The following is a 125,136-nucleotide window of genomic DNA, read 5'->3' on the forward strand; positions in this document are numbered from 1 at the left end:
ATGTTGGATGTATGTGTGTGGAATGAGGGGATCTCTTGTCTTTCTCATACACAGAATATGACTTTGAGGGAGCAAGAAGAAACTAAATAACCACAAATCAATGTAATAGGTGCTGATATATCAACATATGATATAAGTGTGTATTATTCCTGCCTTAGTTGAGGTAGTTCTTAACAGACAACCCTATGAAGCTGCCCAAAATGCTCTGCCTTTAAAGTACTTGAATCACCACATCCATGGTTCTTCTGGATCAAGTGCTCCAAAAGGAGAAAATATATTATTATTTTGATTCCCCCTGACTTAGCATCACTTTGAGGCATTGTGGGAAATTCAAATGATATCTCGATGCAGGCTTCCAGGGCTGGTGTTAATCCAGTGGTGATGAGCTTCCTGGCTAATAGGCTGTGGTCCTGACATTTCACCAGCAACTGTGGCTGGCATCTTCAGCGATAAAGTGATCTGCTCTTTAGCACACCCCATGCAACTGAGCAGGAGCTAACTGAGCTCTTGTGTTTGTAACAGGACTAATCACTAATTGGACCATGTCGTCAGAATTCTGGAAAGCCAGTTTCTGACTGATTCTTCATCCAAGTGAATTTGTAATTGGTCTGATCTGAAGAAGTTGCAAAGGAGTTAATTTTTTATTGGTCTGTCCTTGAAACACATCTGCCCATCCCATCAGATCTGGCAGAGAAGGCATGCTGCAGATCCCGTCTGCTAGAGAATTACATTTGGCGGTTCCCAGGAGGCGGGCCTTCTCTGCCAGTGGTGCCCGTCTTGTGGAATCTTCTCCCCCCGGAAGTGAGATTAGCTCCATCCCTCTTAACATTCTGTAAGTTCCTCAAGACCTGGCTATGTGATCAGGCCTGGGGCTCCCAGTGGACCACGGAGATTTTGCAATGGCTCCCTTATTAATTTTATCTCCTCCTATTTTGTGTGTTTTTATAGTTTTTTATGTGTAATTGTTTTTATGTATTGATTTTTTAATTGTTGTACGCCGCCCAGAGTCACCTTGTGTGAGATGGGCAGCTACATAAATATGATAAATGAATATAAATAAAAATAAATTAACATACTACTACTACTTGTTATGATTGGTCACACAGCCAGCCAGATGTTTAGACTGGATTTGGCATTTTTATCAACCTATCGAGTCCTTCCCAAGGATCTGGGATAGGCAGATGTCGTCGTTTGATGGTGTTAAAGGTACCGTCACAGGATATAAGCTGTTCCAAGTAAAGTTGTCTTTTGCAATTGACTGATGATTTTGTCAATGCTGATGGTGTTCAAGTGGCGCTCCAGATGTTCTGAGATTGCACCTAAGGCACTTATAACTATTGATACTATCTTTGCTTTTTTTTGCCATAGCCGTTCTAATTCTATTTTTAGGTCTTTATATTTTGTGATTTTCTCCAGTTCTTTCTCTGCTGTCTCCAGGTATTCTACTATCAAGACTTTTGTTGTTGTTGTTGTTATTATTATTATTATTATTATTTCAAATGAGACTGCTGTAGATGATATATGGTGTTGGTTAATTAAGGGCTATTTTATTTTGGTGTGACATAAAGGTGGAAACCAAGCTTTGTTAAACTTCAGATTCTCTTCCTTTTTGTTAGTTATTGAGATGTTTATAAATCTCAATAACTTCTTTATGTAGTTGTGCATGATGACTTGACATGATTGCTAATACTTGCGTGACTTTAAATTGAATCTGATACCCATTATGCAACAATGTAGCAAAGACCCTACAGCTGGTACAGAATGCAGCCGTGCAGGCTATTGTTGTGCCCCAAGGAGGGCCCATGTAACGCCTCTGCTCCGCGAGCTGCATTGGGCGCCAGTTTGCTTCTGGGTCCAATTCAAGGTGTTCGTTATCACCTTTAAAGCCCTACATGGCATGGGACCAGGTTATCTAAGGGACCGCCTCTCCCCTATGACTTCAACCCGTCCCACCTGATCACAAAGAGAGGGCATGCTTCGGACCCCCTCAGTGAAAGAACTTTGACTGGCGGGGTCCAGAAGGCAGGCCTTCTCTGCGGTAGCCCCTGCTCTTTGGAACATTCTGCCCCCGGAGGTGCGATTGGCCCCCTCACTCCTGGCCTTCCATAAGGCTTTGAAGACCTGGTTCTGCCACCTGGCCTGGGGTGGGGTGGGAATACCTCAAGCATGGGGATGGCTAGCCCCATAGAGGCCTTCTGCCTCCAGCCTCAGATTTTTCATCCTCTTGGTCTTTCCTTCTTCTTTTTAGTAATGTTTTTAATTAAGGTTTTATGTATTTATATATTTTATGTTTTTAATGTTTGTCGTGAATCGCCCAGAGTTCCCCCATTGAGGGGAGATGGGCGGTTGAAAATTTTAATAAATAAATAAAATAAAATAAATAAATAAGTGATATCAATAGCTGCTTGGGCTTAACATGTTTGTTGGCTACTGAAGCCATAATTCTCCTGGAAAGAATGAACGTCCATCTCTGAGGCACACTTTCTTCCTGTCATGCAGTGGAAAGGGCCATAGCACCCTGAGAGAATACAGATCTTTCATTCAGCAGGTCCCAGATTTAATCACAAACAGCTCTAGCTAAAACATCAGGATTTGGGGTCATTTCAACTGTAGTTGCTAATGTGACAAAACAAATGAGGACATATATAAAGAACAATTAAATTTAGAAATTAAATTTAACCGTCTATTTAATTCATTTGATTTGATTTTAATTTAATTTAAATCAATTTAATTTTTTACTTTCCTAGCCACTTCTTTTGGAGTACAGGCCAAATGTGGCCCTTTTCTGAAAAAACAAAAACAAAAAAACCCCTGCACATGCCTGATGAAGATTACTCTGAATTAAAGGGATTAATGGTCTGATTCAGTGTAAGACAGATTCCTACATTCAAGTTCCATGTTGTCCTTTGGACACTGCCCAAATCTCTGCTCTGGAACACACAAGGACTTTTTGCCCACTCACTCCAGTCCTGTGTCTCCTCTATCTGTATGTGTGATGCGATGCAGTACAACCAATGTGAGACATGGAGAAGTTCATCTGTGCTCTTCTGCGTTTTCTTACGGAGCTTTTAACTGGGGTTAATTATTATTCTCTTCACTGAAATTTGTTTGATATTATTCAGAAAGCTCAAACTAAGCAATGTGTTAAAGCAAAGAAAAGGGAGGGGGAAAAAACCCCAGAATTAATATATATGTAAAGTTTCTGGAGCTTTCCCATATTTCTGCAATTCACATAACTGTTATGAATGTAACATGAATATTCATCCCTGTTTCGTAACTAATTCTTTTTAGTTTTGTTTGCAGCATTTGAGCCTCACATTCTGCCAAATAAGTTTCTTAGCAAGAACATTGGGGGAGTGAATCTACAAATGCTTCATGCATATATTTAAGCATATAGAAAACTGGTTTTAAAGCCATATAGTTTGCGTGAAATCAAAGGCATTTGAAAATTCAGTCACACTTAAGTGAATCATGATTCCCATTAATTTCAAGAGGATTAAGGTATGATTATCTTGCCTGGGTCCAAGCCAATGTGTTTTTGCAACACCAATTTTTCACTACTGTACAATATTGTATAGTATTCATGTATCACAAAGATTTTCATTGGCCTTTTGGTGTCCGAAGGTCATGCGATTTATTTCAGAAATGTATAACCTGTCTTTCCAAGCTGATTGTTCACACAGCTTAAAAAGAATATACCTAACCAACATGAACTTATAAGGGGAAATATTAAATATTACAAATCTTAATAGCAGTGAACCTAAATCCACTGTATCTTTTAAGAATGCCTTCACAGAAGCATGAGAAAATAGATGATTTATCACATCGCAACTTTTTTCTTTCTTTCTTTCCTTATGAAATTGGAAGGCCTCCTCAATCTGTTATAACTCTGGGTGGCTTAGTAAAATATACAGTAAAAACACAAAAAACCCACAAAAAATAATCAAAAGTCCAGAAAAAAATCAAGATAATTAAAGAAAAAATGAAAACATCACACAAGGAGTTTATTACCCATTCTAACTCAGGGTCTGGAGACAGAGACAGGTTTTAAGAGCTTGTTTAAATAGCACCTGGATAGCAGGTGTACAAATCTCAGGGAGGAATGGTGTTTCAGAAGGCAGACTCATGACAGAGAAGGTACACTTCTTGAGTCCCACCTAGTTTAATTGCTGGGACCCAGAGCATGCCGACTGTGTCACACCATGTGGGTCGGTAGAAACTAGAGGGGATAGATGGCCTCTCAGCTAACCAGGCCCTGTGCAATGAAGGGCTGAATAGGTAATAATAAGCACCTTGAATTGCACCTGGAAGCCTACTGGCCAGCAGTGCAGCTCACAGAGCAGAAGTGTCACATAAATATGCTGTGGCCTGCCCTTCACCATCTATGCTGCTGCAGCTTCTGAATGGTTTTCAAGGGCAGCCCCCATGTAGAGGATATTGCAGTAGTCCAACTGCAAGGTGACCAAAGCATGAGTAATTATCTTAAGATAAACACCAAGTAAATATCTATAGAGAAGATGTCCATCTGCTTCACATCTAAAGGCAAGGAAATCTTGAAGAGAGTCTTTAATTTGGTCAATGAGATCATCCAGGCCTAAGACAGTTTTGATTCATAGATTAACCACAGCACTTTGAACTGTGCTCTGAAACAAATGAGAATTCAATGCATATCTCACAAAGCTGATACTCTGCATTTGTTGTGCAGCGTCCTTCATAGCACACTATGGCTCCCCACCTCTCAAGCCTGTTATATCACAAACTTAAAAGAAAGGGAAGCAACAAAGCTTCATGCCCTTAGCTTGGTTAGATCAAGATACTGCCCTGTCTTAGAAGCAGCTAAACAGGAGAACAGGCTAACTGCTAGCTAACTCAGGGTCTATAAAACAATCCATAATACACCATCAGTTGAAGGCAGAAGTTAAAGCCAACAACACACACGAAGGTAAAGCTAGAATTAAAGCATCAAATGAAGTCACAGTCCAAAAGTAGGTTCCAAAAACAGGTCAGGAGTTGTAACAAGTCAACATAACCCAGTTCACATGGCAGAGTCCATCACTGCTGCTATTACTTGAGAAATTATAAAGCTAGGGCTTCACATTCTAGCTGTGAACCACTGAGTTATCTGGGAAAAGATCCTTCTCACAAAGAGGAGCCTAACGACTCTTTAAAACTGAGCTTAAATCCTGGTGACCTCATGGTCAGATTTCTGCAGTTTTCTCAGCAACAGTATGAAAATGGTTTGCTATTGCTTTCTTTTGTGATTTCATTTTATTTTTTACCTCCCAGTTTACCCAACCACCCTGGTACTCCCTGGTTGCTCTCCATCCAAGTACAAACCAGACCTGGCCCAGTCAAGACCTCCAAGTGTTGCTTAAATAACTTCAGTGAAAGAGCTCCTATGGCTTTCCAAGGTGATCTCTTTATTGTGAAAATGACCATTGGGAGTTTCCAATTGTTAGTCCACCTGAAAGAGCTTTGAGTCAGCACTAAGAATATATGCCACTAAACAAGCAACAGAGTATAACACAATTCCCTTAAGATCACAGGTTAGAGATTCTGACATGGACGTGACTAATAAATGCCAGAGACAGACAATAATTTTAAAGGCTATGATAGAATTATAATAGCTTGTGCTCTTTATTCTCCATTAACTCCATCAAATATGTTTGGCATGTGTGTGAGAGACTCAAAACTTTCAATATCTGTTGGACCAAGGAGTCAGAAAATTGAATGTATTCATGACAAGCAACAAGGACTCTATCATGCAATTTAAAAAAAAAAGACTACTTGGCTCCAACTTAAGCTGCAATACTTCTGGTCTTCCTTTATTATCAACCTGGGCTTATTGTTCTTTCTCACCATTTCCTCCTTCCAATGTCTTCATTGCTTTCTGGAATGCAACGTCAATGACTCTTAGCCTAACAAGAGGCTCTAGTGAGATATTCCTCAAATTGTTCCATTGATACATTAGGGTATGGGAGAAGAGGGATATGTAATTTCTCACAGAGCCAATATTACCTTTGGTCAGGATAAGGCATCTTAGCAGCTCTGATGAAATAGTTGCCAGTGAAAGAAAAGTGCCAAGTAGGATTCTTTCCCACAATTCCTTTCAGATATGTATCTTACAAAACAGAATATTACCATGCCACACAGACTACTAATTCTGATCTAAAAATATAAAGTACACAATGTTTTGACCCAGTCCAGAAGAATGTTTCAGATTCTTGAAAAAATTGCACCCCTGAACCCAGTCCATTAGAATGCATAAAAATAGTATCTGAGAGATGAAATAACTACTTTCAAATCATTCAGCATGGTTCATTCATTTAGTGAGTGGCTGCCCTTATAAAACTACATAACTATAACTATATTGAGTAGGTTTCAAAGAACCAATCTGTGTAATTCATTGATTATTTCAAGCACTTACTATATGAAAGGATAGACTATAGGCAGTATGTTTAGGGGAATGTTAATAGCATAGCAAATCCTGCTATAGGTATACATTTGGACCTGTGGATGTATACAGGGGTGAGTGTGATAGAGAGTATGTATACATACACACATATACTGTACATGTTACATTTGTAAAGGCACTCTCTGCCTACCGACTCCTAGGATGGCACATAAAAAGCCAGAAGAAAACACCTAATAAAACCAAGGACTAAAAATAGGAGAAAAAAAAATCCATGCAATAAAATTCAAGAATAGCAGTAGAATAAATAAGTAATATACCTTCAAACTTGCAGAAAGATATTGAGGATAACTCTCTCCCATGTAGAGGTAATGTATGCTTCTCTTCACTTAGGGATTCATCAGAACATACCATTTGACCGGAGATGCCTAAGCTTTTGCATGCAAATATATGTGATTCGTCTCCATCCCATGTCAGCTTGCTGATTATTTTCCACTTTCCCTCACATAAGAATTGGTATCTAATTAAGATCCTGAGCTGAAAAAGGATGGACCTTCACTCCATCTTTCCCCAAAAGTGCAACCCCAAGGGCTACCATGTCTGCATATGAAAATCCAGGTGACCACTAGGAGGAAGCAAAAATTGGAGTTTTCTGTATTTTTTGGGCTGATAGCTAGTGGTCATCCAGATTTTTGCAGCTCAGATATGGTAGCCCTAGTCAACCCCAAGGCAGCAATCTACTCTCTGATAGTGGCCTCCAGAATTATATCCAATACCAGAAAGGCTATAGACCTCTGGAGTTAGGTATCTTTAAATACTTAAATAAAAGGAAATAAAAGCTGAATGGCAAAATTAAAGAATGAACAAACGAATATATATACAACTGAATTTTAACTACCCTCTCAGAAAGCTGAGGTCTTCTGATATTCTCTAGGGTGCTCCCCACCAGATCCTTTCTTATTATTTCTTATTCTCCCTTACCAAGAAATACAGACAGTAATAACAGCCAATATTATTTCTATTCTATAGTAGTGTAATGACATGCATATAAGATTATAGTTAGAAGAAACACACTTCATATAGTCCCAACCTACCAGATCTCTGACTTCAAAAGCTTTAATCCAGTTAGTGGGTGGAGATAAGCATACATTAAAAAACAAAACATTTAAATTGTTCAACTGAGTTGTTGCATTATTCTGTAGATGTTGAACATCCCCAGCTCACTACTGACAACTTTACAAATTTGGTTTAACTGTTTTGATGTAACAATATAATTAGGTAACAAGTTCAGCAGCAGATCATGTTTCGTTAATTTCAACCATCTGCTTCAGCATTTGTTTGTATGTGTACCAGATTTTCAGGGCTTCTCCACTCTAATAGTAATTAATGGCAATGTTAATATGCTACATGAATTATATGCAGCAATAATTCAACAAAGAATCATTTTATGAGACAGATTATATTTAGCAAGGATAGAAAACACCTCACATTCCTGAATGTTGCTTTTTTCTAACTAGTTGTTTTACTTTCCTCATAATGAAACCCCTAATTAATTTCATGCACACTTTATGCATAATTTGAAATTTAAATAGCATTATCAAGACAGCTTTTATCATTTTTTATTTAAAACACACGGTCTGCCTTTACAGGACACATATTAGCCAAACATGACCCTTATGCAAATCTGCAGAAGACCTGATGTTGTTCTCATTTTGAGTCTTTGTGAACATATTCTAAAGCAAATGTATTCTCATCTCCTTTCCCTCTTTTCCTCCCCCACCCCAATTATTTTGCTTTAACTAAATTATATTCTTCCTGAAAGCATTGCATCATGATGCTTTTCTCTGCAAAATTTACTGTCAAAAGAGGCCTTCCTTAGGATCCAAAAAGAGGGATTCTCTGCAACAAAAACAGTGCAAGAGGAGCAGGACCAAAAGCAACAGAGACCAACAATTCGATTGCAAGGGGCCCCCATGTTCCAGTTAGTGCAGCTATGTTATTTGCCCATCCCAGTAGCCACTAGTATTTCATCTGAATCGTGTGTGTGTGTGTGTGTTTTATATATATATATATATATATATAAAACACACTTCCTCCACCCCATGCAAACCTCACAGTGGTCAGGAAGAATTTTCTTTCTCTCTCCTGTCCTTTTTTGCTTAAAACCCAGCTTAAAGAAGCTAGGAAGATTGAGAGAACTTGATTAGTACTTTATGACCTTTTCATCTCTTATAATAAAGACACTATTTGACAGTAACTTTTGCACTTCAGCTTTACAACTATATTTTTTCTGCTATTCCTTAATAAAAAAAAATGATAAAAACTGTAAGCATTGATTGAAGAGCCCACTGTTTCAGTTCTCTAGTGTGGTTTGGCAAGACTCGTCCCATCATCAGACAGAGTGCAGCAATGGCCTCAGATAGGCACAATGCAAAGTGTAGAAAATACACCTCCACATAGGTAGCAGCTGGATAATATACCCTATAATACTTCAACTGTACTGCTGGCCTTGTAGAGATGCAGCAGAGGCCACTGTCTTGTCCCCAGAGTTGAAATAAAATTTCATGGGCAATCTAGTTGCCTCAGTTATCAACATCTTCTGGGCAGATGCTAGTTATTTGGTGTGATCATTAATTATATTTTCTCCCTGAAAGTGAATACTACCTAGTAATAAGTGCCATTTTGTTGCCATTAAAGAAGGAACCACCAGAAGAAACAATCCTACAACATTCTTATACATGTGGAACAAAGCTTTATTTTCCTCGTTGGTGCTTATTCATTAATAAATTGATGTTGTTTTAGGATTGCTGCCTGAATACAGCTGTTACTCAAATGCAGCAGAAATAGAACAACAGAAACTGGCTTAATTGACAGAAGTAATCATTTCCTAACTTATTTAGTGAAAAGAATATGGAGATTTTTCCATTGGGCTGATATTGCCTTACATCTAAAAGCCTGTCTCTGGAGAGGAAGAATCCAAATATCTTTCCATCAGTGTATCTTTGGCGGAGATTGTCCAAATTGGTTTCAAGACTGGAATTTTAAAAGCCGCATAAATATTCAGGCTGAGGGTTATGCTCTCTACAAAAATGAACCATTCGCATTTGCCGTTCAAGGATTCCTCAGGAAGCAGGAAAGATAGAACTATTCTTATAATTAGTTGCTCTGTGTCACGGAACAACTCTTTAGACATGCAAGAATGTTAACATCTAATTACCACTTATGTGATTGCTAACAAAACATTAGTAAAGTGGCAAATGTTGGCAAAGTGGTAAAGTGTGAAGTTGCAAAGTGACAAATTTTCCACATGAATGGTACACATCTAAGCATTGGATTCAAAGTTCAATTATGAAATTGTGAGCATGAAATCCTTAACAAAATTTGCATGAATATTCAAAACAAACCTAATATTCATTGATGCATCAGTATATCCTTTGTCCAGGAGACTTGTTTCTGTAGCTTATTATTAAAGCAGTTACTTAATAATTCCAACAAGTGTAGCGTGAAAGAGAGTGCTACACTACGGAAGGAAAACAATTTGTGGACTTCATATGGTAGCAGCTGGATTTATTTTTGAGTATATTTAAGGCTGGGCTGCCTTGTACTACTCTGAGGCATTTTTACCTGGAGGTAAAAGAAGGCTTGGCTGTCATTAATCTGTACAGTGAGAATATAAATTGATGTTTAATTTGCTTGTTTAATTAATTATGATGTTTAATTAATCTAAACCTTGCAAGGAATTATCCACAAAAATGATATGTGTATAAATGCACATCTGTAAGTAAAATAGCAAGGATATTTACTTATTTTACTTCTATTCATTTTATTACATTTCTGTACTAAATCTCAGACCAAGTGACTGAATTCCACAATCATATTAAGTTTTATTATTTCATTTTACATTGGATTTCAGTGTAACTTTAATCAGGGGCAAAAGAAGAAGATTAAGATTCACTGATATATAGCTGGATTACTTAATGGAGATGCCTAGGATTTCTGACTTCTAATACTTCAATGGACTGAAGTTGCTTTTAGAAGGATGGCTTCTAACACTGCCAATTGTGCAGGAATTCTATTTTTTCCTTCTTAAAGTCTGAACAAGTAGTGGTAGGCAAACTTGGTGTCCACAACTGGAAGGTGACAATCTTTGGATCCACCATAAAATTCTGTGAATGAGGCAGAATAACTGCATGAGACAAACTTTGCCCAGACTCTGGATTTGCATAAAATTTAAAAAAAAAATGGATGGCTAGTCTTAAACTAATTTATTAGCTCTTAACTACAGTGCTTTTTATCTGTAAAATGAGAGTACAAATCAGTTGCATTTGATCAAATCTCTTTGCCCGCTAGTTGTAAAGTTGTGTTTGAACCCACTGTTCTCCTCAACCAACCTCTTTCTTCCATTCCTTCTCCCATCCACTTTCAAGATTCTTTTCTCCTGCTCAAAAATTAATTAGCATTTGGTGCTGGGTTGTTTTACATATTTATTGGTTAAATTTCTAGGCTACTCAACTCCAAAACAACTCTGAGTAGCTTCATAAGATTAAAAAAAACCCATAACATTATAATAAGACAATACACAGCACACTATACAAACCCAGCCAGCATATGGAGGGAACCACAAAAGCATAACATATATAACCCCTGACTAAAAGGGGATCCACACAAACAGCCTAGCCCATAGCCTGGGGAGAAAAAAAACAGTTTTTAAAGACCATTTGAAGGTGGGCGTGCAGGGGTCATACGGAGGTCTGGGGGATCTTCCAATGAGCAGGTGCAGCAACAGAGAAGGCCTCCTTCCTCAGTCCCACAAGATGACATTGTTTAATTGAAGGGACATGAAACAAGCCAATTCTGTCAGAGCAACAGGATGGGCAGATCCTATGGGAGACAGGCAGGGCTTTATAGGTAATAACCAGCATCTTGAATTACAGCCTTGAAGCCAACTGGGCATCTCATATATGAGAACCTGTTTGGTGTAGTGGTTAAAACACCAGGGTAGAACCCAGGAGACCGAGAGTTCTAGTCCCACCTTAGGCACCAAGTCAGCTGGGTGGCCCTGGACCAGTCACTCTCTCTCAGCCCTAGGAAGGGCAAACCACTTCTGAAAATGTTGCCAAGAAAATTGGAGGGACTTGCCCATGTGGTTGCCAGGAGTCAACACTGACTTGAAGGCACAAATATATATACATAGACATGTTTTCTGTGGTCTCCCTCTTAGTTCTCCCCATAAAGATATTTTCTTCCTTCTATCCATATTTTTTTCGTATTTCTGCAAAGTATAGGTATAGATATTTCAAGGTGGACTACAAAGCACAACAAACTGTACTGTACACTGTGGGTATAGGTGCATCAAGCTGGACCACAAAGCATCAGAGTTAGAATTAATACAGGTAGTCCATGTTTAGCAACCACAGTTGGGACCAGCAACTTGGTCATTAAGCAAAGTAGTCAACCACAATTGTGTTTATGATCTTACTTCAGCTTTCCTTTGCTATACAGACCTGAGAAGGTTGTAAATGCGAGGATTGGTCACAAAGTTACTTTTTCATCACTGTCGTAACTGTGAACGATCGCTATACGAGGCAATCGCTAAACGAAGACTACATATACATAGATGGCCACGTGTAATTCCTATGTAATGTATCAGAGGTGATATACCTCTCTGAATATCAGATGCTGAAGGAGGCTGTTGCTCACATCCTGCTTATAAACTTTCTCAAGACAACTGTTTTGCTACTCTTGAAAACACAATGATAGAACAGCCTTTGGACAAATCCAGCAAGGTTTTCTCTTCTACAAATTGCAATCAAAATGGTTGGGAATTTTCCAAATTGTGTTCTAAATCATAATTACAGATTAGATTCACGCTGTGCCTACTTTAAGATGCTTTTACAGCCAGGTTAGCTAAGGCTATCCCGCTAATCACAGCCCAAACATGACCTGTCAACATCTTTTTCCTCCTATATCCCAATGGCACTGACTTCTTCTCATCCCCAGCCCATGAGTGAGACATGCTTTAATCACCCTCACCCTGACATTAAACTAGTGTTTTCCTTCTTATAATGGCATCATCCGAGGGGAACTTCTAGGTGCATGTAATCTGTTAGGCTATGTCACCCATTATCTCAGAAGGGAGTCTGATGACTGACAATGACTGAGAACAGAGGCAATAAAGGCAGGACAGAGATCACAATGGGGGCAGCACACTTCAGGCAGATTTAGTTTTCAGCTTGACTTCATGAAAATGCCCACAGTTTGGTTTGGTTTGATTTGGCGTGGCTTGGTTTTACAACCGTATGGAAATAAAGTTGCCCCTGCCTTCTCAAAGGATTTTTTAAAAAATGCAGTAAATCTACAGTCCTCCAAGTACCAATCCAGATACAACCTTGAAGGGATCAATATCTAAACTGGTAATGAATTAATATTTAAATTGGCAATATTAACTTCATAGCTTTTAAGCATGCACAAAAGTTCTTTATAGCCAAGCTTCAATACTAACAGCACTTAGCAAAATTACAAAAGGAAGCAACTAACCACAAACAAACCATGCTAGCTCTGAAAATAAGGACGTGCCTCCCATGACTAGACCTGTAGCCTGAAAAAGGGAAGAATGACCCAGAACAGGGGTCTCTTATAAGGAATAAGAGTTAGGGGCTTTCATGGGAGGGAACTCATTTGAATTAATATAAGCAAACAGGGGAGGGGAATAATGTATTCTGTTCAAGTTTCTTTGATTGGCTGTAAAAACTCATCTTTATTATAATGGTACTAAGTTTTGCTATTTTACAATACTATAAAAGGCTGTGGTTTTGTCTCCAAGGGTGTGCCACCCTGCTCTCTCTTGGTGCATGGTGTGGGCACCCAGACTTTTGCTTGGCCAAATAAAAAGCTGCTTAGAGAAGTCCCTGCTTGAAGTCTCTTGTTTTGTGCTGATTGATTGATTTCACGTTTTCTGGGTAGCCGCGAACCTTACAACCTAATTCGTTTTTTAAGATTCGCCAGTACAGTATCAGTTAAGTGCTACAAATCCAATGCAGTAATTCCTATTGCTGTTGTTGGCCTCTTGGTCTGTCTAAAATTGTTTTGACTAATCAGCTTTTGTAAAACAGATTTTGCATGTTTAGTTTATTAAATGTTACTAAATTTTATTCTGGTAATAATATACGTACTATCCTGGTTTACAGGAATACAATTTGGTCATATATTGTATTGTTCAGATACATATGGCTTCCTTGGAAACTTTACAAGAAAGCTTGTATTTTCTAGGTGACCTTTTGTATAAATACAATTTGTTTAAACTGTTTTCTTTCTCTTGCCATGCTCTCCAATTTAATTTCTGGTTCTTCAAAACTTATCTCCTTTTCAAAAAAAGGGGGGGGGAGGGATTAGTTGTTAGGTTTTTAAAGAAAAAAAATGCAATAACATTTTTTGTTTCTGTTTTCATTAGGAAAGCATACTTTATGAATCCATGAGCATGTTTCGTCCCCCATCTAGGGGTGGCATTTGGGGAAACTAATCAAGTGGATAAAATTTAATATATTATATATATATATATATATATATATATGTAAAAGATAATCTAGATGGCAATTTGTGAAAGCTTAATCATATCATAAAATTGTCTGACAACTTTAAAAATCTGTTAAAAGTTACCTAGCTGCCTATATCAGTGGCCTAGAAAAAAAGATACAGGCATACCTCATTTTATTGCATTTTGCTTTATTGCACTTTGCAGATATTACAGTTATCAAAGAGCATTGCATGCTACAGAGAAGTCTTTCATGAAAGGAAGAGTCAGTTGATTGTTGTCTTCATTGTTATCTTATTTTAAGAAATGTTTTAAATAAGATATGTACATTGTTTTTTGGACATAATATTATTGCACACTTAATAGACTACAGTATAGTGTAAACATAAGTTTTATATGCACTGGGAAACCAAAAAAATTGTGTGACTCGCTTTATTGTAATATTTGCTTTATTGCGGTGGTCTGGAACTGAACCCGCAATATCTCCGAGGTATGCCTGTACATCAGTTTTTATTTAGATTATGAAAGCTTCCTTGCCTAATGAAGCTTATTCTAGGGCACCTCCAAGGGCTGCAGTAAGCTTGATTGGCCACTTGTTGATACCTCCTGAGAGGGCAGGTACAAAATTCCCTAATTCTTTGTGCTTTGGGGAGGGTTTTTTTGTTAGTAATATAGACCATTAAGCCTATTATAGGCTTACCATAACTCCCTTTTATTTTACTTATTTATTTATTAAATTTATATGCCGCCCATCTCCCCCAGAGGGTGACTCTGGGTGGCTCACAAAAATATTTTGCAATATTTTATAAATTTAGCAGTTCAGCAATAATACTGACACCACATTTTGGCACTTTGACAATGGGGTACAAAGAGAGAATGGGGATCACAAGGAGATCAGAGGCAAAGTTGTACAGTTTACCCTCGTTCTGTCACAAACTGATAGGCTAATATTTGGTTACAGTTCAATAAGACTCAGTAATCTGAGGTAATTTGGAGAAGACTGAGTCCAATCTGAAATTAAGTGTAGTTGAATAAATTGAAGCAATGTGAAAATAAAATTCAGAGAAAAAAAATCCACACAAAACACACTCTCTTTCAGATGTGCCAAAAATAGTTTCAAAATAGGAATGAAAAGGTAAAAGAAAATTTCTAAAACTCCAGATGTACAACAAAGGATTCATAAATAGTATTCGACTCTTGATCAGGAACTGCAGGAGATTGCTCATAATTATCCCTATCACATGACATACCTGTTTTCCAGAAAATAACAGATCATATCTATATTTTCTGATGGTCATTTCTATATTACTTTAAAAAGGGTCTTCAAAGAAACTAGCAAATCAGGAATAAATAGCAGTAAACCTGACAACAGAAAATGAATTAAATATTTAAGAACAATAACAATTTATCAGCATAAAAGTGGTAATAACTGTCAATACCAGATGGATTACTTGACTGCACTCTTATATCTGAAAATGTTTTCATGCTCTCTCAAGGAACAAAAGATCCTTCAGCACAGAGATGAACTGACAATTTTCTGCCTGATATGTATTTAGGTTTTGTTCGGAGCCTGAGGTGATGTTGTCTAGTAATAGATATACCAAGTGGAAGTACTCACAGTATTTTTTGTGCTTTAATTACCAAGTGTTACCAACAATACTGTATACTGGAGACAGAGCAAAACTGGCCGAATCCTTCCACCACACTGGAGCTGCAGCGGATTGTTGACGCAGGGCAGAACTGTGGATAATCTATAAGATTACAGACTAATAAAGCTGAAAGCAAACTCCGGCGAAATGTGGATTTTCAGTCTCACTACTATTAGCTCACTGGTCAGAGGAATTAACTCCTAACTTGGCTAGCCATTCGCTTTCAAATTTAATAATGGGTTAAGATTTCCTTTAATCTAAAGTACAGTTAAATATGTGTTATTGCTACAGTCTTCACTCTCAAACTTGCAGAGCATTGCACGCAAAGCAGGTGTTCTACTACTGTATCCTGTAACACTATACCTTATATCCTTATCATAGAGATGCGAGCTCTGACTTGACTTCTTCTTTTGTTATTGCTCAGCATCAAACTTCAGCATCAAACTTCATGGAAAACCCTCTTTATTACCTATTAACGTTTCTTGTCTATATGAGGTCAACCCTCAGTATTATTTTAATGTTAGTGGTCTGGAGTTAATTAATCAGTTCATACCATAAGAGCTGCTGTCTCGTGTTGAACAGGTCTGTCCACACAGACCCCACACATTTGTATTTGCTTAGTATAACCAGATTGCAAAATTTACGTTGGGACTATTTGACCATGCCATTCCCAGCTGTGAAATGTTTCATGATTCATAATGTGCAAGCAAAGTTTAACACTGAGGGCATATTATTTGTTCTGAATAATTCATTCACGGGGGGGGGGGGAGTGTGAGGATGAGAAACAGCTAAAAACATCCTATTTTGTGTTGTCCAACTATTCTGTCCAACTTTGCTTTATCACTTTTATAGCACCTGAAAACTTCTATTCTAGGCAGAAAATTACTAAATATTAAGACCAACAACGTAATTCTATACTCAGATATAAGTCACACTGATTTCATTGGAAGATGCTGCCAATCCAGATAAAACAGTCCTAGGACTGCAGCCTCAGGTTCTCTAAACCTGATGTGAGATTCAAATGAGATCTTTCCTGAGCCATATCTTACTAACTACCATGCTTTCATGCATGTGGAAGTGATGTTGCATTCTTGTTTACGCACCATTCAGAGTGTCCACGCCCAAGTAGATAAATAAGTAAATGAGAAGCAAAGGCTGTATTCAGTTCTTTGAATGCAGCTTGAAACTCAGTTCTACGAAGAAATGTTGGTTCTCCCATCGGCTCACTCGCAGGGCTTTTGCAACCTGCACCACACCACAACACTAACATGTCCTGGCAACATCTTTTTTCTGCCTTGACTCCATGATGTTGCCTTCATCTCATTGCCAACCCATGATTGAGACAGGCTAGTCATTCTTACATGCACTTGTGTTAAAGTAGCATCCCCCCCCCCCCATTTCTGATTCGCTCCAAGAGCAGCTGTGTGCTTTGTTACAGTGACTTAAAGCAGAGGCAGGGTTGGGATTGGTAATAGAGACTGCAAATTTCACGGTGCTATACCATAATTTTTTGGAGCTCAAGACACAAGAGCAAACACTTCTCTATAGCCGAGGGTAAGGCTCATACAATCTCCTCCACTGCTGTTGACAGGGAAGCATGGTAACCTGACATCACAGAGAAGGAGCATTTTCAACGGGACATCACATCTGTAGGCCTCTGCCCCGGGAAGTTAACTTTGCATCACTCTTTAAAAACGTTCAGTCACGGGGGAATTGTAGTTTTTTATTAAAATTTCCCTCATATTTTATTATTTCATGAATATCTTTAGTCGAGTCTTTTTTATGCCAGGATGTTCTTTGTATTTTATTCTTTGAGTCCTCCCTGGAAGCATATTTAAAAGGCGAGCCACACAGTTTTAAAACATTTCACTTGTTGCTCCTGCTCCAAATATCAGAGTAGTAGGATAAACTGCTTTAATGCACTTTCAAAGGACCTCCCCGCCCCCCCACCAAAAAAACCCACTTTTTTGCTCCATTGCTGCAGAGAACACTGAGCTGAAATGTGGTTTGCTTGCTTGTGGCTTAACGTGTCAGGTAAACTTTAGCTTGTGTGGCTTAGTGTAATCTCTGAGCTCAGCAAATCAGTTTATTCAATAAACCATGGTTAAACAAACCGTGGCTTGCCAGAGAAGAGAAAAACGTGGGCGGTCAGTGAATATACATAAGAATCATTCAAGAATGTGCAAGGAAGCTTCTGAAGAGACTGGGCAAGGGAAGAGCGAATTTTCCCATGACTACAAGGAAGGAATCGCGAGCCACAGATAGACAGACAGACACAGGAACGCACCAGGCTTGTTTCTGGTGTTTTGGGCGTAGTTTTGAAAAGCAACTGGGATCTCGAAGGTGGCAGCGGGGGCTACGCCAGAGTGGCAAGGAGTTTGCAGTTTGTTTTCTCTCCGAGGTGGTGTCAAATTACAGGGAAAGAAAGGCAGCTCGGGGGGGGGGGTGGCAGGGATCAGTTTCTTCAGCTGATCTGCAGCCGCCTGTTCCTTTTTTCGGCAAGTAGAATGGAGAAACCCCCAGCCTGCCGAGGGGAGGAAGGGGACCCCTAAGGAGACGCTGCAAGTTGCGCCGCCGGCCGCTCGGGCCCAGGTTGCACGCCGGCTTGGCTCAGGACATGCGGCTGCAAGGCCCGCCACGCGAAGCCGAGGAGACGCGGATGCCGCGCTACACATATGCCACGCAGGCAAGGAGCAACAGGCGGCTTCTCCTAGACCGACATGCGGGCGAACTCCAGGGCGAGGGGGCTCCGCGTGCCGCCCCTCTTGCCGCCTCAGTAGGTAAGGAGGCCCAGAGGGGGCCGGAGGAAGAGCTTTTCAGGGGACAGGCAAACTTTCTCCGAAATGAATAAAATCCGGAAGGTCTGCCGAGGCAGCGGGAGAGCCCTGGCTTTGATCTTCGCAGCTTCTGTCGTTTGGCTGCTCTTTGACATGGCAGCCCTCAAGTTCTCCTTCGGCGAGAGCAACACCAAAGTGCTGCAAGAGGAGACGGCCAGGAAGGAACGGGGGCGAGAGCGAGTTTGGCGCAACCCCGAGAACGGCCTGGGGAGGTGGTCCAGAGAGGAGCCGGAGACTTCCCCGCCGTTCCCGGGACAAGGCGGGAGGCCCTCGAGGGACAGCGAGGATGCTGGCCAGGGCGCGGAGGGGAGAGGGCAGCGCTTATCCCTCGGCGCCACCCCGGCCCAAGCAGCGCCCGGGAAAGTGCCCGGCCTGCGTGAGAGACTCCCGCTGAAACGGCGGCGGCCCCCCGCGCAGCCCTTCTCCCATCCCCCGGGGAAGAACGTCAGTGGGGCAGGAGCCACCAGCAACCCCCGGCAGACAAAGCCAGCTCTGGCCCGGCGGGACTGGGAGCCCCACTCAGCCGCTGCTGGAGAGCGAGCGCCTGTCAATCTAACTCTTCCAAACCGAGTCCCCCCAAAAATGCCTGCTCAGAGGACCGCGGGAAGAATGGGGGTCTTACTGCACGTTGAATTTACAGATAAAGGGGCTTTGGTTGGGTTAAAACTTGGTGTCCCCGATGGAAGCAAGCCTGAGGGTAGCCCTGGTCTCCTAAGTGCAAACAGGACTGGGGGGATAGTAAGAATGGTAGAGGCTCCTGAGGTCACAGGAAGGTGGGGTTTACCTCCTGGCAAGCTGCATACCTCAACAGCAGAGAAGAAGGAAGTCTCTCTGAATAAAATAGCTCTAGGAAACCTGCCAAGCAGGGAGGATGCAAAAATAGATCCAGCAAAGGATGCTCTTTCAGAAAACCAACAGGTCTTTATAACCAAGGAGCAGGTCCAGGTAGTCTTTCCAACAATCCAGCATCTCCAAGCCAGCACCAAAGGATTTAGATTGATGGGAAAGAATATACAGCTCACTGGTGAGAAAAGCAGCAATAAGCTGAAAGCTGTGAATGCAACCCAAGTAGATGGTCTAATTAAAGCCATGACCACAGAAGGGATCCTTGCCAGAGGAAAACTGGGGAAGGTTGACAAAGTCCATTTAGCAGATGAGCAATTCCACAAATCCAATCAGAGTAATATGGATTTCACAGAAAATAGTAGGCTGCACAAAGTGTTAACACTTGATAAGACCCTTACCCCAAGAGACTCCAGAGCACCTGGTCAATTTGGGCGCCCTGCTGAGGTCCCAGGTGAGAAGGAAGAAGAAGCCAAAAGAAGATGGAATGAAGGGAATTTCAATGTCTACCTCAGTGACTTAATCCCAGTTGATCGTGCCATTGATGACACAAGGCCTGCCGGGTAAGCTGTAATTACTTGTGCTGCACAACACACATTTTGGCTCATGCAATTGCTGATTTATTAAATGTTTGTCTAGAACAGGGATTCTTGGGGGTCTGAGGATAGATTTCAGGGAGTCCATGAACTTGGATATATTATATGTATGTTATTATATTATACTATAACGTTATTTTTTCATATTTGATAACTGGATTTGAGCATAATAGATTTCCTTTGTAACACCATCTATGTCTATATATTTTATGCATTTCAATATTTTTTTTTCCTCTGAAAGTGTTTGTAGGTTTCACCAGACTCTCAAAGGGGTCTATAAAACAAAAAGGGTAGGAACCCCTGGTCTAGATGTAACTGTCAGAAATTTTAAATAGTAATGGGACTTTTTTAAACCTTCATTAAAACATGGCCATGAATTTTAAGGGGAGTCACAAAAATAGGTCTGGATGTTTTTCATATACAGAATGAAAAAGGTTCACCTAGTATGCAATGTGTCTTGGTTGTATAATCTCAAACTGCTGTATTTACATCTAACTCAAGTGTAAACTAAGCTTCTCCCATATATTCATTTAATTTTTTTAAAATAACCATTGAAGCTTAACACCCAACCATTAAACACAAATATTACCAGATTAATACTTTCAGTACTAATTAGTACTGATAATATAGAAAACTGTCTTCTCCAAACTTTAAATGTTGCTGCAGATGCAACTCCCAAAATTCCCAAGCAGAATGACCAGTTGCAGTTCACATTCTCCTGGAAAGTGCTAGGTTGAGAAATGCTTAGTTAATAATACCTACATACATCTTTAATTATACAGTACTCATTCTGCTTCAGTTTATAAAATAAACTACAAAAGTAATTAAGTGTCATTACCCTACTTGGGTCATAAAACTTGAGCAACTTGTTGCTATTTATTACATTTCTGTTGCATAAAATACACTACTCACGGTAGTGCATTATGCATGTTTTTCTTTCTCTCCTTTTTATCCTTACAACAACTGTGTAAAGAAGATTAGAAAGACTTCAAACTCATGTAGCTACATTTATACAGTTCTCCCTATTCTTGTCCTGACCGTTTAATCAGGATAACAGAGAGCGCTCAATCTGGGTGACAAGTTACTCTGTTTTGAATCATCATTCTGACCATTTTAGTCTTTTATAACAAATAAGATGAAAAATCATTTTTACCAGTTTTGTATTGTTTTATTATTTTCAATTTATACAGTAATAAAGTATAATAACCAAATTACAAGCTGTTGGAAGAAGTGAAGAAATTCTGCTGAAATGAATGGAATTCTGTGACAGCGTTGTAACAAATGAAAACCATTCTCATACGATTCCCATGAAGGAATAAAATATACAGACTAAACTATATATAGCTAAGGCCTTTGGTTCTCCTCTGTTACAGCACAAGTATAAGAGAGGAATGAAATCATTGAAAGATACTTGAATTCCAAGGATCCTGTGCAATTCTAGGCATGCTCATTCAAAAATGAGACCGTGTCATTTATTGGGGCTTGACCTCCAATAATAAAGCCCTGATTATATTTACTCGGAACTAAATCCCACTGTTTTCAACAGGACTTGCTTAACAATAAGTAAATAAATAACCTGTTGGTTTACTGTCTTAATGGTCCCATTTTGTGAACTATGCTGCACTGACTTTTGTTAATATACAGTGAATTATAAAATGGTAAAATAAATGAATACAGGTCACCTGGTTGAATAGATTTATAACTCACCCTTTAGGGTAAAAACCTTAAGAAAAAGATCATTTTAAAAAAATACAATATTCCCAAAAGTAATAGGCAATTGGGGGACGCGGTGGCGCAGCGGCTTAATGACGCTGAAAGTTGCTGGCCAGAAATGGTCAACGCTTCAGCGGTTCAAGTCCAGACTTCGCGTTAGCAGGGTGAGCTCCTGTTTCCTCCCCAGTTCCTGTCAACCCAACAGTTCGAAAACTCACGTGAGTAGATAAATGGGTACTCTCACTCCGGTGGGAGGAAAAATCCTGGCGGCGCCTTGCAAAAAGGAGTCGGGAGCAGTTGCCAGTAAGCGCGAAAAACCGTGCGTGCCCAAAAAGGGCGCGAAGCAACGGAAACCCCGCCTCCTGCGCTCGCCAGCTGGGCTCTGCCCTAGGAAGGAGGCTCTGGCAAACCACTTCTGAAACAATTGCCTTGAAAACTGCAAGGACTCGTCCAAGCAGTCACTGCAGAGTCGGTAACGACTGAGCGCAGATAAAAATAAAAAATAAAAATAGGCAATTAAACAACTAAATATATATTACATAAATTTGCAACAGCAGATTAGTGAAAAGCATAATTAACAATATGTGGAGTAGAATTAACTTCTAAAGTTTTCTTCAAAGCCAGCAAAGACCGTACGTGCTTTTTGGGCAAGATATCCAAAGTAAGGCTACCATATAGAAAAGGCCTCTCCATAATACTGGGGAAAAAAATTGTATTGGTGGACCACAGAACAGAACCCCAAACGTTAACCTATCAGATAACAAGATAACAAGGTCTCTTTTTTAGGGACTTAGAGGCTACTATGAACACTTTACATTATTTTAGTATTTTTCATAGGAGTGTATTGGGCAAGCAGGACTATTGAACAACGCAATCCTTTTCAAGTATGTTCAGAAATTAGTCCCAGCATATTCATTTTGTCTGATTTTCTGGTGAATGTACATAATTTTGTAGGATGAGCGCATTTAAAATGGTGTGTCACAGTTGAGATGTAGCTATGGATTTTTTATACCTGGAATCTTAGTGGAACTGGCCTACTGGAGTGTTCATGCTGACATTAAGATGCACATGGAAATTGGAAACTGGCCCATCAGATTAGATATCATTACTACCAAAAAGTTAACAAAACACTGAGTGATGTGCTGAATTGAGCAAACACACCCACACATACACACACACAAGACTGTTTGTGTAGCCTTGAATATGGAACACAAGGATTTCCTCTCTGCTTGTTTCAAAGAACAGAGTTGGCCCTTAGAGGAGCAATTTTCCTACAAGTAGAACTTTGCTTTGGCAGCCATCACCTCAGAAAGAAAACAGAAGTTTGAAATCAGTCTCAGGAGTATGCATCGATGCCCCTGGGGCTAAACCAGTAAAGGGCTACAGACCTCCAGCTATAGGGAACCCGTAATTTTGTCCAGATGTTGTTCCCAGGCATGAATGCATTGCATAGCCCTTCATACAGTCTCGGTTCTATGTTCAGCATCTTTTTCTTTGTTTACATGTCATTTTCTTTCTGTTAGAATTCTGTTGTTACTACTTTTTAGAAAAATAATGCTCATTTAGATGTTTTTATTTTGTTGTAGATAAAACAGTTATATACTACTAAGCTGTAAGCTATAGTTTACAAATCATGATGGTTCAGTTCAAACAATAGAAGCCAGCACCCCCTACACCAGCAGAATCGTAATATAACTTCCGGTGATGTGTGAACTCAGCCACAGAATCAAATCAGTTGTGAACTATTATTATTTCATTTTAACATGGGCTTTCAGAGCCATGCAAAACAGTATAACCCATGCATGATAATCAGCTTATAGAGAGAAGTGCAATGATTTGGGAATTGTGCATATTTAAAGCAGCATTTATGTGTCTTAAACAGTTGGCTTCTTGTACCTAAAACAAAAAATACCAGGTGCTCTTTTAACCTATAAAGCTTACATGACTTAATAACTGTTTAGCTGCAGAATCACTCTCCCTACAGAATTAGTCAATCTTATGCAGTCTCCCTAAGAAGGGCTGCACACCCCACTTGAGTTTAAGAGGCTGGCTACCCAGAGGTGCTGATTCTTGAGGACAGCATCCACATTATGGAACACTTGCTGCTCTGAGGTGGGTGTGGGGAGCCCCCATCTTACTTGTGTTCTGCAAAGCTGTGGAAACCAATCTTTTCCAACAAGTTTTTGGTGTGAACTTTTGGACTTGGGCTCCACGTGTAATTTATAATTTTATTTGTATTGATGCTTACTTTTTGGAACCAAGTTGTGAAAGGTCTGAGCAGTATAGAAATGTTGTAATAAATAAATTTTACACTTCAGTTAAAGCCATACAAAACAGGTGAGTTTTCAGAGGCCTTTGAAATATGGCAGCTGAGGAAGTTAGTCTTTTATTCTTTGATGAGTTTCATAAGATGAATTTTTCTGCTCAAAAGCTGTTTCCCCTTTGTCTGCCAGTCTAACTGAAAGTAGGTAGACCAACCAATGCTGTCTTTAACTTCTTTAAGTACAGACAGATTAATAAAGGCAGCAGAGATCCTTCAAATAATCTATGTTGTGATAGATGCATGTTGGTTTATTGCCTGCAAAATTATAGTTTGGCTTCATCTTCCTGGCATTCACCTTACAGATCAAAATATTGGTACAATGCAGTTTTTTCCTGTTGTGACTGGCGCTAGATATCCTTGAGTTTGGGCAGAGATAGTGGTGCATTATGGCAATATTTGGGCAGCATTCAGGGTCATCCTTAGCAGAATGAGGGCTCCCAAATGCAACAGGATTATCTTACTGCATTCTGAAGCGAAGTAATAGGTCTTATTACCTGAAAAGACCATGCAGTGCAGAATGGCAGAGGGCAAAGAATAATGTTTCCCATCAACTGCTATTTGATCTGTGTCTTAGTCAGAGATGCCAGTCATTGAACTGGGAGCCTTGTCATGTAAAACAGGTGCGCTACCATTGAGCTACAGTCTCTTCTCTGTAGGAATGCCTGAGAAGTCAACTATTTTCCCGAGAAAACAACACAGAACAAGAAAATAGTTTTCCATCTAGGTTGGGAGGATAGGATCAACCACCGTATCAAACATTGGTGAAAAATGATCAGGAGAAAGGATTCTCTGTGTGAGGAGTTCTTTGGTAGGTTGCCCTGGCCTTCTCAAGATCTGCTTGAAGATATTATAGCCTAGGGAGTAAAGATTCCCTTAAGGCATCCATCAAACCCATAGCTGAATTGCAAATAGAAATCGAGAAAAATGCTTTCCCTTCAGCCTTTTGTTCATGCAGAGAAGACCTGACCAAAACCTTTGACTCTTCTTCTATTTTTTTTTAAACCAGCATGATGTAAAATGACAAATTCAATGAAATGAGAGAAATCTGTATCACCAGCTAGATCTACAGATTTTCTGCTGTTCTTGTTTGATAGGCTTAGTGGGTCACACTGAAATACTGCTTTGAGGCTGTCAATAAGATCTCAGTGTTCACTGACTGTGTTGTGGGGGAGGAGGATAAGCTTTTATTTGGACAAAATGACAGAAAAACAGTCTTGCAAGTAGTTTTCTTGTTTTTTCTAAAGGGTGCCAGCTCTCCAAACAAATCAGTTTCTTCTACTAAGTATATGCAGACAAAACACTTGAACATCATGAAGTTAGTAATACTCCTGGAAATTAAAGTCTTGTCTGTGCTATAAGTGAATTTTGTTTTCTTTGGCACTGCTTTATTTTACTTTATTTGGCTATCTGAAGAGGAAAATAATGCATGGAATTGCCAGAAGAAAGAAACAATATACATACTGGAGCACTTTAAATGCATTCATTCTCTGACTGTTGACAGCACCCTTGGGAACAATGGTCTGACTCAGTATAAGGCAGCTTGCTATGTTCCTTCAGCCTTTGGATAAATTTCAGGCAAGTCTACTCCCACCCCATCTCATACATGTTTGTTCTTCAGTGACTGAGTACTCAAAAAAGGCTGGTTCTAGGTTTGCATAGATAGTAATTGATTTTGCTGTATTTCTAGGGGCTGCAGGATACATACACATTATTTGTGACTACTTTGAATAATGTGTGTGTGTATATGCATATGTATATATTGATATTCATATTGATGAGTTCTCTAAACATCGGCGTTCCATTCTCAGTTGCGTGTCCTTTCTACTTCTGTAGTCATCACTTCTGTGAGGCTCTGTTCCTGGCATATCTTCAGCCCTTGACTTGAAGCTGAATTTGTATTTACTTGCTGTGCATTTTGCAGTCTGGGGTGGATATAACATATATCGTAATGCCCATGGATTATTGTAACATCCTCGGTGGCATCAAAAATAATGCTCTTACAATAGCAGTCCTTTTAATTTATTTGTACAGTGGTAGTCTTTGCTTTATATATGTCTGGTACTCCTATAGCAAGAATTGCAATGTGTTTCTTTTTTGACGAGTTTATATCCTGCCTTTCAGTGTGTTCCAGTCCCTGGGTAGCTCACAGTTAATTAATAAAATAGATAATAAAACAAAATCATTAAACAAACAAAGCAATATGACATAATTTAAACCTCAGAGCAGTAAAACATATTGGAATGAACACCGGATCCAGAAATGTTTTTAAAGATCTGGCTTAAAATGAAGTCTTTGGCACCAAAAAAAAAGTAACAATAGGCAATATATGAATTTCCCTAAAGAAAGTATTCCAAAATCAATGTGCCGCTCTGGAAACAAAATGTCTGTCCTGTCCCATCTACCTAGTAGGGATTACAGAGGAAAGTTCCAAAGACAATTGAGAATCGTTATTTTATATTGTATTAAAACTGTATTAAAATGAAAGTTCTTGAAAGTGCCTTTGCCCAGTTAAAGGTGTGTGTGGTTCTGCACTCTCATAACCTGGGGCATATATGGCAGCAAAGCGTCATGGTGTTTACTAATTAGCCTCTTTACTAATGCTTTCTAAGAACAGTGTGTCACTTAACACCCGGAGACTCACTGATACTAAATGTTTTAGATGTTTGTCATTATTGCTAGAGCTTTATAGCTAAAAGGTTCTTGCCCTTTTCCTGACAGTCTTGTTTTTTAACAACTTGTTCTGAGTACCAAAACTAATTCATTCTAAGATCTCACATTTCTAGTCTGCAGCCACTAGAGTGCACTGGAAATCCAGTTGTTTTTTCTTTCTCCCAGCTGGAATAAAACTAGGCTTGCTTGTATAAGAATCATGTTAAGAATAAAAAATAATGGACATTATAGTTTTATGCTAGGGAATTTCCAGTGACCAATCTATAGTGTTAGGTAGCAGTAGGGATTACTAATATTGGAACATAACATTTATAGAGGTAGATTCAAAGACTGACTCACTCTGTCCCCCTCCACAGCATTTCTTACTACAGCTTTTCCCAAGCTAGTCTCCATGCTGGCTTGGAATTCCTGGAGTTGCGATCCAATCTTATTGAATAAGTCCAGTTTCACCAAAGCAACACCCTATTCATAATATACCTAGCTTTCAGGCTTTTATTATTCTCTCTTTTTTTCCATCAAAAGTAGTTTTCCATATCTTCAGCTGTTTCTATATGTTAGTCTTCCTCAACCTGAGCCCTCTGTATCAGTTGGGATTACAATTCACATATTTCTCAGTTACATGGAGAAGTATCAGAATTGCTATAAATTGCAGCTAAGGGGAACCAAGGTAGGGAAGATTGCTAGAAGTTCTCACAAGGTGGCAAAAGAAAATGCCTGTTACAATGCAGATCTAGGATAGATGAGTGCAAGAAAAATAGGTAAGCCACGGATATGCTATCTGTTGTATACTTGAGCAAGTTATCTATTTTCATCAAAGGACCCAGGCTTTTACAACTCCAGTTATATTAGGATTACAACTCTCAGGAGCACCATGGGCCATATTGGCTGAGAATTCTGGAAGCCGCAATCTCTGGGCATTTAGAAAGCATTAGTTTAGGCATTAGATGCTTTCAGTTTACACGCATTTCAGTGATACAGTTAGATTTTGCTTTACATCTAGCTTCCTTGTACAACAAAATCCACAGTGTCTTCTCTACATTATTATTTCATTTCCCTTGACTTCTATTTCCTTATAGCACATTGTGATTGCCAACCTTTTTTTTTTTAACAAAGTTTTTCCTCTGGAAAAATAATGTAGGTGCCTTGGGGTTTGAAGACTATTTTGGCCACCCTGCTTGATCACAGGAGGCGGGTGCTATTTTAAACCAGAAACTGGCTAATAGAAATCCAGGCTGCAGCCTGGATTTTTTATTTTTATCATCCACTAGGGACTATTCTTTGCCAGCAACAAGAGTGAATGAGTACAAACAGAAATTCTAGCAACAGTTGGTGCAACTTGTGAATTATTTCTCAGTTAAAGGAAACTTAACATAGAATCTTCATTGTTGAATTTAGCTCTGGTTCAGGAAATCAAAGCCCTTACGTTCAAGGATCCAGTTGGAGGTCCTTTATGGGGCTGCTTCTCTGTCACTAGACCTTCATTATGGTACTGGTGCTCAGAGTAGCATTGGGTGGCTGGATCTAGCTACTCTTAATTTACTCAAGTGCTTTGGAGTGACCTTGGCAGGCTTGGAGCATTGTGACACATTTAAAAGGGTGGTTAGCTCCAGTCACACGTTTCTTCATGAAATGCCAGGTCAGAAAAATGGTATATTTTGTGTGGGAACAGGGCAGGGGTAGAGTGCTTTTACTCTGAGAGGAATGAGATATTGTGAGTGTGAGTTAAGGACTTGCAAAAAGCTCTTTCAAAAAGAAAGGGACAGAAAAATCTTGTTTTTTAGTCCAGTACGTGTAAAGAGTTATGCATCAGCAGGATTACCATTTTGTTGTTTGTGACATAATGTAAATTGGATCTTGTGTTGCATGAATATGCAGCAACAATTTGCAATTTGTATCTAGCACATAGTCATGCTATATGCACAAAAACTGACAGTGCTAAAGGGCAAGGACCATGTCCTACTGAGATGCCTCCTCTTCTGGCAGTTCAGGGCATAAAATCTGTGAATTTCAGTGAAAACCCACCCTAATCATGGGGGGCGGGGGGAGTGGCCTTTTTGTAAATATCAGTTTCTCACAGCTCACTGAGATATTTTTGTCAGAAACTCAATCACCATTTGGTTACAATAGTATTTGTGCAGTTGCAGTCAAGGTTAGCCCACAGAGTCAATGCCAGCATCTTCAGCATGTAATCCTAAGTGGGGCCTTTTTCTTTGATGCTCATTTCTTATTCTCATCATCTGGGTCTGATCTACTTGGCTTCAGGAGAGGATCTGGCAGGTTGCACCCGTCAAAGTCTGATCATGGATCTGACAGTTTCTGTTGAAGTCTAACTTCGGTCTTGAGATTTAAAAAATTACCAGAAGGGAGAGTAGGAACCTTCAAATTCCCTATCTAGTGAGTACATGGAGAGCAGTCTGAGCAAACACAACAGTTCACAATTTTCCCCACTATGTTGAAATGTATTATTGGTTTATGTAATTATTATTTCTCAATTTCCATTAAGCAGATGCCCAACAATGCTGATCCCTGATGCTGTTAGCTGTATTGGATTCAGGGTCCTCAAATGATATCGTTCCTTACTTTTCCCTCAGAGTTTTATCCCATGATTTTTAATTGCTGGGGAAGAAGTATTTACATTTTGATAGGTATTATTTTACTAGAATTTATTTTTTAGTGCTCACCTGTCTTGCTCTCAGGAGAATACATCAGTAAAATGAGTTTTTATGGCAATTACAGAAGTTAGTGTTCATGCTCTAGAGTCCCATATAGGCTTGTATCAATTGTTTCTGTTATGTTGTGTTCTTAATCTCTTTTGCTCTTGCTGCAGATGTTCCGATCTTCTTGTCCACAATGACCTTCCCACCACTAGCATTATCATGTGCTTTGTTGATGAAGTTTGGTCCACTCTCCTGCGTTCTGTCCACAGCATCCTCAACCGCTCCCCCACTCAGTTGATTAAAGAAGTTATTTTGGTGGATGATTTTAGCACAAGGGGTAAGCCAGTATCTCAGAATCAACATGTTCTTTGATAATTTGCTGTTTCAGAACAAAACAAAACATTTTTTTTTTCATCGTGGTAGAATGGTTACTGAGGTTCTCCAATACATTCCATACATTTCCCTGAAATATCAAATTGGCCTTATTTGGCTTCAGTGGGTCTCTGTATCTTGGGTTTTTTTCCCCTTCCTTACAAGTTAGAAACATGTACTGCATGTGTGTATTTGACTTAGAAGCATGCAGGACATTGTTGGGATCATTGGATGCTTGTGTGTGGGATTTGGGGGATGCAGCAAAGAGTGCTTCTGAAGCCTGGTGGAGAGAATTCGCTTTTGGTTCATGGAGAGGGGGAGGTTTCCTAAATGTGTTGTGACAAAGGTGCTTTTAAACTGTTCTTAAATATGAAGGGAAAAAAAAGAGATTTGGCAGTACTTGGGCAGTTGTAGACTACTAAGTAGTGCAGGTAGTTCTTTATCCCTTTCTTTAACAACAGTTTCCCAGAAATGACATTGTGCCGTTTTGTAAGGCAGAAGCAACTGATTGGTGATTGGTACGTCTTTGTGACTGCTTCAAATGTTAGCAATTCTTCTTTTTTCTGTTCAGGAAAAGAAATTCTCTGCAGCCTCATAGGCCTCCTCATCCTAAAAGTGCTTACTGTTTTTCCCAAAATGGCAGAACATTTTACTCCTTCCTTTTTCTGGGATATAAAAGATACTGCAAACCTGGAGACAGATGTCAACCAAGTCCTTGTTTCATTAGATGGGCCTCGGTTTTTATTATCTATATAAAAAGGCGGGTAAAGCTCATAAAGTTGAATATCCCAGTTGGTAATAACATTTTTAAGCAGCTTGACAGGTAGAAGTTCAATTTTTTTTTCCAGATTGCAAGAATATTGTCGATTTCTGGAGAATCCAGTTGGTATAAATAACAAGTATTTTGTATGTGTGCACTCTCATGAGCATTTTACTGGATCAATTCTATTTAGTAAGGGTGACAATCAGCTGGTAATAATAGTAATCTACAGTTTCTGTCCCTTATAACTGTCAGCAGAAAACAATTGTCTCCTATTTTTCAATTTTCTCAACAAGCATGAAAAACAGTGGTTGAGGACTGGTGATCCCTCTTATTATTTTATTAGTTGAGTTTGAAATAGACACAGCCTGTAGTCCATATGCTTGATTCTCCTCTGTTCTAATTTAGCTTACCTCAAGGACAAATTAGACAAATACATGGCACAGTTTCCAAAGGTCCGTATACTTCATCTAAAAGAAAGGCATGGTTTAATACGAGCAAGACTAGCTGGAGCAGAGATTGCCAAAGGTAAGCAGAACAGCATTGATTGATTAATTGCAGTTACCCTACAAGGTCCAGAAATAACTAGAACAATCTAGTTTGTTAAATGAAATTTGTTCATTTAAATTTCATTAGAATAAAGGGAACAAAATAGTATGTTCCTGTGTTTTAATTTTTAAATAGTTTTCTTGCTAATGTAGTATTTCATGATCTTGGTATTGTTTTATTTGCTATGCAGCACCTTGGTGTTTTTAGCAGAAAGCGTTACACAAATATTTAAAATATTAAAACTTCCTGCCCACTGAAGATAGCAATTTAGCAGCAAGTTAATAAAAAGGTTTCTCCAAGAACTATCCCTGAGGCCAGCCCTACTGATATTTCAATGTGAAGATAACATCTCCTCAATTTTAATAGATAGCCACTACAACAAATGTTTGTTCTTATTTTTAATACTTTTATCAATTTTCATTATTATTATATATTTGGAATTATATTGTTTTTCATCTGAATGTTATTGTTATCAACTCTGGGACATTTTTATGAAAGGTAGGCATAAAACTATATTCTTTGCTTTGATTTTGGTCTCAAGTAGCATTTTGAGATATGTGATAGAAATACTTTCTAAAAATCTCTTTTTTCTATTGTATATGAAAATAGTAATCTGTGTTCTACTTGGTGCCACTGTTGCATTTTTCTGTGCATTCTATCACCATATGTCCCTCCTGGATCCTGAATAATTTATCCATACAACTCTGGTCTGTTGGAAATCGTGTGATGAATAGGATAATGTAAATAAATTAATAAAGTCTCCAAGTTTTGGAAGCTGATGGCCATCAAAATGAACTGAGAATTAACACAGTGCTCCTTTAATGAGTTGGTTGGGTTAATTGTAGCCAGAGAAAATGAGGTAATTACATTACACAGTCAATAAGGTTTAATTATGCAAACCCACTGAGGGAAAGTAAATTTTGAGAGAAGTGAATATTTTCACAGGTAATGCCAAAAATCATCAAAAGAAGGAGGCGCTTTTTGACTCCTTAGATAATGTACCTATATTCATTAGTGATTGACTTTCACATTTGGGGGTTCAGGCAGCCTCCCTTATATGTTAAAAAGCATAAAAGTCTTGCAAATCTGCAGGCTAATCCTGTTTCCCACCACTATACACACAAGTCATGTAACCACTAGACATATGTTCTGTGACTATAAGGGGCCTATGTGCAAAGATCCCCTCCAGGCAAGAAGGAATCTGTTATGTTATGAAAGACCTCAGCATTAGTATGCATATAACCCCATTTTGTGGTTGCCAAATATGCAGCAGTGGAGGCATTAGCAGGTGATGGGGCCCGTTATTGCTCACATAGAACTAATAAGCAGCTTCAAGATTGTTCCGCATGAAATAAAATTTGTCCTTCAGTAGATATACCTTTTTATTATTACACCACTGCAGTGTTTGGAAGTCTATGTTAATAAAATGAAAAACTTTATTACCACGTTTTCCAACTCATATGTCATATATATTAATGAAGCTTTGAAGCACATCACAATTTGACTACTATAGAGAAATTTCTAATTAGGTGAATATGGTACTGGCCAGTGGAGGCATTCTTATCAATTAGTGAAATGCCATAAAGGACATTTTTTTCCAGTGGTATATAAAAATTGTATGTTGGAAAAAATGTATGGTATGATTAAGATACAGTTAAGAATTAGCATTTCCAAGGCACTTCTTAGTGTGAAACCTTTTTGTAATTTTTGCCAAAATGAACAGTAAAAACATTATGAATTATATTGTGGCAGGGTGGAAGTTTCTGAATAAATATAATCTGAGGGAAAAATTGCTTAAGCGTTGTCTCCTGTGAACTTCCTTGCTATGTATGGATTATATGTTAAATATATATCCACAGTAGGAAGCTGATAAAATTGTTTTTCAAGGGGCCAATAAATACTGTAAATCTTTCTGAGTTTTTCCTGTTTCCTTGTTATAATGGAAATTACTCATAAATTTACTTCCTCCTTTAGGTGACGTCCTGACATTCTTAGATTCTCATGTGGAATGCAACGTGGGTTGGCTGGAGCCACTACTGGACAGAATTCATTTAAATAGAAAGAAAGTTGCTTGCCCTGTTATTGAAGTGATCAGTGACAAAGATATGAGGTGATTTTTATCCTTCCTTGTTTCCCTTGAAACCACGGGAGTTTAGCATAGATTTTTCCAGAACTGTATCCTAAAAAGGTCCACCAATGCACAGAAGGAGCACAGTGATAACTGAACTGGCCACACCTCCATGACCTAATGTGCTCTGACTCTGTCTTCTTAGTATACAACTTTCCTATGTTGAAGGGCATGATCTGACAAGCTCTTCTAGGCATGTTACTTCAAAATACATTTAAAACAGTTATAAAGTAAGAGGGACAACAGGAGAAGCCTTGGGACTCCAACACAGATTGCTACCCCATTTGGGCAAAACACCTGAACAGAACATTGGTAGAACATATTTTCTCAAGATCCTTTCTTATTTGTTGTAAAGTTTAATTCAAAATAAAATAAGAAAACACAATAACCATTTCATAATGTTAAACCATTCATAATTTTGCAGGCTATTGTTTTTAGTCTGGTTTTATTAGCCCCAATCCGCAAAAATGTCATTCAGTTAATAGTAACTTTTCTGATTCAGCATTTGCTTCTTAAATTAATTCCTTGCATGATCTCCATCATTTAGTTACATGACCGTGGATAGTTTTCAACGTGGTGTTTTTACATGGCCAATGAATTTTGGGTGGAAGCCAATTCCTTCAGATGTCATTGAAAAAAATAAGATTAAGGAAAGTGATATAATTAAGTAAGTATATGAAGTTAAACTTTTGTGAACAGAATTACTTTATAAGTAATACATCTTCAGCATGATAGAATGACACATATTTTATGATATGGAAATTTCTTCTTTCCGGATGGAAGCTAACATAATATTAAACGTAGCATGTTTATTCAACTAAAGTTGTTACTTTAAAGCAAAATGAGGAACTTCTGGTTTTCTGGATACTACTGAATTATCTCTGCCCATGATCTCTGGTTCATGGAAGTTGTAACTTGGCAACAACTGGAGGGCCACAAGTTTTCTGCTCCTACTTTAGAATATTGTCTAACATAAATCAAGAGATTTTATAAGATTTTGAAAAGATTAACAATCAAAAATGCCAAAGTTGAACTGCCCCCAAACTAGATTTCTAGTGTTTTGAATGTGCAGGTCTGCCCATTCCCACTGTATTTAATATAACAAGATCATATTTCAAAACATATAGAAGTAGGTACTTGTTATCTGTGTGCAAAAGGACATGTCCTAAAATAGCATAATCTTCATTTTGCCCCTGAATCACAATGTACATACTGATTTCTGGTTCAATTATTAGGTGTCCTGTGATGGCAGGTGGATTATTTTCTATTGATAAGAAGTATTTTTTTGAGCTTGGGACGTATGATCCTGGCCTTGATGTTTGGGGAGGTGAAAATATGGAGATCTCATTCAAGGTATGTTAAACATATTTTCATTTGTTTTGAACTTGACTGAGTACTTTGAATGATTATCAAATTAAGGTTCTCTTGTCAATGGCTAAATCCTGCATATGCAAGTTTCTAATTCTCTTAACTATAGATGATCAGAAATAACAAAGTAAGCAGTATATTGTCTTTAGGATATGATGAAATTTCATTTTAATAGACTGATATCTATGGAAGAGGATATCCATAATACCCCAAAGCCTGGTAAATCAAAAGTATGTTATCATGGCCACACAGATTATGCAAATAACATTATTTGTGTCTGTTGCATGCAAACTCAGTTGCACTGAAGTCAAGAAAGCTGACGTTTCCCTGTACATAGATATGAATATTAGTTATAATTCTATAATTAAAATGTATTAATATTTTAAATTTGAAGCTTCTTAGGCAATATATGTGGTATTATCAAAATACAACTTTCATTAAAAAATCCTAAACTTCCCTATCAACCAAGACATAAAGCTCAAAATACTGACCAATCATACAATACCTACATTTGCATTTAAATCTTCATAAAACAATGATTAAAGAAGTGTTACCATAATTAAGTATGTAGTTTCAGTCACCACATCATAGACTGAGACCTCACCATTGGCTTGCATCAAAAGAATGTTTTGAAACAAGTTTGCAAACTAATATTTGCACTCATTATAACTAGTGTAATGTCTGAATTGATAAAAGGTGGTTCCATTATTAACATTTCCCTGTCTTTTTTTTTTGTATTAGCTCTGTTTTTATAGTTTTTAATGTTTTTTAATAATTAATAATGATAGTGGTTTTAGGGATTTATTAATTGTTTTAGTTCTGTTGTATGCTGCCCATTCACTGGCTTTGTGAGATTGGCAGCTATATAAATTAGATAAATAAAATAAACAACTGTTATGGCCATTGCTCTACTTCTGAAGGCTTCAAACAACAAGAGAGTAGTTCTGAGTAGATGGAAGTTGAAATTAGAGAAGGAGTTCTAAACCATGAGTTGTCCAGAATTTTGGAACTCCCAGCCATTGTTTGAGCTGGTTGGTGCTAATCATAATTTGATATGTTCTGAATCAAGTAGATGTGGAATTTCTCATAATAAAACAAATTAAGACATATCATATATATCTACATGCTGCAGAAGATGGAATAAAATTGCCAGAAATTGTATCCATTGTTGGCCTGCTTTTATTTTATCAGGTTTGGATGTGTGGAGGAGAAATTGAGATTATCCCATGTTCCAGAGTAGGTCATATTTTTAGGAATGATAATCCATACTCCTTTCCTAAAGATCGCCTCACTACAGTAGAGCGGAATTTGGCCCGTGTTGCAGAGGTTTGGCTGGATGAATACAAAGATCTTTTCTATGGACATGGTTACCACCTCATTCAAAAAAACTTGGAAATTGGAGATTTGACTCAGCAGAAGAAACTGAGGGAGCAGCTTCAATGCAAAAACTTCAAGTGGTATTTGGAAAACGTGTATCCTGATTTGGAGGCCCCTCTCGTTAAAGCTAATGGGCTGGTATGTTCATTTTACCAACTCAGGTTTGTGCTATGTGCTTGTGTCAACTGTTTAAGCTTAATTTCTTTTCTTCCTGTGCACTATAAAAATCTCATATTAGTAGCAGCAAAATATATTAAGTTGTGTTAGTTGAATTTTCCACCAAGTGAAGTTCTAAAGAAGTGGGTGGGCAGGTTAGTTGGTTTATGCTGTCACCTTGTTGCATAATGCAGCTTTGTTGTAATAGTTTAGAGTAATTTAAAAACTTCATTGGGGACTTCTGTATACACAGTATACTGAATCACAATCTTGAGGGCAAAATCCACAATATGAAAATCAAAGGACATTGTTATTTTTTTTTAATCTCAAATTCATGTCTTCAGGTTCTAATGACAATATGCTTATTCAAAGTAAAACATAGAAAAACATTTTACAGTTTGTTATTACTTGTCCCTATGAAGGCACCTAAATTGTCAGATGACAAAGAGGGTGGAGAATGTAAAAGCTTTGCTGTGTCATTCGTTGGCATCACACAGTTGCCAGGATACATTCAGGAAACTTACAAAGCATAGACAGAAGGATAATAGCCTTTTCCACTGGGTATAGCACAGATATTGCTCTTGCTTTTGCTGTTTGAGTTCTGCTGCTTTAAATTCATAGCTGGAAAAATTGGACTCAGTTGGTTTCAGGTAGAGGAAAATGACAAATCAGTGTTGGGAGTAAAATTGTTGAAGAGATCTTGATGAGCAGTTAATATTGAAGTGTCTTAGTGGGATATTTGAAATTTATATATTTATGAAATTTTATTTATTTATGAAATTTATATGCCACCTCAATGCAGCTGGACTCTAGAGAATTAATTTAATTAAAAACAAATTTGTGAGTGGATGGTGGATATGTGTGGTATCTCCATGTTAGGGATAAATTAATTGAATGAGAATTGTAGAGGCCTGAATGGAAACTAATTTTGGGGGAGATTAGGGATTACATAAAGCGGGGAGGGGGGGAATGAGGCAATTTTCAACAGGTCTCTACAAATGAAGGGTCTTTGTACTTCAGACATATGTGTGATTACAGTCTTCCCCCATGGATAGCTGCCCTGGGCTCCATAAATTCTCTGCATAGTCCTTGGCTGATATGAACATTTTGAGATAAATTAATACTGATGAGTTATGGCTGCTGATATTTGGAGCTCTGATATAAACTCTGCTCTGTATTCTGGTTGCAAAGTGAAAATAGTCAGTTTCCTTTATCTGTACCAGCATTTAGTTTCCAGCAGTGATTATGCAGCTAACTCTGATTCTTCTGTTCCCAGCAACTAGTTTTTGAAGGTGTGTTGCTTCAAAAGATAGAGAAAGTTAATTTAACTGTCAGGACTAAGAGAAAAATCTTCCCTGGTTGGAGCTGACATCAATAAGGTAGACGGTGCTCTGGGGAAGGATAAAGCCAAGCAAAGTTATTGTTATTGTTCAATGGCTTATCTGTGCAAGTAGCTGAATTTACACATTATGGAACAGTATAGTTTAATTAATTATAATAAAAAATATTATGTGAAAGCTTAGATTAACTAAAGCCTCAATAGGCAGTGGAGGTCAATATTTGCAGGCTCATCTGGTGATGACAATGACATAAAGAAGATTACAACTTGGAGTGGAAATGGAGTAAATGGTAAAGATGGAAATTTCAAAGAATGTAATGAGCATGCTTGGAATAAACATAGACTTTGGTTGGTCTTGTGGCATATTGTCCAAAATGTGCCCAAACTGACTACCAGTATCTGTGCCATTAGCACAGAATGCTGCTTCTGGCACTGGTATGACTAATGTTGGTAACTTAGTATACACCTTTTCTACCTCATTAAAAAGTTTTAGGTGAAGTCTCAGGTTCTGAATATGGGACTGACCAATTTTTGGTAGTGTCAAGAGTAGATCTGGGGAAAAACTGACATGGAAGAAAAGGGAAGAAGTGAAAGAAACTAAGTGAAATTCAACTGGTTGATGAGTCATATATGAAAACACATTAGAAAATTGAGTAATATTTCATCAGAATGAATGGAAACTGGACTGAAGGAAAATGGATGTGGAAGCACCGTGGAACAGAGCGAAGGGAATTAAGTTAAAGAGTGCAGCAGAAATGTATGGACTTACATTATAGGGAAATATGAAAAATGTGCTTGGAATGAAAAAGTGAAAGAGAGTGAGAAGGAAAATGTATACAAGAGAATGATTGCTACAGAAAGTGAGGACAAGGGAAAGATGAAATGTGTTCAAGAAGAGAAAAAGATACAGGAATGGTGAAGAATGCATTAAAGAAGACAAGAAAAGAGTAAGATTAAAAAACACAGAAAAAGCAGAGTGATCACTATGGACATAAAGACTTACTGTACTGTGCAGGTGAAAAGGTCTAAACAAGGGACATCCAGCAGAATGAATGGAATTTTGAATAAAAGTGATGAAATTATTTGGGATGGAACTAAAGTGAATAAGTACTGGAAGAACTATGTTAGAAATGTGTATGGGAATTATAATGATATATTGACGATTGAAATTGAAATATTGTTCTAAATGTTAGTGTTCAAGAAAAAAGACATGAAAAAGAAGTCATAAATATTCTGAGAACGTTGTGAATGCAAAAAACTACAGGGGGTGATTTGCTAAGTTTATCCATTTGTAAGAATTCTGATTGAAAAGGTTGTGAGAAGTGACAATGAGCAAATTTAGGGAAGTGCAGTGAGGCTTTATGGCAGACAGAAGATATGCAGACAAGTGTTCTGCTCTTCACGTCATTGGCAAATGTAAGAATATAAAAAACAGTTTATTGTATGTTTGCTAATTTAGAGAAAGTGTATAATGTGAATAGGTTTGAATAGTAGGAACTTTTTTTGTAAATTTGGAATTGATTGATTGCTAAATGAGATAAGAGCAACATATGATTGAAGTAAAATAAATGGAATGCTTGGGAAATGGTTCAGGATTGAGCAAGAAGATGTGTGACATTTCCTTAGTTTAATATATTTATGGATAAACATATAAGAAATACTTATTAGAGGTTTTTTGGATGGGGATGTAAATATATGTGTACTTTAGTGTGCTCATGATGCTCTGATGAAGGTTGAGAACCTGAATGATTTTCAGTGAATGTTATAGAGATTGTAGGATGTCGAAGGACTATGAAGTATGCAGAATAATGTATCAAAGATCAATGTACTGTAATTATATATGATTGAGAAAGTTGAATGAACAGTTGCAAGTTATACATGAATGATGAAAAACTGCAACATGTAGATGAATTTGTGTATCTTGGTGGAATATTTACTAAAAATAGGAACATGGATGGCAAAATTTCAAGATGTAAAGATGCTAGTAGAAAGGTAGAAGGTAGTATGTTGTCTGTTGTAAGGATTAAAAAATTGTCAGGAGAAGCAAAAATGGCTGTTTATAAGAACATGTTTCTGCCCTCTTTGACATAATGGTGAAAGTTGGGTATGTCAGGAGAAACAAAAAAAGTTAGGTAGAATGCAGTGGGAATAGGTTAAGAAATGTGTGGTAAAACAGGAAGACCTAGGATTAAGAATGAATGGGTGCTGAATGAAGGTGGATTAAACATGAAGGTGAGTGACCAGTACGAAAGACATACACAGCAATGGTTTGGTCATATAGAGAAAATGAATGAGGATTGAATTTCAAAATAAATCTATGAAAAAATCAATGTACTTGAGAGGAAGGGGAAGTCTGAGAATATTATATTTGGATGGAGTTTATGAGATCCTGAAAAAGAGGTAGGTGAAAAGAACAGAGCTAATTAATGTAATATCCAGTATGTGGATTGGTGGAAGCAAGGATAGTTTGCAAGGTATGGAGAGATATAGTGAATGGTGTTGGTATAAACTAGATTTATCTGTGTTTCTTTTTTCTTATTTCATATCTATAATTTATAATGTCTATAATTTATTTTGCTTAATATTTCTTGCTTCTTTGTTGCATATTGCATATTATTCTGGACACTGAAAGGAAATAATGTGATGGGTATGTATGTATGTACATATGTTGAGCCACCGTTACATGTGTTCACATAACACACCAGACTAATCTAAAGTAGAAACAAACTGCATAATGGCTTAGAGCAATGAGTGAACCTAACTTATACATACATTTGATACAAACAGATATTTATCACCTCTACTTTTTGGAAGCACCAGCTACTGGTGCTTGGTTCCCTATACTGCCCTGTCTTACTATAGTCACGCTCTTGAGGTCATGGAAGTAGATGCTGCAGAATTCATGCATTCTGCTCTAAATCTGCATTTTTTCTTAAGTGCTGTATTTTCTTTCTCAAGATTTTCCATTGTTACTCCTGGATATTTATTTATTACAGTACAACATTTCTGACTTGAAATAAATTAACTATAATGATAGGATAGTAGTTCTGTCAATGGAAAGTTGTTAGACATGAATTCTGGGTTCTGAGACAGTATGTTGGGATGTAGAAGGGAAAAAAGCAGCACGTTTCATAATTTTTTTTCCCGGACGCATCTGGCAGGAATTTGTGTAGGAAGCTGGTGGAGATCCTTGGAACGATATTTGTAAATTAACAAAATGGGGAATGTTTAAAATTAGTAAGCCCCAAACACTAATTCTCCTTATAAGAGAGAATAACAATAAGCTTTGTTATTCTTAACTTCCACAACCTATATAATTTGTTGTTATATATTTATATTATTATTATATATTTATATAATTATTACCTAAAGGAGATGTGTTGATATCAAGCAGATGCTTCAGACATTCACCCTAATTATAGGAGTGTTCACTTCAAAGCCCTTAAGGATTTCATACTTTCAACTTGCAACCACTAGAGTGCACCAGAAATCCATTTTGTTCCTTTCTGGAATAAAATAGGAATTGTTTCTATTGAGTCCCAAAGCCAAGAACTTCTATAAACTGTGCTATAATGCATCTTAATGAACTTCTAATGCCCATTCTCCAGTTCCAAAGATAATTTAGTAGCTATAAGTGATAGCTATGGTAGCACAAAATGTATTATGGGTTCTCCTGGAAAAACAATCTCAAGGACTACAAAGTGGATCTATAAAGCCCTTTATGGACTATGGGAGATTGGAGAAAGTTGTTTGGCTTCCTTTTTCCAAAAGCTATTTTAAATATTTTTATGATTTAATTATTCCTCCCTCCAATGAATATTTGTGCTGATAATCCATTACATAAAGTAAAATCATTCTCTTAAAAAAAAAGTATCTCCCATAAACCAGATTGTGCTTCAAACCTGATTCATTCATATGAAGACTGCATATCAAATGTAGTTTTCCTGCTGTAGCTGCCTTTTTACCTGTCATCACTAAAGACAGCTTGCAGAGCCTGTTCAAGCCATGTAGGAATCGGTTGGCTCTTGATACTACCATTTCAACATCTTGAATCCATGGAACAAGGAGATACAGTTCTTGTGGGACATAAGGCATAATTAAAAATTTTATGTTATGTAGTTTCTGATATCAGCATCCTGTATGTGAAGAGTTACATGGAACTGTAATTTTTATGATTATAGTTTTCTATACATCTTGAAAGTACATTTCCCATGGCTCTTCTTTGCACTTGGGATGCTGCTACAGCTGTATTTGGCCTAACAGTGATCCTATGTGGTATCTTGCTATCATAAAACCAGTTATCCATGACAGGTACAGGTAGTCCTCGCTTAGCAATTGCCTCGTTTAGTGACCATTCGCAGTTACAGTGGTGATGAAAAAGTAACTTTGCGACCAATGCCCACATTTACTACATTCGCAGCATCTCTCTCTCTCTCTGTCATGTGTTCACTATTACAGTCAGTATGTGTTGTCCTGTATAAAATCGTGAGCACAGTCATGGTCACAATTTTTCACTTAGCACTCACTTTGCTTAACAAGCAAGTTGCCAGTCCCAATTGTGATTACTAAACAAGGACTACCTGTAAAAGCACCCTATTCACCCTGATTTTAATTGAATGTTGATAGTTCTTGTTCTGGTTTTTAAAATGCTGTGGCTGTATGTTTATAAGAATTTGTAATTCTGTGATTTTATGCTCTTTATCCTCTTTGGTATCCTCACTTTGGGTTTATTACAGGTTTATTTATTTATCTATTTATTTAGCCAATATGTAGGCCACCTCAACTGCAGTCACAACTCCAAACAACTTACAAAGTTTAAGTATTAGGATTAAAACAACAACATGGCAGGACAAATCCAGCAAAAAGCAATAAAACTGCTAAAGCCCATGTTAGGGAAACAATAGAATTAATTATACATGATAAAATGCAGCTCAACAAGCAGGATCACAATCCATCTTGCCCCAGGGTATGCTGAAAAAGCTACATCTTGGAAGCATAACAAGATCAGGGCCTTACAGAGTTCACGGGAAAGTTGTTCCAGAGGGCAGCAGAGGCCACAACTCCAAGGTCCTGCAAGATGACACTGTTTCATAGATAGGACTTGGAACATGCCAATCCTGTCAATTCTTACCAGATCTTGAAAGTATATAATAAACTTTATGAACATATAATTAAAACTTCCCCACAGGTGCTACCTCTACCTCCAGGTAAGTTTGGGGGCTGGGGAAGGGAAAATACAGTAGTTGGACACCTTTAAGTCCTGTTTTCTTCCCAGTGCCATTTTGGAATGGGCTCAGAAAAAAGCATTTTTCTAAGAATCGATTTCACCAGCTTATTTTGAATATTGCCAATGAGAGAAGAACCTGAAATTGTAAATGGTCAAAATGTAGGGATGGAGATTAAGACTCCGATTGAGGTGGTGAAGAACGTTTATATAATTTGTGGTTGGATATCAAAGGTACATTTGAGGTAATCTGAGATCTCTTCTGTAAAAAGTTTAGAAGGAATAGTTTATGTATTATTGCCACTTAGAACTGTTCCAATGCTAGAGTTGAGGAACCTGTGGCTATCAAACATTGCTGAACTGTAATAGTTAGATCCTGCACTGACTGCGGCTGCTGGGAGTGGTAGTTTAACAATATCTGGGGACCATATTCCTCCCCCCTACTTTTGAGTTGTATTTTCTTTCCTAAATATAGGCTTGTAAAGTTAGGCTGAGGGAATAGTAGCTAGCCAGAAGTGCCACGTAGGCTGCTTCATGACTGAATAAGTTTTAATCCAAGACTTTACAGTTCAAGTCCAGCATTTATCACCACTCATTCCTTTCAAAGGCTGCTGGATCTTTTTAGTGGCACCAGTACTATGCTTATATTGTTTATTATTGTTGGTTGCACAGTCAGCCAGATGTTTAGACTGGATTTGGCATTTTTATCCACCTGTTGAGTCCTTCCCAAGGACCTGAGATAGGCAGATGTTGTCTGATGGTGTTAAAGGTATCATTGCAGGATGTAAGCTGTTCCAAGTAAAGCTGCCTTTTGCAACTGGCTGATGGTGATTTTGTCAATGCTGAAGGTCTTCAAGTGGTGCTCCAGATGTTTTGGGATTGCACCCAAGGCACCTATTACTATTGGTGCTATCTTTGCTTTCTTTTGTCACAGTCGTTCTATTTCTATTTGCAGGTCTTTGTATTTTGTGATTTTCTCCAGTCCTTTCTCTTTTCTTCTGCTGACTCCAGGTATTGCAGTGTCCACTATCCAGACTTTTTTGTCTTTCTTATCAACAGTTGTTAAGTCTGGTGTGTTATGTGGCAGGTGCTTGTCTGTTTGAATTCTAAAGTCCCAGAGCACTTTAGCTTCTTCATTTTCTATTACTATTATTATTATTATTATTCAGCTGCTTTGCAGAGGCGGCATTTGCTGTCTTTTGCTGTCTTCTCAGTTCTGGCTTTGTATGCATTTGTTCTTAAGGCTTGGTCTTGTGCAGCCAAAATTAGCCCCTCTGTCTCTTTCTTCAACTTTCCTGCTCTTAGCCATTGCCAGGTCTTCTTGTTATCTCCTTTGCCTACTGGTTTTTTTGTGTACTGGCCATGTACTACTTTGCCTTGCCATGTCTCTTTTCTGTTCTTCATTTGGTCTTTCTTGTAGGCCAGTTTGGTCTCTTCAGTATTCAGTAAACCTTCCGTGCATCTTCTTCACTGTCCTTCAGATATTCTTCCAATGCCCTTTTTTCTTCTTCAACTGTCTGGCGTACTTGTAGCATTCCATGCCCAGCCATGCTCCTTGGTAAGTAGAGTATGTCAACATCACTGCGTGGAGGAAGGGTGTGATTCATTGTCATTATTTTTCTGGTCTTCCTATCCAGGCTTCTAGTTCTGCTTGAGTCCAGTCCATTATTCCAGCTGTGTATCTAATGACTGGAATTGCCCAGGTGTTAATTGCCTTGATGGTATTTCCTCCACTGAGTTTGGGCTTTGAGATCCTCTTCACTCTCATGATGTATTCACTCCTAACCTTCTTCTTGACTTCAGTGTACTTGATATTGTCAGCTTGAAGTATGCCCAGGTATTTGTAGTGATGTTCTTCATCCCAATTCTTGATGTTATTTCCATAGGACATCTTGATTCCTTCAGTTTTCACTGTTTTTCCCCTGTAGATGGTAAGGGTGGCACATTTGTCCAGTCCAAACCCCACTGCAATATCTTGGCTGTATATTCTGACAGTGTTGAGCAGCAATTCTATTTCAGATGATGTTTTTCTATACAGCTTCGAATCGTCCATGTAAAGGAGGTGGGATATCCGAGCAGATGTTTTTGATGTTTCATACCCATGGGCTGACTTGTTCAGTATTGTTGACAAAGGAATCAGTGCAATGACAAACAGTAGTGGTGATAGTGAGTCTCCTTGAAAGATTCCTCTCTTGATATCAACCTCTCCCAGTCTGTCACCATTGACCAGCAACTGTGTCTTCCGTTGTGCCGTTGATCTTTGCACAAAGCTTCTGATGTTTCTACTGACTCCTGTTATTTCTAGGCACTTGATTAACCAATCATGTGGCAGGGAGTCAAATGCCTTCTTGTAATCAATCCAAGCTACATTCAAGTTGGTCTTCCTTCTCTTGCAGTTTTCCAAAATCATCTTATCAATTAGGAGCTGATCTTTTGTTCCTCTGCTGTTTGGGCAGTTTCCTTTCTGCTCAGATGGAAAAAGCTTGTTTTCAACTAGATGCTGTTGGACTGCATCAGCTACAACACCAGTTAGCTTACAACACCAGTTACAACACCAATTATATTATGGTTGGTTGCACAGTCAGACAGATGTTTAGACTGGGTTATTAGTATTAGTATTATTTTATTGTATTACTGTATTTTATTATTATTTGCCCAGCCATTTTCAGGCTCCATTTTCAGATGGAAGAATTCCATGTAATTTCAGTTTTCAATGGGAAACAAGTAGTTAATGGTTAAATGCATATATTCATATGTGTGATTAATATTATAATAGCTTAAATATGAAACAGTCATATAGTTGCGACATGGGAAATGAAGGTAGAGAACAAGGGGCAATGTATACACAGAGCTGTGCAACAGGTGAATTATACTACAGTAATGAAGCAGAAACTTTCCAGCAATTAAAACCCTATTTTTTTCCATCATACCTTCCCTTCTACATATTCCCTCAGTGTTCTCCTGCTGTCACAGGTTAGTCCCTGCATATATCTCATGACAGGTTATAATGCTATGAAAAAACTGATCCTGCTTCTGATAATGTTAATCTTTTTCTGCAATGACAAATATTACAGAATAATTTGAATGGTGACCTGATCAAACAATTCAGAACTCTTACATCATAACAGTTATGTAAAAGAGGGGATTCTAGGATAGTTTGTATAAGCTATACCTGCTGAAATTCCTCTTTTCAGCACAATTATGAATTTGTTTAGGAGTCCTTCCTCTTCTGATTCTCATTACTCTAAGGGCAGAGAATGGGTTAGTGTCTGTTTTATTATCTATGAGCTCAAGCATCACAAGAAATGGATATTATGAAGAGGGGGAAGAAAGGGATTCTTGATAAGCATTTTATCTCAGTACTGAAAAAATGTTATATGTAACCAGTCACTCATCTTCCAAATCCATTAGCAAACTCAGATCTTATAACAGCAGGAGGGCTTACCCACTTATTTATATTTATTTTTTTGACCTTTACAATAACAAATTACAGCTCACTTCATTAATCTGGAAGAGTTTGTTTAAAACTATGAATTAGTCTTGGTTAGGCAAACTAATTTTAAGATAGAAGATTGCTGTTTCAATGGGTTGGGCAACCAAATTAACTGCAAAAGGTCAGCTGTGGATAATTACATTTTTACCTGTCCCCTGCTTAGGTTGCTGATACAATATAGCAACAAATAGAAATAACTCTTGGATACTCCCCTCTGAAAAATTGAACCACAGCATTTGAAGCAGTGAAAGTTAAGTTTGCCCAGCCAAGGATTAATTTAAGGGCTATTGACAAGAATCAGGAATTTTATTGATTAAATCTGAATGATCAACAAATTAAAATACATTTGCATGTTAGTCTAAAACTTTGGAGAGAAGGGCAGAATAAATCAAAGAGGCATGATATAAAATCATGTATTTTGTGGAAATAGTACATAGGAAAACTTTCCTCCCTCTTATAATATGAGGAGCTGCAGGAAATGAAGCAACTGAAAAGATGCCTTGAGTGAGAGGTAGGAAATGGTAGAGATGACTAAACACTGGTAAAAGCTCAGGTTCAAGCCTACATAGCGGTGATAAGACTGGCACAGTGTAAATTCTTTTCTGTGCTTATTGTACCTGCAAATTCTCACCCAGAAGGACTATGGAGTTACGGAATCATTTTTGTAAGAGTGGAGTTGGAGGTGTTCGCTTAATGTAATAAGACCTGATAAACCATATGAGAAAATAAATGGAATGCTCGGGGAATGGTTCAGCATTGAGCACAGAATAAGGCAAGGATGTCAGACCTTTCCTTAGTTGTTTAACCTATTTATGGTAAAAATGTAACAAATGCTTATGTTGACATTGAGGTTTCTTGGCTGGAAACATAAATATGTATGTATTTTTGTAAGCTGATGATGCCATGTTGTTGGCTGGGAACACAAATAATTTGCAGTGAATGTTGGGTAGATTGTAAGATACAATGTGGAGCATGCAGGAATATGTAGAAAATTAACATATCAAAGACAAACATGTCTTTGCCATGTTTGACAGGGAAAATGGAGGGAATCATTGCAAACTGTAAATGGATGGTTAAAAAAACCTAGAGGAAATAGCTGAATTTGTGTAGCTTCATAAAATATTTACTAAAGATAGAAAAGAGAAAATTTTAAAATGAACTGATTGCTGGTAGAGAGTGGATGTCAAAAGAAATGAAATTCACCGTACAGGAGTGTGCTTATGCTCTCTTTATTGTTTAGGTAGCCAGTGTTTGGTATCTCAGAAGGAACATAAAAGTAAGTTATGATTGGGATACTTAAGTATGTATGGTAAAACAAGATGAGATAGGGCCAAGAATGAATGAGTACTGAATGAGTGTGGAAGGAACACCAAGTATGGTTGAGGTGGTTTGTTCATATAGAAAGAATGAATGAGGATCAAATCACAAATCGGTATGTGAAGAATGAATGAATGGGTTGAGAGGAAGGGAAAATAAAAAATGTACTTGAATGGATTTGAAGAGTTGCTCAATCAGAGATGGGTGACAATAAGAAATGGTAGCATTTGGATCAGTATATGTTGGAATGCTGAAAGCAAAGATAGTTTGCAAGAATAGAGAGATTCAGAGGTACAGTGAATAGTGTTATGTAAACTAATTTAGATACAATTCCTTTTCTGTCTCTTATCTCATGTCTGTAATTCCTTTTGCTTACTGTTCCTTTCTCCTTTTCTGCACATTGCATAATGTTTCATGGCGTGCTGTATGATGTGTATATACTGTTTTGGATTCCTGCTGGAAACCAGTAGTGAAAAATATTGAAATCTGATGAATGAATTTAGATCCTTAATCTTTGTTTCAGTTACAGAATGTATCCTTCCTTTGACTCAATTGCCTTCTTATTCATAAGTGGAAACTTTAGGATCCAAATGTCTTTCAGGCCTCTTTTCATTTCAGTCTTTTGATAGTACTTTTTCTGTCCTGAGAGGATCAGGCATACAAATATATTATGCTGGTAATATATTGGTATACTCGGTGCATAATATTTTTCTTCCATAGGTAAAATACAATCAGATACAGTTATGAGTGCTAAATAGTGATTACAAAATGTAATTGTTTCAGCATTTTCAGTCAACATTTGTCTTTTTTGATAATTTGAAGTTATTTTATCTAAATATGTGTTTCAATCATTTATTTCTTTTAGATTATTAATATAGCATTGGATAAGTGCATCACTGTGAATCAGTCTAGTCTTACCTTTGAAACATGTGATATTAATAATAAGGTAAGCCTGGAATTATTTTTCATTATTCTTAGAGGCTAAAATATAGATGCTTTAAAACCTCTTCAGAATATTGGATGTGATTTGATCCTATATACAGTACTGTGCAAAAGTTTTAGGCAGGTGTGAAAAAATGCTGTAAAGTAAGAATGCTTTCAAAAATATATATTGTAATTGTTTATGTTTATCAATTTACAAAATGCAAAGTGAGCAAACAGAAGAGAAATCTAAATCAAATCAATATTTGGTGTGACTACCCTTTGGCTTCAAAACAGTATCAATTCTCACACTTGCACATTTTGTACACTTGCACAAAGTCAGGGATCTTGTAGGATTAGAGTCAGGTGTACGATGAACCAATTATACCAAGCAGGTGCTAATGATCATCAATTTCATATGTAGGTTGAAACACAGTCATTAACTGAAATGGAAACAGCTGTGTAGGAGGCTTAAAACTGGGTGAGGAACAGCCAAACTCTGCTACTAAGGTGAGGTTGTGGAAGACAGTTTCATGTCATAGGTCATACACTGTGGCAAGACTGAGCACAGTGACAAGACACAAGGTAGTTATACTGCATCAGCAAGGTCTCTCCCAGCCAAACATTTCAAAGCAGCCTGGGGTTTCAAGATGTGCTGCTCAAGGTCTTTGGAAGAAGCACAAAGAAACAGGTAATGCTGAGGACTGTAGATGCAGTGGTTGGCCAAGGAAACTTAATGCAACAGATGGAAGACACATCATGCTTACTTCCTTTTAACATCGGAAGATGTCCAACAGTGCCATCAGCACTGAACTGGTGGAAACCAGTGGGACCCAGCTATGCCCATCTACTGTCCAGAGAAGTCTGGCCAGAAGTGGTCTTCATGGAAGAATTGCAGCCAAAAAGCCATACCTCTGACTTGGAAACAAGGCTAATTGATTCAATTATGCACAGAAACATAGGAGCTGGGGTGCAGGAAAATGGCAGCAGGTGCTCTGGACTGATGAGTCAAAACTTGAAATATTTGTCTGTAGCAGGAGGCAGTTTGTTTGCTGAAGGGCTGGAGAGCAGTACAATAATGAGTGTCTGCAGGCAACAGTGAAGCATGGTGGAGGTTCCTTGCAAGTTTGGGGCTGCATTTCTGCAAATGGAGTTGGAGATTTGGTCAGGATCAATGGTGTCCTCAATGCTGAGAAATACAGGCAGATACTTATACATCATGCCATACCATCAGGGAGGTGTGTGATTGGCCCCAATTTTATTATGCAGCAGGACAATGACCCCAAACATACAGCCAATGTCATTAAGAACTACCTTCAGTGTAAAGAAGAACAAGGAGTCCTGGAAGTGATGGTTTGGCCCCCACGGAGCCCTGATTTCAACATCATTGAGTCTGTCTGGGATTACATGAAGAGACAGAATGATTTGAGGCAGCCTACATCCACGGGAGATCTGTGGTTAGTTCTCCAAGATGTTTGGAATAACCTACCTGCTGAGTTCCTTCAAAAACTGTGTGCAAGTGTACCTAGAAGAATTTATGCTGTTTTGAAGGCAAAGGGTGGTCACAGCAAATATTGATTTGATTTGGGTTTTTCTTCTGTTCACTCACTTTGCATTTTGTAAATTGATAAACATAAACAATTACAATAGATATTTTTGAAAGCATTCTTACTTTACAGCATTTTTTTCACACCTGCCTAAAACTTTTGTACAGTTCTGTATGCTGTCAAGTTCTCTGCCCAGCTGTGAGGATCGTGTTGTTTTCAGATTTAAAGGAGCAGTAGCCATTCTATACTCAGAAGGACTCCAGCCAGTTGTCAGCTTGTCCAAGCAGAAGGTGTAGAGATTAAGGAAGATGATCTTGACGGAGTCAGTCAGGAACCCCACTGGTAAAAGGGGCTGAAGCATTTTTTAAACGTAGAACAAGATAACGTTCAGAAGCAACTCAGGGAGATACCTCCCTAATTCGAGGAGGAGGAGGAGGAGTCAGTCTTGCTATATTCTGTGGTTATAGCCAGTTTCAATTAGAGTATTCTTAGCCTTCCCCTGGAGTTGATTTCCTGGTCTGGTCTACCTAGTGGGGCTGACAGAAGAGGAGCACAAGGTGGCAGCAATTCATCTGGCTTGCACACCCAAAATTGAATTGGCTGCCAGAATTCCCTCTTCAGGCTGGGGATCTCTTTTGATGGCTTCTGCCTGAGCACTCTGGCCTTTTTCCTGCAAGAAGCAGAAGGGGTGCAACAGTCAGGCTGCTTGGAGCAAGCTGAGCCCAGGGCCCTCGTGATGGCCCCCAGGAAGAAGCTTAGGAAGACTCACCCTTGGAAGAGGGGTAAGGTGAGATTAGACAAGAGCACCCTGATCCTAGCTGGGTTGCCTTGGGAAGTTCTCATGAGTGGGTTAGGGCTGTGAGCCCAGAAGCCACTGAAGGAGAGTCCCAGTGCCTGGATCTGGCACAGGCCTAGTCCAGCGCCAGATGCTCACTAAAGGCTGCCTGCACCCAGACAAAGCAGGAGTGTGTCCTCTCTCGAATTTGCTCATGCTTCCTAGTTTTCTGCACTTACTAATCAAAACTAATGCTCTGTTAGCTCTGCCAGGGATACAGACATGAAGACCCAGGAGAAAAAATTGGGAGTGGGGGGAAGTGGTTTGCAGTATCATGGAGTAGAAGTTTTTAAATGTTTTTCCCCAAGAAATTTTAAAAAATGGATTATGAATTATTTCCTAACATTTTATTTTAAAATAATATATGAACTGCTTCAGAATTTTTTTTTTAAATACATACTGTTACCCATTCATCTCAATACAGGCAAATCTTTAAATAATAGAATTAAAAGAGCAGAAATGCTGAGAGCAATAGTATTTCAGATAACACTGATTAGATCATTTTTCAGGTGACAATATGTGTATTTCAAATCTTATTGTTCCCCCTTCCACTTTTTCCCTGAAAATTAATCCTTTTCATATCTATCCTGAATATGTAACTTTCTTTGTATTAGGTGAATTGATGGTTTCTTATGCTTTCAATAATAACTTTATTAAACAGGAAAAAATGAAGCAGCTTTAGTTCCATTTATAACAAAAATTAAACATGTTAAAGTGAATTCAAAAAATAAATGTACAGTTATTGTTTGAATAAGCTATATTTTTCAATTCTGTACATGAAACATACATTTATGTATTTTATAAAGTAGCAAAATGAGTAAGTATGGAGAGAGAGAGGAAAGGGGCAATGAAGATGTCTAAGTCTAACAAGCTGCCTTTTATTTAATGGATCACAAGTTCTGAAAACATGTCTCATGTGTGCCTTTAGCACTGGTCTAACTGAAAAGGGGAACTGTATTGTTTATAGCAATCCTTTGGAGAGGAATCGACTAGCCCCTGGAAAGAACATCTCAGAGCGATCCAGGGCATAGTCACAGATAATCATCTCTGTAATTTAAAAAAAGTCTGATTGAATCTTTACCTTTGCTCATTCTTTTCTATGTGCAGAACCAAAAGTTCAACTATACTTGGCTGAGGCTGATCCAACATGAAGACTCCTGCGTGGCACTTATTGATGCTGAAGGGACCCTGGGTCTGCACCCTTGCGATAAAAGAAACAATAGCCAGAAATGGTTGCATAAATCACTGGTAGCTTTTCACCCAGAACTCGTAAGTGCAGCTGTTTAGCAAATAACAACCCCTCTGACTGTGGCTAAAGTGGAATGGGTTCAAAACAAAGGGAGCTTGCTACATCATTTCCCTTTGTATGGCCATGACAGACATACAGACACTTGTTATTCAAGTAAGGAAATGACTTAGGCAAGGTTTACTCTTAGCTATCTTTTGTAGGTAGAGAAGTAACACCAGTGATCTATCATCCGCTCCCTCCAAGTGGTCCAGAGCAGTGTATATCATTCTCACTGCACTTAACTCTTCACAATATCCCTAATCTGAACATCGGACAGAAGGTTATGCTTGTTCAGGGTCACCCACTAGTGAACTTTATGGCTTGGCCAGGATTTGAACATGGGTCTCTCTATTGCTAACCTCACACTTTTAACTCCGGTATTAGAAGGAGAAAGTCTGACTGAATGTGTAAGGACTACCAAGCTGGTATCAAACTTCGTAGAATCAAGCCACTGTCAAAAGATAGGGGTTTGGAGCTGTACCTGACAGACAGATATCTTAAGCCCCAAATTCTGTTGTCTGGAGAGGTAATGTGCCAGTTGTGGAATTTCTCCCAGTGCTCCATTTTTTAGTGAAAAGTATAGTAACAAGAATAAATTTGGAAGCCTTTATGCTCATTATGCCCTTTGTTTAATGCTGTCAAATTATATCACTTCTCATTTATTTCAGCCGGTTTCTTTCTGGGCCATGTTCTTAGGATATCCAAATTGGAATATTGTCATTAAAAAAACAAAATTACTGAACAAAAATGTACAGCCCAAACAAGTTAATAAACACTCAAAAGCTAATAAGCAACCATCAGATTTAGACCCTAATCTAATACAGATACAGGTGGGTCACACCGAAAACAGATAAAAGAGGCCTGTGATTTGCGCTAACATTTTGCAGCCCCCCCCAAAAAGGAGGGTCTCACTCATGACTAGTTGACTTTATAGATATATCTGTGCAGCTTTCTTGTCAACAATATATAAGTGATTTGTCATTTCCTTCTTTTTTAATTCCAAAGCCAGAGGAGGGTCATCATTGTACCGACATGATACAAACTCTTCTTTTTTTTCTACATATGTTATGATGTTGCATGCATGTACAAAAGGGGTGATGTGTTGTTATGGTGCAACACTGCTTTCATCATTTTGATGAAAGCACTGGAACTGTGAACACCTCGGCCAACTTCCTGGGGATTTCCTCATGGAAACTAACCCTGCATGGATTTTTAAATCAGCCAAGTTTGGCTGGGGCTTTGCCACCTGCTATAAATTACTCAATTACTTTAACCAGATGACACAAAGGTGTGGTGAAAAACAGTGAAACAGGAAGAAAAACATACCAAGTAATGTCTATAACATTCAAAATGTGGATTGATACAAATTACACCAAAAGAGCAGCCTTACAACTCAAAATTACTGTGACACAATGATTTACTTCATGGCATATGTTGCAGGTACAACACTGATAGCTTTAAAAAAAATCTCAGGCTGAAAGTAAATGTCTCTACACAATATGGAGAAACTCTCCCAGTCAGGATAAAACAACATTGGTTAGATGAATGATATAAGTGTAAAATTGCTCCTTATGATATAGAGATAGATGCCAGTGTGTGTAGAGGTGAAAGTGTTGAAGTTGAACAAGGAAAGCGAGGTGCACATCCCCCTTGATCATGGAACTCAGTGGACCAATCACATCTTCTCAGTCCATCCTACCTCATAGGATTGGTGTTGTGAGAAAAAGATTAGGGAGAACCTCATGTAAGCTGCCTTTAGCCATTAATGGGAAAGGCAAGATATAAATGCAAAGAAGAAGAAAGAGTATAAAACAACAGCAGTGAATAACTACTTGTTACAGTTGGAATATATACATCCAAGTTAGGCTGGGTTACAAACTCTTTTAAAGGTCCAGTGTTGTACTGAAATTATCGATAAACACTCATTGTGTTTTCTTTTGTTTTCTCACTTGATACAAACTTGTCAAAACTATAGTTTCAGTCTTTCAGATATATTTACCTTAGATGGCATATAACATAAACTACTTACAGTGGTACCTCGGGTCACGAACTTAATTCATTCCGCGACTCTGGTCGCGACCCAAATTGGTCGCGGCCCGAATCAAATTTTCCCATAAGGTTCAATGTAAATATGATTAATCCATTCTGAACCATATGTATTTTTTTTTTTTTAAACCACAAAAATATGACACAAAGTACAGTATGAGGAGAGAGAACGCTAACCTTGCTCGACGCGACTTCTGGTGTGGAGGACGGGAAGGCGGGTGAGGAGGCGGTTATTGCTTGGAGGGAGAGTCCCCCTCCCTACAGGAAGCCACGACCACATGTCATGACAGGGAAAATGGCCGCAGATCCTGTTTGTCACCCGATCCGGCGTTCGCGAACAGAAGCAAAATTTTGTGAACAGTGCTGTTCGTGACCCGAATTGGTCGTAAACAGAAGCGTTCGTGACCCTAGGTACCACTGTATTTATAATCCAAAAATAGGTTTACCAAACTGTTCTGATCTAAAAACCATTCTAATGACCATATTTAGAAAAGGAAAAAAAATCTTTTTTACCCTTCATAGCTACAGGACCTAGAAATTGTTCTTAATGCTGAGAAAATCCCAAGGTAAATTGGAATGATTTTTCTGCATGTAAAATTGGAGGAGGGCGGGATATGTTTTGGTCTTGTGCGGGAGGTCAATTACAGCCATTAGAGTATCTCATCAGTAATTTTATACCCAGTCTTGGTATCAAGTTGCCTTCCATTTGTTCCTCCATCATACAGAACTCCTTAAAAAGGAAAAGACATTGTCTTAAGCTAAAAGACTTCCTGGAAGTTTAAGAAAAAGCGTCATCCATTTAAGTTACAAAATAGCTTGCCAGTTTCCAGTTCTGGCTGATTGTTCATATGGAAAATCAATTCTTGCCACAATGAAGTTGGGGGGGGGATTCCTTTTTAATTTTTTTCCCACTAAACCGTGATACCCAATTCAGCACAATTGGACACATATGATTGCATTCATACAATACTGAGCTAACATCAAGCTTCAGCCATACATCTTTAGCTGTTGCGGCAAAAGATCAGATTAGTTTTTATGAGAACTTTGGATGTTGAAGGAACAGAACTATCAGGCTTATGGGAAAAATGCAGCCTAAAGATATCTCTGTCATATGAAACCAAAATATGGATTTCTTTTCTGTTTTTTACAAGCCAATCTTATGGCTGTCATACTGAAAATAAAGAAAAATCACCAGAGCAACCTATTCTTTGGGATAATCATGGAGTTGTCCTTCCATTAGAACCTTTTCATTGTGATATGTCTCCTAGTTCATCAGCTGACTAATACTGCAATCCAGAGGGCAAAATCACCTGCCATTAAATTACCCATTATTGCAAAAGCCATATGGTATAATTTCCTGTGTATGACAATTACCATTTAGATGGGAAGAGATGTCTTTGAATTTTCAGAGAATTAGCAAGAGAATTAGCAGGCTTTGCCACATTGAGGCTCTAGTCCAAGAACAGATAGGCATGTTGTATACTTCCTGTCCAGTGACCCTGTTCTGCTTATAAATGATGAATGTCAGGAAACACAGCAGAGCTTTTCTAGTCCTAAATCAATGGCTTACTTTTCAGCTATGTGCATATAACCCATTGTCACTGTCTTCTCTCCTCTCTGTAGATGGATCACATTGTTTTAGAACACCTTTCAAGGGCCACATGTTTGGAAGTGGATCAATATCAGAAAGTCTTGAGAGCTAACATTTGTTTTTCCAACAATAATCATCAAAAGTGGCAATTTGAAAATTACTATGCTGACTGAAGCAGAAGAGTAAGCCACATGTAGCAGCTCAGCTGCTTTGTAAGCTGACAAGTTCAAGAATGACAACTCTAAAAACAGGAAGTACAAAACCAGCAATAGTTTTTGAAACCACAATTTAAAAGCAGTATATATGGGGAAATCAACAGATGGAGAAAGAGCACAGCTGGTTTAGCATGGCATCATTCCAACCAGACCTGTTACCTCAAAGGAGGCTGGGCAGAAATCTGGCAGGAAAAAGTTCAACAAAAAGGAAGTACTTTGAGTATCCTTTCCCATGGCAAAAAGTAAACTTAACAACAGAATATTATGGTGGTTGTTATTATGGGAGCCCATTATGAATATGTCATTTCATTAGTGTTCTCTCTTTCTCTCTCTCTCTCTCTCTCTCTCTCTCTCAAAACTCTTTGGCAAACTTTGTAGACTTAAATATCTAAAACCGTCATTCCAGAAGCATGTAGAAAAAGTTGAAAATGTCTTCCAAGGCAAGCAGGAAGAGTCTTATTGCTGACATCTCCAAGAAAATGTGGAAGAATCTCAGGTTGAAATCACTTGGCTGTAGAGATCAGAAATAACTCTTTCTGTGAACCAGACCCATAGAATTATAGCCACTTTGATCTCTTTCAGATTGTCCAAGATGGGTATAGAAAGGAGAAGAAAGAGTTCCATAACCATATTGAAAGCAGGATCGCAGGCCTTAAAGTGCTTGATTTTGCATTGAAATTTATTTTCTAAGAACTTACAACTCCAAGTATTCTGGGTCAGTATGCTTCCCTCTTGTGACAAGAGTTCCCATCCCTTGTTTTGGGAATAGTGAACATAAAGATGTGATCCCTTCAGAAGGATGCCAAGCATGTCTTTGAGGGAGGAGAGCAGAAATGATAGGGCTAATAAAGTAGAGCTTATAAAGTGATAATCTAGAACAGGTGTCCTTCAGAATGATGTAAAGTGGCATCATATATGTCAGTGATCTGATTCAGCTCACTAGGCTTGGAAGATTAAGGAGCCAATTGGATAGTTGCTCCAGCAATTTGTATGGTTGTCATAAGGCACTCCTGGATGGAAGAATCAGCCAGGTATTTACCACTTGCTAGCTATTTTGGAACTTAAATGTAGTGATCCTGACGGCATGAAGAGCCAGATGCTTGTAGCCTCCAGCCACACAGGGATTCAAGCATTACCATATGCATGCAACTCTTTGGGTCACAGAAACATTTTTCAGAATACTATTTGATTTGCACTTTGGAGCTGGCCACCTCATAAGTTGATATTCTATTGTTAGATTTTAGTAGTTTTCACAATTTACAAGATCATAGGACTGGACTGTTTCTGATGTAAAACTCAAAATTAACATCTCTGAAAAAGATGCTACTTAAGAATGGCTCTCAGTAGGTCCAGCCACTCTTAGCTCAGTCCCCTGAAACAGACAGATATTTAACACTTAAGAAAAAATAATCTTGAATCTTTCCAAAAGCAAAGTCAATTTCTCCTATACCCCACCATCTTGAAATAGTTTGTTCTCTTCTAAAAAGACAATAACTTGTGTTTTTCATCTGTAACTTTTCCAGTGTGTGAACTTTTATTTTTTGATGTTGGGGGAAACACCATTGAGTTATCCACCTGCTATCTGAAGTCATATTGTCCACAGTATAATGAAATTATTATATACTATACAATTGTATAGTATAGATATATTTCTCCATACATTTAGTGTACCTGTGCATAGGACAAGGGGACTATGCCCTGGTTTGCAACCACCCTATTCCTAGATGCTTGTATTTAGTGAGAAACCTGAAAAGAAGCTCCTAATTAAGGACCTATATAATGGGATTCCTCATTATCTGGACAGCCACGGGTTACATTACATTCCATTTAAACATTACTGAGAATGTGTGGTTCTCAGGAATTGGGATCAGAGGAGTTCTGGTCCTGTTTCCCTACATCCTCTTGGTTGGTTGTGGCTTGAGACCGGTGCCTACTGTTAAATTAGGCAGTTGTTTGATCGGACTGAGACCTTTGGCAACACTCTTCATTTGTTTAAGAGCAGTGAACACTGATAACTCTGGAGTTAACTTGCTGAAAAACCTCATCAGCTTCAGAATCATGATCATGGATTACTCTGGAGTAAAAGACTTAAAATTCACACCTTGTGCCTCAGAACATTGTGCTCATATTATTGTATGTTATGTTATATTGCATTATTGTAATATAAGCTTAGATGGCAGTGAAGCTTTCATCAGCCATCATATTTATAGCCAGTTACAAGTTCTTTGGTGTCTAAAAGGGTCTCTGTATGATATTATCACATCGCATAATACTGACAATGCTTAGCAAAGCAAACTTGCCAAAATATTGATTTGCCCAACAGACATCACAGTTTCATTCCCAACTGTCTTTCTGATTTCCTTTGCACATCTTTTAGTGTTGCTACCCTGCAGGCACCATCAGAACAATTATACAGATGTTGTCTGTGATCTCATGTTTTACCAAAAACATTAATTTCATTACATTTTGTGTGCTGATACTCTATCATTCTTCATTTAGCCAACATGGAGAGGCCATATATAATGGTCACATTGTATTTCCCATCAATCCAGATGCACTTTCACTCTTCATTTTCCAAAATGTCCACTTTTTTAATTTTTTTTTTTTTTAGACTTTAAAAATAATTTTGCATTCCCTTTGCAGTATGGGGAACATTGCAGCAATAGAAAAAAAATAGTGCAATATTGTATCTATTTTTTCTTGCAGGAAACACAGATTTATTGGGCTCAATATCTGAATAAAAATTTGAAATCCAGGATATAAGAATGAGCACCTGTGGCATTCCCTTCACTCCAAAGCAGAGTATCAGAATACAATTTCCACTTGCACGCTTTTTTTTTTTAATGCAGAGAGAACAATACATAAGGCATAACCCTCCCTTTATAATTAAACCTGATTTCTCATTTTAACTCTTTAACAAAATCATGTTAACATATTTCCCTATATTTTGTAACCACATGTTGTCTTTTTTTGCTTACTGGTGAAAGTTACAAACATGTATTACATTAAAAAAAGAAAACTACTAGGCTTAGAAAGTTGATGCCATGTTTTTGGAAGTGATGGCAAATCCAACAGGTGCCCTGTCAACGAGCATAGAAGAGGACAGAAAGAATCTTCCCCCATCGTTCAACTCTGACTCCAAGGTTCATATCTGGAAAAAAAGGAGAAATAAACCCCTGGTCCTTACCTTAACGCTGAGTTGGCACTTACTTTGCCTCACTGGCTTCTGCGTTTTGTAGCTCTTCATTGTAACTGTTTTCAGAAAACCCAAGGTAAAGGTATTCTCTAGGATTTGGTTCAGTCTGTGTTTTTAAGTGAATCTACCTGCTACTCTCTTGAGTAATAGATTCAAATACAGTTGACCATATTCTTTTTTACTGTTTGACTTTATCCAATCAATTTCTCAACTCTTAAAAAATTGCACATAATGCAATTTTAATGTTTCTTTAACAAAAATGTTTTTACCCTACAAAATAGATTGATGAACAAACATCAGTCTATGGGATCCAGCCATCCATGTGGCATGCAAATTGCCTCATGTTCATAATTTAAGATCCTGGCACTGAATGTCTAAAAATATCTATAGAACCCACATTAATTATATTAATTGGATTAATAATGTTAATAAATATTAATAAATTGTAAATGCAGCTTGCCATCACTGACAAACATGGACATATTTAGCAATGTCATTGCTCCAGGATAGCTTTCAACTCTGAAATGTGAATATCCTGCTCAATACTGCGCCTATAATCCTAAACTTAAATTAAGATTCACTGAAATTATTGAAAATTCTCTGCAGTTTCCCTTGGTATCTGTACCTGAAGCACAGTCTTGGTTTTATCTTGGAACAGAAAATTCCTTGTAGGACCCAGGGGGTTAGTTTGCAGAGCTCTCTGCTACAGGTATCTGAACAGCATCTATTTGTGCAGAAAAGGAGCATGGTGCATTGCTGTATTTTGATGTATTACCAAGTGTCAGATGCAAGAGTCCACTTGTTGAAAACATGGACCCTTCTGTTAAATCCAAGTTTATTACTCAGAATGAAGAAGAAGATGATGCTGATACTGATGCAACTGTTCTCTTTTTTGGTGGTCCTGGGAACACAAAATTAATCCCTGATAACTATTTCAGGGAATCTTATGTTAGATTCATGCCTCACACTAAGCTGAATAATATGTTGTTTGTTTCATCTTGGTATGCATGAACCTAGCCATTGCGACTTCTTCAGTAAACTGTTTTAAGCAGACTTCTGTGTTTTGTGAAACAGGTCTGTGTCTGAAACGGCGCATAGGGATCAATGTGTGAGCTCTGTCATTATTATTTTTGTATGAAATATATATTATTCTAGTTGTATATTATGCTCCTGATGTTAAAATTATTTCAGTTTAATAGCTGCTCCTTGTTTTTTAGCTGAACTAGCATCCAATGCAATCTTATACAAGAAGAGCTTTTCCTTGGTGAATTTTAAATATGTATTAATGCAATGATTTGGATACAAATTTGGATACATAACTATGGCTGGTACAGTGGGACTTCCCATCACTGGGTGTGCCTTAAATCCCATTCAAGACATCTTCTGGAGCAGTTTTGAATGGTGTGTTGATGGGGACAACTGTTTTGCTAGCCAAACTTCTGCCACCAGAATTTCACCACTAGATTTGATCCTTACTCATGCTTAGATAGGCTTATTAAAATCAATAGGACTTAAGTTAGGCATTACCAAATAAAGCCTTATTGCTCACAGTGGGTCTCCTTTATGCATGACTAAATCTGGATTCACTCCCTTGTAAATCACTAAGATCTCTCAGTGATTTATATGAGTGATTTATATATCTGAACTAACAAGGCTGTACCTTAGTGTGCAGTCCCAGATGATCTTATGTTGGGGTAAATTTCACCAAACTCCCTGGAAATTGTTTCTGAATAGATACCTATAGGGGATTATATTTTCAAATTTGAGCACATGTCATTTATATAAAAAGTTCCTTCTTTGATGGTGTTCATAGTGTAACTTAAAATCATACTAATGTTGATATTGTTTGACATAAAGTTTTAAATTTGATAACTAGCATTAAATACCAAAATTGTTGCTTTATAAAAATGGTTTGTGTGTTTTACTAAGTTCTTATGGCCTCCCCATATGGTAATGTTACAACACCATGGATATTTAGCTATTACTCAGCTGTAGCTCAGCATTTGAACTGCAATATTTTTCTTACCAGTGATTCCATAGGTTTGGAAATAAAAATGATTAATAGAGAGAGAGAGGAACTGCTGTGTCAAGTAGGGTTACATGAATGCTATACACCTTTGCAATGTTTGGCTCCCTAAAATTCTTGGGCAAAGGAGAAATTTCAGGATAGAACAAAGCGTTCCATTAAAATCCATGTGTGCTGTTTCTCTCCTGCGTGCTGTTTGAAACTGCTTCTGTTGACACAGATTTATTTCCGAGGTAATTTAAGCCAATCATGGATGAATAGACAGAAGTTGGGTGATATGATGTGAAGCCAATTCAGTGTACATCAGAAAAGGAAAAGGTGCAGTTCAGAGACTGCATGTTGCTACAAGCATCTCTTTTGTGGCCCCTTCCAGAATGGATGGGACCAAAAACTTTTTTCATTCAGAGGATACTTAAGGTGCAGAACTGTTGCCTTTAGCCTTGCATATACTTAAGGAACCCACTTCATCCTTAAAACGTTTGAAACCCTTTCCCACAATGTTTTTTGTCCTTGTCCCTTTTGGAGGACCACCTTTGACATTCAGCCCAAATTGTGGTGCAGGCCTCTGGCTGATGAAAGTTGCATCCCTTTGGTTTAAAAGCTTAATAGCACTGCCCATATTCTTAAATGCTTCACAATAGAGGCTTGTAATGAATCAGACTTAGCTTGGATAACAATTTCACAACGACAAATAGAATAATTCATGTTTCCAGCTACATGCTCAATGCAGGGCTGGCCCTACTGTTAGGCAGAATGAGGCAACTGCTATCTCATACTTTGATGCCTCATCTGCCAAAATAAGAAAAACCTCTTGGGTGATTTTAGGTAGTGTATCTTGATGCCATGTGGACGGTGATTTAATGCTCTGCTCCAGGTAGCAAATTGTGTAAGAATGTCTGTTGGAATGGAGGAACTTGTTCACTTCTTGTAGCCCCTTGTCCAATTAAGAGCTGAGCAATACATATGGGGCTGAATAATACATATAGGGTAGCGTGTTTTCAGAAATATGCCCCACCTTAAATTGATTCATTCTTATTGTTATTGTTTTAGGATACATGTACTGCTCTGTTGATATTAGCCACAAAGGTTTAAAGTGTGTGTGTCGTGCTGCTTCATGTATCATTGCAATATCCAAATGCTCATATGACCTATCTCTCTGCCCTTTGTGCAAGTACTATAACAGGAAAATAAATAGCCCTTCCTGCACTTAGTATGCCTTGGCTGATCTCAAAAAACTGAGTCAGACTTGGTTAGTGTTTGAATGAAAGATCACCAGAATAATCCCAGGGGTATACCGTAAACTACACTGGGAAATCAAGCAACATACCGAGAATAGCAAACCAATCCCATGTAGTTATTAAGAAAAGCACATGGCTTCACTCAGAGATGGATGGATGGATTCTCTGCCATCAAGTCGGTGTCGACTCATTTTACTCTCCCTGAAGCAATGGTTTGCTGTTTCTGGCACAGTTCCTTTTCTCTTTCTGCTTTCTTCTCTAGTGGAATACAAACCTCACATGAAAATAATAATCACTAATTGTATATAAAGCAAGTGACCCTTCTTTTGGGTCTGGTTCTGTAATGCTAACAACCTTGTGTGTGGAATCAGCAGGCACGGCAACTGAAACAGCTTAGAGCTGACCCAAATTATTGATGTCTTCAACTCAAGTTTTTCAACTGCAGTTTTTCTTGTAAGCAAACAAACACCCCAAATCGTGCCTTGATAAGTGAGACGTTTCACAGGCATTTATCAAAGAAGAATCATACCAAAGCTGCTGAAGTCGATAGGATTACTTCAGAGTAAAATATTTGCACTGGAATATATACAAGCTCAGGAAAGTAACCAGGAAGGCTGATATTCCAAGCTTAGTTTAACTGTTGATTTCTTAGAATTTGACTGCAAGGGTGGGAGGGACAACTTACTCAACTGCAGAAAGACAAGAGATGTTTGTACCAAGCTTGACCATTCTGAAAGCTATTCTTGGAAGGAAACTGCAACTGAATTCAGATTGTTAAGAATCTCGCCATATGCTGTTGTTATGTGTGTGGGATGTGTGTGTGTGTGTGTGTGTGTGTATATGTATGTAACAGTGCAAATATAATATGTTCAGGTTTTTCATTATGCAACAAGTAAAAACTATACCTGCTGAATATAGTTGGGATAAAAGGGAAGTTGTTTACTTCACTAGTTTGGAAAGCAAAGTAGACTATTCATTCAGTTTATTTCTTCCCAAATATTAATTTCAATAAATGTGTGCTCACACACACACACATTTTTATTTCACACTGAAAGTAATAGGTGTGTGTTCTCAGAGTGAAGATTAAGTGTTGATTGAATTCTTATCATACCCAGAAGACTGTTATTTGCAAAAAGATATTCTCTGGGGTCATACAGACTAATGGGCCAAATAAACAACTTGCCTTGGTACAATGAGGTTAGTGTTTAGTATGTACAATACTGTCATTTTATCCATTTAAACAATAAAGACTTGATTTGTATAATGAACAAAAATACATTCCAAAATGTGAAAAGTAAATGCAAACAATTATTTCATTTCTGAACTTGAGTGGCATAGTAGCAATTCTATCCCCACACCGTTTCACTTCTGTTTTTTGTTCTTTCTGTTTTGGAAGTTCAGGTAAGTCAAACGCAGAAGACATCAAATAAGAATTATAAGGACCCCGCTGTGCCGGGACATCTGCAGGGCAGTGGTGCCCTCAACAGCGTCAAACCAACAGCCACAACTCAGGCAATCAAAGCCTCACCCTTTTCTACATGCACGCAAGGTGTGCAAAGCATGTTCAGAAGGAGTGGGGCTTCAGTTGCCCAGTTGTGTCTGCCATCTAGAGGCTGACCACTCCTCGTGGGTGCCCCGGCTACTAGGCTTATTCACCAAAAGTGAGACCTGCAAATGTAATAGTAGCCTGAAGTGGATGTTATCTATTTCTACGACAGATTCAGGATGGGAAGCCAGTACGTGCAACCCCTTTGAGGGTCACTTCTACATCACCAAAAAGAAACAAGGAGTCACAGTGCTGATAAACGAAGATTTGAATAACCGTGTGTGATCTAATTTATGCAAATTTCAATATAGTTTCAATAGGAATCCAAACAGTTCACCACAGAACCAAAGACTGTGCCCAGATTTGTGTTGGCTGCTCATTCTAAGTGTGTTCTTCGTAAGTTGGACTTAGACCGGGCAGCTTTTCCTGTGGCAAATGAGTTGAGATAGAGGGTTGTCCTTTGACTGCTCTTCAAACGGACAAGGAAGCCCTTACCTGCTGTCCGGAGGCAGGACAAAAGTTGAAGGGAATTCTGGGAACAGAGAGTTGCTGTTTGTTCCGAAACCACTGTGTGGTTGCTTGAACCTCACAAACTAGCAGGTCCTTGACAGCTGGAGGCTATGAACAGGGGTGGTGTTGCCCCGCTATGACCAGTGCTCCAGCTGCAATCCTTTCTGGAGTGTGAGGCCTTAATGAAAGCAACTCACACCCTCACCACCTTGGGACTGAATGGCTGCAAGCTGCTGTACAGTATCTGGACTATCTGGAAACTGCAATTAATAGAAAATTCTGGCAGCCTGTATGCTAATGGTTGAAAGAGGGTGCGGTAATGTGACATCTGTCCTGAAGACATTACATTGGTTGCTATTAGGTCTCTGAATATAAGTCAAAGTGTTGGATATTTCTTTATTTGTTTATAATAATGTCTACAGTTGCATAAGAACTGGTAAGAAGCTAAAAGGTTATAATGAGCAATAGGGAGGCCATTTTGCAGGGGAGGGCTAGCTCTGTCATGGCTAAATGAGTATGTCGCACAAGTTGTGTGAAAAGCTTAAAGACTTAGGGGTTGTTGTTTACTGCAGGTGCTGCCTCTGTGGCCACTGGGGCTGACCATAGATAAGGATGGGGAACTGTGCATAAGGGGTCCTTGCTAAGAAATCGTAAACAAGTAGAGGGCGTAGGTGATTGTCCACTGCCTTACACCCTCACTGTGAATGCTTGGTGTAAACTTTTGAAATAGAAATCTATAAGACAGGTGGCGAGGAGTGGCCCGGTGTGGCCATTGCCCATCCTCTGATTTGGCTTCTACTGCAATAAACAATTTCCTGATCCCCCCACAAGTGTTTTCCTGCCTTTTATCGTAGCCCAGCTTGGGAACGAACTTCTTCTAACAAAGGCGCTGGTATTGGCCGATGAAACCCTACATGGCTTGGCTCCAGGGCACTTTCAGGCCTGCCTGCTCCAAGCAGAATATACCTGCCCTGTTCATACAGGCCAGGAAGGAATGGTATAGGTACCCTTACCTTGGGGATTAGGAGATGGGATCCTGGAAGTAGGTTTCTTTGGTGATGGTCCTGGCCCTCTGGAATAAGCTGCCATCCTGTGATCCAGATGATCTCCATACTGATATTCCAGAAGGCAGTGAACATGCTCTCCCAGCAAGCTACTGGAACCTAAAGATAGTTTCCTATTTGGAACTACCTTTCATTCTGGTGTATTTTGTTTTATGTGGGTTTTACTTACACAAGTACTAGAAATCAGTCAGTCAAACTGATCAATCATTCATCATCCTTTATAAATTAGTTTGCATGTCCATCCTTACAGCCCTATATCTGAATTTCAGGAGGAAGAAAAACAGGAAGGGGAGACTGAGAGAAAAAGCATTTAGCAAGGAAAGCCATCCTTCCTCCTTTTATGACTGCAGCTTCCTGGAACTACATTTCACTCATAAAAGACAATCTGCAGAACAGTTTCCATCACTAAGCAAAGCAGTTGTTAGGCAAAACAACATGTGACCACACCACTTAGTGACGGCAGTTCCGGTAGTCCCGGTTGCAGTTGTTAGGTGAGGACCTCACTCTTCTCCTGCCCTGCTGCACTTGCCTCTGCTTCAACTCCCCCCACCCACCTATCTCCCCCCATCTCTGCCTTTTTGGCCACACTGCACTCCATCGCTGCCACCTGCCCCTGCAGCCCCTGCCGCCCCCAGCTGACCTTCACCATGTCCACAAAGAACCAGCAGCTGCCTCAGCCAGGTGCACCTCGTCAGCAGCAGGAGGAAGAAGATGGCGAAGGACAGGAGGAGCGGGGTTGGCAGTGGAATGCAGGGCGACCAAAAGGGCAGAGATGGGGGAGATAGGCAGGTGGGGGGAGTTAAGTGCATGCTGTGGTCGTAAATGAGTGCCGGTTGCCAAGCGCCCAAATTTTGATCACATGACTGCAGGGGCGCTGCCACAGCCATAACTTAAAGGATCGGTCATAACTATCATTCGTTCAGCGCCCTCATAACTTTGAACAGTCACTGAACGAATGGTCGTTAAGCAAGGACTACCTGTATAATTATGTTTTGCCATCTAGTGGGCATCTGGAGTTTTGCAGCCTAGAGCTGGTAGCTCTACAATGATATGTTGATATTTGCAAGAACAAAGACATTGCTTCCACAATTTCACCACACCGATTCATAAAAATAGTCACTAAAGTAATATGTCCTGCTGAAAACTTTATAAAACAACCAATAATAAAGTGGTGCATTCAACAAAATAACTTCACTTTGATTATACAACCCTTCCCCCTGCTATTATTGTGTAGATCTTAAGAAAATTGGTTCACAGATCACATTAAATCATATTTTAATCTTGGTTTGCTGAATGAGAAATACATCCATTATGCTAAATCAAAAACCAGCTATATGATGTCTTAGCATAATCTGTTAACCCAGTCTGCTGAATACCTTCAGAAGATGGATATGAAAACTAGCATTCATAATTTCCCTTCATTTCTCAAATGGTTGGAATAGAAACATAGCTTTTATGACTATTAAATTGGCCACAAAGTCTCTGTCTACACATCTGCTTGCTTGGAGTGATTCTCTTAGGCAAGTCATTTCATGGTCATCATTTTTTACAATCTAGATAAGGTAACCCTATGTTCTCTAAAGATGATTTCAAGATTTAAAGCAGCCACCCATTTTATTTTGTTATCAGTAATTTTTAGAATCTAAAGCTTTTGAAGACAGTTTTACCTGTATCTACATTGTTGCTTGATCCACATCTTCAAAGCCTATGGTCTTCATCCGTGCACTGGTTTAATAATCATTATCATTCAACGCATTCATACTGTTTCTCCACAATTTACTTCCTGAAAACAATGGATCAGGTTCCAATGGCTTTTCAGATGCATTTCATTCTAACACAAACAAATTACAGGAGAAACATGATTTGTTTATGACAATTTGTTTGTGAGATGAACCAACTGAGATTCATGCTTTTAAATACAGGTTTTAAAAAAATAAACAGTTTACGGTTCATTTTATTAGCAGTGCAAATGTGTAGCTGCTAACAGTTCATTAGTAGCCTTTATAGCTAGATGAAGGAGAGCTTGAACCCTGCATATTTGATGGTTGTACAGAAGAGAGATTCCCTGCCGGCTGAATTTAACTCTTTTCCAAATGTCTAAACAGGACTTCTCTTTTCCTTGCCTGTTACTTCTTCCCTAATCCTCATCTTTACTCAACTTTGTTTCCTATCCATTTTCCTATCCTTCCATTTCCAGTGGACTCCCTCTTCTTCTTGACCCATCTTCATCCTGGTAGTTACTGCTATTGTTTTACTGTTTTGCTAAAAGGAAAAGAGTGAGCCTTTATGGTATATTTGTGGGTTTCTTTGCGCGAATGTCAGCCTTACTAGGTAGACCAGATAGGAAACACTATCAGATGAGCTAATTCTACTTTATTGTAAAGCTACATAACAGAATCTTGCAAGTCTGAAAGTTTAATTCTCCAACCATCTCCTTTACAGCCCAAGTGAAACCTTAGAAAAAGGGCTCTCAGTTTCTCTCATCTTTATTTCCTTACATTTGGGAGGTAAGGGATGACAAGGAAACTAATGTTCATGAACCTTCACACATTTCTCTCATTTCTGTTATTGTTGAAAGACATTGGGCAGACATCCTGTCTCCTTAAGTGTCGAGGCCATAAAGATATGGGAGGAAGTGACCCTAATGTGATAGCCTTCAGAATATCCTTTAGCTGCTCTGGCGATTCCTCTGCATTCCATGAAACAATAAATATCAGAAGATCAAAGGGGGTGCCCCGAACTTTGACTAGCAACCAATAGGTCATCGGGAAGATAAGTTTCCCCCAATAATAAGGAGGGTCCCAAATTTATGCTAACTTTAGCCAATCAATTTGTTAATTGCTGTATCTCTGTGTAAGAAACGTGTATAAAATCTTCTTCTTTGGGTGTGATCGGGGTTCTTCTCTGCCTTAAGGGGAGACCCCAGCTGACTCTATTGGCCTGTTTTCAATAAAACTTTAAAATATCAGCTGGTGTTTTTGTGTCTGATCTTCTGCTGGACTGAATCCTAATTGGGGAGAGTCAGAAACTCTCAAATTTTGCTAACACAAGAAGCTAGGGAGGGTCTCTTCTGAGCCTCTTGCCCCACCCACTGTGCAGCTGTGGGCTATGCCCTCTCTTATCTGGCCATTCCCTAGGCAGCTTCTCTTTGCACTGTCTCCCAAGGTCATTCCCACATACCATTACAGTGAAAAGAATGGCTGATATACATACAAGAGGGATCAACTAATCTTATAAAGAGGGTCTCTTATTTTATAGGCAATGTGTGGTCACTAATTTGAGAAGATTATTTTTTTGGTCTTGTACCAGCTTTTTCTTTCTCTTTGCAGTATCTTGCAACACACATCTGCACACAGGGGAAAGCCCCAGGATTGGTTTTCAGCTGCAGTTGAAACATATTCTAACAAGGTAAGGAACTTGGGCTTTACACAGAGTTTTTGTCTGTCTTTCTTTGCAATATTAATCTCTGACTCCTCTTCTTTTGGGGGGGGCGGGGGGCAGGGATTATCTTAAATACCTTCAGATAAACACATTATTGTGTTCATTTTCACTACAGCTGTTAAAGATATAGAAGCCTTATCCTCTTTTTCATCTGCCTTCTGACATTATAGCTTACCAAGAAATCCTATTAATAAACTTAAATGCAGCACAACCCTACACGTTTTTACTCAGAAGGCACTGCAATTGAAACCAATAAAGATTTGTCTTCCTAGCAAACGTGCACACGCACACTCCCAAGAATGTTTACTCTGCAATCAGAACCATTGTACTTGATAGGATTCACCCAAGTAGGTGTGAATAGGATTGGAGCTGACAGAGCCCCCCAGGAGTCATATATTCGGAGCAGTCTTACTGTTTTCTATATTCTAGCTGCCAAATAAGAGTGAACTGGATTGCTCTCTTAGAAAGATGCCACTGGGCTGAATTAGTCAGTATCTGCAATTTATTAGGGCTAACATGAGATGCTGATGTAAATTTATGCAGGATAGCACGATAGAAAATCCGGCAAAAAAACTTGTTAAAACAGAACGAAGAATTGGTGATGTACCAAAAATGGATCGAAACATTTTGTTTGAAATGTCTCTCTAAAATCAAATTAGGTTAAATCGATCACACTACTGACTTAAACCCTAAAAGTATCTGTCATTTTAAAAATGAAAGTAGTTACATATTTTAAGTATATAATCAAATAATACATGTTGGGCTTCAATCCAGCTACAATCAGTTGCATCCAAGTTCACCGAAAGCAGTAGGACTGAAGTCAGATCACAAGCTTGTTTCAAGATATGTAGATATGTACTTGCCATAGTAAGTTACATTATATTGAGTAGGACTTCTTCCAGTTAAGTGTGCATAAGATTGCAATCATGCATCCTGATCCTATGTATATATTTATTTAGAAGTAAACCTTCATGTGGTCAATTTGGCTAATTCCCAAGTGGCAAGGGAGCCTGTTGTTACACCATTAGTCATGACTACTACATTTAGTAGGATTGAAGCCACCAAAGACATTTTAATAACTTGATATTGCAGATGGAGAAACATCTGGAGCTGAGATAGAAGGAAGAGAAGAATCCTAGCAAGCCTATTAGATTCTCTGCCTCAGTTTATGAATGCATCATAGATTCAAATTCATCGATTCTCTGTTTAGTGTTTCCTTTCCGGATCTTCCGATAAGATATTGTGTTGTAACGAGAATAACTGTGCCGGGAGATATCATTTTTTTTCAGGGCATCTGGTTGCTCGTCGTATTTCTCAGTCTGAGAGGTACAGCTAGGACTGGTAGGAAGGCATTGGCTATTATTGCTTTCTTGCCTTTCTTTATGAGAATCCACTCTGTTTTCCTTTTGGGCTTCATCTTCTGCGCCATCCCAGTCTTCTTCTGTTGTGCTCTCATTGTCTTTTAACAGTGTTTCTTCTTTAATTTGCTCCCTGGCCTCATTCAACTGTATCTTTCCCTGTTCCTCATCTGTTTCCGTAGGGGTATAGATATCTTCATCCTGAAGGTTGGATGTGACATTTTCTTCCCCCTGAAATTCTTTAGTACTTAAAGGAGGAGTTTTCTCATGGAGCCCTGTAACAAATAACAATGCTCACAATGTAGCAACATGCTAGCAAGCAGACAGTGCAAGCTTGTCTGTCTCAACCCGTGGGTTCACTAAGACCTGCTCCTAGTAAGGGACTTCAGGATCATCACTTACTTGTGCTATTAACTTTTGGTGTACCCTTTTTGGGGTGGGGATGGGGGGGCTTCAGTCAGCCTTGACTCCCAGTAACTGCCTGGACAAGTCCATGTGGTTACCTAGGCAGCATTTTCAGAAGTGATACGCCCTTGCCTTCTTCCTAGGGCTGAGAAAGAATGATTGGCCCAAGACCACCCCCCTGGCTTTCATGCCTAAGGCAGGACTACAACCTGGTTTCTCCGTTCCTAATCCAACACCTTAACCACCACACCAAACTGGCTGTACTGGCTGTACAACTGAATTGGTGGACTAGCCTTATGTTTCCCATGTCTGTTGGAGACCATCACATCCTTGATTAGCTTTCTGCCTAGTGTGTCCACTAAAGTTTTGTCTTTTAGGTTAGCCATGATCCATAGACTGTATATTAGAGTTTATATTAAAGGTCCAACAATCCATTCAGGGATTCCTTCCCTTCCACAATAAAGGTAGCTCTGAGTTAGAGATACACTTAATTCTCAAGCTATTTGCCTTGCCCTTTGGACACACTGTGACAAGCTCTTTTCCACCTATGCTTTAATGCATTGTGCTAATTGCCTCTGTCTACCTTACACTATCACCAAGGCAGCAGTGTTCTAAATCTTCCTTTTGTTATTTTCAAATATTTACATGTAAGAAACACATAATGGACTTTGGCAGCTGTCCTCAATCTGATGTTCTCCAGATGTGTTGGACAACAACTTCCATTATTTCCAACAAATATAATCAGTACTTGTGTCAGTAGGGATGATGAACACTGAAATTTAATGCATCTGGAGGACCCCAAGTTGAGGTTGGTTGGTCTTGAACCAGGTTAGGAACCACATATACAAGTGTAAACAAAGGTCTCCAAAATAGCAGCCGATGTCCTGCACTGTCTTTGTCTTCATGTACTATGTGTATATTCTAGAGGTAACCTGCAGCCACGATCGCCATCAACATATTCAGAAATGTTAGTTCTCAAAGACCCTGAGGAAGGGAATTTTTAACAACAAACACCAAAGAAACATTAACAAGGCATATTTAAAAAACCAAGTGGAACATAATAAGGACAAAGATTTCTGAGAAGCAGATAAGAACATCTACTATAATAGATACCTTATCTGTAACATATAACCATCTTATTTTCTCAGCCACCCTGAGAAATTTACCAAGTAACATACAAAATCTTTAATAGTGCAGCCGTATATATGTGTGTGTGTGTGTTCAAAAGTGGGCCTCATTGTTGGCTTTTTTTATAGCTTGCAATTATTATTGGTCAGTCAGTACTAAATCTTGTATAAACGTCTATAACTTCTTGTCCCAGCAATATAATAATTCACCCACAGTTATCTAAGCCTTTTATCTCCACTCTCATTATTTTTTTGTTTGATTCTTTGAAGGTGGGAAGGGAGGAAATCAATGGGAGATTTTCTCAGGAACCAGAAAAAGACTTTGTATTTTATTCCCTTGTTACTGAACCAGCAAACACTAACATCTGCGTGTGATTCCCACAAAAATATACTGTAGGTTTGAAGATAATTGAGTTGAAGCCTTTGCTGGAGGTGTTCACTAAAGTCACATTGTAAAAGTTCAGTGCATATATGTCAGCACTGCAAAACAGACAGAAATAGCATCTTCTTGTGCCCCTTCATGCCACTGGATAAGTATGGCTTCTGGCATGCAGTTAAAGTGGCTCTAAATGAATGGAATGATTTGCCAAGCCTAGTGATGTGAAATGTGAATCATCACATAGCACTAATGCAGTGTGAAGGCTGTGAAATCAGACACTTAGCAAGCCCCGTGCAAGCAAAAGCCTTCACTGAACAAAGTTAATTCAACCTGATTTGTAAAATTGCATTTGCACAAGCCTTGTGCATTAATCTCTATGGGGAAGAAGTAGTAGTAAAAGTTTTTTCATTCAATATGAGGTAATCTATATGCCAGGACATACCATGCACCTGATCATTTTGGAGAAATCTATGCTTAGAAAGAACTGCAGTCACTTTGGGATAAGGAGAACAGTGAAGGTTCAATAACGTCACCTATTTATTGGTCATTTTAGCTGGCCAGACATCTCTTGAATGCCAGTATCCTGCTACCTTCAGCTGTGTGGTTAACATGGTAACCCTCTCTTTCCTTAATGGAAAAATTATGAAGAGGCTGAAAAAAAACCAGGACCACCTCTAGACATAAACAATCAACAGATGGCAGAGATGGGTAGTAGCTTATCTAATAAATGACAGCTCAGTCCAGGTTGCAGAAAACACAGGAAGAAGAGAGTCAGACTTTCAAAGAGATTCTACCTTCATGACCTCACTAATCCAAGAGGGCTGGAGATTCCTATCACAGTTTCCAGGATTTTATACTTAAGTCATAATTCTTGCATTGAAATGTCTTGTTGAAGTCTGTATGATTCTTGCTTCCTTGATTTTGCCCTGCTATAAGGGGCTTGACACTTTATGCCTATATAAAAATGCACAGAGATTAATTGCATAAATGAGGAAAATGTACCAACCTGCAGAGATCCTCAGACAGGCGCTGGGTTCATACATAAAACTAACCCAGAAGGTGTTGTTTTTGGCTTAGCCTCTTGTGGGAAGCCAGTGAGTGTGCTTTATTTAGCAAATTAAGCAAACCATGGCTAGTGCAATGTGTGAGCCCCACTAATGTTTGCTAAGCAACATTTGCCAAATTCTTGTTTAGATAAAGAAGAGTCATTTGAACCCAGGTACCATCTTTTCAGAACATTCTGTGAAGCACAGAGCTCCACTAGGGCTGTACGAAGCCTTGTTAACATTTTCTCTAGGAGGTATCTGATGAAGAGAGATTCGGGGCATGCAGGTCTTAGAATGACATTCCAAATGAACTGTTATGGGGGGTGGGTATGTGTTTTTTTGCTTTTTAGAAGTGTCTTATATTTCACATCTCTAGAAATATAATAAGCAATGAAACTGCCTATCACTAGGCTTCATCTGAGGCAATTAGCAGGAGAGCCTTCCTTAGTAGCCTCATAGTAATAAGGGTGAAAAAACATACTTATTGTAACTGACAGAAGAATAATCATAAGGAACAAGAGGAAGAGACGCTACCAAGACAAAGGTGAGATAAAAGAAATCAGAGTCCGGGCCAGAACTATAATCTGAGGAAACATCTCAGACAAGACCCTTCCTAGTTCTCATGATGATAAAGGAAGGGAGGGAGGAAGCACATTCAGACTTGCAAGGTTCTATAACCTTATAATAAAAGTAGTATTAGCTGCATGACTTTGGTTTCCTAATCTGGTCTACCTCAAAGGACTGACAGTTATTCTTCCACCCTGATTGCAACTACAGAGAACTGGTCAGTGACCCTGTTTATGGTGATCCAATCTTTCCTGTGTAAGAAGGGATCTGGGGAATACCTGCAGGGCCATTGTGAAGACCATTCTAGGCTTCTGTCAGATAAAGTTGCTTGGATTCACTTAGAGTTGGACTCTAACTGTACAGGTCCTATGAAGATGCCTGAGGTGTGGTCTTGCCAGATTATCTGGGAAAAGTTTGAACCTGTTAGTCTTGATGCAGTGGACAGGGTCCTCAGAGCTGTGAGTTCAGCCACTTGAGCTTTAGATTCATATCCTTCTTGGTTGGTGAAGGCCTCCTGGAAGGTGTCATGTGGCTGGTCTATGTAGTGGTTAATGCCTTTCTGAAGAGGGGTGCTGCTGCCTGTTTTGAAAGAGGAGGATTTTTTTGCCCAAAAGGCCACTGCTTGACCCAGCAGTACTGGACAATTTTTGTCCAGTCTCCCACCTTCGCCTTTCAGGGAAAGTTGTTGTGAAGGTGGTCAGCTTCAGGTCCACAGAGGAACCTGAAGGAAATAGATTATCTGGATCATTTTCAGTCAGGTTTCAGACCTGGTTACAGCACTGAAACCGTATTGATTGCACTTGTTGATGACCTTTGGTGCAGGATGGTTGGTGGCTTTTGATACCATCAGTCATGGTATACTTGGGAGGCATGGTGCTACAGTGTTATCCTCCTTCCTCTGGAGCCAGTTCCAGTCAGTACTGGTTGGTGGGAAGAGATCAAGCTCAAGGCCCCTTCTTTGTGGGCTTCCTCCAGGTTCTACTCTCTCCCCTCTTCTCTTTAATACCTATATGAAGCCACTGTGGGAGGTCATCCACTGACACTTGCCAAGTTATAATGTGCTGATGATACCCAAGTATATATCTCTGCCCTGGGTCAACCAACTGATGCTGTCAAGGTTCTGTCCCAGTGTCTGGAGGATGTGGGGATCTGGCTGGAGAAGAACAAGCTCCAGCTTAACTCTGGTAAGACCGAGTGGCTGTGGGTTTTGAGCACACCTCCCCTGCTCAATCCAGTGAGTTTTTATCTTTATCTCTGAATGGGGTAACACTCCTCCAAACGGAGTTGGTGAAAAACTTGGGGGTCCTTCTGGACTCATGGTTTCTACTCAAAGAACAGGTGGCAGCAAAGGGCTTTGTAAAGATTCATCTTGTGCACCAGTTGTGCCTGTTGCTGGACCAAGAGGCCTACCCATGATAACTCATGCCTTGGTCACCTCCCAGCTGGATTACTGTAATGTGCTCTACATGGGCCTGGCCTTGAAGAGCATTCAGAAGCTGCAGCTGGTTCAGAATGTTGCAGCATGGGCAGTTTGGGGCACTCAATGATATGCCCATGTAACACTTCTGCTCTGTGAGCTGCACTGGCTCTCAGTGGGCTTTTTGGGTGCAATTCAAGGTCCTGGTTGTCACCTATGAAGCCCTACATGACGTGGGGCCAGGATATTTGTGAGACCATCTGTCTCCACTCATTTCTGCTTGCCCCACCAGAACTAGTAGGATTGGAATTTTCTAAGTCCCTTTCATTAGGAAATATCATCTTGTGGAATTTAGGAGTGCCCTTGTTGCAAGGAAAGTATAGAAGATTTTACCCATTATTTATTGTACTGCCCTATTTCTGCTTCAGCACGTGGAAAAATTCTGGATCCCCTTTTGATAAGAAAATAACTTTGGCCTGATGCATTCAAAATTGAATATCTAATAAATTTAGACAAGGAGACACTGCTATGGAAATTAGCAAGCTTTGCACAGGCTACTGCTAAACGGAGATAATATTTTATCAAATGTTCCTAATGTTTTCTAATATTTAATCGGTTGTAATAACACCGTTTTAATGTTTATACTGATTTTGGTATATTTTAATGTATTTTATGAATGTATGGCCTCTTTTGTGCAGGTTTTACCTTATTTGTTACGACCTGTGGTCAAAACAATAAATAAATTGAATTGAATTTAGGAGTCATGCCTTCTCAGTTGTGGTGCCTGCCCTATGGAACAGTGTTCCCCCTAGAGATAGAATAGCCTTGATTCTTAAGCAGTTCCCCCCCTCCCAGTCCTTGAGTGGTGGGGTGGGGATGCTAGGTGGAAATTGGTCCCTTGGATGGAACGTAATCAACTATATGTCCAGGTAACAGCTCTCAAAGAACAGATCCAGGAAAGATTCTGTCAGCTACAGGAATATCACAAGTACTGGTGAGGATGAATTTTTCCTCTTTGTTCACCCATGAGTTTAATACACATTATTGTTTGTTTGTTTGCTTCCTATCAGATATCAGCAGGAAACAGTGGCATGGTGCAAAACAAAACACCTGCCTCTGTATGATCACCTTGATTTACAATAATGCCTTGTAAATGCCTTTCTGGTGAGGAACATGTGTCCTACAGGCATTCTTAGAACATTATTGAAAAGTTCACTGCTTCTCGTGAAAGTATGCCCACTTGCTCCAAAAGGAAGGCAAAGATAAACTGGGTAGAAAAGAGAATTGGGGGGGCCTGGAGAGAGTGGCATTTTATGAATGATCATGGCAGCCATTTTGTGTCTAAGCAAGCCCTTCCCCATGGCATCCATTTTGTGAGAGTACCTATGATGTGTTTTAAAAATTACAAATGTGCCTCCAGTCCAAAAAAATGACCAATCTTGAATGGGGACTAGATATACTGCTCCTGGTCATTGCTGCTTATAGTGGGTCAGCTCAAAAATGTTGTCACAAGCTACCTAGAATTCTCCAATCAACATCTGTTGGTGTATTTGGGGCAGGATAGAAATTGATAACTGACAAAATAAACAGAGCTCTCCTGTTTCCTCTTCTTTGATATATTCAGTGTCTGTGTATACGAACTATACTATAAATTCCTGAATTTCAGGAAAGCAATGGGCAGCAATGTACTTCAAAACACAAAAAGGAAATCACCTGGTAGTTAACCATTTCTCCCCCAACACTCTCCTCATAAGTATTTTCCCACCCCAGGGGCTGCTTTATCCCCATAATAAAGATTCCCATAAAGGCTTGGGGAATATTCCCTTTCAAAGTTAATCATGGCTTTGGCAGACCATCTTAAATGAAACTGCAACAACAGGATAGGGTTAACCCTTCTCATGGCTGTTTGATTCTGCCACTCTCTCACACACCTATGGCACTATTTGAGAAGCCATAATGGACATTTCATCAACTGTGTTGGGGAAAATATGCCCAGTTTTCCATACAAAATATACTATACTATTGACTATTCTTAAATCTATTTCAGAGTCATGCCCACTTTGCTACAAGAGCAGGAATCTAATTTTACCCCATAAATATATTACCTATGTGCCTGGCCTAAAGTTCTGACCAGCTTCTTATTAACTGCTGTCTTCAAAAGATTAGCTAAACAACCCCTCTTCTTTCCAGCAGTATTATTTTTATTGTGTATCCAGTAACTAAATGGATTTATCATACAAACAAAGTATTCTAGACAAGAGCTAATCATGTCAGCGCTTTGGGGTAGGCAAGAAAGGTCAAGAAACAGCCATGGCAGAGATTCCAGGAATGCTCCTCTACCCTGTTATACCAAACAAAATCAAGATGGGGTTATTTTGAATTTCTTTCTCATGCTTTCTTCTTTCCCAGCATGGAATAATCCTTTCTGAAAGTCCCCCCTTAATGGTTCATTCATTTCTTCCCCATTCCCAAGACCAGGAATGATCTACTTTCTTTCACTACTTTTGAAGTATATTCCCCTGATATCAGCTAAGGCCAAGTCTGGCCTCTAGCCCAGGAGAAAAAATGTAGACTTCTAATCTATTCCTATAAGAAATCATTTCTCAGTCGATCCATTCATATGTGTTGGATTACTAACCTCATGCCATGATCTCCAGCCCAGCTTGGCCAGTGCATAGAGTTATAGTCCAACCTACCTTGAGAGTACTGGCTTGAGAGATGCTGCTAGATAGCAAAATTAGGCTAAAGTGAAATCCTCATACTTTGATGGAGCATAACTGCAATTGATTTAAATTTGGAGCAGAGTAAAATCAAATTGAACCCACTGTTCTTAAACCAGGTTAGATCATGCTGTAATTCACAAAATCCATGATGTTTCTTTACTTCCAAAAACTAAGTCTACTTCTCACCATCTCTGGATTCTTCTTCCCAGATTGTTGATTCCTGGTAAAAGAGACAATTTTTTTCTTCATTTTTTCCCTCTGGCTTTCCTTGAAAAGATATAAAGTATAAAAGTGACATTTCCCTAAAAACAAGGGTTAGTGATTATAACTGCAGTTATTAATTCCTTCACCATACAATTCAGCTGGAGCTCTCAGTGAACTGACTTACAATTAAACTGATTTTTTAATGGCACACTAAAGTCTTATAAGTAAAGTCAGTTAAAATTAATTGAATTTACCAGCCTTGGGCAAAATTCAGCCAAAATAAAACCCTTTGAAATCAGGCTAATTTCAACAAGAACATGTAATACATGATTACATTTCCTGAATTTGAAATAAATGAGAATTAAAAATAGTCTTATCTAGACCTTATCTAAAATAAGGAATGTGTTTGTTTGTTTACATCCTTTTTGACAGCTCAACAGATTTTTTTGAATGTCATTTGTAACCTTGGGTCACTGATATTCATTTGCAAAAAATGACTTTATAATATTTCAGAAGCAAATTAAAGCAAAATGCATATTCATTATCTATTTTTTTCTCTAAAGCCACTGGAAAGAAAAACGTTACCAAAGTCATTTTACCTTGATGTTCTTTTGTACCATCTGAAACTTCGTGCGCTGAATCCTCTGCCAACTGTTTGTCACCTTCTTGATTTTCTTCTATAAATGGAGAGCCAGGATTGATCTCTGTAATTTCATACGGAAGTATCTCAGAAGAATTAGCTAGTTGATCAATAATATCAATGACCTGGCGCTGAGGTTTTTCAGAAGACAGGTTCCGATTAAATTCAGACATACTGGTTGGAGTTTGGATATCTTCTGTCATGATTACAGTAGCGTCCAATTGCTTTCTTGTAGATTTGAATCCAGTGACAATTAAAAATCCTATAATTATTGCAGTATTCCAACCAACTCTTCTGTGTGGGTTTGTGGGTGTGTGAGTGTGTGTTGAATAAAGAATTGTTGAAGAATCAACAAGCTTCCCTTCCCTTGAAATTGTTGCAACCAAAATAGAGAATAGATTTGCCTTGGATTTGTCAGGGCTCTCCTCACAAGACACCAGCCAATCAGTAGCTCCCCTGTCACTTAGCCTTTCCGTTGCATAATAAATGCACCATTTTCAATTTACATAAACAAACAATCTACAAGCAACAAAGCTTTTTGTGCTGGCATGCAAAGCCGAGCTTTCCGCATGTCAGCCCCACAGAAATAAGCAGAGATTTTGTCCACCTACCATAAAGCTTCTTTGTCTGATCGCCTTGAAACAAGAGTGGTGATTGTCCCAACCTTTTAATCTACACCAAGTGACCACCTTGAGGCACAGTACTGCTGTATAACCAGCTTAACATTCCCAAATAGGTTAAATGTTCTGGTTAAACCTTGAACTCTTCTGGATCAGACAAAGAATTCATTTGACATTTGTGAAAGGATAAAAGCAGGCACTGGGTAAATTTGCATGTGTTTGCATCACTTTTTTCAAGTAGTGTTATTGTGGGTACAGTATATTCTCCTCTCCTCTCCTCTCCTCTTCTCCTGCTGTTAAAAAATAAAGTCTTACATATGGTAATAGTGTTTTAAAAGAATGAATGGATTAAAAAAAAAAAAGGTGGCCGAAAGGTGAAGTTCTGTTGCTGATGATGTCAAAGGAGACATTTTTAGGGTGCTTCAGTCAAGGCAGCAAATGGGAATTTACCATTTAGTGACACAACCATCAAACGGATCTTGAGGGTCCATCTTCAGTTCTATTCCTCCCAGGTTCTAAATGTTTCAGTGGGTTCCATGAAGATCTCTGTCATTACAGGTCAGGGCTGCCACCCAAGTGTCCTTTCTCCACCCCAGGTCTCAGTGAATAATAACAAAGAAATTAATTTACAGTATTGCTGCACCACAAAACCGCAGAACACTCCAGGTACACTACCTGTCTCCAGCATGGGATATCCAGATTCCAGAGACTATTTGGCATAGGTATCTTATACAACAACCTGTAACATTTTTGGGGGGGGATCTCCAAACAAGCTCTAGTGATGCACTGCAAGACCCTTTTCTGGTGGATATGACTCTGTATCCCCAAGGCATTACAATTGCATGTCTTGTTTGCCCTGCCCAGCTGCGAAGATGCCCCACTACCTGTCTGTTGAGGACGTGAACACACAGCATCCTCAGCTGGCCCCAGCCCACCAGAAGAGCAGCCTCTACCGATCTTTTTTGCTCCCGATCAAAAGTGGAATCTTCACATTTCTGCCAGCACAAGCCTTGTAGCTCATGAGCTTTAATGATAGAATAAACAGGTTAGAAGTAAATATTTTATAAAATTCAGCAAGGGGAAACATAGATTTACCTCCATAGAAAGACAATTTGTTATGTTGAATGACATTCCCAGTGAACATTTGTGTGTTGTATTTTTCTCTATTTTTTCTTTCCACAGTCCATCTGTTAGGCTCAGTTCCAACACTGGGAAATGGAAGAAAAGCCCAGAAGCCTTAGGTGGTCCCTGAGCTTCGGCTAGTAACTGAGTCTCTGATTACTGATGGTCAGTCATTGTCATCACTGAGAAACAGTGAGCCAAGTGGAAAGGTTCATGAATGCCATAGCTGTCTGGGCAAATAAAATGTGTCATGAAGCAATAGATCTTGCACATGGCAACATTCATGCAGGAAGATCTCTTTCCCTACTGCAGGGAAATGGCACTGCCTGAAAGCTATGTCCCCAAGGAATTGCCTGCTTTCCTATCTGCCCATGCTCAGATTGCAATCTGTGATGGGGTTTTCACATTGTGTTAAACCATGGTTTATTTAACTATGGATTATTGGCCATGATTTACTAAATAAAACCACAGTTGGGATTCACAGATAATGAGCCATGTTTTACCAATGCCACCCCTGGGTTCATACAACATGCTAAGCCCTAGCTAAATATACTGCATTATTGTTTGGTATGTTGTGTTAAAATCAGGTTCTGCTCTCTGTACCTTTACATCAGATTCAAATGGCAATGACCAGATGTAAGATTTTAGAGCTCCAGAGCTCCATTACACTGAGATGCTTGCCTATTGAGATGGACCTTGGTCTCAATAAATCCAATTTCTAAACGTTTCATATCTGGCATACCTTGTACCTGCAGCTGGAAATATAGGTCCTATTCTTCTTATTGGAGTCTTACATTCTTTTCTAGTTACTTTGCTACTTCAGGTGCAAAACTAGATAGTGCCTCGTTTCCAGCCACTGTACAGAACTTGGCTGCAGTTGAACCTTATTTCAACATGGAAGATGGGATGGGATCCTCCTCTGGATTTGAGATAACAGGTTAGCTTAAAGTCATAGGGCAGGTTGGGTATGATACGCAGCTCAGAACAACAATGCCAGGGAATAGTTCAGGAGGATCAGTTGGGAGGCTCCAGCATCTACTGCATGAAGTGATCACCTTACTCTGCCTAATAGTACAGCTAGTCCTGTCCTCAAGCCACTTGGGACAAGTTCTTCCTTTGGCCTTGAATCAGGTTCATGACTGGGGGATTCTCAGACAAGACTCACAACTGAACCCATTTACTAATGAGGGGTGGAGTTGAGAGGGCACCCAGAATGAGAGCGCAGGTGCCACTTTTTTGCATAGAACCCTTGTTAGCAGGCAATCCAGTGTGTATACAAATACATAGGAAATGGGTAATGTTCTGTAGACAGTCAAGTATAAGTAATGGCCCATGAAGTCTACACTGACTCCTGGTGACTACAGGGACAAATCTGTGCAGTTTTCCAGAAGTAGCTTGTTATTGCCTTCTTTCTAGACTGAGTGACTGGCCCAAACTCACCCAGCTGCTTCATGCCTAAGGCAAGACTGAAACTTGTGGTCTCCCAGTCTCAAGCTGATGCCTTAAACATTAAACCAAACACAGGAGTGTTTCTCCTGGGCTTGAGAATTTCTGCGATGCTCCTAAGCTGCAGCATTTCCCTAACATGTTGTTCTAAAAGATTATCTATAAGCTTTACATCTGTTGCTGAGAACAATAATAAGCCTATACATAATAATAAGGGTAATAAGGGGGTAGCAAAAATCTGAGGTTCTAGATTTCATTCAGTTGTTTCAGATTCTATGGGGCTATGTCTGTGCCTCTCCCCTCACCCTGCCCCCATTCATTTAGGGAATCAACCATGGATTTGAAAGAACATCGCTTTTTTGTAATGGCTCACTCCAGTCCAGATTTAGGGGTTTTCTTTAGAAAATAGGCCCTCGTTTCAATTGTGCCATTTGTTTTAGCATTAACAAGTAGCAGCATTTAATTGGTCTAATTTGGGCTCAGAAGCTAAGCAGGGTCTAGCCCAGTGTTTCTCAACCTTAGGAACTTTAAGATGTGTGGACTTCAACTCCCAGAATTCCTGGTATGGCTGGCTGGGGAATTCTGGGAGTTGAAGTCCACACATCTTAAAGTTCCTAAGGTTGAGAAACAACTGGGCTAGCCTGATTAGTAGTTGCTGGAAGAACTATCAAGGGATCCCAGGGATATAAGCTAGACCAGGAAGGAAGGAAATGGCAAACCATTTTTGCATTTTTCTAAGAAAATTGTATGACATTACCAGAAACTTAGTTCAACCCAAAGAAGACTTTACTTTTACTATCATACTATTTTTTTTTCTTGGAGCATCACATAGTATATTAAATACCTGACCCTTCCCATTGCATCTAGACTTAAGACAACATTATCAAAGAAGTTTCTTAAGGCTGCTTATCAGGCGTCCATATTTGTAGCCCTCAATCCACCCCCCAGCCAAAAAGACGGATGACCTCTCCTACGTGGGGTGTGAAAAGAAGTGCTTTCAGAAGGTAAACTCTGGAATAGGGAGAACATATTCTTGTGGAAGCACATTAAGAAAGAGCTGACATGGTTATCTGAGCTGCAAATAAGGAGAGATAAGAAATTAGAAAATAATGGATGCCTTAATTTTTTTAAAAAAAAGCATTTCTATTAGCTTTTCTAGGACTGTGTTGGAACAACACTGTTCTATTTGTCTTTTGTTCTGCAAACCTAAAATTAAAATGGTATTATCCAGCTGGAAGCACATTAAGAAAGGAAAGATATCCGTTGACTGTTAGATGTCCTTCTCTGACTCTCTGATGTCTTTTCTGGATAGCCCTGCTGTTAGCAGCGGCACCTGTTGGTCGAAAGCAATGCGCATTTTCAGTGAAACGGCAGATGGCAGCACCTAGCTGGAAAAAACCCAGAGATGGCATGAATAGCCTTCTAAGCAAGTATGACGAACATCTGGGGCAAACCCACAAAGTATGACCACGCTGCGAGTCTGGGATCGACCAGTAAGGTCCAGCTTTCATTACTGATTAATAAGACAAACGGAGGCAAATGATTGGATGTTAATGACTGATCAAAACACCTTTGCAACAATTCACAGGGCATGTTCAAATAAGCTGCCTGACAATAGCAGCTGATTCCTACAGATCTGTCTGTCTGTCTGTCTGTCTGTCTGTCTATCTATCTATCTATCTATCTATCTATCTATCTATCTATCTACCTATCTATCATATTTATGTAGCCGCCCATCTCATGCAAGGTGACTCTGGGCGGCGTACAACAATTTAAAAAATAAATACATAAAAAACTATATATCAAAAAGTGTAAAAACACACAAAAACAGGAGGGGATAAAATTAATAAGGGGGCCATCATAAAATCTCCCCATCTCAGTTGTCCTCTTTATCCAGAGATCAAGCAGGAGATGAAGAAACCACCTGCTTTCCAGAGTATCAAGAAAACCTAGGCTTAAAACCTAGCCTCAGGAAAAAGGACAAAATGTATATCACCTAGAAAGGATGGACAGCTTGCTTGTGAAAATCTACCAGTAGATGACAAAAGGAGCATGGGGGTTCTTCATCAAGCAGCCTTATGGATTAGGTGTTTCTCTGGAGCACTATTGGAGAGCAAACATCTGGGAGGACAACTTATCGATTAAAGAGCTTGAAGGAAGCTGTTCTTCTTCCTCACCTACTCCTTTTTCAGTCAAAAAGAATGCATTCAAACCTTAACTTAGAGGGGTTTTTTTTTTAAATATACAAATTTGGTTAATTCATCTTTAATAATGTGCAGGTAACATCACAGAACAGCTGGAAATATGTCTGCTCAATGCTGAAGATAACTAAAACCACCTCGAACCGAAATAGGACACATATTTTTTTGATTCTTCAGACTTTCCTCTCCCCAGTTTTTGGCATTTTTGTATCTCTTTGGAATGCTGCTTGAAAGGAGGAAGGGTTTTGGGGGGGGGGGGGCACGGACAGAAGGGAACTCGACTGTGATCCATTCTCCAAATCCTGTGGCATGTCATTGATTAATTGCAGCGTGCCATATGGAAATGTACATAAATATCCTGTTCAGCTTGTCTACCAATTAATCATGTAGTTCAGCAAATGACTTCTTATCATGTGGCAAGCAGTGTGCCACACGCTAGAAGGATATATCTCCACTTAAAATTAATATGTGTGTGTGTGTGGCAGGGTGGGTTTTGCCTTCAGTGGTGTTGTTACACAAGTCAACTCAGGTGATATGCTTTCAGCACCACACAATCCCTGTGTATCTGCTTCCCGCCACAAAGAAAACACACAGGTGTGTCAAAAAGCTCTCTCTGGTCAGCAGCGGAGCCAAAGGACTGTGGTTTCCTCTCACAACTGTGTTGCTCCTGGAGTGCAGATCATCATGACTGGTCCCCCCGTCTCTGATTTTAGGAAGGACATCAAGAAGTACCTCTTTCATTTAGGTTTCAATGAGGATATAGGGGTAGTTTTTAGTTTGTATGAATGATTCATGTTTTATTTATTATTTTCACTATGATTTTATTGTGCTTTTTATTAATAATGTGCATTTGTGTTGTGTTTGGAGACTGTTGTTAAGCGTGCTTTGTGGTGGAAAGGTGAGATAGATATATAATAAAAATCATTGTTATCGACTTCACATGTACAAATTAAATATTTTTCTGTGAACATATTCCTCTCCAATGCCTATTTTCATGTTAAAAACTGAACCTCAACAAAAATTCAGCCTGTCAATTCCAGGCTTTTAACTGCAAGTCACATCACTTTCCAGATGTAAGGATAGCCTGGGAGATCTTCTATGACCAGTAATGTTGCAAAAAGTTGTTTGGAGTCAAGTGGCGCCTAAACTGAATAAATGAAGGCAAATTAAATATCAGAATGCAACCACTGAAATCTATGGCAAGGAAATAAAGTCAGCGATGCAGCATAATTCATTAGATTTCCTATGCATTTACAGATTGCTTTATACAAGGAAGGCCAAACTGCTGTTCACTCGCTGTTCCCCTTTGATTTTCTCTCCTTTCCCCAGTATATACGTCATGACTTTCAGACTTGCTTCTTCCTCAAAGAGTGAAACCTTATGAATATACTGGAAGAAGGAACCTGATGAAGAGTGAAACCTATGACAGAGATGGCAGGTCTTTCCTAAGCAACTGCACAGAAACCCGTTGCCTGTTTAACAAGTGAGCAGCAGGTAGTAGCATCATGTCATTTTATTCATCTACTATCTTTCTTCTCAGACGAACTCCAAGTGGATAAAAATGGCTTTCCAGTGGTTATTTCATGATATTAGTCCTTCCAGGACTGGGGGCAGGGGGTGTGCGTGTGTTAATCATATATGGGGTGCAAAGAATTCCAATGCCCAGTAGATGGCAGCAAAGAGTTTCCTGTGTCACTTCGCTCCCATCTAGTACTTTGGTTGTCTCTATTTTTACAGCCCAGACAGGGCAACCTGGGAGAAATCTGTTTCAGTGAACCATGAAAAAAAAAATAGAGTGATGCCCCCAATAATGCAAATGCATAATTGGGATATTAGCAATTTCAGAAGTGTATTGATCTGAATTAGTTCATTAATTAATTGGAAGAGGGAAAAGTCAGTACCTTATGCAAAGGGGGATGGAGGATAATGCTAAGGAAATGCGGTCCTAATTGATCAATAGGAGAAAAAGGAGCCCCTGCTTCATAATGCAAGGAAGAATGACAAAAGCACAGAAGCAGCTAGCTGGGGACTGAGCGCTTTAATAGGAAAAGCAGACTAAGAACTTTAAGTTTACATCTTTCATTATTGTAAAATATTTTATTGGCTTGTAATGGCTGTGCCATTCCAAAGCCTCAAAGCAATGAAGTCACAAGAAAAGAATAACAATAAGATACAGGATGGCATTGCAAGACAGTAACAAGAACAATATCTGTGGTGGTGCAGCTCTAATTCCTGTATTCATCTCCCAAGGCTTTCCAGAAAAAGGCTGGTGTGGGTCTTCCGGGCTGTGTGGCCGTGGCCCGGAAGACCCACACCAGCCTTCGTATGCCGGCCGTGAAAGCCTTCGACAATACGCTTTCCAGAAAAGTTGGGTCTTCTGGATGGGGGGAGCCATTCTTGCCTTTGGGATAAGCTGTTTCAAAGGCGGGGAGCAGCCGCCAAGAATGCCTGTCTCCGCGCCCCTCCTCATCGTATCTTCAGCAGTTGGGAGGGTCTCTAAGCCCTGAGCCACATTGGTCTTTATACATAATGACCAGCACCTTGGTTTGCATTTGCAAACAAAAGGGCAATCAGTGCAACTCCGACAGCAACAGTGTCATATGACAATATTGTGATTGTCCTGCGAGTACGTGGGAAGAAGCATTTTGTAGCTGCAATTTCTGCATGGTCTTCAAGGGCAGCTCCAAGTAAGAGTAAATTGTCACAATCCAATCCAATTAAATTAAGTTACTCCTCTTTAACCAAAGGTCTCAGGCCACTGTATAAAACCAACTCAGGATGAGGATGGGAGTTCCCTGTCTGAGGGCAGCTTCTTTCTGACCTCTTAGGAATAAATCTGGGATCGTCTCTCACAGTCACAGAGCAATAGCCTAAAAATGCAGTACTGTAATCTTGTGCAGGAGCTTTCTAATGGAGCAAGGCAGGCCTAGGGCTTGTTATCACCACCAACTGGCCAAAACAATAGAGTTTGATCTAATTATACATAATCACAAATTCCACCTAATTAAAAAGCTCCAGGAAGTCCTCCATTTGCCCCAAAGTTTCCTGATGAGGAATGATCTACAGTGAAAGAATTCTATCTGATTTATTGCATGAAGGCAGCAGAGGAATTCTTTCATGCTATAATGCAGACACACCTAAAGACATTGCCAGCTGTTTCCTCTGCATGAGAGATGTGCCCTAACACAGCTCTTCCCATTGTAGATAAACGTCCCCCAAATGTTATGGCTGCTTTGACCAGACTCTTAAAATACTGATTCTGTTCAATTTTGTTAGTCATAAATTGGGGGGGGGGGGGGACCTCTTCCAAAGCATTAAACCCTTCTTTCAACAATTCCCATCTTCCACTGCTTTTATTATTCACCCCTAACGTCCCACTTTATCTGGCATTTGACCTCCAGAACAGATAAAGGATGTCAGTAGCAGAGTGAGACAGCCCTTCTAATTCATCTACTTCTTAATTTCTTCCTACACCTACACAAGCCGACATCTAGCAGAACTCAATCCAAAGGGCCAAAGAGTTTAATCTCTTACTCATGCGTCATCTGTGTCCATTCAGCCACTCTTGTTTCTCATATCCTCATTGCAAACAGGCAACACCTCTAGCAAAGAGCCTGACAACATTAACATCCTCTGCCAGGGAAAACCCATCAGCATTAACTTAGGTAACAACACTGACAGCCAGTGTCAGTGATTAGAATCCAGCAGGATCCTTTGTTAGATGATGTGCTCCTGAACATAAGCAGAGTATGGAAAGAACAGAGAGTAATTCAGTCGCAAGGCATCCCATTGCAAAAGTCAAAGGCTCACGATAGAGTTGTCTTGGAGACAAAGTGTGGGCTTAGCCCAGCTATCAGGGTATGCTAATGGATATTCATGGCATTTGAAGTAAAAAGGAGATTTATTAGGAAATACATGAGGGTAGAAAAGCCTCACTTCTATCTTGAAGAGACACACAAGCTACACAGAGTTCCTTTTTGTCTGCTCCGCTGACTAACAATTAGACCAAGTGAGAAATCGACCATGGGGCAGTGTGAGAAGACCCTTCCCCTTATCTCTGTGTCCCCATTTGCCCTCGCATTGCATGAGTCTTTCCAGATTTACTGAAATCCTATTTGTGTTCATTCAGAAATAAATCCCCTGACAAACACTATCAGGGACAAGGGAATGGAAAGGGCCAAGTATTTTGAAGAAAGCTAAGGATGATGTCATAGAGGCATTGCTGCTTCTAATGTACACTTGGTTTTTGGAGGAGATTCTCTTGCAAGCCAAATTTTTGCATCTTTCTTTAGCATTACAAAAGAGTGAAAATCCCATTTAATGGGATGAATGTCTCCCATTATGTGCAAAGATGCATAACATAAAATTTGGCCTGCGGGGGGGACCTAAATATTTACCACTGTCCTGAAGACACATCTAGATAATCTTCATATTGTGGTTAAACTCGATTTCAAGTGAGGCAGCCCTCCCATGTCACTCTAGCAGCCATTTCCTGTTTGTCTTACTGAGCACCTCTGAAATCTCTGAATATCTTGATTTACAAGTCTTTCTATGATGTGAGCAGAATGAGATCTGATTTCCTTGCCAAAATTAACTGTTTGAGGCAAAACATCTATTCTGGATGGAAATAGACTGATAGATAGACCAAACATCACTTACTGTGTTCTTTCCTTTTTTTCTGTGAACTTTGTATTAATTGAAATTAAAATGGCTTTTTTCAGTTCATACATGTTGTCCTAAATTCGTATTCTCTGGCATTTACTTTTCAAACACAAATTCCTATGCTTCTTTATTTGCTTGCTTTATTTGCTTTTTCATTGTTTTAAAAAAAGGATGAACAAAACTTTGAAAATCAAAAAATCAAAATCAAAATCAAACAAAAATAGAAACTACACAACAGCATTTTTTTAAAAAAACACAGACTTTTGGAGTAAGCATTAGTACATGTTTAAACATAAGGAGAAATACAAAATCCTAAACATCCATATTCAATATTTCTATTTTAAAAAATCATTATTTGTGGAGATAGAGGTAATCAGGCAGGAGTTACTTTGTCAATATAGCTAAAAAGGGAAATCAAATGTAATTAAAACAATATCATGACATAGGGCCTGAGGAGTAATTTTCTCCAGCATGCTGGCGGGGGAATTCTGGGATTTGAAGTCCACACATCTTAAAGTTGACAAGGTTGAGAAACACTGGGCTAGGGTGAGCATGCCCTTGGTCCAGCTCTTGAAACACTGTCATCTGATGGGTCCCAAGACGTGTGCTCTCTCTGCCATGGCACCTCCCCTCTGGAAGAGCATCCCTGCAGAAGTTCACATTGGCCAACCCTGCTATCTTTTGAGCAAACTTTGAAGACTCTTTCTTCTGTCTCCAAGATAAGGAGTGGGTTTCTTGGTTGTCTTGATTTATCAGGTCTTGTTCTTGTTTGGTTTTTATTAGTTTTATCAGGTCATGCCATAAATTTGACAAAATAAAATAAATTAAACCCATATTTAACTGAACAGTTCTTTCAAACTCTGGCTCTTGTGTTAATTTTTCATCCAGGGCCATTTTGCCTTGAATGGCATTAAATGACGGAAGGGGCAAAAGGAATCATGATACCACACCAGAAACGTATTTCAGAAAGTGGGAAGTTGGCTACTTCCCGGCTGACAGCTTATAACACATCCCAACGTGAGCCAGGGCTTACTTGTCATCAAAGGGGGAGGAGTCCCAGAATTAGACTCTGCCATGAGTCTTTCCTCTGATGCCTCTTCCAAAGCTCTTGGTCCTCACAACCTATCTATCACCACAGTGGAACCAGTCCAATCCCACCCACCCACCCATCAAAAACTGCAGTGCCAAATTGCTCCTCAGCCAAGACACTTCCAGGTGCAAATTGTGAAAAAGACAAAGATGGAGTTTAAGGAGGGAAAATTGACAAGAGTTGTGTGCCATTAAGAATTGACCTAGGGGATATACAGTCGTAATGTCAGGGACAGATTAGGGATCAAAGTCACTGTGAAAACTAAAGCAGAAAACAATATGCTTGTAACATTTCAAAGAAAACAGATTCAAGAGGCTTTCAGAATAAGCTAATATGATAGTCAGAGAAAGATGGAGGATAAAACTTACACACACACACAAAAATGTACAGTCAGCACCTGAACTCAGACTTCCTATATCAAGCAAGAAAACACAAGGAATGAGATCTCAGCCAAGAATGTTAACAAATAAACACTAAGAACAAGAAAGAGAAATGGGTGATGTTTTTAAGAAGACCAGAGAAATTACAGGAACATTAAGTAGGCATATTTAAGAAAAGGAATGTCCAAAGTTCATCAATCCAGGAACGGAATGTTCCAGAGAACTCCAGAATGTTCCATTTCCCTCCAGATCATGTCAAATCTGCTCCCAAACCGTGTAATGGGGTTGGGGGCCAGTTTGGTGGTTTCCAGCAGTAAATTCTCCAAATTAAAAGAGGTTTGAAGTGTTCTGATCATGGTGTGTCAAATGAAACAGGCCTGGTTTAGGGCCAAACCATCTCTGGAATGTCTGCTTTAGATATTTTGCATATCCCTTCTCAAAAGTAATGATAGAAAAGATCTAACAGAGGCAAATGAAGTTAAAGAAAAATGTAAAGACGTTGTTGAACCTGTTTACAAGTAGGAGTATAAAATAACGAAACATTTCCTGAAATTGAATATTTATTTATAGAATGTTTACCCTGTCCTAATTTATTATGACTTTGGACAGCCTATAGTGTAAGACAAGAAACAACAATAACAACAACAAAAACTTAAAAAGAAAAAAGGTCCAACAACTGTTTAATAGACCAAAACACCACATGAGGGGTCTGTCAACCACTCTAACCATCTTGATGACATCTCCACTCTGGCCTGGGATGGCAATCACCGTTGGTGATGATACAATGCACCGAACCAACAGATGATCTCCCCTGGTGGCTTCATATATATACTAAACAGCATGGGGGAGAGGGGAAAACTTTGCAGAACCCCACAGTGGAGCAACTACCATTGCCCCCTGCACACTGACTGGACTTGCCACTTAAGTGGGAATGGAATTATTAGGTTGCATACAGTTCAGAAGACTACCATAGTCAATGGTTTCAGAGGTCACAAAGAGTTCTAAAAGGAGCAGAAGGCCGCAATGGGGGTGGACCAATGCCAATGTCAGGGCTTAGAAGCTAAGTAAGGTTGGACCTGGTTAGTATTTCAGTGGAAGTCTATAGCTATAGAGTAAACTAAGAAGTTAAAAAAAAAAATCCCAGAATAAGGCAAAGTGCTTTAATGCTGTTGCTAAGAAAACTCCATGGATGTGTCCAGGAAGCTACCAGAGTCAAGCATGCTGCTAATACATAACAAATAACCACTTGATTTGTTTTGTAGCAATGCTTAATTTTTGAGAGCCAGTGTGGTATAGTTGCTAAGATATTCAAATAGGAGCAGGGAGACTCAGGTTCTAGTCCATCCTCAGCCACAGAATCTCACTAGATGACTTTAGGCCAGCTCTCTTTCACTCTAACCTACCTGGCAACCTACCATGGACTGCTAGTGGCCCAGAAAATCCATTTCATCTAGGATCTTCCTTCTCCAAAACCTTTCCTAAGAAAGGAAAGCTGGAGAGGGGCTGACAGTTGTCTAAAGTGGCTGGATCTAGAGATGACTTCTTTAGAAGGCTTCCCTTTCTATAATTGCAGAGAACAGTCCAGTGTCTGGCTATGGCTTGTCAGACACTGACAAGGGAGGGATATTAAATGCTGCACTTTCTTAGTTCTGTCTCAGAACATTTCTAGAGCTTTAGCAGGCGCCAGTTGGAGAGGGAGGAGTTGTCCAGACTTGTTTTCCTTCCTGATTTCTTCTCCTAAGTCCAGCTGGTCCTCATTTTCTTTCCTCTGAGTTTCAGTATCATGTAATTGCAGTTGCTTGTTAGCCCATCTGGCTCTGAAGTGTCACCTTCCTTTTTTTCTCATTGCTCAGAGAAAACAACCCAAGACACGTGACACTTAAGTGATTGGGGTAAATTTTCAGGGAAAGGGGACAAAGATTTGCAAGGTGCACGCTGATCTTCTGCAACCCGTATTTGTGTTGAGATGAAAGCCATACAAGTAGGACAAGTCTTTGTATACTCATGGCCTTTTTTCAAAAAGAACATCTGGCAGTTGAAAGTTTCACGTCATCAGCCTGAAGCCTGCAAAGCCAAAGTTATTGTGGAAATGGCTGGTATATAGCAACACCATAGAAAACCACTTCCTCCCTCCCCTGCTATATTAAACTTAGAGATGCAGTGAAACAGACAATATACCCACCTGAGTAATGTTAGCTCTGTAAAACAGGCAGGAACTGTAGATCAGTTTCAGATTCATGTTGCGATAGTAACCTTGGTTGTGCTTGAGAACTGTTTCACATTTTAACCACAAGACAAAAGTATTACAAATCCCAGAGCTCTGACAAGTGGACCTGTACACATTAATGTTGTTACTAAGAACAAGAAGAGATAGGACTCTTCCCCAACGCTCTCTTGTCCTCCTCTCTGACACGTTACCCAGCAACATATCTTTACACAGACTTTCACATACACAGACCATCTCTGAAATTTGGCCCTTATGGAAGCTTGCCTGGTGCCTTCACTCTTCTTTCAGCACAAAGTGAAATGTCTTTAATTCCCTCAGGTATTTACATATTAGGTTTCTCATCTCTTCTAGGCCAGTAGTTCTATTTTATCATCATGTATCAGTGTCTAATTTTACTCATATTTCATTTTTGTAACTATTTGATGTTTCTTTATATAATACATAGCACCATACATGTTTGGACTGTATTTTTTTTTAAATAAATGAATATATAAAGAATTGTTACTCTTTTGTTTGGGGTGGGGGTGGGGGTGGGGGTGGGGGGTGACACACCAACACACCAGCAGAGTCAAGTTAGGCATTTTCCGAATTTTTGACACACCAAGCCCAAAAGGTTTGCCATCATTGGTCTAACTCCAATCTGGAAACCATTTGGTGTAGAATAATCTAGAAGTGGCGTATTCACTCACCTTCTTGGCATCAATCACTTGGCCTGTTACGATACCTCCCACCCACTTCCATTAATAAAAGTTGAATGCTTTTTAAAATTTACCTCAGTAACTGATTGGTCCTGATCATGCTCTGGTGTTATTTATGCTCCCACTGGTGTACTACTTATGGCCATTGTTATCTTAGATGTTTTATTATTATACTGGTTTTAGCCAGTTTTATTTTTAAATTCTATTTGGGGGGATCTCCAATACAAGATCAAGGTGCTAATAGGCTCACCTACCATGGCACCTGCCCTACTTGATTTCCACATTTAACCACCCTGCTCCCTCAAACCTAAAGTTTTAAAACATGGAAAGGTGGCATGTTGCCTCCAACATCAGTTTTATTTCCAATAATGCCTCTGGCCCCAAATAGACCCCTTAAGTTTTCTTAGAGGATAAAAATAATGGTTGGCTGGAGCCAAAAGAGTCACAGGGAAGGATGAAGCCACCTCATCAGACCTTGTCAAAAACATTTGCTGGCCCAGCCAAGGGAAGGAAGAACCTGGCCTCCTCCACTCCCCAGTGCCACGGACAGAGTCTAAGCAAACTGGCAGTTCAGCTGAACCCCAGTAATGTTCCTCAGACATCCAGCACTGGCCATGAACTCCTAGAGCACATGCAGGCTGGGTGGGATGATCTCACTAGTTGCCAGCTGCATTTGGGGCTCAGCTGAAGCTGAGGGAGGTTACAAACTTCCTGAGTATTAAAATACGCAGGCGAGATTTATGGAAGCTTGAATTTCAGGGACACATCTTAGATGGCAGGCCAAAGGCTTTTCCTATGATACTTCTAAGCTATAAATACAGTGCCTTGGGAATTGTGTTTGGCCCTGCTCCTCTTTAAAGGTCCATGATCATTTTTTGGAGGGTTTTTTTGGGAGGGGTGGGGGTGGGGGTGAGGTTTGATATAAACTGAGCAAATTAATAAATCTGCCATTGTACTTGAAGATTGTGGACTCTCACAGGGGAGGCTCTCTCTTTGCCACCACTCATCTGCTGTCTGAAGTGTCAGCTGCGCTCAGCCTGCTGGTAGGGTTGGCCTTCTGTTTGGTTCATTCAGCCTGAGAGCCTTGGGAGACAAAGGGCTGATCTGCACAATCCGGCTACCCCAGGTAGAGGATGGGCCACTAACCATTTCTTAAAGGCAGGAATATACAGTATCATCTTCTACCCACCTCTGTCCACCAGGATGGGCCTATCTTTTCCATCTATCTTTTCCTGCTACACATCCAACTTAGTGTCTTCTAACTTTACAGTTTGCCTACTACTTTTCATTTCATTACAGACAAATTCAACTGGCTGATGGGCCGTGTGTCAGGAATGCTTCCCTTCAGTGTTCACTGTCCTCCCTGATCACTTTCTCCTGGGCTCCTGGGCTGCCCCTTTCTAAGGAGACCTCAACCTATGAACCATTTTTTTCCCTCCCTTTGGATTTAAAACACACGGACACACGGATGTGCGCACACATGAACCTGACAAGAGTTCTGCCAGTTTCCCTTTCTACCCAAGTGACTGGAAGAAGGGCAAAATGGTGGTGTTTCCCTCCCTCCTTCCTTCCTTCCTTCCTTCCTTCCTTCCTTCCTTCCTTCCTTCCTTCCTTCCTTCCTTCCTTCCTTCCGCCTACCAGCAGATGTACCAGATGGGAGGATGACAATGTAGAGGGGCTCATACAGAAGGTCTATCAGTGGAAACCAATGTCCCCAAAGACCTGTTCAAAGAAAGGAAAGTGATTGGTGCTTGTTTTCATGGCAAGGATGGCAGGGGGAAAAAAACAGGGGGATCCCCCTCTTGGGGGACTTAGTAGCCATGGTCCAGACAGAATACTGGGCCAGGACTGTGACCAAAGCAGAGGAAGGTACTGAAATCCAAGATCCAGAAAGAGGGTTCATAAGCTGGCTTCATTTCCAACCAGTTTACACACAGGAATCAAGCAGTTTCAGGCTGCAGTGCAGAAAAGCTCAAGTGTTGAGCATTTTCACCGGAAAGAGAAATGTAAGTGTCGGCTGCTCTCAAAGTAATAATATAAGCTGAGACCGTAGGCACTGACTTCAACACTGCAACTGCCCCACAAGGTTCTTCTGGGAGTTGTGATGGAGAATTATTTTAGCTGATTAATTTATTTACATTTGTATCAGTTGAGAGGCATGCTTTGATAAATTAAAGTTTACTTCCAGATACTGTGTTGGAAATGGAAACGGTAGGCCTGTTCAGAATCAGCCCAGTAACAGATCCTGAGGTGCTGAATAAGGGAAATAGGAACCAGAAGAAATTTGCTAAGTGGTGCTAGCATAGCAATGCTTCTTTTGTTGATTTATGAATGGGAACGCTTTGCCTGGAACGAAAAATTCATCAGTCTCCCTCCAAAACATCCATTCTCCAGACACTGAGCTCCCAGGAAGTTTGCCGTTTCAACCATTTTACTTCAAAGATGGAACCATACAAACACTTTTAAGTAACACAAATCCAAATGTTAAATATTTTGATTTTTCAAGTTGAATATTGAAATTTGACATATTTTTCAGTCTGCTTGACTTACTCTTCTTTTTTTCTTTTTCATTTTTTCTGCCTTGGATGACAGACCTTCAGTGTTTCTACTTTTGAAGATTTCACTTGAATTTCAGCATCCATATTAAGGCGACACATTTCTTGGTCAATTCAGTCACAAAGTAGTGCGCAAGCAAATAAAAAGTTTGAATGCTTAAAGACTGATACTCAAACCCATGGGTTAAATTATTATTCTGACTACATTTACAAAGAGAAAAAGAAGAAGAAGAAGTAGAATCTTTGTCCTAAAGCACTTCCTCTTTCCATGCTGGGCTTTCTTCTGTAATAAGCCATGGACGTCACAGAACAGGAAGCAGCGGTCTGTCTGTCTGTCTGTCTGTCTGTCTGTCTGTCTGTCTGTCTATCTATCTATCTATCTATCTATCTATCTATCTATCTATCTATCTATCTATCTATCTATCAAATGTATATGGCCGCCCATCTCACAAAAAGTGACTCTGGGTAGTATACAATAATTGAATAAAACAACAAATATATAAAAAGCAATCATTATAAAAATATAAAAAATTCTTGTTAAAAATTAAAATATTATTAAAAATTTAAAATATACAAACCACAAGGCACAGAGGGAGTGAATATATCAGCCACAGTGGAGCCATCTAAGAATGGCTCTGGTTCCCTGGGACCCCCAGGCCTGGTGACATAGCCGGGTCTTGAGGGACTTCTGGAACATTAGCAGGGATGGAACTACCCTGAAACTGAGGGGTGGGGGGAGAATGTTCCATAAGGTGGGCCCCACAGTGGAGAAGGCCCGTCACCTGGGACCCACCAAATGTAAGTCCCTAGCAGATAGTGCCCACAGCATGCCTTCTCTGCCAGATCTACTAGGATGGGCTGATGTAATTGAGGAGAAGTGGTCCCTCAGATAACCCAGTCCCATGCCATGAAGGGCTTTAAAGATTAAAACCAGCACCTTGAATTGGACCCGGAAGCAGACTGGCAGCCAATGCAGCTTGTGGAGCAGAGGTTTAATATATGCTGTTCTAGGAGCACACATAACTGCCCTTGCCACTGCATTCTGTACCAGTTGAAGCTTCTGGATACTCTTCAAGGGTAGCCTTGAAGAGCACATTACAGTAGTCCAATCTGGAAGTGGCTCGGGCATGAGTGACTGTGAGCAGAGCCTCCCAGTCAAGGAACAGGCACAACTGGTGCACAACATGAAGCTGTGCAAAGGCCCTCCTAGCCACAACCTCATCACGCAGGAGTCATGAGTCTAGGAGAAGCCCCAGATTGCACGCCGAGTCTGCCTGGGGCAGGGCAACCCCCTCCAGCACCAAAGATGGCATAGTCCTAAAACCAGTAGGCCCCAAAACCCAAAGCCACTCAGTCTTGCCAGGATTTAGCTGAAGCCTGTTGTTCTCCATCAGACCCTCACAGCCTCCAGGCACCAGGATAAGACATTCACAGCATCTCTTAATTCACCAGGGGCAGAGATACCGTATATAATTGGGTATCATCAGCGTATTGATAATACCTCACCCCATGGAGATGGATGAGATCACCCAGGAGCCTCATGTAGATATTAAATAAGAGAAGGGAAAGCACTGAACCCTTTAGCACCCCACATAGTAGGGACCAAGGGCAGGTCCTCTACTCCCAATCACCACTGAATCGACCCTGGATGAAAGGAGGTAAACCAGCACAACACCATGCTGCCCACCCCCAGTCCTCTGAGCCGATCCAGAAGGATACCATGGTCAATGGTATCAAAAGCCCCCAAGAGGTCAAGTAGGGCAAGGATGGATGCACAGCCCCCATCCTACCCATGCCAGATATCATCCAGAAGCATGACTAATGGTGTTTCCATCCCATATCCGGGTCTGAATCCTGACTGAAAAGGATCCTGATAATCTGCTTCATCCAAGGCCCTCTGAACCTGTGGTGCAACCACCTTCCCAATCACCTTCCCCAACAAGGGGAGGTTAGATACTGGACAAAAATTGTCCAGTATGGTAGGGTCCAGTGAAGGCTTCTTGAGGAGGGGGTGAACCAAGGCCTCTTTATAAAAATCTGAAAGCAGTAACTATTATTGTAATTCAGTAATGCTACCAACATTTCCTTTGGGCCTACTCAAGCTTAAGTTCCTCCACAAGAAGTAATGTGTGAACTCTAGATAGATGAATATACTGGTCTGTGAGGCTATTTCAGTTCTCATCTTTATTGCAGTTGGCTTTGTGATCTTTATATTGTTCCAAACTATTCTGATCATAGAAATCACTGCATTTCTGTGAACATACCCACACAGATTTCTGGTTCATATACAGCTTCTCCCATGTGATCATAATATCATATATTCTTTAGATATATATACATATATATATATAGAGAGAGATGTACATATATTCTTCTTATTTAGAAAATAAATGGGTTTTTTTCCTTGCTAGCAGTTGAACGCTTACAGAAGAAGTAGCTTTGTGAAGTCTTAGTTCCTACAGATTGCTGCCTTTGTTTCAGGCCTACATTGTAGTAATGTTACTAGGCAATAACTCTAGTCACCATCACACCTGCCTCCCACCAAAAATCCACAAATAACTCCCAAATGTATGTTATCACTCTGGTTGTCTTGAAACTATATCAGGAAAAAAAAATCCTATCAGTCCAAACGATTTATTTCATTTCCGTTGATTTACTGACTGAGAATATAACATGCAGGCCTAATTTGATTTCAGAAATGCAGATTGCTGCCCAAGGTTTCCATGAACTATGTCATTCTGAACTTGTTCCATTGTCAAACACAACTTTCTTTCTCTTTCACAGCTCAGTGAAGGCCAGGAATGAAAGTCAACAGCTTCCTTTGAACGCTCCCCTTTCTGCTTTTCCGTGGGAGAGTCCCAAAGATCTTTGAGAAGTTGTCTCTATTCTTTGAAGGAGATCTAGAGACATTGCTAGTCACACTGATACTCTGGTGCCTTCTCAATGATGTCTTCTTCACTTCATTGCCACTAGTTGGAAGAAAGCAGTCATCTTCTGTGCTTGACTGTCGGCTGAAAATCTCCTTAGCAGGGTCTTCAGAATCACTGGATTGGTAAAAACTGTCCTCACTATCCACTGTCATTGAGCTAAGGCGGCTTAAACAGCTGCTTTCGCTGGAAAATCGGGGCTTATTGCCCAATGCTGATTCTGATCCAGTACGGTCACCAAAGATACTAGGTTCTTCTAATCCTGCAGAATCTGGCAGTGAGCACAGTTCTCCTAAAAAACCCCAAAACAGTGGAAGAAAGCAAGCATTATATTCTCAGAAATGTTTGTTTGTACCAGAAGAACACCAAAAATACCATTTGATTACTGGGAAAATACTGGAAACCCCCACATGTGGAACAAAAGAGTTAAATTCCCTACTTCTGTGTTCTACCAGACTTATTCTGTATGAGTATGAGAGCTGGAGGTCAGGCATGAGGTTAACCTGAAAGCTTCTACATGTTGCTGGGTTACAATTCCCAGCAACCTTTAAGGCCATTTCCTCAGTAGTCATAGGTAAATTCTTCACAGCATTGCTCAGCCACTGTTGAAGCAATAAGGAAGCCTATTCTCATTGGTGTCATTTTGGCCTAAACAATGCTTGGTTGACACTAGAAGAGACAATAAATTGCTATGATACCCAGCCAGCAAAGCCAATGGAGAACAACACTGGGAATTGTAGTTTCAATGATTTTCAATCTCTGGCGGCTAAGCTATCGATTAGAACGTCCAGGTTCCAACCTTATTTCAGCCTTACTACCTCCTTCCATGGGTTTGACCAAGCTACTTTCCCTCAGTGTGAAGTCCTCACTTTGTGGAAAGAGAAAACATAATATGGACTTACCTTAAAAGGGTGCCATGAGGATTATGATTAGCTAATGCATGCATCGTATTTTCAATATTTGAAATGCTATGCAAATGGTAAGTATTATTTTTGCTGAGCCAGCATTAGGATGTCAGATTGCAATTGGGCTTTTACTTTATTAATGATCCCTTAGCCTAATCTGTCGCCCTTCAATTGAGTCCCATTCATAGATCTTTTTGCCTATCATTCCAATTCAAATTACAGCTGAGCCAAACCCAAGATTTGCATATTTGATGAATGTGTCAAAGAGCTAAACAAATCACATCCCCATTGAAAGTCCTAAATGTTGATCAGAACTGGGCAAAGTTTCCTAAAGCATGATTTTTAAGTCTCTGGAGCACTCCATGTATCGTGACATGACTTAAAGAGTGATTTTCCAAATCACCCAGAAAAACTGATAGGAGCCAGACAGAAAAATGATTGCTTGTTTACTTAATATATGTGCTATATCTATATGTTGACCTTCATAAAAGTTTATTGGGGAATGGTTAATAAGGAACAATAATAAAACTAAGCAATACATAATGCAAATAACCATAAGAATGGCAAGGGGAAAAATCGCTTCTTTATCTTAATATATAACTTCCTGGATGTAGCACGCCCACAGTAAAGATTGCTGTAAATGTATCATTTGTAAAAGAAGCATATGACCCGTATTCTTCTTCAGAGCTTCCTTAGAACAATCCAAATAAAACTGAAACTCAGCAACTTCACAAATATTAACGGAGTTTGCATCAGATCTGTACAGAAATTGGGTGTTACCATTTCTTACTTCTGCAACAGGACATTCAGACTTACCACGAGCAAGGTGTTTTTCTTGTAAGCATATGGCCTGGAGCTCAGCCAACTTATCTTGCAAAGTTTTCTGTGAAAGGGAAACAGAGCCTTGTAATTTGGAAACTGCTCTGAAATATAACACAGTCTTTAACAGATGGTGACTCCATGCTTCGGTTACTTGTCATTGTGAAGAACCTGTCCTGGAAATATCTCAGGACTGGGGACAGTCTTATTTGAACTCTTCTTTTGTATAAATGCAGGTCTCAACTACTTCAATGCAGCCGGATAGCTTTCCATCATAATACTAAATGACTTAATGTACTGAGGAAGTTACAGTATGGGTTGTACTTCAAGCATTATTTAGATGCATCGTTTCTTGGAGGCTCAGGGCCAGAGCTGCCCTTTGAGTGGTGAGCTAGTTGCTGCACTCCAGAAATTGGGTAGGTTTTGGTTAAACACTAATACTAATTTGCCTCTTTGGTCTTATTAAATATCACAACTTGGTGGCAATTTTCAGAGTGGGAAAGCCATCAGCAGGCAGACAACCCACTGCAGCGTAGCCCAGAGGTATCCTAGTATGCAGTTAATTATGAAGTTATGATCTGTACTGGGGAACTGATGGTCAGGTGGGTGGGAGGGGCACAGGGCTTCTCATTCAGACTGGCCATCCCCACATAGACTGATAGCAAGGGTATAAGCAAATCCCAAGTGCTACTTCCACAGATTGGGCTTTTCTTACAACTGTTGGAACAATTCACTTCTGGAACCTTTGTAGTTTATATAATTTATGCCTGGTCTTTCTACTCTAGGGAGCCTAAACATTATATGGACAGAATCTAGGGAACTACAAAAGGGCTGACGTGGATTTCCAGGTTTATATGGTGTACCTAAAAGTTTGTGGATTGCCATTTTCCAATTCTCCTTGCTTTAGCAAAGGGATCACCCCAGTTCCTCAGTTTTGGCCCCTTTGTTCCCCTAACTTTTTCTGGCACATTGAGAGCTAGCACTAAAGAGAAGAAGTGGACAATCTGAGGTCTAACTAGAAATGGGATGTCATTTGCAGGCATGATGGATCATAAGGTAAAGACTCATCCAATTGCAAAGAAATAGTGGAGTGGGGGCTTCTTTAATTTTTGATTTATTTGATTTATAGCCTGAATTTCTTCCAGGAGAAAAAGGCAGTGGTGTATACTCTCTTCCTCTATTTTTTTTTTCCACAACAAAAACCCTGTAAGGTAGGTTGGGTTGAGAGAGAATGACTTGTCCAACATCACCCAGTGAGTTTCCATAGCTGACAGTGGATTTGAATCTGGGTCTCCCTGGTCCTGGTCACATTATCTTAACTACCATAGCATTGAAGGGCAAACTTTGTGAAAGTTGCCCACCCCAAAATTGCTTCTTTTTGGCAAGAATGTTTTCCAAATTTATAGAAATAGAAGGCAGAGTCTTAAGGTAACTTCACTGAATTTTGCACTTTAAACAAGTAATAATAAATAGGAGTGCCTGTAACTTCATTATTTTCTAACAGGTTGAGTTTATATCTGTAGCTATAAAGCATGGAGACAAATCCTGCCAAATACCAAATATATAAGTGGAGGAGTTGACTTTGACATCAAATATTTTCATTTAAAGGTGGTCCCAATATAGGTCAGTCAGTCATCTGATTCTCCTCCCTCTATCTAGTCTGGCTTTTTATGGAGGAATAAACCTGGACATAGACTTCTTTTGCAGACTGTTTGCCTCTCTGTTGCACCCAAAAGCACTGGATTGCTCACAAAGCTTCATGGTAATCCTGATTCAGTGGGGGTTGCTTTTGCTGGGACCCATCTTTGCCTCACTGAGCAGTCCAAAGGGGTCCCCTTCACCTCAGAATCTGGCTGAAACCAATACACACCCTTGCTTTCATTTTACATCTAAATCCTACCTTCATACACTGCAGCTTCGTTTCCAGTTCCATTCTTTTCATAATCAGGGCTTCATTCACAGTGTCTAACCTATAAATTGCATTACCAATATCATCATCATCATCATCATCATCATCATCATCATCATCATCATCATCATTATCGTTGTTGTCCAATCAATAAATTGCATTACTATCATCATCATCATCATCGTCATTTTTTTATACAATTTTATAATGGCAATATAAACCCAAGAATGCAAGCAAGAGCTGTTTTAGGTCAGACCATTTGAGAAAGACAGCATACAGAAATGAATATCATTTAGGAGGCAAAGAAAAGCTGGAGTGGGCAAATGTTTTTGACTTGGGGGCAATTTTTTCCATCATGGTCAGCCACAAAGGCCTTTGGAGGCCATGATAAGGATACCATTGGAGTTGATGGAGCAACATTTTGGACAATTAAAAATATATATTGCTAAAAAATTGGATTCTGGTTAGGCTGAACCGAGAGAGGGAGAGGGAGAGGGAGAGGGAGAGGGAGAGGGAGAGGGAGAGGGAGAGGGAGAGGGAGAGGGAGAGGGAGAGGAAAATCAATCTGGCAGAAATTGCCATTTTACTGCAAATGGTACCTGCTGTGAATTTGCCACTCTGTAGAGCTGCAAAAATGGGGCTATGGGTTGCAAGTCTCCCCTATCTGAGCCAAAAGGTAGTTCAGATGACTAAAGGTTAAAAGAAACAAGTGCCAGTAGTTAAGAAATGAACATATTTGCAAAAGAATGCCACTTAATCATGCCTCCAACTAGTCAAAAGGGAGAAACAAGGAGAAAGGTGGTTCTCCTAGTTGCTGCATCTCATGAAAACCATGAGAGAAAAGAACAACTAGCTGATTATCCGCTATGTCTGATATTTGGGGAAGCTGTAACTTTAAGTGGCAGAGCACTGCAACTGAATCCTCATCCATTTGTCATGATGGATCTCATTCATCCATCATAAGATCATCCTGACCATTTCTCCACCCTTGTACAGGGATGTGTTTGCTCTTATTTGTAATGGCTTTCCAATCAAGAGAAAGCAACCATATTACTTAGCACATTAGTATGTGAAAAATTAATGCAATGGCCACCACAATCAGTAACAAATAATGTTACAAATATAAGCTCAGACACAAGCCCAAGGCTTCGTGGTTACCTTAAAAGATTCCTAGATGATTTAATCAAGTCCATCTGTTCTTTGTGACTTAGTCCTTTGGTGCTCACTCCATTGATATTGATCAGGATATAACCTATGACAATTGCAAAATGAAGTGCCATAAGTGCATTTTGTCATTTATCAACCCTTCTACATCCTCAGAAATGTGATCAGCTAAACCATGAGGATGCTAAGATGAGGAAAGATTAGTTACCGTGTTGGAGTCCAGTAAGAGAGGCAGGGCTTCCTTTTTTCACGTTGGAAATGTAAGTGCAAATTTCCATTAAATGATTACTTTGGCACTGAAATGGAAGAATTAAAATAAAAACAAAACAAATTGCTGTTAGAAGAGAAACTCTATCTTGCAGCTTGTGGCCCCAACTCATAGGTACCATCAGGGTGGCCATCTGCCCCCCTTTTCAAAGAATAGCTTGTTGCTTTAGCTGGGTTCACATGACTCATTGAGAAGTCAACCACATTTTAGCCTGGATAGCTGTGCAGGCTCTGAATTAGATGGTCAGTTATCACATGACTAGTTCATCCCACAAATCCAACAGATGAAGGGGAGTAAATCAACCAGGGGTAAGCATGTCATGTGAATTCAGCCTGTTGGAAAATGTCTTCCATTGGAAGGGTTGTCCAGTCCAAGCCCTTAAAACGTTGGGCAACAATTAGTAGACTTAGCAGACAGATGGATCCCATAGACCCCTATTTCCTCACTGTGCTGAGGGCTAGTGTATTTTATTTAAATTATCCCTTTTATATTTAAGCTTCCATTGATACAAATCTAAAATATGTTAAACGATGACTTCTTTTGTCTTCCTTTTTTGGTGGTGTGTTTCTTCTTGGCAACGTAAGCCGCTATCCTGAGCTTCCTACATGAACTTGCCTAACGTCTCTGCCAAACTGCCCATTCCCATCAATTCATTGGAAAGCTTCACGTGTCAAATGCTAAAATAAGCATTTCCTCTTTTGATCCTTTAAAGAAAAAAAAAACAGGAACAATCAGAGGAAAAAAACAGGCTTCCCACCCAACAACTGGGCTGTCCTGTCCTTTCATTGCGTATGAATGATTACCAAGCTGCAGCAATGTGATTAGGAGGAAGCCCTGCCCTTGCGCTACATGAGACTCCCTGCACTGTTCCACAGTGTGATACTCAGCTTTTAGAGATGCTGCAAAGGGATGAAAAGGGAACAGGGATGTCTGGGGAGTGTCAAAAAAGTCAAGAGAGCAGCCACAACCATGCAACTGAAACCCCCCACCTTTTAAAATGTGCTTTGCACAGAGTTGTGGCTACCCTCTTGACCCCCTCCCTCTCCCAAACACCCTGAAAGGAAAGAAGCAAGGACCAGGACCAGGACCAGGACCCAAACATTTTGCTGCCCATGACAAAGGAGAAGGTAGCATCCTCTTCTATTCCATATACAAAATCTGATTGGATTGGCAGTTGAATGTTCTTCAGCTCTGAAAAGGATAGCCCCCTTCCCTGCATCCGAAGGGAATAAGCTAACTTAGAGGTGCAGCTCAGGTTACATGACACTCAACTCTCTTCACAGCGCAATGTGGATACCTCCTGGCATCTGACCCATCCAGGGTAAATGACTCATTTTGCCCCATGTTAGGGCTGGCTCTGAGAAGAACACATAATCTACTTTCTTTCTGTCTTGGCAATTACTGAGCAATGGCCTCTCACTTGAAAGAGGGGCCCTCCACAGTCAACTGGGCGGTGGGCAGGGTGACAAAGGATGACACTTGTGATGTCAGCAGGCAAATGCCATGACTTAGGGAATTGAATCAGAAATCACATGCTTATTGTCATTTGGGCATCAGGGCCACTTGCCATGGACACCACTGTGGTCCTCCTCTTTAATTCTCCAGAATTATACAGAAATGCATGGTCAACAATTATAAAATATGAACTCTGCATATATTTTAGTGGCAAGGAACAAAATCACACACAGACACACACGCACACATCTGCCCTCTTCCACATAGGAATAGCTAAGATGTTTAAGAAGTGGTTCAGCATTCCCTCTTCTTTTGCTTGTATTTTCAGCCTGTCCATATCACGTAGTCCCATGTTTTCTTCAAAGAATTAAGAACAGCATATATCACTATTCCCCTTCTAAGAAAGGAAAGTCTCCTTCAGGATAAGTTAACTCTAGGGACTTCATAGATACATCCAGGCAATTTTATGGTTTCTCTCTAAAGATTTGCAATGCAAGACACAGTAGACAAAGAGTCAGTGGCCCGAGATTGCTCCACCAGCTTCATCAATGAGGGTAGATTTGATGTCTGTTCCTTCAAGACCCAGCACCAGCGTGTGACTGGAAGTTCCTTGAGCAAAATGCTTCTGATGGGCCTTCTGCGTCATTCATGCCACACTCAACAGCAGTAACACTCCAAGGCTGGTAGGGAACTGCCGTCTCAATTTTCCACAATGCCCCAGAACGCTTGATGCAGAACACTGTACAAAATTGAAAAGGAAACTTGCAGACCCAGCGACCGTTGTAGAATGAGCCAAGGTGGGCATCAATAAGTGAGGAACACCAGGATCTCTGCAAGTACTAATGAGTGCCCTTTGCTGAAGCCCTTTGCCCTTCTAGAACTATTTGCTGTGCCACGTGTTAGACATGGAGACATCTATTCACAAAGTTAAAGCCTCACCTGGATTTCAAATCCAAATGTTTCATTGTCTTCTTTGAAGATTCTGAATGTCTTTCTGCATAAAAAAAAATATAGACCGGAAGAACTTGTTAAGCTATGCCATCTAATACTGGTATCAGTAGTGATTAACAGATATTGTGAAAAAACAAATCATAATACTTGAATAGGGCTTTTCATGTAAAATAATCTTCAACTTTACTGATAACAAAAGTAATACAGCAAACTCATACATCAAGGAGATCAAATAGTTCTCCAGCCTGGTGACCTCCAGCAGTCTTTAAGTAACATAAAATCCCAAAACATCTGGAGGGGACCACATTGGAGAAGGTGGCTCTAGAATGAAGATGAGTGGAATGGAGAAGCAGGCTGAAATAAACCAAATTGTACGAATGAGATAAAATGCAGTGCAAGGTGAGGGTTTCCAGGATGGAACTCAAAAAAGGTAAAGAAATAGAGCTGACAGAGTTTTTGGTTCTATTGAGTCAAAATGGGCTACAGTCATGATAGTAAAAGCAGATAGCTGCTTATCATTCTGAAGGGGGAAGGCTAGATCAGTTCAACATGTGAAAAAGTTAACAAAGGGCCCAGCTGAGAAATCAAGTTGGGGCAAAGTGTGCAGCAATTGTGCTATTATCTCACATCTCCCCCAGCTCACAATTTATGTTCATATTTATCTCCCTGGCATAATTTTTGGGACAATGGCACACAGTTAAAAAAAATGTTTATTCAGCATATTCATTCTCTGTCTCAATCCATTTAGGTTACATACTTGGCTTCCCAATTTGGTTGGATAAACCAGATTGTGAAGTTAACAGAACACAGAATGATGGTCACTTCCTTGTGCATTTGCTACCAGATCAATCGACAGTTTCTTTACCATAGAAATGATCTTGCATGCAATGTATTTCAAGAGATTTTTTTAAGCTAAGTTAATATACATATCCACTTTATCCCTCTAATGCCATTTTGCCACAATATGGCATAATAACTGTATTGTTACTGGATTCACAGACAGGTTGCCCTTCTGAATTATTTAATCTTTTCACCTCTGTACAGCCCACATATTTCACTGCAGTAATCTCATGCTTACATCTTGACCATTCATTATGCTCCTCTGCCTTCCTACACATTTGTTGCTTTACCAGCTGGAGCATAATAAACAAATAATAAAAGGAAATAGCAAAGTAATATCTTTATTACCTATGTGGGCCAGAAGAGTTGATTATGAAACTCGTTCTACTTAAAGCAAACTAGAAATAGAAATGGAGAGAAGGGAATTAGTTCCATCACACACACAAAAAGTTTTTTCTATCAAATAAAATCATTAATATGATGAAAACATTGCATGTGGAGAAATATAAATCCTTAATAATGAAATAAACAACAGAATTGCTTTCCTGAATACTTCACCAGGGTGAGAAACTGGCCAGCATAACTGAATTAGAAATCTTGTATTGACTGACCCCAATTTAGAGGGCTTAGAGCATTTAAAGAGGTTCAAAGGTCTCTTTTGTTCATAACCAACTTTCCCACAGTTATCTACTTCACATGTACTGTAGATCATAACCACAATAGCCATCTTCCATCCTTAGCTACTAGCAGAAGTATATTCATTTGAGTAGCTATCATGCCTAGTAGCCACTGACAGGTCCATCTTTGGTCGTCAATAAGCCTCCCTGAGCAAGAGATACCTTTCTTCTCAATGTGGGCATCTCATTCAACTTCTTCTTCACAAAGTCATCTAAAGCTCTCTTCAAATCTATGAAGATCTTACCACAGCAATTTAGGATGGGTGAGGGGAACCCTTCCTTCATTTTGCCATAAACATGTTATTGATAAATTTTATACATGACATGCTAATTTGTTAATTGTTTAAAGTTATGTGATGAACAATTATGTGCCTTTCTAATTCTAGTCAAATTTGTATTTCCCCTTTTGTTACTACATGCAACTTACAGTTTATTTATTCTTCCCAAACTTTTACAGGATTTGAACAAAATGCTATATTGAAATAGACTCCTCATTCAAGGATATCGATGAACTATGCAAAACAACAACAACCAGAGACTGTATCTGCAGATATTTGATCCTGTTGCTAGGGCCCATTCCAGTTGCAGAGAGTTTTTAGTGGGAATTTGCTAAATCTGATCAACTTGGCAACTTGGCGCTACTTAAGAAACTATAGCAGGAGTCAGTTCAAACATCTTTACAATAATTTATACAGTGATTAATCAGTAGATAAGGTACCATGTCACATACTGTACATGGTCATACACATGATGTTCATAACTCAAAAGAATGCTGTGAACTTTGCTTCACTGGAAAAGCAGAAGCCCGTTTGAAGCATGACACTATATGAGTTGGGTCCTTGTATTATTTACTTATTTGTTTGTTTGTTTGCTTAAATTTATTGGCTGCCCAACTCCAGAGGACTCTGGGTGGCATATAAAACTAGGGAAAACATAAAAACAGCTAAAACCATTTTATATGGTTGCCTTGAGTTAAATTTGGTTATATGACAATATCTACTGACCACTGAACAACTATAAAAATAAAGTAAATCCTCAGTGGCTTCATGGATGTGTCCCTGCCATTTTCTTGGCAATGATACAATTGTGGTTTTCCATTACTTTCTTCTTAGATTTTTTTTTTTTTTAAATTGGGATTTCCTGAGATTTTCGATCCATGAACTAACCAGGCCTGTCCCTATTCAGCTTCCTAGCCCAGGCAATGTCTGTCACATGCTACCACTTACTGTGATAATGAACAATTCGTGGGACATAAATGTACATTATGTGCAATGGTCCTTTATGATACCACCTCTGAAAAACAATTTTATTTCCAGTTGATGAAACTTTACTCCAGCACCAAATTTAGCAGGATAACTAATGCTATATATCCAGGTGGAAGAACTAAAGCTGGAAAGGTGGGAACCAACAATTCTGAGGCTAGACAGAATCATTATGTAAACATGGAACAGATGTCTTCAACTGTCAAGACTGGGAAAAGGACAACCAAGAGTCCATTGACTCAAAAAGATGCTGAAGAAAAGGCCTAAGATTTAAACCTTAGGGATGACATAGATAGAGACCTTGATTCCTGTGATCCGCTGTAGGCAGATCTTCTTGCAAACATGCATGACTTCTTTCTCATCTGCAGTAAAGCAGCTTGTTTAGCCATGTCAAATCTTTAAACTTCTACAGTTAATGGAATCAGGGCTGGATTCCTGGAGGGCCTATATCTAGTGTTGTGCCTGGAGTGAAGTCTGTTGCAGAGATGGGGAATATTTTGGTGGTGAAGGGCTGCCTTTAACATTGGGGAGAGCTTTAAAATAGATGGGCTAGCTTACACATGTAGATGGGGATGTATTTGAAGGAGGAATTTCAGAGGGCTCTCTGTTTTTTAATTATAATGTTAATTTTCAGCAACTTTTCTAAGCTAGAGGGGAAAGCTGACAGCTACAAAATAGGGTTTATCTAAGGCAATCACAGAAAGACAGAGTGGTTTCTCAGGGGTGATTTTTATTTCACTTGACAATTAGGTTTTTGTTCTCTTTAAAATGAACTTTTGTTTTTTAAAAAAATATTGTGTCGTTTTCTATATTTGGGGTTTGTGTGTGAGTGAGTGTGTGTGTTTTGCTGGGGGCATCTTGTCTGGGCATTTGGGTATGGTGACTGATTTTCAAGAAACAAGGTCAATGTCAGATATTCTCTCAGGTGCAGAAATTATTGTCACACAGATTCAAGACTCTGCAGGGGCATCTTCAAGGGGAGTCAATGATGCCAAAATGGCAGGCATGACTGGCCAATCAAAGCCTTTTAACTTGTGTGAAGTGTGTGCCATGCACATTAAAAAGGGGTAGGATTTTGATTGGTTAATCACACCCACCATGTTGATGTTGTTGATCCCCCCTTACTCCATTTCAAGTAATATGACTTGATAAATAATTTAATGAAGCCCAAATAACTAATTAGGGACTGTGATTTTTTTTTCAAAGAGCAGAATTAATAATGTGTGTTTACTCAGAAATAACTTCTGCTGAATTCAGTGGGTCTTATTTTCAAGTAAAAAGACATAGAATGGCATCCAAAATGTGTTCTGCATTGAATAAACTAGCATAAATACCAACAGTTACCTATATCCACCTAGCTAAACATGTATTTTCTATAAACCCAGCAAAGGACCTTCCTAATACCCACCCTCAGTAACTAATCCTTGCTTCTCCTCTAACCAGCCAAAAGCTGCCTTCATGGGTGAAAGCAACTTATTCAGTGATGGCCATCTTATACCTCTCATTCAGGGCTATCTCCTCCAGGTAATATCCTTGCCCTCCTGTGCTTATCAGGCAGATATATGTGATAAAAGTATGTTTTCCAGAATTAAAGCACTAAATAAAACATAGAAGAGAACCAGTCGATGCCAGTTGTAATGATAAAATAATGCATGATTCAGGGAAAAGGAGTACATTGAGTTGCCATTTTTCATTGTCACTTTATTTCTCCTCCCACACAAACATTTTTAAAAACTGAAAAATTGGATGTTAAGCTATATAATTGTGCAAACATTTATTCAAGTAATCCAAAACTCAGACATCACCACTGTATTGCCTGAAGTTAAAGATTACATCTGTGGGAACAAAACTCAGCTCCCTAAAAGACACAGTAAGAGCTGCTCCTGGTTTAACTACCACCACCACCACCACCTAACCTTCTCAGCATATTTTTAACTGGAGCAGAGTCCTTAGTTTGGCACAACTAGACAGTTAACAAGTAGCAACAGAATTTTGTGTCAAAGGTGGCTTGGACTACGGACTGATTTTAAGCACAGAACCCGTGACTGGTCATTTTAAAGTGGCTTTCTCCATCCTGGCACCCTTCAGTTGTGCTGGGGCTGCGATTCCCACAACTGACTTTAGTCAAGCTGATGAAGGAGGCTGCCGTTGTGGGAACAAGCTACGTCTGGGCTCTGCCTATGGATTGCACTGAAATCAGCTGGGATGATAATCCCTTTATTAACCCCACTCTTCTACCTAGAGACCGTCCAAAGCATTTTTCTGTCTGACAGAGAAAAGCAAAGGGCACCGTGCTCTCCAGCAACTTTCATAGCACTGAAATGGCTATGGATTATTTTGGAACCTGAAATAAAATATCCCAGAAGAGAGGGAGAGGAAGGAAGGAAGGAAGGAAGGACGGAAGGAGTGTATATAAACACATACACACATATAGATATAAAACCATTTTCTATGTATATAAACCAGAGAGTAGCATGAAGGTAAGCGGAAGACAACAAAATCACCTGCTAAATTCCTACTAAATTTCTGTAGTTCAGGCAACTCTCTTGGTACAAAACTTTCATCTTAAACCAGTTTAGGCTTGAATCTAAGTTGCCAAATACATCTTTTACATTTGTATTTCTGGTTAGCCAAAATTTGCAAGGAAAGGAAATAAATATGTCCATCATAGGCAAAAAAAAAAAAAAATCCTACAAAGTTCCCAAGCAAGCAGTACCTGTTTGCAGTCCTTGGACCACGTCCCAGTTGGGTCTGGGCACACTTGGTTTCTCTGGTTGTCCAAAGGTGGACCGGCGATTGGCTTCAAAGATGGGCTGTAAGTTGAGCTGAGACAGTAGCCCACACAGTTGCCATTGCCACTCTGTTGAATAAGCCTCTTCAAGGACATCTTGCATTCAAGCTGAACTCATTCAGCACTGAAGAGTTTTGCATGAGTGAGGAAGCCAGCTAAAAGCATAACCATTCTAGCCAGAAATACACCCAAAAAAAAGGACATGGGGGAATCCATGTGACTTGTGGTTTAAGCCCGGGTTACATAAATCTCTTTTCTCAGATCACTCAGGGCGGTTCTTCTCAGGGCAGTTCTTTTTTTTTTTCTTTGCTTACAAGACTGAGAAATCTGCTTATTTTTCCTCTGCCTCCCCCAGCTAGTGGCAGATAGAATTGACTCTCAACATGCTATTTTCTGCCCCTTGATAATCTGTGTCCAAAACACCATCTGCCAATCTCTCCAGATCTGATGATTTGGTGTTTTTATAAACGTCTTTAAATTCTTATTTTAAAAACCCACCATTTTCCACAGCATAGCAGAAATCAGTACTGTCTTGAGAGAGAGAAAGAGAGAGAGAGAGAGAGAGAGAGAGAGAGATTAAAACCATTACTCAAAAGTAAAGCAATGATTCTTCAAGTACATCAGGAGGGGCTGTCATTCATTTCTGAACAAGAGAGAACCCTCCCTGACTGAACCAAGGTGGGGATGAAAAGTTGGAAATCATGTTTCGTTTTCATTGCCTGATAACAGTCTTTTCCAGGTTGCACCCAATCACAGCACAAACACGTCCCCAGCAACCTCTTTTGTCTGCCATCATCTCCCATGATGTTGTCTTCATCTCATTCCCAGCCCACCATACTTGGTTGTATCAGTATTAAAGTAGTATTTCCCCTTATTCTGACACTGCCCAATGGTACTTCAGGGTATATAAATTCCATCAGGCTTTGGGTTCTTCCTCATAGCAGCCTTAGCTTCTTGTCTCCCCTGCCGAATTCAAGCCAGTTTAAGAAATTGCTGACCAGATTTCAATCCACTTCTTCAGCTTTGACAATAATGTTGACTAGATAATGTGTTCGAAATTGTGGTGACTATGGCTCCTGATTGATGGATTCCCCTGCTTCTAAACCCCTCCCACCCATGCGGGGAACACAAGTGCCAATCACTCTCCATTCCAAGGGTGAGTTTTGTGGACGTGTGGTTTCCACTGATAGACCTTTTGTATGAGCCCCCACCCCCCATTTATTCTCCCTACATACTCAACACCTATCTGTGTGGTACATCAGCTTGTAGACTGTTGGGCAGGGAAAGGAAACACCACCATTTAACAGTTGGGGTACAAGGAGAAATTGGCTAAATTCATGTCAATTTCACCCAGTTAGTAAAACATAAATGGCCCACTGTTTCATCAGCCCGCCATTGGAAGTGGGGGGAAAAGTCTAGTTATTCACTGGTCATCTCTGACCAGTTATTGCTTGCCTTCCACATGGGAATACTGGTTGCAGGTCTGAATGGGGAACTAATACTTCAGAGCACTGCTTATCAGAGATAGAGAAGGAATCCATGAAATGCCCAAGACCTGCCTCACAAAGCACAGGAGGTTTCAGCAACACATGGAGAATACATTGAGAAGAGAATGCATGGGAGAGAAAACACATATCCAGGCTCATGCCTGTGCAAGTCAGGAAGCCCCACTTTTGAAATACAGCAGGTGTCAAGCCCTGCCAGGCAGGCAGACTCAAAAACAAGAACCACTTGGATTTCTGGAAAGATCTTTATTTCTAGGAGGGCAACATACAGAATCTTGAGAGCCTGCCAAAGTCATGTCTGCAGAATGTCTCACCTGGCATAAGACTCTTGAGTGTCCTTCGGCAGCTTTCTCCCCTACCATAGACTGAGGTGTCTCTTTTGCCATGTTCCTGTTTCTCCACCATGTTCCCAGGACTTGCTGGACATTCCACATTCCATCCCAGCAGGAAGCCACATTGCAAGCTGTCTCTCTTCCGGAAAGGGTGAGCCAAGGGTCTTGTTGTCCATGCATACCCTTTCAATATGATTGTGAAAGGATTGCCTGCTGGGAGTAAGCAAGTCATGCAGAAGAGCCCTTTGTCATCCATTACCTTGGAAAGAAGTTAGTTGACTTCAGTAACTTAACAGGTAGTAGAAGTGGGATCGTGATTAGCAATGGGGACCATAAGGCTGATGCTGTTTTCTCTGGACTCAAGAATGAGTGGAAAACATTTCAGTTCAGCTGTGGGCAGGGGCCCACATTCTAACACTTTTAAAGTATGCTGAAATCCTTATAACTATGCTTCCTCTATTATAGCCTTTTCTTTGGGTATAAGAAAAATGTTGGTAGCTAGCAAGGAATGCAGTAGACAGGGCAGTGATATAAAGATGGTAATTTGTTCTGTTGTCATCTCATCAGCACTCAACACTACTCAACACCACTACTATGGGGCCTGTGCTGGCTGCCAGTTAGATCCCAGGTGCAATTCAAGATACTAGTTGAATGTGATAATTTTTTTCCCAGTTTTTCAAAGTATATGGGTAGCCATTCAACATATGACTCAGGGCAGTATGCACAACTAAAAGCAACAAATAACAACCAACAAAACAAAATATATTAAAACACATTTTGCTGGAGGTAATTCAGAACAATCAAATCAGGTTCACATAACCTCCTGACCCAGTGCTTTGGGGGAAGAAGACCCAGAGTATGCCAACCCTCTCAGATATTATCAGACAGGCTGAAGCAATTGGAGACAGGTGGTCTCACAAGTAGCCAGGGCCTGTACCTATGCAGGTGACAACCAGCAGCTTGAATTGTACCAGAAGCCTACTGGCAACCAGTGCACCCATAGCTACTCATGCTGCTGCATGCTGGACCAGCCGTAACTTCTGAGTGACCTTCAATGGCAGCCCCATGTTGCAGTAATCCAGAGGAGAGGTGACCAGGGCATGATGATCTTAAGTAGGGTCACCAGATCCAGAAATGGGCACAGACCACAGCTTCCACCTCCTCTTCAAGCAGGACCTATGCTATGAGTAGACTCCCAAATTGCACACTGTCTGTCTGGGGCAGTGCAACCCCATCCGGAAACAAACATAGAAAATATCCAGTTCCAGATGTCCCCCAGTCTTGATAGAGTTGAGCCTGAGCTTGTTCTTTCTCATCCAGATCTCCACAGCCTCCAGGCAATGGGACAGAACCTTGGTGGTACTGCTTGGTTGGCCAAGAATGGAGATATATAACTGGGCATCATCAGTGTACTGAAGATATCTAACCCCATGCTGACAGATAACCTCATCCAGCAGCTTCATGTAGATATTAAATAGGAGTGGAAAGAGAATTGAGTGGGAGGCACCTCACAAAACAACAGCCAATGGCTAGATCTCCCCCCTACCCATCAACACCAACTGGAACTGGCCTGGAAGAACACTGCTGGAGTCCAATTCAGAGCAAATACAAGCAACTTTATCTAAAAATCTGCCTTGAATAGTCCTCATAGTGGCCCTTCAGATGATCTTCAGACTCAGGGACTTCGTCTTCTTAAATGGGGTACCAGATGACAATCCATGGTCACATTAAGAATGGCATATTAGTAATATGGTTAAATGCAAATGGAGGAAACACTCTTTTTGTGTGTGCATGCTTTTAATGGCTAACAGATAACAGATATATGTCTAAAGGTTCTTAGATATTCTTTTCTGAAACTAGTGTGATTACAGTAAAACTATATGAAGTATTTATCTTTTTGCTTTGTAATGACATACACATTTTAAAACATATTAAACCATTGCTTTCATTAGAAGTCTTGATGAGTGCTATGAATCATAATCAAGCAGCCTTTTATTTGGCGAGGATGTCCTTTTGCTTATTTCCAAATGTTTCATGTGGTTGCTGCCCACATCCAAACCTTTATGTTCCCTCCTATGTTTATTTTAGCAAGTTAGGGTGAATTTCCAAGGCTCCCTCCATCATGGATTGGGCTGGGAATAACAATTTGCACTAAGTAATATAAAAAGAAATGATATCATCAGGATGCATGGGCCAACAACACAAGGTAGGAAAGAAGTGTTAGAAACATATTTTTTCCCTTGGGATCTTTGTTGTGAAAGGTCATTAACTACCAAGCTTCTGGAGTAGGGCTTGCAGCAGTTCACCCATAACTAGAGTTCACCCTCCGAACCACCTTCCAAACATCTCAATGTACAAAGGGGTAATGCACACATACAGATAGTAGCAATTTCCATGGCTGGCAACAACACGGTTGTCACAATGAATAAGTATGTAGGTTCCACTATGAATAGAGTTGCTTCCTCTGTCCTCCACACAACAGTTTCTAGATGAGGAACACAGAAACCCTTAGTGACTCAACCTGTAATTTTAGGGAAACATGTTTTGCTTTGATTTTAATTTGGAAAGGACTTTTGTAAGAGAATTTGGGAACTTTGTTTTTGAACTCAAGGTAGCCCAAAGTCTTTTGCCAATGACCTGACCAACTTGAAGGCAATGTCATGTGTTCATATAAACAGTACTCAGATCTTTCTGAATGCCAAGGATTGAAATTCCATGGATATATGGCTTTTTTCTCTTGAAGAATTTACAAAAATACAACAATCCCATAGTACCTTAATCCTGGCCTAGAAAATCTAGCTGTCCCAGCTACTATGGAAACTTGGGAGTTATGTGTAGATTTCTATAGAATGAAAATGTTTTATACCTGATCGTTTTCAGGAAACCAGTGTTTAGATGCAAGAGGATAAGTAACACAAAAAACGCAAAAATATCACTGGTTTATTATATCATAGCTTTGATACTGCCTATACCACTTAACTATCATGCTTCTTGTACAATATCAGCCACAAGTATGACACAGAATATGATATCTGTTCCAAAACTACTATTGATGAAACACAAGTTTTTATGACGCACAGAAGAGCTGGAGTGAGCAGTTCGATATTAATCTTCAGTACAACTGTTTTTAGCCACAAAAGCATGAATGTCCCTGTGGATCTGTATCTCACATTTCCTTTATTTCAATTTCCTGCCTTTCAAGAGGCTGCAGAGAAGGAAATCAGCAAGGCAGAATGTGTAGAATGCCCCATAAATGGTATCTCTGGAGATTCCTGAGGACTTCTAGGAATGTCCTAGATGCAAACATGTAGATGTTAATGACCTCACCAGTCATCAGGCACAGACACATTTTCTAATGGTCAAGTACTTCTACCTGAGCACCAGGAATATGAGATGCCTCATGATATGAACCTTGAAGAAACACATTAGCATTTCCCACATGAAATGATGCATGAGCAGCCATCGCTGGGGAAGACCCACAAAATATTGAAAAGCTGGGCTTCACTCAGTCTTTTTGTTTAATTTCTTCTCTCTTCTAAATAATTTTTAACCAGCAATGGTACTTTCTAAAATTTCCTGTTCCGCACAGTGCTCTGATTTCCTGTATCTACCTTTGCACACAAAAAATGTGCTTCATTTGCTTTCTCGTTTCCTGTAATCTGTATGCCTGGGTTGAATGTGGTCAGGCAGCTTTCAAAATGCTCTTCTGCCATCCTGCACAAGCCATCTTTAGGCAAATTCGTTAGGTCCTATTTAATATTTGATAGAGAGTTAGGATTTCCTACTAAGTTTCAGTTATGCACAGATACAGCTTCTCAAAGTTCCATCTTTTCAGAAAATTGTAGATTCTGTGTTAGAGGCCTCACTTATTTCTATTTCTTCTCCATTATCTCTGGTCCAAAAGTTCTTGCCTTGATTCACCAGGGGCTAGAAGGAAAGCAAAAGAATTGAATCTGTGCTCTGTGATCAAAAATGTCTCTCCTCTACTACTCTCTTCTTCCTTATAGACTACTGCCTATTACCAGACGGAGGGCATGGGATTAGTATTGTATAAGGCAGGGACAGAAAGGCTGAAGTTGCTCATTGCTCAGGACCTCAGCTCCCAGCAGTCCCAGCCAGCATGACCAATGTGAAGAATCCTGAGAGTTGCAGTCCAAAATATCTGGAGTCATCAGGTTTCCTAGCCCTGGGATATGAACTACAAAGCACCATCCACATCTGTTACTACTTTATACTTTTTAAAAATGATTTATTTATCCTATAAGAAAGCTCTCAGGGAGACATTTTAAAGAGATTGGAGCCATGTCTTCTCATAAGGAAGATGTTATGGCTTCCTAATTCTGGTGGGACATTCCCTCCCCATCAGATACAATAAGCCCTGAGAAGCAAAGGTCATTTGAGAGACACAGGAATGAATAGCCTCCTGGGGGATCTTTCAGCGTCTATATTTCAAAATCCATTTTGGGCTGTCTAACTGACATCTTGGAGGGATAACGGTGCATTGTCTCCGGCAGATCTTGGTTTTTCATCACAAACATCCTTCTCCTCCTCCTTCTTACCCCTGGACCCCTGTTCAGTTGCCATCAGGGACTGAGGGATTCTAAAACTACTTTTGATGTCTTAGGGGGTCTTAGGGGGTTTTGGCATGCGTGGAAAGTCTAGGCCTCTCCACACGGCCGCCCACTGCAGCCCAGGCTGTCCCTGTGTTGGTCAAGTAGCAGAAAAGGGAAAGCAGTCTCCCTACTTCTGGCACTGCTCCTGTCACAGCGTCGAGAGAAGGAAAGAAAAGAAGGTGCTCACAGCAAATACCAGCTGAAGACGACACACTGCTCCATCCCCCTGGCTCTCCTGGTTAGGTGGGGCAGGCCGAGTAGCAGAGACAGCCATACAGGTCGTGGTGTTTTTATAATTTTATTGTATACAGCTTTGTATTTACTAGTTGTCCTTGACACTCTGATATTTTAATTGTTGGACTTACGCTAGGCACCCTGTTGAAAGGTGGTATTATTACTACTACTACTACTACTACTACTACTACTATTATTCAGCAGCAGAGTCCACCCTGGCTTTGACTTAACAGAGCAAGCAAACGCTGTGCCACTGGTGTAACCAGCGAGGATGATCTATTTCCCTGATCAGCTCTCCATCCATTTCTCTCTTCCGTTCCATTTTCTCCTGTTTCCTCCCCTTGCCTGACTCCATTCTCTTTTACTTTCCTTTCGCCCTGTGATTTTATTTATGGCTCAGGCTAAAGACCTGTCTTGCATCCAGGCAGACCAATCCTTGTTACAATCAGCCCCGCTGCCAGCCCTAACAAAGCAAAAATGGAGAGAACGGGCAGAAAGCAAGCCGTCCTTTGGCAGCCAGTCTGCGCCTGGAAGCGGATTCTGTGCAGTGCTGGCAATACGAAGAAGCTTCATGGAAAACAAAGTGAGTCACCTCAACCCAATCCAGCTGCACCATTAAGGCATCTTTTGAGACAAAAGAAAATCCAACTCGAGGCAAACAACAATATTTTGAATACGTTGGACAGGTGGTCTATGAACCAAGACAAGTCCAGGATTCCCATCCCAGTTCTTATTGCCTTTTGCTAGAGTGGGTTTATGTATTCAGAGTGAGAGGAGAAAACCACAGTTGGTTTTCTGGGTTAAAAATAAACTACCTTCCCTCTGGGCTTGTTTTTCATCCAAACACAAACCAGACAGTTCCTCCAGGGAGGGTACCATCACTTCTCTTGCATGAGTGACTAATGTATGAGCGTCCACTGATTTAAATGTGCTTCCTCTTCTTCTTTGTCCTTCCTCCTCTTCTTCTTGAATGGTTTTGTTGTCTGTTGCAGAAAACAGCCATTTCTGCCTATTTTTATACCTATTTCTATACCTACCTATTTCTGCCATTATTATATGGCATTCTTATTTTCTCTTTTCAGAATGCAGGAAAAAAGGAAAGAGTCTCATCAGCTCCATTGCCAGCCAATAACTCTCCTTAGAACAATCTATAAGTATTGATAATGCATTCACCTGACTATTTTAAAAAGATAACAAGCATTACTTGGAGCCAGGATAATATTGGAGCGCAAAAGGTGCACCCTTTTCTTTTCAGGTTGAAGCTCATCCTTGGCTTTTGAATGGCAGACCAGGGCTGCGTTTCAAACAGTAGACCGGGCCAGGAAAACAAGTGGCAGGACTAGAACAAAAATAGACTAAATTAAATTGGATTAGATTTCCATTTAAATGAGTGTATATTAATTGAATCCAGCTAATGTGATTACAGCCCCTATATTGTATAATTTCTCCCTTCTGTCACATTAGAGTGATGTTAATGGTCACTTTTAAGTTGTGCTGGGAGCTGTGCACCAGGGGGGTGGGGGTTACAGCCCTGGGCCCTTAGATTGATCACCCGTTGTGGAGGTTTTGCTGGAACAACCACCACAGCACACACTACAAACCAACAGAAGATAAAGTGTCAAGGCCCTGGAAAGGAAAAAATGAACAATAAAGATTAAAAAAGAAATACTAAACCACAGGAAATCATAGCTAGACCAGTTCTGCATTAAAAACACACGGAGGAAAGCCTGCGGAGTATGGCTTCTGGAATGGTTTCTAACCCAATGTGTGGCTCTCTGCTGTCTCATGAAAGATTAACTAACTAAAGTCAGCTACACTGCTAGGTAGATCAAATGCCAGTGCTACTCACTGGCTTCCAGTGCGCTTCCAGGTGCAATTCAAGGTGCTGATGGTCACCTTTAAAGCCCTTCATGGCTTGGGGCCAAGTTACTTACGAGACTGTCTTTCCCCAGTTGTTTCTACCCACCCTAACCAATCCAGTAGTACTCCAAGTATCATCAGCTAAGGAATGTCAGCTGGCAGGGTCCAGAAGGAGAGCCTTTTCTACTGTGACACCCACCCTCTGGAACATCATACCTCCAGAGGTCAGACTGACCCCAACCCTGCTGACCTTTTGTAAAGCCTTAAAGACCTGGTTCTGTGCTTGAGCCTGGGGCCCCTGCTGTATGAAGGAGCCCATCTCCTGGTTGTGTTAATTGCTGTTTGTGATTTTTCCTGGTTGCTCTGTGTTTTATATGTATTTGTTTTTATTTACTGTTAATACTGTTAGCCACCCAGCATCATTTATTTGACACAGGCAGCCATATAAATCAATCAATTAAACAAACAAACAAACACCCTTCCTTCCTGAATTCTAGTTTTGAGAAACAATAATTCCAGAAGCTATCAGGGCCCGTCTTTTCATTTTAGGGACTGAAAGTCCCTGTGGCTTTCCTGGGCTTTCTCAGATGTTTGCATACCTGAATGCCTTCACTCCCCTTCCCACATCATCTCTTTTGATACGATTCCTTCCTTCCTTCCTTCCTTCCTTCCTTCCTTCCTTCCTTCCTTCCTTCCTTCCTTCCTTCCTTCCTTCCTTCCTTCCTTCCTCTCCCTCTCTTTCCTTCCTTCCTTCCTTCCTTCCTTCCTTCCTTCCTTCCTTCCTTCCTTCCTTCCTTCCTTCCTTCCTTCCTTCCTCTCCCTCTCTTTTCCTTCCTTCCTTCCTTCCTTCCTTCCTTCCTGCCTTCCTTCCTTCCTTCCTTCCTTCCTTCCTTCCTTCCTTCCTTCCTTCCTTCCTTCCTCTCCCTCTCTTTTCCTTCCTTCCTTCCTTCTCTTATGGGATCATTGTTGCTCTGATACTACAGTAATCAAAGCAAGAGGGAACAGGTTGTTCTTTCACTCCCACTTTCCTCTGTATCTCCATGGAAACTTTGTGGCAAGGACTAATTGATCGTGCAGCTTCATAGAAGCTAAGTAATAAAGTTCCTACACTGCAACTTAAAGATGTCTTAAAAAATAGAAGGGAAGTGAAGTTTTGCAGTACTGTGGGCAGGGGGGTGGGAAAGCAAGGGGGATGTGCTCTACCTAGTGGAAAAGGTGCCCATTGGGAGATGTAAAGGTTGAATGGAACATGAGCTCCATTCTGGGCTGAGGACAGTTCATTGATTTAATGGGCCATCATTGGATCATTTGCAAGATTATTTAAAACCAGCCTTTGCTGAACAGCAGAAAACATGACAGACCAAGACAAAATGGCTGTTCAGGGTGGCAACCAGCCACTGGAAAGGAGGGGATGTGCCAGGCACTGCAGAACTGGGGTTGCTACTTGGATAAAAAGAAGTGTTAGGGATCATCTGCTCCAAAGGGCTTAAGAAAACTTGGGTGAAATAAAGTTGGAACACATCAGTGTGGGGCTGTTTACGATGGGCTGGAGTTGAGGGAGAACGCTGTCATCTGTTCTTGCATTCAGAAAGCAGCGAATGGCCTTATCCTGGTGATTGGATGAGCAGAACATGCAGATTTGCTCTAGGTGTAAGACAAAGGCCAGCTCACAACCCAGTGGTAGTCCAGACGGATAGCTAAAAGAGAAAGGAAGGAGATACTGGAAGGTTGGCCCCAAAGCAATGCTAACAACTCCAAGCTGCAAGTGGGGAGTCACAATAGGGAAAGGGCAAATCTAGACCTGTTATCCCTGGGATGTTCATTTTGTGATGGTTTTACATGGAAGATTGTGCATTTTTTTCTTTGTAATTAATTAATTAATTTTATTAAGTTTATATGGCCACCCATATAAAGACACTTAAAAATGCAAATAAAAAACAAATGATAGTTGTGTGTTACTTTGGCTTTCCTTCAGGAGTTCGCTTTACACAATCATCCAGCTTTGCATCCCCACCACAGCAATCCCAAGAATAAGTTAGAGAGAGAGCCAAAGTCACCCTTTTAGCTAGAAGCTGGGTGAAAAGTTGAACTGGGACTCCTCAATCCTATCCCAACACTAGCTGCATCATCGAAAGGGTTCCTTATGATGTTTGCATCAGTCTAATTTTTTTTTTAAGTGCACTCTTGGCTGTTTTCTACAACATACTGAACCATGATTTGCTCAACCCATTTTCTGGTTTGGCCCAGCATAAAGCAACTGCGTAGGGGTTGCTTAGGGGTACCAGATCTGGACTGCCCAAGTCTGGGTGGCTGCTAGACCACAGCGAGCATGAGCATTCTTTCTTCGATGGTCATCCAGAGTTTTACAGTCCAGATCTGGTAGCTCTGCAGTGACTCATGGGGCTCGATTGGCCCAACTGCATTAGACTAACATGCGGCCAGCTTGTTTGTAGACTGTACAAAGGCAGCTGTGCTCCCTTAGATGAGTAGGACAAGATCTTGAACCTGAAAGGGAGAGGAGGATTCTACTAAAGCAGAAAATGGATTGCCTTCCAATTCCTTTCAATTCCCTCGCAAGTAGAATTGGAACACAACAACCTCTCATGGGGGCTGTGGGGGGGAAGAATCCTTTTAGAAAGCTCTCTTCACAGCACCATTATAAAATCTAGGTATAAATGGTCCACTTACCAAAATACAATAAAAAATTAGCAAAAGCTGCAAAGGCAACTGTCTTGGAGTCACACCCTCAGCTGCCATTCCTGACCCAAGGAGTCACATTTTCGGTTCCTGGATGGAAAGTAATACTAATGCTTCCTGTGGCTGAGGAAACCATTTTGGTTTCATTGTTTTCAAAAAGGCATGCTATCTTCAGAACAACCTGAGAGAGGATTCAAACCGGCACCTGGGTCTCCCTCATGGTCACCCTACTTGCTATTTGTGTTGTAGCATGTAGCATTGACTGAAGGGCAGGCATGTTTTTCCTACCAATCACCTCGCCGAGCAAGGTTACTGGGTAGCTGTATTTTAATCCCCAACTGAATTGAAGAGTAGATTTTTTTGGAAAGAGGGAGGAAGGAAGGAAGGAAGGAAGGAAGGAAGGAAGGAAGGAAGGAAGGAAGGAAGGAAGGAAGGAAGGAAGGAAGGAAGGAAGGAAGGAAGGAAGTTTTTATGTTTAAAAAATCTTTTTTTCTCGTAACTTGCAGGAACAAGGGGATGGATCTGAGTCAAGGTACCAGCAGAGGCTAATGAATAAAATCTAGAATTCATGAAGCCCCTGAACCAACCATTCCAAATAAATGAACAGCAGAATAGCTAAGATGTTTAGATATTCACTGTGGTAATAGCACTGTTACTACTTTTCACCCCCTAAGTGTAACATATAATGTCAATATATTACATTATTGTTTGGGGACAGGCTGTGAAATGCCTTCTTCCTTCTGAGATACAAACAAATGCTTTAGAAAATGACTTTTAACCAAATGTTTCTACCCAGGAGAAGTCTTGCATCTCATCTAAAAGCACATCATGGGATTAATTTCCATTCAAAGCAACATCTTGCATCAGCTTGGTGCATCAGGGTTGCTTCAACTTTGGCTTTTAAAAACAAAACTTGTGACTCAACGCGTGCAACCATTTCTCAATACTTGGGGCTCTTTTCTCATGAAAGTCTGCAGACAAGCTACAGTAAGCCTAGAACGCTGACGTGCATCTGGAACCACGCTGACTCAGCGCCAGAGTGACAAGGCAGTGCAAGTTCACTGCAGGATAAGCTGGCGGGAGGGGGAGGGAGGAGGCTATGAAGAAATAAAGCCGGGATGGATCAGCGGTACTAGCAGTGATTGGTGATGGGCGGGGATGGGGGGATGGGAGTAATAATCCAAAGAACATTGGAAAAAGAAGCTGTTCCTTCAGCCATCCCATCTAGACTCACTATCTACAAAGGAGTATCACATCTTGTTTAACAAAGCTTATAACCCATTAATCAAAACCTTCATGGACCTTCAGCATCTTCCACTGACTTAGCTTTCAGCCATTAGAACAAGAATATGATACATGAAAACCTTAAAAATGAAAATCACATTTTTGTTTGAGAAAGGGGCTACAGCTCTGTGCTGGAGCACGCAGGACACAAGTCTGGCTTTGATACCTGGCCTGGCCACTTAAAAGGGCAACCACTGGACATAGAGCAGAACATTTCAGACTAAAGACAGCATTGGTCCAACTCAGTATATGGCGTTTTAGAAGGCTAGTTTCTTCTTTAACTTATTGTGGTTTAATAAACTGATCTTTAGCCAGAATCCAGGATGACATGGACCTTTTCACAGAAGAATACCATCAAGTCTCTCCCTCTACGAAGAGCGTACAGGGGAATGTGTTCTGCTGAAGGTGGAAGAACCTCATCCAATCGTCCTGTCTTCCTTATGGCCAAAACTAGAAAATATCCCCAGAAGGTAGTAGCCTTTGGATGATCCTTGGGTAGGAGGGTTTTTATGTTGCTGCTGCTGAGTTCAGATCAGAGTCAGCGTACACTTTATCCAGAAAAGTGGCCATGTTGGTCTGTTCTACCAAAATCAGAAACAGTTCAGTCAACAAACCACAAAATATGGTTGGTTTGGATTTGGCATAGCATGATATCTGGACTCAACAGTTTAAAAGCTGTGGCTTATGGCTTTGCATATTCTGTAACTCCAGTCAGTAAACAATAAACAAACCATAACTTAATGAGCCATGTCGGAGTCTAGTGGCAGGCACCTTAAGCAATCATAAATATATTCCACAGACACTTTCTGGACTATAGTCAGATGCAGGAATATTATCCTTGAAAAGCTACATTGAAGGAGAAAGCCATTTCCAGGTAGAGAACGCTAGATATTCCTAGAATTGTGGTGCTTAGCAAGCAATTCCTATGTAAGATTTTGAATTATTTGCATTTAAACTGAATTGCATTAATAGCTCATTGAGTGGGATATTGCTAGTGC

General features: G+C 39.8%; 3 protein-coding genes across 3 annotated transcripts; 1 reads left to right on the plus strand and 2 right to left on the minus strand.

The window, feature by feature from the left end:
- The first annotated feature begins 17,848 nt into the window (after positions 1-17,848).
- Positions 17,849-60,861, plus strand: GALNT5 (polypeptide N-acetylgalactosaminyltransferase 5). Its single transcript, XM_007424446.4, has 10 exons — positions 17,849-19,835; positions 29,402-29,568; positions 30,772-30,891; positions 32,887-33,022; positions 33,588-33,707; positions 34,276-34,393; positions 35,600-35,923; positions 48,180-48,260; positions 51,725-51,886; positions 55,575-60,861. The coding sequence occupies exons 1-10, from the start codon at positions 18,436-18,438 to the stop codon at positions 55,713-55,715; spliced, it is 2,769 nt and encodes a 922-aa protein (XP_007424508.1). The 5' UTR covers positions 17,849-18,435; the 3' UTR covers positions 55,716-60,861.
- Positions 60,862-69,894: 9,033 nt separating this feature from the next.
- On the minus strand, positions 69,895-78,893 carry ERMN (ermin). Its single transcript, XM_088145183.1, has 3 exons — positions 78,604-78,893; positions 77,987-78,067; positions 69,895-70,411 (listed from the first exon to the last, which is right to left on the minus strand). The coding sequence occupies exons 1-3, from the start codon at positions 78,845-78,847 to the stop codon at positions 69,945-69,947; spliced, it is 792 nt and encodes a 263-aa protein (XP_088001309.1). The 5' UTR covers positions 78,848-78,893; the 3' UTR covers positions 69,895-69,944.
- Positions 78,894-95,511: 16,618 nt separating this feature from the next.
- Positions 95,512-111,824, minus strand: CYTIP (cytohesin 1 interacting protein). Its single transcript, XM_007445492.4, has 8 exons — positions 111,539-111,824; positions 107,232-107,281; positions 106,032-106,086; positions 103,578-103,665; positions 103,364-103,457; positions 102,197-102,266; positions 100,294-100,360; positions 95,512-98,864 (listed from the first exon to the last, which is right to left on the minus strand). Exons 1-8 carry the CDS (start codon positions 111,707-111,709, stop codon positions 98,431-98,433), a joined length of 1,029 nt encoding a protein of 342 aa, XP_007445554.3. The 5' UTR covers positions 111,710-111,824; the 3' UTR covers positions 95,512-98,430.
- Between the last annotated feature and the right edge of the window lie 13,312 nt (positions 111,825-125,136).

The sequence above is a fragment of the Python bivittatus genome, unplaced genomic scaffold (genome assembly GCF_059951505.1).
Source record: "Python bivittatus isolate LINGU-HERP-01145 unplaced genomic scaffold, Pbiv_v1 ctg000480_np1212, whole genome shotgun sequence".
Taxonomy (NCBI): domain Eukaryota; kingdom Metazoa; phylum Chordata; class Lepidosauria; order Squamata; family Pythonidae; genus Python; species Python bivittatus.

Coding starts and splice junctions, on each gene's coding strand:
- GALNT5 (XM_007424446.4), top strand. CDS start 18,436: ATGAATAAAATCCGGAAGGTCTGCCGAGGCAGCGGGAGAGCCCTGGCT. Junction 34,394..35,599: donor ATATGGAGATCTCATTCAAG/GTATGTTAAACA, acceptor TTATTTTATCAG/GTTTGGATGTGTGGAGGAGA. Junction 51,887..55,574: donor TAGCTTTTCACCCAGAACTC/GTAAGTGCAGCT, acceptor TCCTCTCTGTAG/ATGGATCACATTGTTTTAGA.
- ERMN (XM_088145183.1), bottom strand. CDS start 78,847: ATGACAGAAGATATCCAAACTCCAACCAGTATGTCTGAATTTAATCGG. Junction 78,068..78,603: donor TGGTACAAAAGAACATCAAG/GTAAAATGACTT, acceptor TATCTTTTCAAG/GAAAGCCAGAGGGAAAAAAT. Junction 70,412..77,986: donor GGAAGAAGAATCCAGAGATG/GTGAGAAGTAGA, acceptor TATTTGTTACAG/GGCTCCATGAGAAAACTCCT.
- CYTIP (XM_007445492.4), bottom strand. CDS start 111,709: ATGTCCTTGAAGAGGCTTATTCAACAGAGTGGCAATGGCAACTGTGTG. Junction 107,282..111,538: donor GGTCCAAGGACTGCAAACAG/GTACTGCTTGCT, acceptor TTCTATTTCTAG/TTTGCTTTAAGTAGAACGAG. Junction 103,666..106,031: donor CATTTGGATTTGAAATCCAG/GTGAGGCTTTAA, acceptor CTTCCATTTCAG/TGCCAAAGTAATCATTTAAT.